A 144,179-nucleotide genomic window follows, 5' to 3' on the forward strand; every position below is an offset into this window, starting at 1 on the left:
CAGCTGGTACTGAGCTTAGAATGAGCTTTGGACTGCTACTCGGGTTAGAATTAAACCTTGGTGTGGGTGCTGGGTTTGTGCTTGGCTCAATAGAACTTAGTGTGAGCGAGGGCTCAGGGCAAGAGACCCTGTCCTGTCGGTCTTCTGTGATAATTGCTGGAACTTCTAATTCATTAAAAACAACTTTTTTGTTATATTGAAATTCCAGCCTCCTAACACTGCAAATAAATTCCTGTTATCTAATATTACCCAAATGAGGATAGATTCCCTGATGAGACGTTTTCCTCTCAAGAATTTTAGCTATTGTCATCTCAGGGAGTTTTTCCTTGCCACCAATTCCTAAAGGTGGGCGATGACAATATCATTGATATCGCTAAAGTTCAGTGTGAACAGGATGATTTTTTATGCTAAGTATAAGATAAAGCATAGCATAGTTTAGGCTGGGCAGAGCATAATATGTTCCTGGCCTAGAAGGTTGCCTTGTTGACCTCTACAGAGTGCTGGGCTATACATATTATCAGGTTGACCTCTACAGGGCTCTAAGCATGGAGCATGACCAGGAGCAGAATAATGGATGGGGCTTTAAGCAAAGCTGAGTTATCAACATTTGGTCTAAGCATGATATGGGAAAACTGCAATGCAGGAGCCTGTCCAGTCAGCTTACCTTGCTAGCTGGAGCTTGCCCGCCACATATGCAAATTGTTTCTGTCTGCATTCTGTCAGAATATTGGTGATGTAGGCAGGATGAAGGCATAGACAAGAACAAGACTACAGTATGAAATGGAAATCAGCAATAAGCTTCTTGAGACCACTATCTACAGAACAGGGAACACCTTTAGGAGAATAGACAGTGGTATAGGCAAGAGCCTACACAAGATCCTTATCTATACCAAGGAACTATAGGCTTTAAATAAACAGGTGTTAACAAGAAACAGGACACACTTGAACTGTGTGTCACTGTGTGACACACCTGGCAGTGTGTCTATTTTAGGGTCCTAATATCTGCCCACTTCATACAATCATTAGGTAGCACCAGTAAAAATTTCAGGGCCAAGACAAAAGCAAAGACCCAGATGTCTTCACAACACTGCTGCATAAAGAATAATTAATGAACAACTTATACTGTACTTAAGCAAGGTTTTTCATAACATGTCCTAAACAGTGTAAATTGCAGTATAACGGACTGTATATTGTATTAAATATTTATATATCCTGAGTGCTGAACCTGAATCCTCTAGCATTTTCCTTATAGTCACTATTTTAAGAAAACAACTTACTGTAAAAGGAATCTGAACTACAGATCCTATTTCTGACAATCAATGAGTCTAAATTCACTCGAGGAGACAATATCCGGTTTTGGTGACACGTCTTACATAGGCAGTGTACAGTACACACTGTGATAACAATAACCAAATATAAATTTGTATACAATAAAAAGTTACACATATTTTAGTTTTTGTCCTCTATACAGTGGCATGGTACCAGGGACACATTTCCAAAAGTGGTTCATGGATAGATTCTGTTATTTGATGAAGAAAAAACGAAATATTAAAATATGTTGCCTTTTTTAAGGCAATAAAATTTAGAATTAAATATAAAATTGTAAAAATATTAAAAGTAATAATGTTTCATGTTACTTCATTTTATATTTAGATAAAATACATATTTTATAGTAAAATATTGTGTTTAAAAATGACAATATTAAATATGAAATTAAAATATTATGTAGTAGAAATGTAATATATCATATTATAAAAATGTAAACTTAAATCACTTAAAGTAATAGTTTATTATATTGCTTATTTAGTATATATGAAAATATTAATTAATAAATTTTAAAACTCAGGTTTTAAAAATAATTTATATTTGTAATGTTAAACTAAGCAATACTAAAATGGTGTTAATTCCACTCAAAGTTCTTCCCAACTGTGTAAAAAAAAATGGAAATATGACTTTAATATAAAATCAGATGGTGGTTGTGGACTTTTGCCCCTCTGCATGAATAAAAAGCTGACGTGAGCATAAACGATTAAATAAAGTGTCAGAATTTTAATTTCTTTCTTATTTCATGCCGGTGAAAGGAGATGAGATCCATTGTGATGACAGAACCAAAATGGTCAAATATTAGCTCCCCAGCGTCGCTCCTGCTGCTGCTGCTTCCACAGGATTTTAACCAAAAAGCAAATGTGTTTGATCTAAGAAACAGGAACGAGTGATTTAATTTTAGATACCTGACCTCTGAGGGAAAGTAACTGTTAGTGGTGAACGCACGCTCTGTGATGGACAAACTAGACATATTTTAGTCATATTTGAAATGCTAACTGAATTGCAATTTAATATATAGAATTGAGTAACGTATAGTAATTGTCAGATTTGATATCATGTCTTCTTTTACACAGTTTCAGAAAAAAAAATTAATGAAGGAGGAGAGCGTAAGGTAACATTAAAATCTAAGAATAAACAAGGACAAAGTTCAGGAATAAAATCTATCGGCGCCTTTAGAGTGTCGTGTCTAATATATGATATATAAATATTATATATCATATATTAGACACGATATATATATATATATATATATATATATATATATATATATATATATATATATATATATATAACAGTGGAACCTTGGATTACGAGCATAATTTGTTCCGGAAGCAGGCTTGTATTTCCAATCACTCATATACTAAATCAAAATTCCCCATAAGAAATAATAGAAACTTAACTTATTCACTCCACAGCCCCCAAAAATAAACACAAAAAATAATTAACATAAAATATAAAGTAAAAATAAAGCAAATTAATCTGCACTTTCCCTTAAAAAAAAAGTGAAAATAAGTCCCAAAAGATAAGTCTTTCCATTTGTGTGCGCAGGCGCTATTCAGTTCCCAAATGTTGCTTGCGGCAAGTCACAGCATGGTAACGTCTGGTAACCTGCAGACCCCGCAGGTTGGGTTGGGGCGGGTCATTAAAAATTAAATAAAATTTCCATGTTCCATAAAAAATCCATGTATGTTACGTGCAATTCCCTATAGCCTATATTAAATATGTGGGAATATCTATTTTTATATTTTATCAAGTTCTATGATCATGTTATTACTCTGACCTAATTTATTGTTCATATTCATAATCATATGTTGTTGCCAGTTTACAGGGCGATGTTTTCAAGCACTTTCAGGCTGAAATAAAGGCTGTTTTCATTTGAATTACAATGCCTAGTATGTCTATTTAATGGTCGCGGGTGCAGGGTGGGTTGTAAAAATAGATACAGTCGTGCAGGCTGGGGCGGGGCAAATAACTTCATTAAAGCGGGACCCGCGAAAAATACCCGACCCACGCTTCACTACCGCGCGCCAAATTTCGGCATCTCGCTGGAAAACATGCGCATTTCTAATGGCCACATCTGTATGTGTGTGTGTGTTTGTGTGTGAAGTTAAAATAAGGAGCCCTTCCCCCTCTCCCCCTTCTCGTCTTACACAGTTACCCCTCCTCCACTCTTTTCACACTCACGCACGCACATAAGGGAAACACTGGTTTATCAGGAAAATAAACAAGAAATCTTTCTAATGACAGTTGATTGAGCGACACACTAACATAATCACTGCTGTAAAGTAAATATAAAAACAAATCAACCTGCACTTTACATTTAGAATCGTGATAGAGCAGTGTTTCTATGTAGAGCAGAGAGAAAGAGTGTGTGTGTGTGTCCGTGTGTGTCTGTAAAGGCGAAAGTAGAAGGGGTGTGTGTGTGTGTGTGTGTGTGTGTGGCACGGTGACCCAAAGAGCAGTCTGATACAGAGAAAGAAAATGGATCTTTAACCTCTCTAATGAGACTTGCTGTACACATGCTGTACACACACGCATACAATCACAAAATAAAATATGTTTTACGCACATACACGTAGTCACAGTGTTATAGTAAACAGCATGCATGGATGTTCTTTATACCATTAAGAGATCCACTCTCTTAGAGCACTAAGACCCAGCAGGGAAGACGATTTTCCCACAATTCCGCAGCGCAAGAAAGAGAAAAACCATTGGCGCAGTTGTGATCACATGACGCTCGCCGTTAAAAGAAGAAGCGCATGCGTGATACATGATACTCGGTACTCGTAAACCAAGACTTCTTTGTTTTCCAAGTTAAAATTTATTAAAAATCTTTTGCTCGTCTTGCAGAACACTCGCAAACTGCGTTACTCGCAATACAAGGTTTCACTGTTATATTGCAAATATAATACACATTTATAAACATTTGTTTGTGCTTCTAGTGAGATAACACAGATTTTGGTCATGATGATATACAGTTTTTATTGAAATCTGAGAGAGGTATAGATCACCATGTGCTAAAAAGAAAAAAAGATGTAAGCTACATTCCCTGCATACTGTAACTAGGTAATTAGCTAATAACATTAAGCAAATTGTCAAATTTTTGGCTTTTATGACCTCGATGGGTGACGTCATCTGATAAGACACACCTGCAGGTTATAAATAGGAGTGAACCGGCAACATTCCTCAGATTCTTGTCTTCACCTAGTTGTGAGCGTGTCTGTGAGTTTTAAACGACATGTCCCTCCGTGTGTATAATCCATATCGGAGGGCGATCTCTACACTTTACCGCTTCGATTAAGTGCTACGCGTGCGCCTCGCATTCCTTGAGAAGCTTCGAGCCGCCGCGCATTCCTGGGGCTTAAACTCGTGCATCCGGCAGAGCTGTGAGAGACGAATTTAAAAACTCCTTTCTTTCGCGTTCTCATCGGATGGGGAAATTCCTCTGTCCGCTCCCAAGCGCGCCCTGGCGCTTCTTGTGAATGGGCAAGGATAAACATCCTCTTTTGCTTCCGCGAAGATGGTAATAGCCTCTAAGCACTTAAAAAATAAATTAATTAAAAAATAAAATAAATAAAAACATAGACGTCAGGTTCTGTCAGGTGGCCGGGGGGCGGAGCCTCAACGACGCTCTCTCCCCTTTTCTTAGCAATCTCTATATGAGTTAACCCTTTCATGGAGTAAGCGGTATTCATCCCGTGTTTTCCTGCCATCAACTTATTTATTTATTTATTTAAATATAGTTGAGGTGGAAGCGCGGGGTGGTATGATGACACGCTTCCAGACTATCTGTCTCCGGGGACATTATCCTTCCTGAAAAGCTATTACTTCCTTTCAAGCTGTGTAGACATTTTATGTTCCCTGGAGGGAAAAGCTTTTCAGGCAGCAGGTCAGGTTGGTGCTCCATTGCACACCATGGCGGTTTTGCACGCCTACCAGGCTGACCTGCTGAGATACTTGAGTACTGGCGGGGCTCTTCAAGGTAGGGCGTATTGGACTTACGCCGGGCCACAGACTTGTCTCTTCGTGCAACAAAGCAGACAGCTCGTGCTATCGGCCGTTTTATGGCTGCGATGGTTTCCGCGGAGAAGCACTCAAGGAGAAGGCTCGTGTATTCCTTCTTAATGCCCCATCTTGCCTCCCGGCCTACTTGGCAATGTCGTTAACTCGGTCGCAATTAGGTTCATAATGCGAAGTTATATAAAAAGCCTTCGGGAAATTCCTTCCCCGCCGTGCTCAAAAGTCTCGACTGGGTCTGACTGTTGCGAGGCGTGAAACACACAAGGAGAGTGTTTTTGAGCCGGGCACCCCCTCGTAAGATTGGGGTGCGTCACGCAATCCGCCACAAAAGAGGTCAGACTGGCATATTGTCTTCTTCACAAAGAAGCCCTGAGGTTCTTGTGCCCAGGACCGTGAGGGGTGGCCCCCCAATGGGGAGAGGCACGCAGAATTCCTTTCAAAGAATGAAGTGTTCTCCCTGGCACCCTGGCACCCTGGCACCCCCCAGGAGATTGGTGTCTGCCACCACTAGTGTTTCGGGCAACACCAGTCTCCAATAAAATGTTAGTTCTTCATTTTTTTCCTGCCATGTTTCAGGATGCCGAACATCTAACATCCCCCCGTTTAACCAAGCCGCAGAGACTTTGCCCCTTTCTGAGAAACTGGCAGCGTGGAAGCTACTGCCAAGTATATCTCCTTGGGTACTGAGGACTGTAGAGAGAAACTACAGGATTCAGTTTTCACATCACCCTCCGCGTTTCAATGGCGTGGTCTCCAGTTCCTTGAAACCGGAAAGTGCGCATCTGCTGACAGAAGATGCTGGGAAATGTAACATGTTCCCCTACCAGACAAAGAGTCAGGCTACTACATTCGGCATTTCTTGGTTCCCAAGAGGAACGGGGGGCTGCGTCCAATTTTTTAGATTTTGCGGGCTTTACCGCTATCTAAAAATAAATCAATAGAAATATTGCCACAACACAGGAGGTTTCTGAGGTTCGCTTTCAGTATCGGGTCCTTCCATTTGGTCTAGCTCTCTCACCCGTACATACACAAAATACATGAATGTAGTTCTGGCTCTTACGACTCCAGGGCATCCGTATTTGAATTACATGACTGGCTGGCCCAGTCTCAGTAGCTAGCACTTCGACATTAGCATGTCGTCCTAGCAAATCTTTCTTTCTTAGGATTGAGATCCAATGCCATGAAAGCATGCTCTTTCCTGTTTAGAGAACAACATATTTGGGTGTCACATGGAATTTGAGCGTAAGCGGGCACAGCTGTCTCCCGCTCATGTCAAATCTATTCTCAACACCGTCAAGGAAATCAAGCTAGACCAGAAAGTGACCATTACCTTCAGAGATCTTAGCTCTCATGGCAGCTGTATCCACGGTGACACCTTTGGGCCTTTTGCACATGAGAGCATTTCAGTTGTGGCTAAGAACCAGGGGATTTCACTCTAGGGCCAATCCCCAATAAGAGCTATGCGCCAGGTGCTTCGTACCCTTCCTATGTGGTTCAGACCCCGGTTTCTGACCCTGGGTCCCACTCTAAGTTCGTCTTGTCGTCGCAGATGCTAAGAACAGACGCTTTCCTCATGGGCTGGGGTGCGGTCTTAGATGACTGTCCAGCCCAAGGAGGCTGGAGAGGCCATCTTCTTGCGCGGCACGTCAATTGCCTCAAAATGATGGCTTTATTTCTGGCCCTAAAGCACTTCCTCCAGCAGTTGAGACTACCATGTCCTAGTGCGGGTGGACAACACTATGGCAGTCTCATATATTAATCGCCAGGGCGGACTGTGCTCGCGCCGCTAAATAGCTAGCGCACCAGGTTCCTGTCCCTCAGGGCGATTTACATTCTGGGAAAATTTCATGTAGCGGAGGTGAATCTCTTTGCCTCGCAAGATCAGCAAATGTCCCCTTTACTACTCTCTGCCTTGGCGGTCCCTGAACAGGACCAACTAAGTCATGCTGGTCTTCCAGCCAGCATAATTAAGTCTATTCTAAGTGCTAGGGCTGCCTCCCCTAGAAGAGCTTATGCCCTCAAATGGAATGTATTTAAAAGTTGGTGCAAGAGGTATTCCCTTGCAGCAAGTGTGTGACGCGGAGGGTTGGTCCCCTCCGCACACATTTGCCAATATGCATCCTATTGTTTTGAAGCCTTCTGTCCTCCGCCTTTACAGCTTCGAAGCAGGAGAGACTTTACTTACTGTGTCCAGTACGTGCTCTTCAGATTTACGTCCACCGCATTAGCCACTGGCGTAAGTCAGAGCAGCTTTTACATGTTTTGCAGCCGCAAGCTGCGTGAGAGATGCTATTGCCCTCTCCTATGAGGCGCGTGGGCTCACTTCGCCTCTAGGAATTAGGGCTCATTCAGCCAGGGGGATCGCCTCATCTATTGCACTAGCAAGAGGTATTTCCCTGGAGCAAGTGTGTGACACGGAGGGTTGTCGTCTCCGCACACATTTGTTACATTTATAGTCTGGATGTTCATGCTACTCCGGGCTCACGGGTCCTCGAGTCAGCTACCCAGACATAGTTCTAAGACCTTTTCGGCCTTGTGCGCAAATGCTACACAACCTTGGAGTCCAGACACTTGCAGTGTGGCGGCGTTGGCACTCTCGTTCCCATAGCGTTTTCAAGTTCAAGTTCAAGTTCAAGTAGGCTTTATTGTCATTCCAACCATATACAGTTAGTACACAGTGAAATGAAACAACGTTCCTTCAGGACCAAGGTGCTACATGCAACATAAATTTACAACATAAATTACCATAGACACTAAACTAGCTAACCAAGAGGCCCAGTTAGCTGGCTAGCAGAGACAGGACAGAGAGACCTAACATAAATTACAACATAAATTAACAAAAACTAACTAGCTAAGTAACATTTTTATAGACAACATAAAGTGCACGTGCAAATGTGCAAACAAGAGCAACAACAAAGTGACAGTGCGCAACCACGACATAACAGAACATAAAATATGGTGTTGAGTTAGTGGGGAAACATAAACATTCCTTAAAACAGCAGCAAGAATTGAGGAATTAGTGCAAAATGTAGTCCAGTAATGATCATTGTGCAAAAGATTGTTAAAAACAGTGTAGCATTTACAGGTTGGTGTGTACGATAATTTGGTGGTGTAGGTCAGCGTGTCTGCACTTGTGTTGATTAGTCAATCCAGTCTCAATAATTTGAGGTAGTTAAGTTAAGCTGTGTGATAATGTTTGTGTTTGTGTGTGTGTGTGTGTGTGTTTGTGTTTATCAGTCCAGTCCCTTTTTGTTGAGGAGACGGATGGCTTGTGGAAAAAAAACTGTTGCACAGTCTGAATGTGTGTCCCCGAATGCTTCGGTACCTTTTTCCAGATGGCAGGAGTGTGAAGTGTGTGTGAGAGGGGTGTGTCCGATCAGCCACAATGCTGGTGGCTTTGCGGATGCAGCGTGTGGTGTAGATGTCTTCAATAGAGGGGAGAGAGACCCTGATGATCTTCTCCGCTGTCCTCACTATCCGCTGTAGGGTTTTGCGGTCTGATATGGCACAATTCCCAAACCAGACAGTGATGCAGCCGCTCAGGATGCTCTCGATAGTTCCTCTATAGAAGGTGGTCAGGATCGGTGGTGGAAGCTGGGCCTTCCTCAGTCTTCTCAGAAAGAAGAGAGCTGTTGGGCTTTCTTGTGTAGGGAGCTGGTGTTGAGGGACCAGCTGAGTACCTTCTCTAGGTGGACACCCAGGAATTTGGTGCTTTCGACGATTCCCACAGAGGAGCCGTTGATGCTCAGCGGAGAATGGTCGCCTCGTGTCCTCCTAAAGTCAACAACCATCTCCTTTGTCTTGTCAACATTTAGAGACAGGTTGTTGTCTTTACACCAGTCCGTTAGCCTCTGCATTTCCTCTCTGTACGATGACTCGTCGTTCTTGCTAATGAGACCCACCACGGTTGTGTCATCAGCGAACTTAATGATGTGGTTCGAACGGTGTGTTGCTACGCAGTCGTGAGTCAACAGTGTGAACAGCAGGGGACTGAGCACACAGACTTGTGGGGCCCCAGTGCTCAGTGTGGTGGTGCTGAAGGTGCAGTTCCCGACCCGTACTGACTGAGGCCTACCGGTCAGAAAGTCCAGGATCCAGTTGCAGAGGGAGGTGTTCAGGCCCAACAGGTTCAGCTTCCCAATCAGTTGTTGGGGGATGATAGTGTTGAATGCTGAGCTGAAATCTATGTACAGCATTCGAACATATGTGTCCTTCTTGTCAAGGTGTGTGAGGGCAAGATGGAGTGTAGTGGAGATAGCGTCGTCCGTTGAGCGGTTAGGACGGTACGCAAATTGCAGTGGGTCCAGTGAGGAGGGCAGCAGGGTCTTTATGTGTCTCATGACGAGCCGCTCGAAGCACTTCATAATGGTGGGTGTGAGTGCAACGGGACGGTAGTCATTGAGACAGGACACAGTAGACTTCTTGGGCACGGGGACGATGGTGGTGGCCTTGAAGCACGTGGGAAGCTGCTCAGAGAGATGTTGAAGATGTCGGTGAGAACATCTGCCAGCTGTTCAGCACATTCTCTGAGCACTCTGCCTGGGATGTTGTCTGGTCCAGCAGCTTTACATGGGTTGACTCTGCGTAGAGTTTTCCTCACCTCAGCTGTAGTGAGACACAGCACCTGGTCGTTCGGAGGAGGGGTGGTCTTCCTCGCCGCCACGTCGTTCTGCCTGTCAAACCGAGCATAAAAGTTGTTCAGCGCATCTGGGAGGGAGCCGTCACTGTCACAGGCAGGTGATGTCGTCCTGTAGTTTGTGATGGCTTGTAAGCCCTGCCACATGCGCCGTGTGTCGCCGCTGTCCCTGAAGTGATTGTGGATTTTCTGGGCGTGTGTGCGCTTTGCCTCTCTGATGGCCCGAGAAAGTTTGGCCCTTGCTGTTCTGAGGGCCAACTTGTCTCCCGCTTTGAAGGCAGAGTCTCTGGTCCTCAGAAGTGCACGCACTTCCGCAGTAATCCACGGTTTCTGGTTGGGTCGTGAGATGATGCTCTTGGAGACAGTGACGTCATCGGTGCACTTCTTGATGTAGCTGGTCACTGATGACGTGTACTCCTCCAAGTCAGTGAAGTCGCCGTAAGTTGCAGCCTCCCTAAACATGTTCCAGTCAGTGCACTCGAAACAGTCCTGAAGAGCAGAGATGGCTCCTGCTGGCCAGGTTCTCACCTGCTTCAGAACCGGTTTTAAGCGCCTGACGAGTGGTCTGTATGCTGGAATTAGCATAGCAGAGATGTGGTCTGAGTAGCCGAGGTGGGGGCGGGGCTCTGCCCGATATGCGCCGGGGATGTTTGTGTAACCAAGATCCAGCGTGTTTCCCCCTCTCGTTGCAAAGTCCACATACTGATGGAATCTAGGAAGCACTGACTTGAGATTTGCATGGTTGAAATCTCCAGCAACAATAAACAGTCCATCCGGGTGTGTATTTTGCAGTTCACTGATCGGACGTTTTCACACAGCATCGAGTGTAGCCTTTGAAAGGGAACGTCTCGGGTTACTTTGCTGTAACCCTGTTCCCTGAAAAGGCGGGAACGAGATGCTGCGTCCCAATGCCGCACTGCCTACGTGACCGGACGTCCGTTTAGCCAAATCAATCTGAGGAATGTTTCCGGTTCACTCCTATTTATAACCTGCAGGTGCATCTTATCAGATGATGTCACCCACCGAGGTTATAAAAGCCAAAAATTTGGCGTGTTTGATACACACATGCTTCACAACCGGCAACATGACAAGATGTTTCCCATAGCGTTTTTACGCAGCATCTCGTTCCCGCCTTTTCAGGGAACAGGGTTACAGCAAAGTAACCCGAGATGATTTACATAATGTGTATGTGAGTTTTGCTGTTCAAATAATAATCAGCAAGACTAATAATTAAGTGCATCAAATAAATTCATCTGATAATCTATATTATATATTTGTGATATTGTGTGGACCCTGTGACCCTGAACAGGATAAGTGGTATAGAGAATAGGGGAGTGAGAGTAATTGATGAATAAATAAGATCTTTTGTTTTTCTTCTGGTGTTTGCTGATTACTACATACACACAAATCATTGTGTAGCTGTTGTGTTTTTAAACGCTCGACTAAAACCGTGTTGTTTTTATTCCAGGTTAGTGTACCCAGCCGAGGACAGGTCGGAGCATTATATTTCTGAGTGCCTTCGGTGTTTTTCTGACCCTGTGCCTTGTTCCGCTCCAGTTGTATTTGGCTTACCCTTTTGCCGTGTTTACTCTGCCTGTTTGTGTACTGATCATTATTTACCCTGCGACTTCCAGCATTGGATTCGGATCTGTTCTGCTTTGTACACTAATTAAAAGAAAGCCATCCAATTGTCCAAGTGTAATGTGGTGTGCTTTTATTGCTTAATGTAACATGATGGATAAATACCCAGAGGTTCAGTAAACATAGATGTTTTAGTCTGATCAGGAACAATTTAAAGGGGACATGTAATAAAAAATTTACTTTTTAGTCATGTTTAGACATTTAGACTGAACCATTGTAGAATACATGGTACAAAATACATGGTAGAAAAAACATTCCCTGCTTTTTTAACCTGGCCAGGACTTAAATACAACAATTAGATTGTTCCCCTTGTATAAGTTTTCTAAAGGGGTGTGGCTCAGCAGTTGCTCATTTACATAGACACTGAAAATGCACATTAGGAGGAGGAATGAAATGCAGTAAAAAAAAAAAAGCTGTGCTTTTTTGCACTTAAAAACCTATGCTAAAAATGCATTATCTCTGGATATTTCAGCTGGGTCATTAATACACACTTTAGGGGAGATCTAAGACCTGTGTTAACTTGGTAAAGAAATAGTAAAATACAGGCTCTTTAAACTCATAAGTCCTATTACTGGTATGTTATTGGGAACAGTGAGGAAACCAGGAGGATTCCTCTTAAAGTTCTAGTATTTTAAATTCTGGTTAAAGTCAAATAGTAGACCATCATATTGAATGTTTTGACACACTGCCACATAGGAATCTGACTTACAGGTTTCTCGGCTGTTTGCCAAGATTCACAGCAACTTCTGAAAAAATTCACAGACTATCATACAAATCAGAAAATTGAAACTGATGAAATAAAACCGCTCTTGTCAGAGCACCTTGGATGTTTTGACCTGAATGCACCTTGCAATTTTCTCTCCTTCCTTTTTACATCACTAGAACTTTTATTCAAACCCATTCATATGTAAAACTCTCAAATCTCTTTTCGTAATGCATGAACTATTTTTATTTATTTATTTATTTTAACCCTCCCACTTCAAAGGTATGGAATGAAGTCAATTTTAAACATAAATTCTAACTTCTGCTTATGCTTTTTTCCCCTAACCTTTTTCAAACTTAGCATTGCAGTATCATGGACATGTAAGCAGAAACCTTTTGTTGACTTGGAAAGAGCAGGAGAGAGCCATTATGTTCGGTGTAATGGCTCTTCTGGAGAGACTTTTCCTGGCTGAGTGTGCTTTGAACCCCAAGAGAGTGCAGCATTTGCATAATGTGTACCTGTGGTTCTTTATTTAATGCATCAAAAAGCATAAGCTCAACCAAAGCAGCTCAAAACTACATCCTAAAGAAAAAAATATTTTGGAACCATCAAACCTTATCAAATATTCTAAAGGAGACATCACTCTTTTATGGAAACATTCTGTCTATCCTTATTTCAGTGATGTAATTATTATTTATATAACACAATATAATATTTCATTATATAGTAATTTATCTAGTAAGGAGTTACACAAACCAATTGTAAAAGTTTGTTTTTTTGTTCTTCCCTAGTCAGCTTCTACTGTTTTTTGTCTTGTGGTAAGATAAGACACTCATTCCCTGTCTATATTCTATCCCTGGAGACTTAGGCCTCACGGCGGGGTACACCCTGGACAGGGTGCCAATTCATCACAGGCCATGGGGAGAACATGCAAACTTCATGCACACAGAGATAAGAATCGAACCTGGACCTTGATGGTGAAAGGCAACAGTGCTAACCACTACACCACCATGCCGCCTGGCAAGACACTTAATCTTTAAAAAAAAAAAAAAAAAAAAAAAAAAAAATATATATATATATATATATATATATATATATATATATATATATATATATACAATAAATTTTACTAAGTAGATTTATGATTTTTCAGGGGATTTTTTTGTACTGGAACATTTTTTAAAAATGTTGCATGTCTAAATAAATATGTGTTACGTGGTGCGGTATGGTACGGAAGCGCATTGCATTCACAAAAGAAAAAAAAATCTCAGGAATTATGTCATAATTATGACTTAATATCTCATAATATATGAGATCCTGATACATCATCATATCAGGATCTTATAATTATGAGATAGTAACTCATAATTATGAGATATTATCTCATAATTATGAGATAAGTCATAATTATGACTTAATATCTCATAATATCTCATAATTGTGAGTTAGTAAGTCATAATTATGAGATCAGGATCTCATAATTATGAGATATTAAGTCATAATTATGACATAAGTCCCGTATTATTTTTTTTTGTGTGTGTGAATGCAATGAGCTTCCGTAGTATGGAGAGCTGCACCATGAGATGTTATAATGGATATGGCGTGGGATTATTAATTAAGGGAACTTAAAAGGAAAATAAAAACTAATAACACAAAATAAACAGAGCTCCGCTGTCTACGTAAGAACAGACGGGGCTCTGGAAAACAAAAATAAAAACTATTATCCTCTCGGGGTGTTTGCCCTTACTGAGGATTTATTAGGAGAGAGGGGTTGTGTTTATGTACACTTTATACTTGACCTGAGAACACATGCTACACGGCTGTGGAACGCTCTCTCTCTCTCTCTCTCTCTCTCACCGGCATCTTAAGCAGACAGAGGCTGGGGCTTTGCCTCTGTCTTCTCTTTTTAACTGCGCGCTGGTCTGGACTTTGGCTTTGTCTTTGCCTGTGTCTTTGGCCCTAATACCTTACCAGTGCTACCTTATATTTGCACAAAGTGTGGGGGTATCAGGACCCTTATATAGATGCACTGCCAGGTGCGGCTTCATTTAGGCAGATTGCCTGATGGCGGCATTGCCTGGCAACCGTGTGTATAAATGGCCGCGTCTTTGCTTGTTCAGAACTCCGTGTGGTAGCTGCCTGCGGATCTGCCCGTTCAGTTTAAGCGCAGCTCTGCCCCTTGTGCAAATGCGGTTTTACATCCCAGTAGCCCTGAGGGGCAGTAGTAAGGGGTACTAGGGGAAGGTGCTGAAACTGGGGTTTGCGCCCTTAAGACAGCTTCGGGCGCACTGACATCCCCAGTTCGAAACAGAGCAGGTCGACCAGTCAATGTGAGGGTTGTGACGTTGAAGCCAGGGGAGCCCCAGCACTACTCTCTGTTCTGGCACCCGGGTTACCAGAAAAAAGATTCGCTCGAATTGCCGTCCGAGCCCTAGTATGATTGGGGCGGTCCTTTGCGTCATTCATCCCGACTTAATTGGCTGGCTGGCCCAGGAGACCAACGGGATGGCGGAAGGGAGCGAGCAAACTGGAATGCCCAGTGCCGCGGCTAGCCTCTCGTCAATAAGATTCCACATAGTCCGCGAATCAGTAAGCGCCTCTGTCCGGTCTTTCCAGATCCCGGTCCCTGGGAGCGTGGCTGGAAGGAAGAGCCCTGCATGACTGGGTCTGTCCTCTGTCCTGACTTTTAGGTCCTACCTGACCACCATAACAAAGTGCTTTGCTGCCACACTGCAGTAGCCCACTCTAGTGCTCTGCCTGTGAGCAGAGACACCATAAATGCAACCTTCGACCATTCTGATGGAAATTGGGAAGGTTGCAGCTCGAATATGAGTGAGCACTGCAGGATGAAGTCCTTACACCTTTCTGACTCGCCTGCATATGGCTGTGGGGATGGTAGTATAGTTTCGGCCACCAGATGGGGTAGTTGAGCCACTGTTCCGTGGGCGCGGCCAGATGGAAACCCTGAAAGGGCGCGCACCTCAAGCTGCCCAAAAATTAACTCAAGGTGCTTATTAATCCCACGCATCTCCGAAATTAACGTGGTTAGTGCTTCCTCATTCCTATCCTCTCGCTTGACCCTCAACTATTTCCAGCATCCTTTCCAAGCCCGCAGACTCTTCTGATGGTGCGAATATTCTGTTACGTGGTGCGGTATGGAGAGCCGCACCCTGAGATGTTATAATGATTTTAAGAGCCCTGACGCAGGGCTTTTAAGGGGGGCAGTGAAATAGGAGGCGGTGAGAGTGCTTATGACAGGCACGGAAGACCTTTCCGTTTGGAGATGGCGTGGGATTATTAATTTAGGAAACTTAAAAGGAAAATGAAAACTAATACACAAAAAAAACAGAACATCGCTGTCCACATAAGAACGGACGGGGCTCTGGAAAACAAAAATAAAAACTATTATACTTTCGGGGCGTTTGCCCTTACCGAGGATTTATTGAGAGAGAGGGGTTGTGTTTTATGTATACTTTATACTTGACCTGAGAGCGCACGCTACACGGCTGCGTGACGCTCTCTCTCTCGCTCTCTCTCGCCAGCATCTTAAGCAGGCAGAGGCTGGGGCTTTTCCTCTGTCTTCTCTTTTTTACTGTGCGCTGGTCTGGACTTTTTAGCTGTGTCTTTGGCCCTGATACCTTACTGGTGCTACCTAATATTCGCAAGTGCGGGGGTATCAGGACCCTTTTATAGACGCACTGCCAGGTGCGACTCATTCAGGCAGATTGCCTGACGGCGGTGTTGCCTGGCAACCGCATGTATAAATGGCCGCGCCTTTGCCTGTTCAGAACTCCGCGTGGTAGCTGCCTGCGGATCTGCCCATTCTGAACAGTTTAAGTGTGGCTCTGCCCCTTGCGCGAGCCACATCGTTACCATATCCATGCATTTACATGCATTATACAAGCAAAAATCTGGTCTTTGGATGGTATTAGATTAAAATGATTGGATTTTTAATTTCAATACAAGAAAACTCTTCAGAGAGAATTACATTAACAGTTTGCTGGAATTGCATTCATTTATAATCAGTGCATTCATTTATAATCAATCGCTGGTACAGTATATAAATAGTTGCATGTCATATTCCAGGATAAAATATTTTTTTATTTAGGAATAATTATATTGTAAGCTTTTAATTAAAGGTAGAAAAGATATGTATGAATATAAGATTATTCCTTGCTCGTGTGAATGTTGACCAGAGCTCCTACCATGGCCATAAAATGGAAATAAATACAACAGTAATTACCAGTGGCCTTAATGGTCCCAAGTTGGACTACAAAGGTTCCTAGATGAATAGAATGAGTATTCATGATATATACACTAATCTAGAAACATAGGTTTATATAAATCAAGGCTATATGACATAATGCAGTTGTGAAGGGGCGGAGCTTAATGCGTTCCTAGACAATGTGCTTTCTTAATCTGTAATCTCATTTCTGATCATCTATCTGATTTATTTGTGATTCTTTTGATTGTTTTATAGTTAAAATTACATTTAGCACCATCATACATTTCAGATTCTTTGTTCGGATTCATAGCTCAGCACAAACAGGTTCATGACTTAGTGCTAAAACTGGGTTACAGCAGAGCGCTACTTATATCTCAACACTGAAACTAGGTTACAACATAGTAGTGCTGTTTAAGGTTCTGATACCATTACTGGGTTCTTTATCTAAGATCATTAGAAGTAAAAATCCCTTTTAAGTCACTCCCACATTAATTCTTTTAACTGACTGTTTTAATTTAAACTTCTTTAATTTATATAATTTTTTTTATTTATTTAAAGTTGTTATGCCGTGTAATTAATCATGTCTTTAAACTATTTTAGGGTTTTTTCTCCTATAAAAGCAAAATGTGAAAAACAACTCTTGGCAAAGAACCATTTATAATTTTAAAAGACATACAAGAATAAAATTTGGGCTCATTATTCACTGATCATGTTCAAACTGAGGCCTTAATTTCAAACAAACTACCTACAGCTACTAGTGGAGAGAGATATTTTATATCTGTGATAAAACGCTTCATTTATTTTTACTGGGAAAATAAAAAGAAATACTACCGGAATTACAACTGAAACTAGCCCATACGTAATTAATTTTCTTTGTGTCTATTTTTTCTCAGTATTTTTTTAAGTATTTGTTGGTTATATACCATTGCTAGTACATTAATTGCAAAATTGAAAGACTGCATGAAGTGTCACTTGGCTGCGTAAAACTGTGAAAAGAGTCTAATTAGATTTGAGTATGTTAATTTGAGTTTGATTTCATTACTATTTAAGCCACTTAAAATGGAAATTTTTCAAGGTAAAAGCCAAACGTCAGTTTTTTAATACTTACGTCTTCAGGCTGAATGATAGGTGTAATCTTATCACAATTCTCTATAAAAAACGAATTAATATTCATTTGCTAAATTTAATCGAATGTAGACTCGAATGAAGCAATATCAATTATTTAAACTGTAAGTGAGGGAATTGGTAAACCATACATTACATGTTGAGGCATTACGACCCGCTCATGTGCTGATGTGTTGGGTGCATGAATAATGGCTTTTCATCGATCTTCTCGACATTCCCGACAGACACAGTGCGACTACCACAACAGGCCGTTTTCATCAAATTCATCTCTCTTACAGATGACCTTAAACGTCAGCAAAGGCTTCCTTGTTTGATGAGCGTCAGATGAGCGCCTGGAAAGCTGGAGATCGATGGCAGGAATGAAAGACAAATCAGCCCAGGTCCATTAGTGTGTGTTTGCGGTGGAAGAAGCCGGTGTGTTTCTTTTGTCACAAACAATAATGACATAGCAAAATACTGAACATGTTTTTTTTTTCTTTTTGTTTTCCACATAGAAGAAACCGATCTAGCACTACTGTATGTCTAGTGTTACAGAGCAGTTTAATTAAACATAACTCTGAATTTGACTATTGATTTTGCTATGTCAGCTGTAAACCATGCATACGTGTGTTATTTTAACACATTTTGTAGCAGATTTAAGTTGGTATAGCTTTGCCTTAGAGATATCTAACTGAGCGTGGAAAACAAATGGAAAGCCAGAGGTAGTAGGACACACGGATGAGTTTATTTTATTGGCGAGTCTTAACAAGGCATCTGGTTTACACCCAGAAATTCTCATAAAACCAGCAGACAAAAATACTAGCATTCACAAATCAGACCACAAAAGCAATAAGGGCAAGGAAGACCTTTACACTACAGAACTCACAAGATAAACATAAGACAGAAAGCTCAGCAGTGCTGTGCAAATATACCCAAGATGTGATTAACAAAGGAAAATACTCTTGCAAGGATTCAGTGTGAGTGGTTAAGATGAGGAAAGATGGGTAGTTCCGAAATAAATAAAGCAGGAACATCTCGTGTTACTTTGCTGTAACCCTGTTCCCTGAAAAAGCAGGAACGAGATGCTGCATGAAAAAATATGGGAACAACTTTTTGTGTTACCGAATGTGAAGCATGTGTGTATCAAAAACGCAATTTTTTTGGCTTATATAACCTCGGTCAGGTGACGTCATCTGATGAAGTGCACCTGCAGGTTATAAATAGGAGTGAACCAGAAACATCCTTAGATCAATTTTGTCTGGAAGGACGTCCAGTCACGCAAGCAGTGCAGCATTGGAGCGCAGCATCTCGTTCCCGCTTTTTTAGGGTTAACAGGGTTACAGCAAAGTAACCTGAGACGTTCTCTTTCAAAAGCTACACTCAAAGCTGTTTGTGAACACTATGGGAACGAGAATACCAACGCTGCCGCACTGCATGTGTCTGGGCCCCCAGGGTTGTGTTGCGTGTGCGCACAATTGGAAAGGAGGTCTCAGACCTAGCTCTGGGAGGCTGACTCAAAGACCTGTGAGCCCGGAGTAGCATGAACATCCAAACTACAAAATCTAACAAATGTGTGAGGAGAGTAACCAACCTGCCGCATCATACACCTACTGCAAGAGGGACACCTTTTGCCAGCGGAATAGATGAGGCAATCCCCCTGGTCGAATAAGCCCTGATTCCCAGGAGCGAAGTGTTAACACGCGCCTCGTAGGCTAGGGCAATAGCATCTCTCACTCAATGTGACAGCGTTTGTCTAGTGGCGGCCGCCTCCCAGTTGCGGCCCCCATAGCATATGAAAAATATGACTTACGCCACTGGCTAGTGCAGTGAACGTAAATCTGAACAGCACGTACTGGACACAGTAAGTGAAGTCTTTCCTGCTCCGGAGCTGTAAAAGGCAGAGGACAGAATGCTTTGAGAACAACTGGGTGCATGGTTGAGAATGGAACTTTCGAAAGATGGTTTGGGTGAGGATGTAAAATGGCCTTGACTACCCCAGGTGCAAAGTCTAGGCAGGATGAAGAGACTCACAAGGCCTGCAGATCTCCAATTCTCTTCAAAGAAGTCATGGCCATAAGAAAAGCCATCTTGAGAGTCAGAAGCCTGGCAGGCGCTGACTCTAGTGGTTTAAAAGGGTGTCAGTCAAACATTCGAGCATAATAGCTAAGACATGTTTTGCTAAGCACCGACTTTCAAACCACATAGAAAGGGTACAAAGCCCTTACAAATAAGTGTAACCCTTATTTGCCTCTGGGAATTGGCCCTTGAGTGAAATCCCCTGGCTCTTAGCCACAACTGAAACGCTTTCATGTGCAAAAGGCCCAATGGTATCACCGTGGACGCAGCTGCCATGAGACCTAAAGATCTCTAAAAGTGATGAACAGTCACAGGCCGGAAGGCGAGAACGCACAATCCTTATCCTTGATGCCCGTGAGATTAAGCCACAGGTGCCTCTCCGCGGAGACCATAGCAGCCTTAGAACAGGCCATGTGCTTGGTTGCACGAAAAGACAGGTCTGTGGCTTGACGTAGTTCTAGAAACGCCCTATTATCAAAAGTCTTTCAGCAGGTCAGCCTGGTAAGCCTGAGAGAATGTGATATTCAAATAAATTGAAGTCGATGGAACGAAAACAGGGGATGAATATGGCTTACTCCATGAACGCGTTAACTTATCGTGGAGGTCGCTAAAGAAGGGGAGAGAACGTTATTGAGCCCCCCCAACCACCCCCCAGCCACCCGACAGAAACCTGTCGTCTAATTTTGAGCGCTTGGGGGAAGCTCACTTCTGCAGCCAGTCGATATGCAGCCGTTTGACCGGACGCGTTACTACTTCGAGTAACTCCTCATACGCTCTGTCATCATTGGAGGAGCGCTTTAAGGTGGCTATTTCCATCTTTGCAGATGCAAGAGAGGAAGTCTCTTCTGCGGGGGCGCGCTTGAGAAGTGGACGGAAAAAAAATCACGATCCGACGAGAGCGTGAGAGAAAGGGGGTAGATTCCATCTCGTGTGCGTCTGCCAGATCTGCACGTGAGCCACAGAAATATGCCGCGGCTCGCGGTTTCTCTTTAAAGAAGGCGAGACTCGGACGAAATCAGGAGGAGATCACGAGTGTGATTTTCCCCCAAACACTGGAAACCTAAAAAGTGTGGAGATCGCTCTTCGAAAAAGATCTATCACACGGAGGCACGCATCTCGCTTGAAACTCCGCCATATCGGTCAGTTAAACACTTTTTTTTATTTGCTTGCACACACACACACAAACACAAAGCAGTCCTGAAGACAAAAAGATTTAAGGATGTTTCCGGTTCACTCCTATTTATAACCTGCAGGTACACTTCATCAGATGATGTCACCTGACTGAGGTTATATAAGGCAAAAATTTGCCGTGTTTGATACACACATGCTTCACAACCGGTAACACAAAAGGATGTTCCCATAGCGTTTTCACGCAGCATTGAGTGTAGCTTTTGAAAGGGAACTGTGGGAAAAGGAAGAACTTTTTTGACAGGGGGTATATGGGAGAGCTTCATGCATGATAGAGACCAGCAGTGAATGGTGTTGTGGAATTATGGCCGAGGAAAACCACTGTGAAAAGGAATTAAGTGGCCTAGGACACCAAAACATTAGCACAGTTCACTAATGTAAAACAAGCATGATGTAAAACAACAGAGACAGTGGCGGAGGGACAGTTTAAGCAAATGGATAAGGTTGACTGTAATACAAAGAAGCTGGATCAAGTGACCAGTGGTAAATTGTCTACTATTAATGAGTTAGCAAAACAAGAACCAAGATCAAAGGACTGAGAATAAGACTTATCTTGAGCTGGAAGAACCAAAGACTCTAAATAGACTTAACAGCTAGCAAGGGCCAGCTATAACTAAGCTGCAAAGGACTTTGAAAAAGTGTTGGATTGGTACTTGGTGAATGGATAAATAGCAAGCCAGTTAAGATAAAAATTTCTTGATAATTGACTAGAAGGTGTTGAAAGATGAAAACGATAAAGAACAGCTTGAGGAAAAATGTTGAAGATGGAAAGGTCTGGTTCAGTGATGGATGTCAGCAAATGCAGCCTGATAACAGTGACCAGGGATGATGGATCACCAAAAAAAGAGCAGGTAAAAGAATTGGGTCAATCTGGAAGGTCTATGGGCTGGGAAAGGCTGAAGATGATGTAAACAAGGATGGAAAAAATTGATCTAGAATAACAATAGAAGTACAGACAGGCAGTATAGGAAGAGCAAGGGCCAATGGTTTCGAATGGCTACTGTATGGATTATTCCATGACTCCTTGTGGTAGATATCTTTTAAAAGACCTCCAGTTGGTTGCTGGTAATGGATAGAAACATTATGCAGTAAGCAAAAGCACAAAAAGCAGAAAGGAATTAACTACAACTAATTCTTGTAATGCTTCCAGTTGTGTAAGGCACTAGATAAAAAGACATCTAGATAAGTGGAATCTTGATTCCGTCATTAAGTGCTGAAATTGTGTGCTTTGTGAACAATAATTCTAAAAGAGCTTATAACTCAATTCAGATTGGGAACAAAAGGTGCATCCTTCCAGTCAGGAACTTATAGAGCATGACCTCTTTGATAATAAGTACTAATGCTACATCACAATTTATGCAGTGCGTTCAATCTGTGAATATGCAGATTATATACTCAATTTGTAATACAAAAAAATAATCTTTGCCTTTTTTTTTCCTAAATAATCAAACCATTTGTGAGTATGTACTTGTTTGTAGGGTTTAAATAAATAGTTGTCTTGTTTGGTAGAGGCAGTTCTGGTGCAGTTTAATTAGGGACTTTATGCTGTTTAGTGCATAGGGTGCAACTTGAGCCATCTCCATTATACAATGTTCCATAAATGTGCTATTTAGGACATAGGCTTGAACTGACATTTGAGTTAAGGTCAGCCCTAAATTGCTTTGTCTTGCATTATCCGTGGCTCATTAGTGGCCAAGTGACAGAGCAATTTCAATTGCAACTCAGTAAAACATATTTTCTACTGTGATTCCCACTGCTCTATTTTTAATATTCCTTATGGAAAATGTCAGCGGATAAAAGACGTGTCTCCTGCCAGTCAAAGAAATTCCTATCGGTGTTAAAATGAGCTCTCTCAGACACATTATACCCAGCAGCAACGAATGCCAATTATTAGGTGTTAAACCTGAAGGGATTTTTGACAACATTGATCAGTTTTGACACTAATACTGACATGGAAAAGATGCAGCACTGCAGATAAGCAATACTCTCTTACTGCTGCCTGTTTTAAACTATTCTGTGTGCAGATCAGACTAAATCTCCGGTGTGCACAGTCTCAAGGCCAGCTGTTGAAATATTTTATTAGCATTGATTATAGTCAGTAATTGCTTTAAAGCAGGTTTCTAAAGCTTAATCTTTGCAGGCTGGAAAAAAAATCCTATTCTTTTTTATTTTATTTTTGGGGGCTTATGTATAGGAATAAATTACCCACACGACTGTTTAACACAAATCTGAAAGCTACAGTCAGTGCAAACATGTGAATGTATGCCCAAAGAATTATTACATCTGCTTATTCATTGTTAATCAAAGGTTCATTATATAAAACTGATTTATTCAATGTAAGAACAGTATAGTATTATTAGAGCAGGATCTGAACAGTATATGAAAAATATAATATCAGTATTAAACTAATATAAAACTAATCAGTATTGCAATACTACTGTATCAGAACAGTATAGGGGTATATCAGAACTGTGTATCAGAACTGTACTCAGTATTATAATGTTACTGGATCAGTATAATAACAGTATTATATAAGATCAGTATCAGAACAATATTACACGGTCAGTAGAGGAAGAGTACATTAGTGTCAAAACCCTACATGACTGGTATCAAATGTATAGGAAGACTGAACAGTGTAGAATAATCTGATTGGTATTGGAAAGCATTAGTATTGAAACATCATCAGAACAGTAAAAGATCACTTTAGGACAACGTTGTAATGGATCTGAATTGGAAGACAATACGAGCAGAATCTGTACTGATTAGCATCAGAATATATCAGTTTTAGCTCCATATTAGATCAGTATTGGATCAGTATTAAAACACTATCAGTTTAGTGTTGGAACAGTATCCGATCATGTTTGGCACAGTATCAGATCAGTATTGGATCAATATTGGATCACTATTGGAACAGTATGAGATGAGTTCTGGTACAGTATCACATCGGTATCAGAATGGAGTATATCAGTATATCAGTAAATAGTATCAGTCAGTTTAAGGATAGGAACAGTACTGAAACAGTATTGGAGCGGATGAGTATTGGAAAATAATATGAACAGAATCCATACTGAATCAGTATGAGAATAGATTAAGATTATTATCAGATTCATTTGAGGATAGGAACAGTGTAGGATCATTATTGATCGGTTGCAGAAAATATATAGTTTCAAAATATCCATGAAAATGCGACTTTTTACAGATTCTATATTGACCCACTTTGTCTCTCCTGGTTTAAGAGAATAGTGAAGGCTGATGACATCTTTAGATTGAGGAATATTGTTTGGTAGCGAATTTATTAGCCATAAAAAACATAACGGCCATTATATAGCGTATTATAGCTTCATACACATCTACTATTCTAATGGTTATCATGAAGTGCTAAGAAATAAGTTAAGAAAGTTTTCTGAAAAAGAAGTGCATGTCACGCTGGAGTGTGATGAAATATGATCCAATTATAGCCCAAACATGCCACATTGCATTAACACTGCATGAACACATTGGATGCATCTAATTAGTCACAGCAAATTCTTGCAAAACAGTGGTGTTTTTATTCCTACTCACACATCAGTCCTCTCAGTCTGACAGAGTGAAGACTTCACCCACAATCTGTCACTGATAACTCTATTTTATAAGAAAAGACATATTAGATTTTAATCTCAAATCATTTTTAATTACGTTAGAGATGTTAGCTTTAACTCTGTAGTATCCAAGTGACTTTATTCATTAAATGGTCAGAACTTGCGAATAATACTGTGTAATTTGTGTAATTGCTATCATTTAGCTATTCAAGTAAGACGCATACATGGTTATGGTATCCATGTGCTCTTCATATGCAGGAATCTTCAGGCAAGAAGAATGGGTTAGAATGGGGGAAGACAGGATTAAAACTTCTCAGTTTATCAAAACACACTATGCCCCTAAATCCATACAGATCTGATCCTTAAACTAAGAAAGAAAAGTAATAACAAAAGACATGGCTAAACAAATTAGTTCTAGATTAAGCAAAGTTTTAAAACAAAGTCTGAACATTGAGACTGTAGGGCATTTGAAGAAAAAGTCCTGCTGTGGTCATTATTCTAGATACTAACATATAGCCTGAACCATTTGAATAAAGTTGGCGTGGCAGATCATAAAATACCAGTAGTTTACACAGGAACTGTAATAGAAGATGATTTAATGTTCTAAAGTATTTTATGATGCAATGTTATAGTTATCAAATTTTGTTAGTAAGGACTAACTGGGGCTATGGAACATAAAGAAGATAAGGGGGTGATGACTGCCCAATTTTGACATAAAAAAAGTATAAACGTTTTTTTTTTGTGGCTCATTGACTCTGTGCAAGATGAGCATTACAGTATATAACACTGTAAGATGTTTAGCTATAGCAAAATACTAAACTACAGTGTGATAATTGTAAATCTGCTTATCACGACACCTTAACATAGATTTTTAGCACACATAATTAACCTATTAAACACAATTAACCGCTATGAAATATCACATATTCAGTCTTTAATAAGAATTATTGTGCTTGTTTTTTATATTTGTTTTTTAAATGAGAAAATTAAAATGTGCACTGCCAGTTGAGAAAAAACTTTGACTTTAGGATGGTAATCAATAGAGGATTCTCTGCTTTAAAATGCATGATAAAGAGTCATGAAGGCTGAATTATGTGTTTAATTTTATCACAATTCCCTACGAAACATGTATTAATATTCATTTGCTAAATTTAATTAGATGCAGACGCGCAGCATCAATTATAAACAGTACTGGACATGTCAAAGAGCTAGGACACACTCATGTACTAATGTGCTCAGCGCATAAGTAATGGCTTTCCATCGATCTTTTCAAAATTCCCGAAAGACACAGTGCAACTACCGGAACAGGCCATTTTCATCAAATTCATCTCTTTTCCAGATGACCCTAAACACTATGTAATTAGGAAGAGATTTCTTTCATTAATAACATTTTATCAGTAAACAACATTTAATTGTTAAAAAGGTTAATAATGTCAGCCTTCTATTATCATTTAGCAAGTGGTGCATTTACAATTCTGGAACTTTCATGTGTTTTGTAAGACAAATGTTAGCTGATTAATTGAGAAAAAAAAAAACTTCCAGGTTGTGCTGTTATTGGAAAGTAATCTCTATTCTGGAGATGTGACACAAAATAAATAGTTTTTCAGTAATTAGCTTTTTCTGTCTTATAGTACCTTGTGTTTACAATCTGCACAGCTTTAAATGTTATTGAATGTCATAATTGTATTCTTCTTAAATTGTGTTTAATGTTATACAAGATTGTTCCTTACATTATAGCAGCTATAAATACTTGTTCTTTCGATAGGTTCTTCTTCTTTTCTTCTCTCTCTCAAAGTTAATACTGTAAGTTCCTGTAAATAATCTGTTACTATAGAAACATAACCTTTTATAAGCATCATGGTGAACAAACACTTTGAACCATTAGGATACCTTTGTTAATTAAGTATTAACACAGTGCACTGTTTAAACTTCACTCAGAGGAGCCTATCCTAGGAGACTTAGGGCCCAAGGGCGGGGTACACCATGGATAGGGTGCCATTCCATCCCAGGGACACACTCACACGCTCATGTACACACTACAGGCAATTTGGGAACACAAATTTGCAAAATCTGCATATCTTTGGACTGCGGGAGAAAACTGGAGTACCCAGAGAAAACCCACACGGAAACATACAAACCCCATGCACACACAAACCTCACAGGCCTGAGGCGGGAATCGAACATGGACCCAGGAGGTGAAAAGCTAACCACTAAACCACTGTACCAACCTTTCCCTTTTATTGTCATTATATTTCCCAGATGTCTTCACAAGACATCAGAAATCCAGAAATACGATAAGGAAATCTGCTTGAAAAAGTCTTAGCATTATATTCTGCATGGTAGATATAGCGCAAATTCAAGCTTTCCTATAGAAGGTGTCTTTTTGCTATTAACATATAGTAACAGAAGTAACAAAAAATAGCTTTACCGTGGCCTCCAGTACATGCCACAGGTTCGTCTTTTCCTCTTTTTCATTCCACAAGGGTAAGTTCTCTTTTTGAAAATCATGGTTTAAAATAAACATGTCCCACATGCTAGCTTTAGGGCACTTCCTGGGTTAGCATTGTACATCACCCACGGGAGATTTTGGAGAAGTATAACACTTTGACATTTTCATGGATTTAGCCTTCAGTAGGTCCATCACAATTCTAAGCCTCAAGCAATCGCCCGTCTTGCCTCTCGTTTAGCTACGCCTCTGGGAGAAAGCCGAAAACCAGGCCAGCGTGGCACGAGAGCTCAAGTTTGACACGTCTGTAACGATCGTGGATCGAAACTCTTGTTAAAATGTAATTGAAGGAGATCTTAACAAGATGGAGAGTCCTTTGTGAATTAGCCGTCTTCCCTTACATGCAGCGTGGACTTTTGGAAGTTCTTCAAACTTTGATCTACAATTTGATCCAGAGGGGTTTGGATGAGTTTTCACTCTGAAATTGGACAGTAAAGTATGGAACAGAGTTAGGAGCAGAGATTCCTCCTGGAGACATTCCTCTTTTGTGTCCTCGCACCTCCCAAAAGGCAAATATATACACCCACTCACAAAAGTGAGTACGCCCCTCTAATTTCAGCAAACATTTTAGTATTGTTACAAAGTCGGACTCACACAGGATGGTAAGTTTTCAGGATGAGTAAAGTTTATTGAAAGATAGGGAGTTCACGAATATGCAGTTCTTTATCAGGTAAGGTTCAATTCAAAACATCACTTTCGCTGAATGAGCGACGGTGACTGATCCTTCCTTTCTTGTTCCTTTGTGGAAGACAACGAGCGGCTAGGAAACTGTGTTGGAGCCACAGCGAGGCCGGCGACGAACACATACACCACGGAATCGCGGAGACGAAGACGAGGGAAACAGACGGGAACACTTCTAGGGAAAACCAGAAGTACAGGTAGGTATTCGATTCATACTTTTCCTTTAGTAAGTCGGTCCACTTTCGTCCATACGAGCCTGGACGCTGAGTGCTGCGTGGTGTGCGCTTTTAAGGGTTTGTGCTGATTGACCTCAGGTGGCGGTGATTAGTATTTCGGGGGATGGGGGGCATGGTGTTCGGAGCCTGGCCTGACTTTGACAAGTATATTGTCTCAAAGGACAATACTATAGAAATGAAACTTGGATATATTTTAGAGAAGTCAATGTGCAGCTTGTATAACAGTATAGATTCACTGTCCTCTAAAAATAACTCAGATCCAAGTTTTATTTCTATAGTATTGTCCCTTGAGAACATATAATAACGTGGTTGCTCAAATGTGAGGGCTGTACTCAATTTTGTTGAGATACTTGTGTGTGTTTGTGTGTGTGTTTGTGTGTGTGTGTGTGTGTGTGTATATATATATATATATATATATATATACTCCTGTCTCACACTAAGCGTTCCAGATCCATCAAGCTTTAAAGGTTGAGTGAAGATAAATGAAGGATTGACTAATTGAAGAGATTCAGATTGAACATTTCCTCCTAATGCTAGCTTTGATGTGCTTAATGCTAATGTGGCACTGTGTGTTAAACTGTTTATGCTCTTTACTTTAAACGCCCATGATCTCTGACATGTGCAATGCAGCTGATTACCGTGTGTGTGTGCGTGTGTGTGTTTATTGCATTGCTGTGAATGAGGTACTGTGTGTATGTGTGATTAAGTCTCTGTGCATATTTTAGATATCTTTCTCCACAGGGAATCCAGATGGCCAGCAATCAGAGCTCTCTCCCTCTCCCTCTCTCTGATTTCATCCTCATTCACTCATTTCTCCATCAGCCAGACATCATTCCTCATTATTTGTGTTAACATGCTTTTTTCCGCTATCTGCTGTGCATCTCACTTTCTCTCTCTTTCCCACTCTCTCTGTCTTGGCCTTGCTTCATTTGTATTCAGCATTGTGATTGTTTTTTTTTTTGTTTTTTTTTGTGCCGAAGCGCTGATATTAGGTCTCTCTTTTGTATTCGAGGCTGCTCTCGTACTCGGCGCGTGTTCATGTTCGGGTTCAGTGATGAATTAGCCTTCGTAAGGGCTTCATCATAACACTTGCATAATCAGGAGAACATAAAGATAACGTAGCATCAGGAATATTATAAGATAAACAGTCAGTAAAACAGTGCAGTGCACGAATAACGGACTTAGTAGAGCATTCGTAAGGACCGACTAACATTTTATGAGCGTTAATGAGCACTTAATGTCACTGAGAGAAGTCTGATCTCCTGCAATGAGGTGAGGGATGTTTACTGCAGCTGCAACACTCTCTTTATGCCTCAGATGCAGTGTGTATGGAGCGGAAGGCACAGATACATTTACAAAGCTCTAAAAATTCAACCTTTTTAAAATTATTTTTATTATTATTGTTATTATTACTATAATGAGATTATTATTAAATTTTTTTTTTAACAAAAACGATCGTGACCCATCAACCCTCCAGCTGGTTGTGTTTTTTTCAGTGTGAGTATGTACAGTACAGTATGTGTGTGTGTCAGGAAGAGAGAAAAAGAAGGAGACACATAAAAATTCACCTCTTTTGATTAGTATAAAATTATTCAGCAACAATGTGTATTTTTTTAATTTGTTTTAGTCAAACTGCTTTAAGGAACATAAGATAAAACAATTTCCCATGCACGTCTTATCTCAGCGGCGTTCCCGAGCCTTTTTCCAAGATTCCCACTCGGGCGTGTGAGAGTGACGCAGGATTAATCTCTGGCTTTTTTGTTAAAGGTTAACACCAGAGATGATTCATGAGTGCGAACGAATCTTATCGCGAGCTTTAGATTAATCCGGTTCTGGAAAAGCGACTCTAAATGGAGCTGCTGTGACTGAAAAGAGACGCGTGATGCTTTCAAATCCGAACCAAAGCCTTTTCAGAAACGCGTTACAGATCTACGGCATGATCCGTGTCAGGTAAAAACTTTGATTTCCTGATTCACTTAACCGGAATCAGAGCCGATGTCTGTATGTGTGTGTGTGTGTGTTTATTTTTAGAGCACAGCGTTTTAAATACACATCAATCAGAAATCTCCCATAGGTCGAGGATTACTCTGTCACAATCCAGATCAGTGGATCATCAACATGTTGTCTACACACTACACAACATCTTTAATCCCTCAACATACCCTCTCTCTCTCTCTCTCTCTCTCTCTCTCTCATTTATTCTGAATTAGCATCATACAGTATTAGCATCACACTTCTCTGTTCGTCTGACCTTCGACGACTGCCGCAAACTCACTAATAAATGTGTTGAAGAATTAAACCTACAAAATGCTATTAATATGTAAAAGTAATATTGAATTTGTTCGTCTTTTGGCTGCTCCCATCAAGGGTCTCCACGGTGCACAACATGTTACGTGACCCGCACAAAAAACTTGGTGCAGGTTTTACATCGGATGTCCTTTCCGACACAACACACACATTTTATCCTGGCTTGGGACCGGCACTGCTCCTAGTGACTGGGGTTTGGGTAGGAATCAAACCCGGGCCATCCACATGGCAAGCAAGAAACCTGCCACTGACTTTTGGTCATTTTATTATAAGGTTGATGAATAAACTGAATCTGTCTGTTATGTAATAGGTTGGAAAATTGTTGTAAAACTTAAAGCTTAAAACTATGTTCTCCACATTTACTAAAATGTAATTTTAACTTTGAAATAAACAAGAAAAAAATGTTAACATGAATTAGCAAGTTCTATATTGAATACATATTTTGTAAAAAGTGAAAATATTACAGTAGAAACTTAGGACAGAAATTAATAAATACATAAATTAGTAAATGAAAGACTGTATTAAGTTCTTGAGAAACATTTTAACTTCAGATTTGGAAATAAACTATTTATAAGCAAATAATATGTTAAAAAATAAGAATTTATGCATTTAAATCTGTATTTATTTTGGTAGTGTGAAAGAAATAGAAATGTTTTAGCATTAAATAATACATTAACATAAAATAATTAACAGCAAGCTAGCAATTTTTTAAAATATTTTATAAAATTATTAATTAAAATATATATATGTATATGGATTGGCACCGCACCCAGGGTGTACCCTGCCCCCTGGGAGAGGCTCCAGGCCCCACATGACCCTGTATAGAGGATTAACCGGTATAGATGATGGGTCAGTAAGTGAGTGCATGAGAAAAGCTAAACATTATTACAGCATAAGTAAATTATAATGTATTTTAAATTAGTAAAAAGCTTTAGTCATTTATTAACAGACCAATACTGAACATTAAATTGACTCTGTAGCACATTTAGTTCAAAGTAAAACATGTTTAATTAATGGGTTGTACCCTAATATATCGTTAATATGTAATTAATGCTAATAAAACAATTCTATCCTCTATACTGCTTTATCCTGTATCCTGGCCAGGTGACTAACCCAGGGGACAACAAGCCTACTCCACATGCCTGGATTGTGGGAGGAAACCTGAGCACCCTAAGGAAACTTACCAAGAACAGGGAGAACATCAAACTCCACACATACCGACCCGACGAGACGCGAGAATCAAACCCAGACCCTGGAGGTGCTAACCACTAAGCCTCCGTGTTATGTGGTGAGCTTTTTAGATTTTTTCGCTTTATTACTTTTCAGGTTCGTCATGTCTTCGTTAAGTGTGTTTTTACACTTTACAACACGACTAACAAACACGTGCACTACTTTCTTTTTTCCATTTTATTTTATTTTACACAACATACCAACACAGTAGATGTTGTCTTTCTGTACACTTATTCTTTTCTTTTTTTTTTCACTTTCGAGCCTTCAAATTAAGGCAATATCAATGTCACTGAAAAGAAAAAAAACTTTGATCTGTTTTTATTTTTTTTCTCTTTAAAAAATATCACTTTAATAACACGTCCAGGTTTTTTTTTTTTTTTTAGAGTATCATGGTTTTTTTTCTTCTTTGCTCTCTCTTTTTCTCTCTCTGCTCTCTATCTCACTCTCCACGCACAGGAAACGTTATTCCCCTTAAAGAAAGGTTAAGAAAGGCTTTTTTGTGTGAAATACTTCTCAGTCTGGTGAAACGCGGTCCTCAATCCAGCCGGAACTCCTCTTTTCTTTTTTTCCCTCCCTTTTTTAATAGAAAGGCACTGACGTGTTTTATTTGTCAGCGCGATGAGCAGTAAGAGGAAGTTTCCTCAAGGCAAGCGAGCGTCCTGTTTCTCCACGGGCTTTCAGAGAAGCTGGATTAAAAAAAAAAATACAACAAAAAAAAATTCAAATAATAAAAATACAAGTATTAAGAACAAGAAGGAAAAAGAACTGCAGAACTCACATGCAAATGAGTATACACACACATACCCACCCACACACACACTTCGTAAGAATTCTACAGCATTTATGTGGTATGAGTTGGATTTTTATAAACGGTGCGGTGAAGTTTTAAAGCTACAAGCGCTAACCGCTAATAACTGCCAACGTTACACACCAGCTGCATCATGAGAATTCTTACGAATTTTAAAAAATCAACACGCGCGCATACACACACACGCACATGTGATGTTGGACGCTAACTAGTCATTCACACCGTGCTCTCTAAAATCCACTCTGAACTGGAATACACCCCTTTATCTAAGTCGGAATTATCCACACTGGCTAGCATTCCGTTCATGGACACACTCCGCTTACACCGAGTGTTCCCGAGCTTGCCGGCGTAGCAGTGGTGTTTGAAGTCTTCGTTTAGCGAGTACCTGCGCGGTGCAGCTCGCGTCCCCTCCACCGGCAGTGTGAGATATTTCGATACAGATGGACGTGGTGGCGCCCTCCTCAGGATGGGAGTGTCCCTAAAGCGAGAAGGCAGCAAAGGAGCGGGGCTTGACGGGGGATCAGAACGCAGAAGTGGCGTTTTAGAATTGTTGCGGTTGGTGTTGTGAGTCTCGGCACCGAGTGCCAGGTCAGTCTTCTCCTCCGGCTTCGGTGCTGGTCTCCGTTTCGGCTTGATGGACGCCGAAGATCCTCCCGTGTCCCAGCTCTGGCTCACCACAGACGTCTCGGTGGAACAGTCAGGAAGAGAAGTCTCTGACGACTGAGTGAGGGAATCTGGAAATCCGGGGACGAGGCATTTCTGGTAGTCGTCCCCGCCCTCTGGAGCCACGGCGCCCTCTTTATTAGCTGATGGACTGACTGCGGGGGCATCAGGCTGCACCCCAGTGGCGGCGGTCCCCTTGGCGCGGTCACCGCTCATGCACACCTTGTAGCGGATCATGAGAATGATGATGAAGACGAGAACGGAGGCCACGATGATGCCGCCGATGATCAGGATCATGGTTCCTCCGAGGAACTGCGACTGCATGAAGTGGCAGCGGAGGTACTCGGACTCAGTGGTGAACTGAATGCAGCCGACGACACGCGTGGCCGTCAGGGACGTGATGGCATCATCGTAGATGGCGAGGACGCAGAGATCGTACTGTGTCCCGGCTGCCAGGTTGTTCACCAGGAAGTTTTTGCTCGTCGGTGGAATCATTCTGTGGATGGGGTGAAAAAAATACATATACATAATTGGAGATTGGTAAATGCATCAATAACATCCTGCTAATAAAACATATTATATGCATGTGTGTGTGTGTACTGTATGTGTGTGTGTGGGGAGGGGGGTTGTTGCACAGTGTTTATCATCACTTTTCACAAAATGTGATTGTTCTGTGATTTTGTTAAAAATGAAATGTGGCACAATTAGCCATTCAATTAATTCTGACACTAATGACTGAGAACTGCGTTCAGGTCTCATTATCCGAGCAGACGATTAACGGCGAGCGACAGAACGCCGAAATGATTCCCACTCCACTTCAATCACAAAGTCATTTTTCTTTACAATCTCCATCAACTCATTCAGCCCAACTCCTTTGCTAGCAGCTAAACCCATTTCCCCCGAAAGTGAGTGTGTGTGTGTGTGTGTGTGTGTGTGTGTGTGTGTGTGTGTTCTGAGGGCACAGGCGTCCTTTCAGTGCTTTGAATAAGGCAAGTGTGTGTCTCACTGAAGCAGAGACAGGTGTAGTGTGTGTATGTGTGTGTGTGTGTGTGTGTGTGTGTGTGTTTGTGTGTGCCTGTGTTTGTGTGTGTATGTGCATGTGGCTGCTCGATAAGAGACGGCATTGTTCGTTGTGTGAAGTGAAAAAAAGGCTTGGGGAGCGATAGCACAGTGACACAGGTATGGCAAGACTCAAGCTGATGTACAGACCCTGCACTTCTCTGCTTCAGAGACTACGTGAGCGAGAAACATGTGAACAGAGACGTGACAGATATGTACGTTTAGTGAGGAAAGATTCCATTTCAGTAGAAATTCTGGGGTTTTGGGGCAGGGAAGTGAAAGGGGGTTGCTGGGGGTGGTTTACAGTGAAAACCATACAGTAGTTCTTGTTAACCCTCAAACAACCTTTTAACTACTTTCCACTAACAGCTCATCCTCATGTTCTTATTCCTCCTACACAACACATCAAAGCTATTTATAGTCACAATGTAATCAGTGTGGTGTGTTTCTCTCTTTCTCTCCATCCCTCTCTCTCACTCTCTGTGTGGCCTGATTGTAATTAGTTTGTCATGACACAAAGTACTAACACTGGAGACTCCTTCCATAAATGTTAAAGCACATTCTTTCACATTGATTAAATTAAAACCACAATAACTATCAATTTTTATATTATGAAGGGATAATTACACATAAATTGCATAAAATGTATTATTTAAACAAAACCTAAATAACTGAATATGCAAATGAATTATTTAATATGTTTTAATTTCATGATGCTCAAGGGCTATTTAATTCTAAATTCATTAAAAACTGATTGTGGTGGGTATTTAGCTTATCATATTAGTATCATTTCTGTCTCACTACAGTAAATAAAAATATAACTATAAATATAATTATTCTTATTTAATGAGTTTCACAAATTCGCTTTTTGTTTAACATTTTTCAGCAAAATCGAAATGACTCTGCTCTTAACTTAAACACGCTGAGCTATGAGTCCGTATGTTCAGCAAATGCTATGGTAAGCATCAATAATTTTTTAGCGAACAAAATATTTATGTCACTTTTATTTATTTATGCTGCAATCAAATGTTATTATATTCATTCAATTAATAGTTTAAAAACAATTTATGTATTGCTAGTGCGATTTAAAGTGTGATATTTAACTATTAAATGTAGCATTTTGTATTCAAATATATTTGTCTAGCCTACCAGCAAATAATGGCACGAGTAATCTCATTAAGAATAATAATAGATTGCAATAAATTGCACATTTTGCGATTAAATATTTGCAACTGATCAACTAATTTTGTTTTTTTTGTGCAGTTAATGGTGCAACACCACTAAATATTATGCTTCATTATAAATATACAGTTTATATATTAGATTTTTGGGGAATTATGAAAATAAGAATCTGGTATTTGGTCAAGCAGCCGAGGGGATTATTTTACATTAAAAAATATGTCTAAAATACAGTATGCGTCAAAATACACAGTACTGAAACTCGCGCATCTCATAAATGTGCATCTGTCGACGACGCATAGCTTCAGCCGCACGTGTTCCCAGGAGTGAAAAGGTAATTGTGTTGTGCAGTTGTTGTTGAAAATGGGTCTCTCGACAGAGGAAAAATATTTAAAGTTCTTAGTAATCATACTTGATAGTATTATTTCTGCTCAAGTGTTTGTGAATTGGGAGTTAAGTGTAGTGTAAAAAGGGGCAAAACAATTCAGAGAGATTTAATGGAACGGCACCAAGTAACTCAGTTATTCTTGAATTGGTTAAGAAATTTCGCCGTTCTGGAATTGTAATGTGTCAACTGTGTGTAAACGATGTGAACACTGTCTACAGTGCGGTGGTGCACACACACTTTGAACACTTATATTACGCACACTGTGGTCAATCAACACGCAAATAGTGTGTATATTCGCTTATTTTAAAAATAAACTCATATGACGACAAGTTGATATTGCTCATCTTTTCATTTCAGTACTGTATATATCTTGGTGCATATTGTTCAAGTTAAAGAGGGACTTTTGATTGAGCAGAATAACAAAACACACTTATGAGAATACATCCTATCTATATCTGTATCTTTATTTCTATATAAACCCCCTGTTAGACCAATGCACATATCCCACTTGGATAGCATCATCGTATATTGGACTGCCTGCTTCATGTTTGAAACGCTGGCCTCTTAAGAACTCCTTTAATGGCTCAAACATGTGGACATGGATCTAAACGCAGTCAGGACTGTACGGGGGGTGTGGCAATAACTCCCAGCAGAGTTCCTGTAATTTGGTGGGTGATTGTGTGTGCAGTTCTCACAAGTTGGAAAAAAGTTACACGTCGATTTTTAAAGATTTCTGAATGTTGCAGGGATAATTGCAGTGGGCTCTGAGCCGCCTTGGCTAAGATCATAATTCACGGATATACAAGTATGTCCCTCTTTAAAACGTTTGCACCACTCAGATGTTTTACTGTGGCTAACCGTCTCAACACTATACAGTGTGAAGTCGCCTGTAAATGTAAAACTTTTACAAATCCCAATTTGACGTGAACGGCCCTCGTAATATTACATTAAATGTAATACATTAATTTACTAATAATAAACGAATAAGAAATAATCCTTGTTTTTTATATACCAGGGGTTCTCAACATTAACACATTAACCTATGCAAGGTGTTAAAATATGTAAATGAATTCAGAAATTCAGAGTCAGAAATCATAGCGATACAAACAGAAACAGTTCTCTTAACAGTTTAGTCTCTTAAAGAGCTTTTAGACTGGACTAGTTCTGCATTTTTTAACTCTTCTCAGAGCTTTTTTGTTTAGCAGGGCGTGTCCAAGCAGCACATCCTGCATCACACTAAGAAATAACAGAGGCACTAGTGACCTCATCCCACTACTGTCAAGAGCCATACTCATCAAACATTGCTCTTCATCGATGATAACACTCGTTTTGCATGAACTGCTAAAAAAATGGAAAAAAAGCAATGTGTGTGTGTGTGTATGCATGTGTCAATGCAATATTTTCACAACAACATAAAGGTTAATGTGTTAAAAGTAAATCTCTTTTTCTCTTCTTCTCTTGGTATACAGAAACTCTCTACTAGGACTTTAAAGGAAGATGAGTGAATCAGTGGCTCGTGTGACCTGTAATACACCAGGCGCAGGTCCTGAAGCTGTACTGAGACTTCTGACAGATCACGTACATCTTTTTCCGATGATTTTTAATCACAGTGACCTCTCTCTCTCTCTCTCTCTCTTCCCCCTCCCCTCTTGCAGACTGCTAGACTCCTCTCTCTCTCTCTGTTCTCGTTTCCTTCATTCCAGCTCCTGAACTCAAAGCGGAAATCTGAGCTCCGTTATCGATTCATGTTGACCGTCTAATCCTTTCACTTCAGCTCCCTGAACAGCAGCGCAGCAGATACTGAGGTTTATTTATTTTTTTTGCCTCATCATCACTCTGATGATCCGTTGAATCGTTCTTATTGAAACAACTCGTTTCAGAGAGTCAGTTAGAAGGATTTTTATATTCGCCTATTTAAACAAACCGAGTGCAGTGTTCCTTTGCAAATGTGGTCAGTCATGTTAGCTACTGTAAAGCTAAATAATGCAGCTACAGATACGGGAAGCTTATGATCGCCAGTCTAAGAGCAATCAGCTAAAAGAATATGGTTTAAAAGGAAAAAAAACAATAATACTATTGCAACATTTTGAAAACGAATCACTTTTTGCAAATTAGGAGGTGTGGCCTAATGTCTGAAGGTTATAAGCTCACATAACTATATTAGCATCAAGGAAAAATTAAATGTAGATAGATAGAGAGAGAGAGATTTTTTTATATAAGACATTACAATACAATAAGTATACAATAAATTCATGTATAAAAACAATATTACCTTGGTGAATATTTTATTTCTGATCAGAATTTTAAAACAAATTATTGTAAAACACACACACACACACACACACACACACAAAACCGTATTTACAAATTATATATTATAATCACTCATATTCCTAAATAAATATAATTGACTTATAAGAAATAACAAAACAAATATTCTTATTAAAAATAATATTGCCTAGGCACATTTTATTTTTACGATTTATGATTAAACTTTTTAAAATGAATTGTTGTCAAACACACAAAGACAGAGATTAAACCTCATTTCCCGAAGCAAAGAGTAAAATCTAATCCATACACGCTCCAACAGCTTTTTGCAGTATACGCTCTGCCTCATGAACATGCTCTGCCTCTTTCGGTCTATGCACCAGGGTCACAGGCAAAAAAAAAAAAAAAAATATATATATATATATATATATATATATATACGTTGGATTTTTTTTCCATTAAGAAATAAATAATAAAACGAAGGAGAAGAAATAAACTTATGATAATAATAAAGTCTAGTCCAAATAACCAGTCCAGCACTAGGTTTTATGCATAGTTGTGCCACATGATTGTGCAATACCACATGATTTTTTAGTCTGTAAAACATTTATTATGAGTATTTTTGTAAGTTCTACTGTATGTTTTATATATATACATACATATCATACAGATATTTATTAGTAGTTCCCTCCTGATCCACATACTTATACATGTATAATAAAGATGTCACTCCTCTCAACATGTCAAAGAAACAGCCCGAATCCTGGAGTCCGACTCCTGACTTTCATCAGCAGAACGTTCTCTGGTGCACTAATGGAACTGATCGAGGGCTTTTTTTCCCTTCCAGACAGGCTGATGGTTACTGCACTCAGAGACGGCGCTCTCAATGCAATTATCAGCAGCCCCATGCCATGCCGAAAAGCACTTAAAGACTCGCGATGATGTGCTTTTTTTCTTTTAGCAGAGACTGAAAATCCTCAGGTTTTACAAGAAAACACAAAAACTGTGCTCTTAAAGAATCAGCCACATCCTGGCAGCCATGAGCCCAGGTTACCTCTTTATTTTTTAATAATTGCTCAATTTTTCATTAGTGTAGGATTTTTAAAAAGAAAGTGCACACAGGGCAGGTAAAAGCCTTTGCTTTGTTCTGGAGAAAAACAAACAGAAAAGCTGTCAATCTTTTTGGATGGGAGGGGCAGAGTTACTGTCATATGCCAATCAGAGCCACATTAGCCAATCAGAGGCATGCATATGTCTGCGTACATGAGTGAGGAAAGATACAGAGAACATGAGGGGGTGTTAGCATTCACCCAAGCTAATGGTTATCTGTTGGCCAAATGACCAAAATGAGAGAAATGTAACATGGGATAAAGAAAAACAAACAAACACTGAACCAGTAAAAATAATATAAAATAATACAAACAAATATACATAAGGTTTATTATAATAATGTAAGTAAAATAGTAATAAATAAACACTCAACACAAGATAAATGAATACAAATTAGGAATTGATGGAATAATGAATGTGAAACGATCCTAAACATTGACCAGCCAAAAAAAGAAAAAGAAAAAGTCACTCCCTGGATTTAACTAGCAAATAATTAAGATCTTTCTGCTGGATAATTACTTCAGTGATTAACATGGTCTAGCTGGCAACAAGTTATTTAACACTAACTGATGCAGTAAGTAGCTTGTCATCTCAACTTTTATTTTAATGTCAGCAGAAGAGATAACCTGTGGTCATGGCAAAGATGTTACTCTGTTTCAAAAGGGTCAGATTACTGTCCTGCATCACGTAAAGAAAACAACTAGGGAGATTACTGAAACTATTAAAAGTGGGTTAAGAACTTTTTAACACAATATTGTGATGAACCATCAGCTTCGAGGAAGGAATGTGGTTGGAAAAACATCCTGAATGAGCGATATGGAAGATCACTTAAATGCTTCAAAATAAAATCAAAATACGGTATAACAAACAACAGTAGAACTTACAGCTACGCTCTTACATCTCTCAACTTTAACTGTTCAAAGATTATTTCATATTTTGGCCACTGGATGTAGTGATGGATTTTTTCTTCCCTAAAAGCATGTCTATAGTCCAAGGTGACGATATGCAAATATTGCTAATCAAACAATCGAATGGATTAATAAATTAATAATTGATTAATGAAACAGAGGCTTTACAGTGCAATAGTTGGTGTTTCCTTGCTTTCAAGAAAGTAAACTTGGTATCTGTGAGGGTTTGACTGTAGATGTTCCACATGGCTCTGTTCACCATCTCCTCCTCCTCCATGCTGTTGTTTTGGTGCACAATGTCTGTTTGTTTTTCTCCCCTCTTTAATTATAACTCTGATTACCCGATGAAATGCAGAACACACACAACAATGAATATGCATGCGTTTCTGTTTAGTGTCCTTAACCTCGTCAAGTGTCCTTGGGCTTTTAGATAAAAGCACTTATTGCTAATATTATTATTTATGAGCAACAGATGGCATTTAGTGTGAAATACAGCGCATAGTGATCTCCATGAGCTTTGTTTATTATATTATTTAATTCTTACATCTTAATTATTGCTGCTGCTGTTCTTTATTATTTTCAGCTTTTTTTTTTCCTCATAAGACTGCTCATTTCCTGCGGAGCGAAACTTTTTGGGTCAGGGGAGTTATAAGCCGGGTATGAAATCTAATGAGGAAGAACAAAGGTTAAAGCTAAATCGGGTTCAATTACCCCTAAGTCGCTTAACAATGAAGATGAGCCACGCTCATTAAGCTAATTGCCATTATTGGCCTTCGTCTAATTAAAAGTTAGCGGACTCAAATAAGTGTTTGTAGCCATACAGTAAGGTATAGACGTCTCCATTAGTGGGAACTGGATTGTTTTAGCTAGCAAAATCTACACAGACATCTGCTTAGCTAATTCTTCCTTTTCTGTATTGTATTACCGACAATGATGTGTATATACAAGGGCTGTTCAAGTCAAACTGGGACTCAATTCAAAATAAGGGAAAAAATACTAGCTTTTATTCTCTGTATAATGCCCTGCTACAATAATACACTTACCACAGTGTCTCACTAATGCTTGGATACCATCAAGGTAAAAAGTGTTCAAAGTTTTCAAGTTCAAAATGCTGGCTTCCCACAAACTCCTTAAATGGCCTAAAAATGTAGAAAATCACCGCACTGTGCTTGAAGTCTTCTGTAAATGTCACTTTCACGCTTTCATTCACCAGAAATTTCATCACAAGTCCCTTTGCTTATAACATTACTTGAGAAGTGCATTGAATGGAGGTGAAGCGAATGCTATACAATAAACTCCCCAAAGATGTTCATTTAATTCCAATGGGTCATTTATAAACACTGTAGGGTGATAATTTGACACTTGTGATAAACACACTTGTATATCACCATCTCATTTCCATATCGTCCAACATGCTTTTTGAAAATCATTTTTGTAAAATGTCAAGATCCAAGACAAAACGTATAAGCTACTGCGTAAGTTAAACTTTACTCAACATGATATTTCATTGTATTTAAATGTTACATTTACCCATTAGAGATGTACTTATTACATACAGCTTTAAAGTGCTATTCAGAAGAGTCACACACACAGGCATAGAGTCTCTAACCTACTGTAAGTTTGATGTAACCATGCGGAAATTAATGTTTTGGTTGTAAATACACACAACATGTTCACTTCATAAATATGACACTATATATTAATTAATATTATTGAAGGTATGTACAGATAATGATTAAATAATTCACTTGGTACAGTTGTACTTATAAACATTTGGAGCGCTAAAGTATACACAGGTGATTTTCATAAACTAGGAAGGTTAAAACCAGAAAAAAAATAAGTAAAGGGGTGTGAATGAGAGCCTGAAACTCGAATTGCACTGTCCTCCATAGTTGAGGAAATTGTGGAAGCAACACAATGTCAATTATATGGAAGTGGTCTAGATATCCTAAAGCAGTGGTCTCCAACCTTTTTGCACCAAGGACCAGTTTTATGGAAGTCAATTTTCCATGGACCAGCCAACGCATGCCGGTAACAAATCATAATGAAGTGTGACAAGACGGTCCCATTCAGGAGTGATGAAAGACAATGACACCGAAGTGTGTTCCTTATGTCCACTCTGCTCTGTAATTGTGTTTTTGCTGGTGTCACTGCAGACAACCTCTTTTTTCAAAGATAGGTTTTTGTAAATGGAAAAAAGGATTTCCTGTCCTTTTGTGGTGATCTCAGGATATTCTGCCTTGATTTTAATCTAGAACGTCGTTAGAGTCAAAGTTGTCTCAAACATACTTTTAAAGCCACATCTATTATACAGAGCGAGCTTGGAGCATGTGAATCACCTGTTTAAAAAAACCATTAGCATGTAACTGCAGCTTTCTTGTTCGCAGTCTCAGAGTCTCATCTGCTGTCTGACCATTTGGGTATTTTCCATTTTTTAAAGGAGGTTGCAAAGAGACGATCGTTTTTAATAATTTTAGCTGGATTTACAGTAACTTGTCACATTAGTTTAATTTTATCGGGCATCAAAACAGAAACAGAGAGAAGTGTGAACGAGAAGTAAAGATAGTTAATGAGAAAGGATCTGATCATTTACCATAATAAAACACTCTTCAGACTCCAATACTAATTTTTTCTGTGAAACACAGTACCAAATCAACCACAGCTTGTCACTGGTCCATGGTTGGGGACCACTGTCCTAATGCGATGAAGCATGGATTAAAACTGTATGTGCCGGACAGCAAGTATGATGCACAAGTGTGTGTGTGTGTGTGTGTGTGTGTGTGTGTGTGTGTGTATGTATATATATGCAAGTTCTCGCTGGTGGCCTATTCCTAGAGGGTTAGTGTTATAGCTGTGGATAATCTTATATATCCATGTAAAGGAATAAGAAAACATTGGTACCATTAATACATTATCATTTCACAGTATAAAACCTTCACTATTTTTATTGCTATTGCCAGCCTGTGATGTACACACACCCACACTTACACACACAATAGTTCCAGATAAGAAAAACAACTGCAATTAGAGAGTGTGTGTGTGTGTGTGTGTGTGTGTGTGTGTGTGTGTGTGTGTGTGTGAGTGTGTGTTAGTCACACACAGACTAATGCAGATGCTTTTTAATCTGGAACCGGAACTGTGTTATTGCTGTCATCAATGCTAGTTAGCTAGCAAGCACTTGTAAGTCAACACATTAGCTAGCTGAGATGGCTGTTTTTAATTTAATAAACTTTTCCTCTTTCTAGGCTGTTGCAAAGAATTTTTTGGTGCCTTTCCATCTTTATTAGTTAACATAAGCTATCAACACAGTTACATTTAGTGAAGGTCACTGGTCGCTTTTAAGGTATCTTCTTTTTCATGTTCCTTAATGCATGAGCTGAGGTTCATCAATCAACCATCACACAATAAAGTTTAATATGAAAACACTGATGAGTCTATTACCAATTTTCTTGCATAACATATTATTTCCTGATGCTTTGAGGTTCACGCACTCAAAAAATCAAGCCCAAATATTCAGTTATTCTTTCTTCTCAGCTAAAGAAAAAAATGGCCCAATTATCCCCAAAACTTGGAGAAGACTGTATTTAAAATGAAAAATTAACTTCAAGTTAAATAAAAGTTTCAGACAAGTGTGCATAGCTTTTTCCATTTCAAGTTTTGAGACATGTACAGTGGCTTTGTGGTTAACACTGTCGCCTTGCACCTCCAGAGTCCAGGTTTGATTTCAGGCCTCTGAGTGCATGAAGTTGGTATGTTTCCTTTCAAAAGCTACACTCGATGCTGCGTAAAAACGTCATGGGAACATCTTTTTTTTGTGTTGCCGGTTGTGAAGCATGTGTGTATCAAACACGCCAAGTTTTTGGCTTATATAACCTTGGTTAGGTGACGTCATCTGATGAAGTGCACCTGCAGGTTATAAATAGGAGTGAACCGGAAACATTCCTTCTTTTTGTCTTCAGGACTGCATTGTGTTTGTGTGTGTGTGTGCAAGTGAGTTTAAAAGTGTTAACTCACCGATATGGTGGAGTTTGTTAGGAGATCCGTACCTCCGTGTGATAGATCTCTTTTGGAGCGCGATCTCCACACCTTTGTTTCGAGTGCTTTGCACGCGGCTCGCATTCTTTAAAGAAAAATCGCGAAGGCGCGGTGCATTCCTGGGGTTAAACAGTGCAATCTGGCAGACGCGCATTAGATGGAATTCCCCCTTTCTCTCGCGCTTCGGATCAGGAAGTTTTTCGTCCACTTCTCAAACGCGTCTCGGTGCTTCTTCTGAATAGACAGGAGAGACCTACTTTCGCTTCCGCGGGTATGGAGGAGCTGCTGCAGGTAACTAATGCATGCGATCGAGCAATCAAATATCGTCTAGCTGCAGAAGCGGGATTTCCCTAAGCGCTCACAAAAATGAAAAATAAAATTAAAATTTAGATGACAGGTTTCTGTCTGGGGGGAGAAGCCTCAGCGATGCTCTCTCTTTCTCTCTCTCTCTCTCCCTCTTTTTTTTGGCGACCTTCATGACGAGTTAACTCTTTTATGGAATAAGCCTTATTCATTCCATGTTTTTCGTGCCATCAACTTCTATTTATTCGAATAACGTTCATGCGAGGGCGTGGGGTTATATGATGATGCCCCGGATAGAAGAGACACTTGCGGGCTATCTCTCTCCTGGGACATCATCCACCCTGAAAAAGCACACACTCCCCACCAAGCTGGGTAGACCGACATTTTCCCTGGTGTGGAAAAGCTTTCATGCAGCGGATCAGGATCTGGGCTGGTGCTCCACTGCACACCATGGCGGTTTTCGCAGGCTTACCAGGCTGACCTGCTAAAAGACTTGAGCACTGGCGGGGCTCTTCATCATAGGGCGTTCCTGGAACTGCGCCGAGCCACAGACCTGTCTCTTTGTGCAACAAAGCAGACGGCCCGTGCTATCGGCCGTTTTATGGCTGCGATGGATTCCGTGGAGAGGCACCTGTGGCTAAATCTCACGAGCATCAAGAATAAGGATCGTGCGTTCCTACTTGATGCCCCATCTCGCCTTTTGGCCTGTTAGGCAACACCAATAGGTTTCGGGAGGTGAAATTATATGAACAAGCCTTCAGGAAATTCCTTCCCCGCTGTGCTCAAGAGTCGGGACTGTGGACCCAGTCCCGACCAGATCTGACTCTCACGAGGCGTAAGCACAGAAAGGCTTGAGGCTCATTCGTCCAGGACCGCGGTAAGGGTGCATGTTCTCCCTGGCACCCCCAGGAGGTCGATGTTCATGCTCCGCCACCACTAGTGTTTCGGTCTCCAACGAAAGGTTAGTTCTTCGGTCATTTCCTGCCATGTTTCAGGATGACGAACATCTAACACCCCCCCCAACCCGTCTAACCGAGCTGCCAAAACTTGTGCCCCTTCTGGCGAAACTTGCAGCGTGGAAGCTACTGCCAGGTATATCTCCTTGGGTACTAAGCACTGAAGAGAGAGGCTACAGGATTCAGTTCGCACATTGTCTCCACTTCCGTGAAACCGGAAAGGGCGCACCTCCTGACTCTAGAATTATAGACAATGCTGGGAATAAGGGGCCATAGAATATGTTCCCCTACCAGACATAGAGTCAGGCTACTACAGTCGGTATTTTTTGGTTTCCAAGAAAAACAGTGGGGCTGCGTCCAATTTTAGATCTTCGCGGGCTGACCTGCTATCTGAAAAAGTACAGGTTGAAAATGTTGGCTGTCAAAATTATTGTTTCTCAAATCCAACTAAAGCCTTGGTTTGTGACAATCGACCTAAGGACGCATATTTTTATATAGAAATATTGCCACAACACAGGAAGTTCCTGAGGTTCGCTTTCGGGGGCGAAGCTTACCAGTATCGGGTCCTTATATTTGGTCTAGCTCTGTCACCTGCACAAATACAAAATGCATGGATGGCAGTCCTGGCTCCTTTACGACTCCAGGGCATCCGTATTTTGAATGACAGCTGATTCTGGCTCAGTCTCAGAAGCTAGCGCTTTGACATCGGCATGTCACCCTAGCTCATCTTGATTTTTTAGGATTGAGACTAAGCGCCATAAAAAGTGTTCTCTTTCCTGCTCTGAACACAACGTATTTGGGTGCCACATTCGATTCGATTGCAATGCGGGCACAGCTGTAGAATCCATTTCCAACACCCTGAAGGAAATCAAGCTAGGCCAAAAGGTAACTCCTTCATCACTTTCAGAGATTTTTAGGTCTCATGGCAGCTGTGTCCATTTCTCAAGGGCCAGGGGCCTCGTAACATTTCTATGTGGTTCAGACACCGGTTTCTGACTTTGGGTCCCACTCTAGGTGCGTTTTGTCATCGCAAGACGCTAATGACAGATGCTTCCCTCACAGGCTGAGGTGTGGTCTTAGATGGCCGCCCAACTCAAAGGAGTTGGAGAGGCCATTTTCTCGCATGGCACATCAATTGCCTCAAAATAATGGCTTTATTTCTGGCCTGAAACACTTCCTCCAGCAGTTGAGGGGCTACCACGACCTAGTGCGGGTGGGCAACACTACTGTAGTCTAATACATAAGCGCCAGGGTGGACTGTGCTTACACAACTTGAATAAGCTAGCGCACCAGGTTCTGCTTTGTGCACAGGATAAGTCCCTGTCCCTCAGGGCGATTTACATTCCAGGGCATATGAAGTTGGGAGCTCTGCACCCTTCACGAAAAACCACTAGAAGAACTTATGGCCTTAATGGAGGGGAATTTGAAAGTTGGTGCATGGCAAAGCATGTAGTGTAAAACATTGCACGTAGTAACCCAGTCCACTGCTGAATTGTTTTAGTGCTGAAGTTCCTGCAAGAAAAGTTATCCTCAGGCTTATGCCCAAGTATCCTCAGAACGTACGTTGCCGCTATTTCGGCTTGTCATGTTCTGACTGATACGGTTTCTGTGAGAAAGCACTCTTTAGTTGCCCGTTTATTCGTGGGGGTAAACGGTTGAGGCCATCGAACTAGAGAGATGGTCCCTTCTTGGGACTTAGCGATTATGCTCGAAGGTCTGGTTGACACCCCTTTCAAACCACTAGAGTCAGCACCTGTTGGGGTTCTGACCCTTAAGATGTTTTTTCTTATAGTTACTTCTTTCAAGAGAATTGGAGATCTGCAGGCTTTGTCAGTCTACCCATCCTGCCTAGACTTTGCCCCTGAGCTAGTCAAAGCTATTTTGCATCCTCACCTGAACTATCTCCTGGAAGTTCCATTCTTGACCATGCACCCAGTTCTCCTCAAAGCCTTCTCACCTCCGCCTTTTACAGCTCCGGAGCAGGAAAGTTTTCACTAACTGTGTTTAGTACGCGCTCTTTAGATTTACGTCCACCGCACTAGCCAGTGGCGTAAGTCAGAGCAGCCTTTTTTATGCCAATTGCTGTCACATCGGGTGAGAGATGCTATTGCCCTAGCCTACAAGGCGCATGGTTACACTTCGCCTCTAGCAATCAGGGCTTCTTTAACGAGGGGGATTGCCTTATCTATTGCGCTGGATAGATAAGGTGTGATGCAGGTTGGTCATCTCTGCACACATTTGTCAGATTCTAAAGTTTGGATGTTCATGCTACTCCGGGCTCACAGCCTTTGAGTCAACCTCCCAGAGCTAGGTCTGAGACCTCCTTGGCTATTGTGCACACATGCAACACAACCTTGGGGGTCTAGGCGTTGGTATTCTCGTTCCCATAGCGTTTCCACGCAGCATCGAGTGTAGCTTTTGAAATGAATCGTCTCAGGTTACTTTGCTGTAACCCTGTTCCCTGAAAAAGCGGGAACAAGAGGCTGCGCTTCAATGCCGCACTGCTTGCGTGACTGGATGTCCTTTCAGACAAAACTTTTCTGAGAAATGTTTCCGGTTCACTCCTTTTTAAACCCTGCAGGTGTACTTTATCAGACGACGACCTGAGGTTATATACAGTAAGCCAAAAATTTGGCATGTTTGATACACACATGCTTCACAACCAGCAACACAAAAAGATGTTCCCATGCTCCCCATGCTTAAGTTAACTGGCATTCCCCAAATCGCCTGTAGAGTGTGTGTGCGTGTACCCTACAATGGACTGGCACCCGTTCCAGGGTGGACCTCACCTCATACCATAAGGGCTCCAGCAACCCTGTATACAGGATAAAGCATGTATAGACAATAAGTGAGTAAGTAAATAATTGAGTGTTTTTAGACAGGCACATGCACTTGTGGAGTTTCACTGTAAATTCAGGTTTAGCAATGCGCTTTTTTTAACACTCAACTTTTGACAGTAATGTAATGCCATAGTATGAGCGTATAAGTGTGGATGGAGAAGTGGTTATATATAGTATACCCTGCACTACACCACTGGTATTCATTAGAGCTTTTAAGTTTATTTATAATATTTATAAGGGAAGCGAGCTTGCAGTCATTTTATTACTATAACACATTTGAGTAGAACACAAAATTCTATCACTTGATGCTAAACTTCTGAGTTCATGTCACTTGCTCATTTACTCACTCACTCGTCATCTATTCCGCTTAATCCTCTTTACAGGGTCGCGGGGAGCCTGAAGCCTATCCCAGGAGACTTAGGGCAGCAATACCCTGGACAGAGTGCCAATCCATCGCAGGGAACGCACACATACACCCATTCACGCTACAGGCAGTTTGGGGACACAAATGAGCCTAATCTGCAAGTTTTTGGACTGTGGGAGGAAACCAATCAAGCACAGAGAGAACATGCAACCTCAATATACACAAAGGCAGGAATCGAACCTGGCTGGGAATCAAACCCAGACCCTGGAGGTGCAAGGCGACAGTGCTAACCACTAAGCCATTGTACCACCACTTTCTCACTTAATGAACAAAAATGTAGCGTGTTCACTGTTATCATCTGATATATACTGTGTCATTGTCTTTACAGTCAATAAAAATTATTTTTGAATTATGAACAGTATGAGCTTACCTGTAAACAAGAGAGTCGTCATAGGTGCCATTGTACTGGATCTGAAACATGCGAATTCCGGGAATATTCCTTTGAAAGTTAAATTTAATGAGCGCTGTGGAAGAAGTGGCCTCAGCTATCACCACACGCTTATCTGAGCTTGCTTTGGAGTCTGCAGTGTGGTTGCTTCCGTTGGCTCCAGTTCTACTAGAGGTGGAAATATCTGATGAGCCTGGATCTGGCTCCTGGATGTTATTGGTGCTGTTGCTGATGTACGGAAGCTTGATAATGATAAGCTCAATGGTTTGGTGGGCCTCACCAGCTGGGTTAGAAGAGATACAAGTAAAGGATCCGGTATCTTTCACTGTGCTTATCAAGATATCCAAGGTCCCATTATTGTAAACAATGGTGCGTGAGGAGTTTGATACCAGCTTGCCATCAGGTGATATCCAGTGGATCACAGGTTCAGGGTCTCCTCTCGCTTTGCATCGAAGGGTTATGCGTTGACCCTCGAGCACCCTCATCTCTTGTGAGTGCCTCGTGATAAGTGGTGGCTCACACAGGAATTCCTCCTCCGGAATAGACCAAAAATATCGTCCAGATAGATGAGGCGGAGTTGCGCAAGTCTCCAAATCGTCCTCACGACTTAACCTGCGAAGCCAGAGCAGCTCGCAATTGCAGTGCAAAGGATTTCCACCAAAACTGAGGGCAAACGATGATGAAGTAAGTACTCCAGATGTTGCCAGAACCTGTGCCCTTTGGAAAAGAGGATCTGGTGGAAGCTTCTGGAGCTTGTTGGAGGTCACATCCAGTCTGTTGAGTTTTTGTAACAGAGAAAAGGTGCCTTCTGGAATGTAATCAATCATGTTGTGGTCCAAGCTAAGTGTATGAAGGCTGATCATCCTCTGAATAGCCTCCCAAGGTATCGTTTCAAGGTTGTTATAGGACAAATCCAACTCTTCCAGGGCCAGAAGATCATTAAAAGCTCCCAGATGGATATGAGTTAACTGATTGTTGTTGAGAATCAAATGATGCAACTTGGACATCCCGCTAAATGTGTCATTCCCTATGCGAGTCAGCCTATTATGGTTCAAATGCAATGCGCGAAGGTTTTCCAAGTCTGCAAATGCGTGAGGTGTAATGTAACTTATAGTATTCCTTGACAGGGTGAGGTCCACAAGCCTTGTCATGTTGGCGAAGTCTTTCCTTTTGACGCTTGTTACAAAGTTGTCGGCGAGCCGTAGCTCCACTGTGTGCCGGTCGATGTTGGGTGGCACGAACAAAAGCCCTTTTTTGGCGCAAAGTGTCGCGAGGTTGGGGGATAAAATCTGGCAAACACAGCGCTTTGGACAGATCTGGGCCTTCACTGCCATTCCAATGACCAACAGGCAAACGAGCAGCTTTTCCATTGTAAAGAGGGTTCGGACACCTGCAAAACATAACAAAGAGGGTTCATTACACACCGTTTGTACCACATTTGCATTTTTGTTGTATGTAAAAATAAACCTGAGAAGTGTTCCAACTTCATCTACTCATGTGGTGAACCAAAAATAAACAAGAAAGAAGAGAAAGAAAAATATGGAACCAATTTGACCATCAGGACAAAGTTCTCCCAGTACTTTTTGAGACCTGTATATTTTCTGCATACTTTTCATTAATTATGTGCTCCAAAAATCTAACTTTTATCCATTTCATGCTCAATTACACTACATTCATAAGCTTTAAGGTTAGAAAGTTCCCCCAAAGTAGAGAATTAACTTATACTGTATAATGAGATGTGCACAGTGAGGGTAGTTCCTGGATGGACACCTGAGCTTCTGAATAAACAGCTAGAGTGTTTGAGTAAGGCTAATGATCGTTAAACGAATAATGTTGTATTTATATAGTGAGACTGTGCCTTCAAAGCCCTGTTTTCTCGCATTTACTTTTTCGTGTTAGTTGTTTCTATTTTCGACCTCACTTATTTTCGGTTCTTGCCTTTAGTGTATTGTTTTTGACGCATCAGCTCATGATTACGTCTCCACTTGCCCCCCTTTTTTGGATTTACACACTGCCAACTGACTTATTGGTTTTGAACTCTTGCATTGGCTCACGATTACGTCTCTGCTTGCCCCCCTAATTTGAATTCACGTGACCGATTTACTGGTTTTGATCTTTCGCCCTGACTGACTATCATGCCTCTAGGATTTTCTCCCGAAATACGAAAGTGGCTCTCTGAGCCACGCCTCCTTTGGTGTTGTAAACCTGCATTTGGGTCCTTTTCCTCCAACCATCCTCATCTCAGCCCCTGTCTGACAGCATGTTGAGTTATTGTTAGATGACACTAAATCTGTACTGCTATACAATACAGTATATCCAATTTTCTATTCTATAGTATTGACCCTTGAGAACATATAATAAAGTGGTTGCTGAAATGTGAGGAGTGGTGTACTCACTTTTGTGAGATACTATATATATATATATATATATATAGTGTGGGTGGGTGTGTGTGTGAATATGTATGTGTATGTACTATTTAAGTGAATGTTAAGCCCCGTAAGCAATAATTGCAGCATGTTGTAATGTAGGAATTCTACCTAAAAACACACCGGATATGTTAAGCAACAGTCGTTTCTTTTTCTTTTTTCTTACTCAGGAATCACGGCTAACTACACTGATCACATCTGAGATGAAAGATCTCGGCTCATCGACCTGTTCCCTATGAGGAACATTATCCACTCGTTCTATCTCACTCAGACTCGTATTTAATTTATACTGTTTCATTGATATTTATAAGTATCGTAGTATTTGTCTGGCTCTGACACACCTCTCAGCATGACTCATGATCCTGTGTGAGCACACACACAATCTCACTCACACACACACACACATACAGTCTCAGATCACCCTTACTGCCTTTAACACTGTGTTTAAGACAGAGAGCTGTAATAACACCTGCAGATTTGAAGAACATCGCTGAGACCGAGACGCTACACAATAACATGCTAGTATAGAAAGCTTTACATTTATTCCAGTGTGGCTATCATTTTAAAGAATATGGTTCTTGAGTGATAAGAAAGCTCAACCTAAAAACAGATAGACAGATACAGTACTGGGAAAGATATTTACCCCTTCCTGTTTTTAACATATTTGTCACACTTAAATGATTGAGATCATCAAACAGATTTTCTTATTATGCAAACATAACCTGGTTTTGGAGTGGCCTAGTTAAAGTCCAGACCTAATCTGAAAAATACTTTTTTTTTTACACATAGATAGATAGATAGATAGATAGATAGATAGATAGATAGATAGATAGGTGGGTAGGTAGGTAGGTAGGTAGGTAGGTAGATAGGTAGGTATACCTAAACAACATTCATCTAAGGAGCCAAGTGATTGTAAATGTAAACACAGACATATACAGTATGTGTGTAGGAAATGCATCTGGTGTAAAACCTGTGCCAAGCAGATTGGATCATCCGCTGTGGTGACCCCTAAATAAGGGAGTTGATCTGTCCAACAACATCAAAAAAATGTTTTGTATTTTATTTTTTTAATCTGTTGATAAAAAAGTAAATGATAAATTTTAATTAAGGCACAATTTCACCTCAGACTCGAAAACAAGATGGCATCTAAAGTTTTGGCACCATTTCTGTTGATATTAATATTTATAATAAAATATTATTTTAGTAAATAATTTGTGAAGAGTTTACAGAGGAACATCTCAGACTTTATGATTTCTGTCAGGAGAAAGTTACCTTTTGTGTAAATCTGAGCCAAACTTACAGTACAGTATTGCCACAATGTTGTGCACATTGATGAAAAAATATCAGCACCCAACAGTCAGCACTTACTGTAGATATCCTCCATTTAAATCCTTTATGAAAAAAAAAAAAAACTCATAAGCACACTCATAAGCGCATTTTAAAAGATCTGTTGAACTTTGGAATGCAATCTTACAGTGAAGTTCAGTGTGAACTGAATGACAGTGTGAGCTTGCGTTTATTAAGTAGATTTCAACTGCAGTGAGTGCCTTTTAAAAATGTACAGCACCATCTGTTAAATTTTGAGATAATAATTATTTTTTCAATCAATTTTGTTTTTTTATGATAACGGCATCTTCCCATTAGACGATTTTGATCAAACAAAGACTACAGTATATGTTACCCCATTAAAATTTGTGTAGTAGTTTTTACGTGATGCATGCACAAACCAACAGACAAACATTTTAAAAACCTATTCTATTACTTATCTTACCCCCCAAATTATTTTTCTGCAAATAACTTCACAGATGTACAGTACAGACACGCCAACTTTAGAGTTTTATTATATACATACTTAAAATTATAAAACTTTTTTAAAGAAGCAATAATGATCCATCAACACTCTTTTTTTCACTTCTTTATTTCTTTCTTTCATCATTCTTTTCTTTGTTAGGTATTTGTTGTACTTTTGAAACAATAATACAATTATTTCATTTGTTTTTTTAAGTCCTTGTTTCTTTCTTAAATTCATTTTGTTGTTTTTTCCTTTGTTTACTTTTTATTAATTTACAGTGGGGAAAATAATTAATCTCAGTACACTTACAATTACAGTAAAATTCCTCTGCAAATGGTCTACAATATTCGAACACAGAGGACCTGTAATAATATTAGGTCAGTATGAATCGGCATGTCTGTAATTTGGCGGGGTTTTGGGCTGTTTCTCTGCTAAACGTACATGCTGACTTAGAGCCAATGGATGGGGCTATGTATTGTAAAATTTTGAATGAGAACCTCCTAAAGATGTGTAGTGGATGGGTCTTCCCACTGTGTAGTGGATGGGGCATGACAATGTCCCAAAATACTGCCAAGGCAACAAAGGAGTGGCTCAAGAAGAAGGAAATTAAGGTCATGGAGTGGCCTCCAGACCCTAATCCTATAGAAAATGTATGGAGGGAGCTGAAACTTTGAGTTGCCAAACGACAGGCAAGAAACCTTAAGGATTTAGAGAAGATCTTTAAAGAATAGTGGATAAATCCCTCATGCGAGATCTGCAAACCTGGTTACCAACTACTGGAAAAGTCTTGCCTCTGTGATTGCCAACAAGGCTTTCTTCACAAAGCACTAAGTCAGGTTTTGCTTTGGAATCAAATACTTATTTTCCTTATTGAAATACAAATCAATTTATGTATAACCTTTGTGTCATGTAATTTTTCTGGATTTTTTGTTGATATTCTGCATCTATCCATTACAATTAACATATAAGATAATATATTATAAGATGATAAGATCCTTAATTTTTTCGTAGGTCAACATACTTACAAACTCTGCCGGGAATTATATAATTATATCCCCACTGTATGTTTAAAAAATAAAATTACATTAATATGAATAAACAGATGAAGTATAATAATAAATCAACAATGACAGAAATAAATAAGAATTGTATCTATAAGTAATTTATTTTGGTATCACAGTGTTAATTACCCTGGTTCTGGACATAATTAGGTCATCAAAACTTTTGTGGGGTGCCAATACATTTGGCCCGAAGCCTTTGAATTGAAAAGCGATTGATTTGCAGGTTTGTAAAGCACACAAAGGTCAAAACAGGAGAGCGAGAGAGAGAGAGAGAGAGAGAGAGGCCACTGTCCACTCACTCAGAGAAATGCTGCTAGTGTTCATTACACAGCTGTAACTCTTTACCATCGATTCTCAATCACACACACACACACACATTGGAAGGAGGAGTGTGTGTGTGTGTGTGAGAGAGAGAGAGTGTAATGACAAGGGGCAGATGTTAGATTGAGGACTGCATTAAGGATCTGATCTCAGTGCACTTTATACAAACACTAACAGTGCTAGCATTAACTTACTAGCATGACACTGACATAGAGTGCATGCTAAATTCATCACTGATCCTTAGAACACTCACCCATAAAGCCTCAGAACGCTTAGAACACTCACCCATTAAGCCAATGTAAAGTTCAATGCTGAACACTGCTCGGCCCCATCTCTCTTTCTCCCTCTCTCTCTTTCACTCACACACACACACACACACACACACAGACACACCACACCAGTAGTCCACTTTCATCTGGAAGCCAAGGGTCACTTCATTAAAGACAGCAATATCCACATTCTGGACAGAAAAGATCAATTGTTTGAAACAGGAGAAAAAGAAACCATCTACTGCACCATGCCTCTTACCAGAGAGTGTGTTCTAACACACTTACTCACAGTGCAGTTCCTTTATAACTCCAGAGGTGTTTCCACAATAATTCATGTCTTAACTCAGGTGATCCTAATGACCATATGAGAGCCAGGTGGAATGACAACCCCCAGGTGACCATCTGAGTCTGACTATCTGACTGCCACTCCAAGCCAGTTAGACAGAACTAATGAAACCTTTCAGATAACGGTTAAAACATCTTCAAGAACTTTATGCCACTGAACTGCAGCTCTGGGGTAAACCTGGCCTCAATGGCTGAGAATCATTTAGCTGTGTACACCCTTTAACTGTTACAACAGTATAAAGGTATGTCCAGAAAAGTTAAAGGCTAAAAAAAACACAGACTCGTCCCCAGCAGCCGAATTCTGGGCTCCATTGTAAAGAGCCAAAAAGCTAAAAAGATCTCACAAAAAGCGTTGTACTAACTTCTCAATGGAAGAGTGAGACAGGTTCATTTCATAATCGACAAAAGAAATGGCCAGATGCTCCAGAAATTAGGAGCACACTCACTAAGTGTAACCCTTAAGGAAGCTTCATGATTTGTGGAAAGAATAAACAAATTCCAAGAACAAATTCCAAGAACAAATTCCAAACATTATATTCACAACTTACAGTTTATACAAAACAGAAGAACTAACCTGAAAGAAAGACAACACAATGCTGCTCTAGCACCAATGGGTAAAGAACCTGTCTGACAGAGAGCTCTCCCAACCAGAAAAGAATAACCTGGCCAAAGGACTGAACTCTCCAGTAACACCAGAGCAGCTACCAGTGGTGGATCTTATTTTGGTTAGAGAGTCAGCCATCAGAAACAACACTGGAACTGGCAGAAGCCTCAAGAAGAGTAACACAGGATCAAAGTATCAACTGCAGGATAGAGCTAAAACATCTTCTTCCAACCTCACCATCCCAAATTGGAAGGAAGGAGGCAAAAGTAACACCAATATAGTGAATCACCAGTTAGTTAGAACTGTTGAAGTTGTGCATGTTGAAAAATTCCAGGAGGAGCCAAGACTATCACCAACAAAGGAGATGCACAGTTGCCCTGAACCTACAGCACCACCTTCCAAGGTGCCGAATATATGGACAGAAATACATGTCTACAAGGCTATGAGACAAGAACTTTCAAACAGTTTCAGAGGAAAGGTCATAAGCTGCCTAAAACAACTGGAGCAGGACAAAGTCATGGGTCGGGTCCAGTACGACCCCATGTATCCCAGACAAGCCACTTCATGGAAATATGTACTTCCCAAAACACACAAGGATGGAGACCCATTCAGACTCCTTTATCTAGACCACTATAGCACCAACAGTGATCAGAATCCTACAACTCAGAGAGTGATCTGACACCTATAGCATAAAGGATGATCAGTCCCCTACAGCACAGACTGATTAGAATCCCACACCATGGGGAGTGATCTGAACACTACAGCACCAAACTGTAGATCAGAACTCTACCAGGACCCATCCAGAAACCGACAGCACAGAGAATGATCAGAACGCTACAAGACCAGAAGTAATCAAAAACTCACAGAAAAAAGGAGTGATCAGAACGCTACAGAACTGGCGAGTGATCAGAATAATCCATGAGTGATTAATGCTTTATAAAGGGAAACAAGAAACACTGCAAAACCTTAACCAGTGCATGCTAGGCTTTTATGATATTGTAGCGTTTTTACGCCGAGAAGAATGCTGGAGAGACGAGTGAGCTTATTTGCTACCCAATGCAATGGCTGGGAGTACTTTATTTAGCACACAGCCGGTAATGGCATGAGCAGCACCTTCACTCAGGAGCCTACATCCAATTCAACACTAGCTTGAACTGGAGCACATTTCACACGTCACACCTCCCTCACACACAACAGGGCCGAAGCCACTAACTCTAACACCTTTCCCCAACATGGTGAACACACACCGACATCCCCGCAAGGCATGCTGGTCGTCAGCCGCCGCCCCGCCCACGCCACACTGCCCCCACCCGAGCTGTGACCGTCCCCGGTCACCATGACGAACTCCTTTTCGGAGGCGTGGAGGCGGTCGGCGCTGGCGGTGGGAACGCCGGCGTCCCTTGGCAGGTGAGGGGTGAACGCGAACGTAGTCCTGAGGCGGTCCGGCCTCCACAGTTCGATGGTTCCCCGGCGTGCGGCTGTGGAGGCGCAAGACGGTCCCGGTGGGGCAAAACTCGTGCCCGCCCTGCCAACCGCACCCGGTAGATGACATCGGAGAGCCGAGCTGGCTGTGAGTGTCCACGCCCATTCGCCCCATAGGTGCCCCCACCCAAAAGTCTTGCTGCGGTGCCCGCGAGCGCTGGGCGGGGCCCTTCTGCCTGGCGATGAGCGGTTCACAGTTCCACAACCCGTGGGAAACAGTGGAGCCGGTGTCCACGAGCGCCCGCAGTAAGACGCCGTCCGACACACAGTCGATGTAAAGCCCCGAGGGGCTCCCCAACCGTCCACCCGGCGCTAGCTTAGCGGCTGCTGGTGTACGCTGTCCCTCAGGCCTGAGAACGTTGAAGCGGTAGTCCGGCTGTCCCTCAGGCCTGAGAACGTTGCAGCGGTAGTCCGGCGGTCCCTGGCCTCGGCGTCGTCGCGGAATCTCGGAAACGGTGTCGAGGCCTAGCCGCGACGGGTAGCCCTGTCCCCGGCTAGGTTCACCTACCGAGCGCCACTGAGCTGCGGGCGGTCGCTCGGCTCTTTCGCCGTGATGTGCCGCCGATATGGGCTCAGCGTGCTCGACCTCGCGCACCGCCTCCTTACGGTCACCCGCGCCGTCGCCTCGCCGCAAAACGTCGGAGAGCTGCTCGTTGCCTAGCCGCGACGGGTAGCCCTGTCCCCGGCTAGGTTCACGAACCGAGCGGCACTGAGCTGCGGGCGGTCGCTCGGCTCTTCCGCCGCGATGTGCCGCCGATATGGGCTCAGCGCGCTCGGCCTCGCGCACCGGCAGGTCGCTTTGCCGGCTAACAGCGCACGGAGCTGTATCTTGCTCCGGCGCTTGCGCAGCGCCAGCCTCCGCCCCGAGATCCAGCGCCGGGATTTTCTGCTTCCCGCTCCGCGTTGGTGGACGTGGTGTGCTCGCGCTAGCTCCGCCAGGAAAACGCTTTTTCAGCGCGAGTAGTCGCTCCGCTACTCGGCGGCCCGCTTGGATTTTCAGAAGGTCCTCCTTTGTGCGCTTGAACCCGTTATTCTCCATCCCACTTCTGACACCAATGTAGCGTCCACCAACGCGGAGCGGGAAGCAGAAAATCCCGGCGCTGGATCTCGGGGCGGAGGCTGGCGCTGCGCAAGCGCCGGAGCAAGATACAGCTCCGTGCGCTGTTAGCCGGCAAAGCGACCTGCCGGTGCGCGAGGCCGAGCGCGCTGAGCCCATATCGGCGGCACATCGCGGCGGAAGAGCCGAGCGACCGCCCGCAGCTCAGTGCCGCTCGGTTCGTGAACCTAGCCGGGGACAGGGCTACCCGTCGCGGCTAGGCAACGAGCAGCTCTCCGACGTTTCGCGGCGAGGCGACGGCGCGGGTGACCGTAAGGAGGCGGTGCGCGAGGTCGAGCACGCTGAGCCCATATCGGCGGCACATCACGGCGAAAGAGCCGAGCGACCGCCCGCAGCTCAGTGGCGCTCGGTAGGTGAACCTAGCCGGGGACAGGGCTACCCGTCGCGGCTAGGCCTCGACACCGTTTCCGAGATTCCGCAACGACGCCGAGGCCAGGGACCGCCGGACTACCGCTGCAACGTTCTCAGGCCTGAGGGACAGCCGGACTACCGCTTCAACGTTCTCAGGCCTGAGGGACAGCGTACACCAGCAGCCGCTAAGCTAGCGCCGGGTGGACGGTTGGGGAGCCCCTCGGGGCTTTACATCGACTGTGTGTCGGACGGCGTCTTACTGCGGGCGCTCGTGGACACCGGCTCCACTGTTTCCCACGGGTTGTGGAACTGTGAACCGCTCATCGCCAGGCAGAAGGGCCCCGCCCAGCGCTCGCGGGCACCGCAGCAAGACTTTTGGGTGGGGGCACCTATGGGGCGAATGGGCGTGGACACTCACAGCCAGCTCGGCTCTCCGATGTCATCTACCGGGTGCGGTTGGCAGGGCGGGCACGAGTTTTGCCCCACCGGGACCGTCTTGCGCCTCCACAGCCGCACGCCGGGGAACCATCGAACTGTGGAGGCCGGACCGCCTCAGGACTACGTTCGCGTTCACCCCTCACCTGCCAAGGGACGCCGGCGTTCCCACCGCCAGCGCCGACCGCCTCCACGCCTCCGAAAAGGAGTTCGTCATGGTGACCGGGGACGGTCACAGCTCGGGTGGGGGCAGTGTGGCGTGGGCGGGGCGGCGGCTGACGACCAGCATGCCTTGCGGGGATGTCGGTGTGTGTTCACCATGTTGGGGAAAGGTGTTAGAGTTAGTGGCTTCGGCCCTGTTGTGTGTGAGGTTGGTGTGACGTGTGAAATGTGCTCCAGTTCAAGCTAGTGTTGAATTGGATGTAGGCTCCTGAGTGAAGGTGCTGCTCATGCCATTACCGGCTGTGTGCTAAATAAAGTACTCCCAGCCATTGCATTGGGTAGCAAATAAGCTCACTCGTCTCTCCAGCATTCTTTCCGGCGTAAAAACGCTACAATATGCACAGAAAGATCAATTTACAAACACACACAACCACACCTTACACAAACCTTATACTCACGCCACATTCACACACAAATGATACACACCTAACACGTCTTACACCTCGTACACATACACACATAAGACTTCTTGTCCTATATGGTGTATCGTTCAGGATTGCATGTTTTTACCCAGGCAGCTCAGGTTCATCTCCCAGTATGGGAATGTTGCTTTATTTAAAAAAAAAAATCACTGCATTTGATACTGCCTATGATGGTGTATGTGACATAAAAATTTTAATTTGCATTTGAAAACCTTACAAACACACCTCTCCCAAGCACCACATACTCACACACATTTACTTTTTTTTTTAATGCATTTTTCATGCCTCTGTACTTTACTTAAGTAGATTTATCTGGTAATACTTTTGACTTTTCCCCACCACAACCTACAGCTTATATCTGTACTTTCTCCTTCACTACATTTCTGCACAGCCTAACTGCTGTTTCCCATCAGATCAAATTCCCTCTTTGTGTGTGTGTGTGTGTGTACTTGTTTTTTTGTTTGTTTTTGCCAATAGACAATGAGAGCAGAATAAACGTAGCTTGCAATAAAAAAAAATCCAAAAAAATTGCTGATCTGATGACATTGCACTGTCCATATGGACTGTTTGGTTGTGAGTAGGCATGCCACAGTACTAGACATATGGTGGATTAGTGGTTAGCACTGTCGCCTTGCACCTCCAGGGCCTGGGTTTTATTCCATTGATAGGTTTCTTCCAGGGTACTTCGGTTCACTCCCACCGTGCAAAAGCATGCAGATTAGGCTAAATGGCGTTCCCAAATTGGTCGTAGTGTGTGTGTGTATGTGTGTATGTGTCCAGGGTGTACCTCGGCTCGGAGTTTTATTTCTTAGAGAAATCTGACTGTCTCTCTCACTCTCTGGGTGTGTCTGTCTCTCTCTTGTTCTGCTTTTAGTCAAGCAATTTTAGATTTTGCGGCAGTCATTAAACCATCCAAACAAATATCTTATCAATAAAGATACACACACATACACGCTTTATCCCACCTGCACAGTCACAGCGCAGCCACTGTTTAGTGTGCCAGGCACTCTGGAAAATGTGTGTGTGTGTTGACAATTATTGATTGACTGCACTAAGTGAATTTACTTCACAAATAATGGTAGAATAACAGAACAGCAGAGTCCACGTCACGCTCCACTACAGAGAGCCACATTTATTTCTTCAAGTATTAGACACTAATGCACGACTGTTCCAATCATTCTGGATTTATCATCCTATTACTTTCTAGCTTCATCAGACATACCATGATGGACCAGTAAAAAAGGAATTGTTGGATTACTTACCAATGATGTAAATTTGATTAAATTTGATTTCCTAATGATTCACTGTTTGATTCTTTAACATTTTGTGACTTACATCTTTAATGATTCCTCCAAAACAATGTGATTCTGTGATTTTTTTTAAGGAAAAATTTCTTAATGATCCACACTTGCTAATTAGATCACACATCCAAGTCTGATTTATTGACAATTCTCACTTGTCTGTTCAATTCATCAATGGTTCGTATTCATCATTTCTTGATTCTTTCAAAAATTGCTTTATTTTTTAAAGATTCTGTAATGATGCCTGCATTATCAATGATTCTTTAAAAGTCCCAGTTTATCAGTTATATTCATTAACATGCCACAGATATCAGTGCTATAAGTTTGATTTAATTCTGAAAGCTTTAAAATATGAATGGCTAGCGTTAGTACCCGTAACGAACAGGAAAAGAGTTATTAGAAACAGTTAAAAGCTTAAAGGAAAAAATAAGCTGATCAGCTTTAATGTAACCCATTAAAACAAAGAAATAACATTTTTGTAAGGTTGACTACCTTCTTGTCTCGTTTACACTAAGTTGTACTTCTTTCACTTTCAGCCAAATACACTCCGTGTTCGGTAATCGGAGAGTGAATCACAGCTGAGAAATTGAAAAAGTAGATCAGATGAACATTACGTTTTGTCCAGCACATTAAAATTCACTTATACCACTTCAGTGCTGTTATTTCAGCTGTAAAACATATTAACTAGCGCCAAAGTGTCATTAAAATCTCTCCAGCGGTTGATTTAGGATGTAGCCATACTTTGACAGATGTGCAGTTTGCTGTCAAAACTTTCGGATAGTAATCTGGCACATAACAGCTCTTAATTTCACCTGTACTGAACATTTTGATTTCATTTATGGCACAGGTTTACCTTCAGGCTAATACCGAAAGACTTTTTCACTAAAACTTTCATGTAAGTTACAATGTACAGACAAAATCTTTCTTTTCTTTATGGTTCCAACATACAGTACCCATTCTAATCCTCAACTATTCTCGCTTATCAGGTTGATTCCAGCTCATAAATTTGACTCATAAATGATTCCCACTTAATCCTTTAATGTTTTCAACTCATCAGTTTAATTCCTTAATGGTTCTCATTTAAAGTTTGATTCTTTTAATGGTTTCATCAAATCTATTAGATTCCTTATCATTCTCGGCTTATTCTCATGATTTTTTAACTGCTCCTGCTTATCAGTAACTAAGAATTACCTTTTATACCAATTACTAATTTGATCTTTTATAGGATTCTGTTCATCAATTCGATTCCTTGATTCATTTAATTACTCCAGCAATGCACTGATTTCGATACGATTATCACACTAATTAACATTCTAGATAGTTATCGCGCGAATCTACTGAACTTACTGCAAAAGCAGGCCTTCCATAAAAAGTCTAAGCAGTAAGTGCTAAGCCAGTGCAACATTTTAACACATTTTTCTTCTCTGTAAATAAGAAAACCTGCTTAAGTGAAGAATAAAAAAACAAGCGCATCCTTTAGCTCTAAAAATATAGAACAAATCTGCATAACTAGATTCTGTGAGTTTTAGAATTTGAGTTTTGCGAAGTGCGTTACAGAGTCATTAGGAGACAGCGAGGTGGTCCGCAGTGCAGGAGTGTGTGCGCGTGTGTGTGTGTATGCGTGTGCATGTGTGTGCGTGTGTCTGTGTGTGTGTGATGTTGCTGTAAGACAGTCGAGGCATCATTACTCACTGTTATATCACGCTGAAGCGTTTATGTAACCCTCCTTCATAACGTTGCATAAATTCAGTAATATATTCACCACACTATCGCGCACACACACACACACACACACACACACACACACACACACTTACTTCTATAATAAATATCCAGAGTACACAGAAATGGACAGAGTAAATATTTGCATATATGTATTACATAAGAGTGAAAAAAAGAGAAATCTGCTTTTTTATCAGGTTAACACACACACACACTCAGAATATAAAATAATATTTTTATTTGAATTAAAAGTATATTCTTCTTTAATAGATGTAATTTTATTAATGTCAATTTTTTTTGGTCTAAAAGCATTAACACACTGTTTTGACGGTGTGCTTTTTGAGGAAAATAATCAGCTTCAGGAAGGTAACAGAGACGCCGCTTTAGCACCACGACGCAAAAAAATATGTAAAACATACACTGTATTTTATTTAAATAAATCATGTCACAAATTATTTGTTCATGTTTTCCGTCTCTAAAATAGTGTTAGCTCTTTTTTTCTCTCAGGGTGTGTGTGTGTGTGTGTGTGTGTGTGTGTATGATGTGCATCCAGTCGTATTTTACACTGCAGATTGTGAACATGACACAGTCACACACACACACACACACATCTACACAGAGCTCAGGGCATTAAAATGAAGCGTGAAGTCGGGGACTGAGCTCTAGCCATTTAGTGCATGAGGCTGTTTCACTCGCACACACACACACACACACACATACACACACACACACACACTAACTATCTGAATAATACATGCTGGGGAATTGAGCTGGACAGCAAATCAGCAAGCACGATTAGAGGTAAATAAATTATTCAAAGCCAAACAGGCTCTTTAAAAAAAAAAAAAAAACAGAGATTTAAATAAAAGACGTGTAACATTGTCGGACGAGTGTGATTATCACATACACACTCACTTAATTGGCCAGAAATAAAGGGAGGAAGTCTGTTATATAACATGCACATGTAGACACACACACACACACACACACACACACACGCATATTCATTTAACTTTGGGACTTAATACACAGTTTTTGTGAACGCAGCACGAATCAGTGTGTGGACGAGTCGACTCTGATTTGACACCTTGATTTCAGTATATATATACAGTATAAAAAAAAAGCCAAAATTTCAATAACGTATGAGTCTTCTTTCTTTCTTGTCCCCTTTCCTAAAGAACCCCTTCGAGGCGGAGGACACACCAGGGTTCCGTTTAAATGAACATGAGATGTGAAAGCGCAGTGAGCCACTTTTTTTTCCCCCGTTATTGATTTTGCATTCTTAGACGATTCACAGAAGGTAATGGAGCATCAGGCAGCTTCGCTCTCATCTTCGTTTGCTTACGGCTCTATCATCATTTTGCACAATTGCTGACGTGTCTCTATGAGACGACATCAAACACGCACGCATGCACGGCTTTCCATCGTTTCGTGCTGGTGATTGTGCTTTAAAATGTAAAGTAGATCAGAAGCTGTAGATCACAAACAGAAAAAGCAGCATAAGAAAAAAATGGTTGATCTGCAGTTTAGTGCAGACCAGATGTCCAGTGTGTGTGTGTGTGTGTGTGTGGTTAAAATGGATGCATCAGCACTTTAGGGTGTTTCTTTTTCCCAGGTTAAGTCCTGAATTCTGAAGTATGATTACATCAGATTATTAAACGCTAATGCAATATCCGTGTGTACAAATCTTGATTTAAAAATTCTTTATAAATATAACCCTGAAAAAAATGTTTTTCATATAGGTGTTAGTGCTAAAAAGAAAAAGAATCATCCTCAGCACTAACTTATATTTTACTTTATTTGCATGACCTTTCTAAATTTGGATTGTTTAAATATGCAAAAAATATGATTATACTGTTAGAACAGTATACTGGTGACTGGGACGGATTATCTGCAGTTACATCATTTTCAAATGCACTGTGCAATACGAAATTCTGCCTTAAGAACTCGTTTACGTTTGTATGCCGAGGTACCATTTATTTATTCCTATCAGCCCAAGCGTGATTGATTGATTCACTTGCTGCAATTGAGTCGATTTTGATTCGAATCATTTCCTCATTAAAGTTTGGTCATGTCTATCTTGTTTGTCTGATATCACATTAGCATGCTAAAGCTAGTAAACCTGCTGGTTCACCCGAGTCACTGCAACCACTTCACTTCCTTAAGCATTACACGACATCATCTGAAGAACTCACACATCTAAGGAACCGTATCTCTAACGTTATACTTTGTTTTTAGCTAAAAATTGTGTCATGTACTGTATCTAGCACTGAACATTTCATTACTTTAATGTAATCAAGTTAAAGGGTATAATTTTAATGAAGTTAATCATGTGCAATCATGAACAACAACGAATGAAGGAGTGAATCATGTCAAGATTTGCTGCTGCAAAATAACAGCTAAGATTTTTAGCAAGAACAGTAAGACGTAGATTTAAGAACAAACGTAATACGTATAATGTTATATTCATATTTTGTTGAATGATCTAAGCGACAGATCCGCAAAGATTAATGACTTCGATGATGCAATGCTCTCTTGACTTTGGGAGTCGATTCTTGTGAAGTTAAATGAACGAATTCACTAAAGAGAGTCGTAATTTCCATCGCTAGTGGTCACGGAAATCATGCAGTTAAGTTTATTCTGTTTTCCCCTGCTAATCACACACACACACACACACACACACACACACACACATGTACTACACACTCTGTGGTATCACACCTTCCCCAGGTGTGTCAGTCTCATATTGCTCAGGTTGAACCGGCAGTGTCATTAAGGCGTAATGACCCTTTAATGACGCGCCGTGTGTAACAGATTAGCGCTCAGTGGATCCAATGCCGTTCTCTTCGCTCTTTGTGTTTTGTCAGCGCTCTTTGTAGCTCGCCGCTCGACCTTGAAGCCAATAATCGCTGCAGTTTATTGATCTTCAGTGTTTAATCTGTTTCCGCAGGTTTTCCTCCTCTACTTTCATTTAGCCGACAAAACACCCAGAGAACAATAAACATAATGCAGATTCTCGAACCTACGAATGTCATGTACGCATGTCAGCTTAAAAACAAAAAAGAACATAATAATAATACATATCATAATAATTCCAGCTTTCCAAAACCTGAACTAGTGTAACATCACGGTATCAAAATAAGAAACAAGCCTATCAAAAATATTCATTTCTATTTTTAATTTGTATTATCTTACAAACAAAATAGCTTCATCTGGTTTATGTAAGTAGCATAAACACAAAATACAAAAACAACAATAGAATCCAGCCGAAAGCTAGTGAAAGCAAAGCAAACTAGATGAAAAAACAAGTCCATTTATAATTCTTTATTTATTACGAAACATATACATTTATAAACTCGGTTTGTTGAAACTAGCATGGTCTAAACTAGCACAATGTTTATAGTTTTACAATAATCAACTTAATTTGAACTAGCATAGTGGTTTATTGACTGCATCTTAAACCTCACCTTTTATGTTTCTAGTTTATCACAACTGGCATAAATTCTTTTCATCCTAGACTAGCAAAGTCTTACATTTATCACTCACTGCAAATCCATTTTTTTAAACTAACAGCCTGTTGTTAGCCTAGCCTCGATTGAAACTAACACAGCCTCAATTTATATTAGCTAGTGAAAGCTTATGCTTTTTAAAATTAACATAATCTGATTTTACTGATTAAAATTAAAATCAGTTTATTAAAGCTAGCATCATCTCAGTTTATTAAAGAATTTATAATGTTTCACAGATAATCCTAGTTTATCGGTTTGATGAAACTAGCAAAAGGTTTTCAAAATGTGGAAAGTCACAGGATTTAACAAAAACCAATAAAAAATATTTTGAAACGTTTTTCAGACCGGTAAGGGAGATAAAAGTAATCTGAGGACTTCTAAAAGTCTAAAAAATAATCTAGAAATAATGAAGCCAACAAAGCTCATCATTTTAACCTCAGCTTTAATCATCCCGAAGAGTAATGCTGAATTCTTTGAACCTCTCAGCATCTTGAAAAACATCAAGGTAGCATTTGTAATTTATCACATCTTCTCTGTGTGTGTGTGTGTGTGTGTGTGTGTGTGTGTAAGTGAGTGCATTGTCAGTGTGTGTTGTGCAGCCCGGGAGGTCTCTCCTTTTTGCAAAACCACTGTAATGGCAGAAAAATAGTTTAGCTTTCACACTCTTCCTTCAAATCGGCTTCTGAGACTTAGTACAAGAAGAGGAGTAAGCATAACATCAGTTTATTACAAATAGCCTGTCAGTTTATCAAAACTACCATAACCATAATTTTCAAAACTTGCATAATATCAGTTTATCGTAACCTTGATTTATTAGAAGTAGCATAATGTGAGTTTATCACAACAGGCATAACTAGGGTTGCCAACCGTCCTGTAAAATACGGAATCATCTGAAACGGGACGCATTTTATTCTGAATTGATGAGAATCTAGGTGAAATTTATGGGGAGAAATATTACCACTAAGACAGAGTATCAGTATCAGACGTGTATCAATCCGTTCTCTCCCTCAGCCTGTCAGTCATTGCCAGAATTAACCTCATTGGTGCCCTGATTCTAGTGTGTGAGCAGAGCAGGGCAGGGAACGGACTGGGAAAGAAGTACGAGATGGGAAGGGAGGGGGGGGCTAGTGGACATCACCAGGAAAAAAAAGCTCACATCTAACTTTTTAGCAAACAATTTGGAAAAATTACTCACATTATAGAATGCCGCAGAAAAGCCAGGAATGACGTGAGGGAGGACGCAAGTGCAGGTAAAAGGCAAAATTCAGTTAACACGGAAAATAACCAAAACATGGGTAAGCAGTAGTCTTAGTCAAAAACCAGGCTAGGGTCGGTCAATCGGCAAAACTGACAAACTAGGGTGGGCTGGGAATCGGTAACTGGTGAACGCATCAAGGTCATACACAATAAGGCTATCAAGATAATCAAGGCTTGGTAACATCCGGAAAACTCACGAGAGCGTATACTTCACAAAGTCTCTCTGTTACTGAGTCCTATTTAAGCACCTGGTTAATTGTGTGCAGGTGTTCTAGAATTCAGGTGACCTGGAACGTGACTGTTGGGAATTGTAGTTTGTTTCCACCATGATTGTAGGCGGATATGGATTTGCTTGATCTGCTGCTTTATCTGACCTGACAAGAATAGACCACAGATCATTCATAATACTATGAATATATATATACTGTAGTGTACTGTTTCACAGGCATATTTCATTCTTCTGTTCACACAGAACAGAAGAAATCACCAGTCCACACACCCCAAGGGAAATGGTTTAACATGTTCTTTACTCTTAATTGAGAGTGTGTAATATCCTGAGGTTCATCAAAAAAAATATAAAAGTGATTAGGGTCAGATTCAAGAAAAATGAAAGAAACGGCTAGGAAGATTAATTTATGTAGCTGTCATCCCTTTATAATACTATGTAGTTAAATAGGTAAAAGAGGCATATCCTATAACTTTTATATCCACTGTTTTATGTCAATAACATGAAAGAAAATTTTTTTTTTTTTTTGGCAGACCACTGAAGGGGAGTTCGTCCAGGGCGCCATATACACTAGAGCCCCTGCCCGAGGGAGGAAGTGTGGGACCACAACACCAGAGTAAAAATTTACAGCAAAGGTCAAAACACAGAACAGAACTTAACACTGTGCAATCAGGCAAATCAGTCTGGAATATCTGATTATTTTTTTTACTACTAAACTTAATGTACACCAGCCAGATATTATTACAATTTTATTAAAAATAATCATATAAATGCTACATAAACTTATAAAGATACAGTATACTACAGAATGAGAAAATAATTTATGAGGGGTGTTCCAAGTTAAATTGTGTTGCAGTAAACTTTCTTGTCCCTTAATTCTGTTTCATTGAGTTGGAAACCCTATAGTATAACCTCACCCACTCACTCATTGTCTATACTGCATTGGACTGTAGGAGAAAACCGGAGTACCCAGAAAAACCACATTAAGCACAGGGACCCTGAGGTTGGAATTGAACCAGGACACTGGAGGTACAAGCCAGCAGTGCTAACCACTCAGCCACTGTGCCGCCTCAATTGTTTAAAAACTAGCATAATGTCAATTTATCAATTAAGTTATCATAACCCCCACTTAATAACTTATGGAATAGAACTTTCAAAACTACATCCTCAACTTTCAAAATTATTCCTTAGCACAACTAGCACAAATTCTGTTTATCAAAACTAGCTTAATATTTTGGAGATTTTAAACATGATTTAAATTTTTTTTTTTTTTTTGGTTTGTTTAATCCTAGCTCGTAAACACAATCTATATTGGGTGGTGTTTGTTTCGCATTTATAATAAATATCACTCACTCACTCCTTCATCCTTTATACCACTTTATCCTGTATTCAGGGTCACGGGGAGCCTGGAGCCTATTCCAGGAGACTTATGACACGAGCTGGAGTACACCCTGGACAGGGTGCCAATCCCTCGCAGGGCACCCACACTTAAACACTACAGGCAACTTGAGAACGCGAATTAGCCTACTCGGCAGGTCTTTGGGAGGAAACAGGAGTACCTGGAGGTAACCCACCAAGCATGGGGAGAACATACAAACTGCATGCACATGGAGACGGGCATCAAGTCTGGCCGGGAATCTAACCTGGAACCTGGAGGTGCAAGGTGACAGTGCTAACCACTACACCACCGTACCGTCTACTAATAAAGATCACTGTACTGAAAATGTCTTCAAACTTATTATGACCTTACCTTAGCATACTGTAGTTATAGCGGGTAACAGAAGCATGTGAGTGGTTAAAAATAAACATTTACGGTCTCTTTAAAAAAAAAAAATTTTTCTAAAATTTGACCAACCTATTGAGTCCTAAGAGAAGCAAACAGGAGACTTGAAATGATTTGTTCACTGCAGCATAATCGCCCAACCCGCTATTTAACCCTTAACAACATCTAAGAGTATAAAACTAAAATAATTTAATTTAAATCTAATAAATCAAAATTAGTGCTTTACTTCAGCGCATTTTCTATCCGAGCGTGTCATTTACAGCCCTCGACAAAGTGCACGCCGTATATTTTCCCGTGTTCTCCCAGACGTGTGACCTGATGTTATAGGAACGCTGTCATCACATTTTATGGCTTTTTCTTCCATATTCAGGGAAAGGAACAGAAGAGGTCGTTCATCATACGGTGTCCAGGGGCCATTAACACCCGCCGCTTTATTAATCATAACGCTTCACACACTGCGGATGAGGAGCGAGAAAGGAAAAAAAAAAACATGTGGTGTAAAGCTGAGATTATCATTCACATTGTGCAGCTTTTGCAGTTTTTTGTCTGATATTAAAAATGTTAAGGATTTAAATAGAATGATTAGCATCCAAGAATAGCATGTAGGAATATAAATTAGCATGAAGCTAACTGCCTGCTCTGCTCAAGTGTCCAAATGCCTGGAAATAACTCTTCTTTCCGTAACATTACCATTACAATTTAAGTTTAAACATGAGCATATCTGTGCGTGCATCTGTCTCTGGATAACCCGGATGCAAAGCCCAGTGTGTGTGTGTGCGTGTGTGTGTGTCAAAATATGTGTCTTAGTGCATGCTTGTCAGAGCGAGAGAGAACCAATGATAAATTTACCATGACCCAGTTTGCCAAATAATGGAGTTATGCATCATTTGGTTTGAGCTGCAGAGCAAAAAGATCTCGACCTGGACTGCACCCAGCAGGGAACTGACAATATGCATGTGCGCGTGTTTGTGTGTATGTGTGTGTGGTCCATCACACAGATCAGAGCGAGTTAAAGCCCTGATGATCACAGAGACTCAGAAACGGTGTGTACCAGTGGCAGTGGCATTTAAAACCCACATTCTCGCGTTTCAAAGACTGAAACTGACTCCATCATCATCATCATCATCATCATCGGCAAAGGATTTAACAAACTGTAATTTAAAAACACGTTTGTATCTTTTAGTGCTGTCAGAACTCATTTCACAGTTAGTATGCTGCTTAAACTAACATAACACGTTTATGTCTTCAAAGGCAAAGCGATCGTGTTTGAAAATGAAAGGCTGTGATGTGTTCGATACACAAGAAAGACAAACCTACTGGAAAACTGCAGCTCAGCTATGTTCAAGGTCAGGGCAGCTCAAAATGGTATAGTGGAAGGTGTGTTCGCAAGTGGCTCCATGAATGCACTTCACAGAGCTGCTCGCTAACCACAACATCAACGCTAATGATCCCCCAGAAACTTTCCGACATATGATCATTGGGTTAGAAGAAGAAGACTTTACTTCCTCATACACAAGACTGCATTAAGGGTCATCAGTTTACAAGATACAGAAGAGTTGCCGAGGCCAAAAAACAAACCTACAGTATGCTAGCAAGCTAACCAGCCATCATTAGCGTGTTAGCTCAAAGGCAGCTCTTTTACTGAAGGAGAGAGAGTTTTGCTCTTTTATTGACAGCGACATGAATGAAGGTGAAAAGGACAGAGAGCAGAGAAAGGAAAAGAGATTGATACTGTAATAATACAGGGGGGGGGGGGGGCAAGAGGAACGAGACGGGGAGACGGAGAGAGACGGACAACAAAAGGACCTAAGACAAAAATAGAAAGTGAATGGAGAGCAGGGAAAAAAGAGAAGGAGAGAAATGAATAGAAACAAGGAAACAGAAAAACAGCGTAAATAGAGTGACAGAAGTGACAGGAGAGAGAGAGAGAGAGAGAGAGAGTCATGTAATCAACCTTCTCTAATTGCTTTGGCAACATTGTAATGTTTTTTTTTAACGTTCATGCAAATCAAGCAGAGAGAGAGAGAGAAAAACAGCAAAGGAAGAAATAAAATTAAAATCAAAGGAAATAGAAAGAGGCAGAAAAAGAAAAGGTAAACTGTGATGTTAAAAAGAATGAAAGAGAACAATGGAGGTGTGGTCTGTGTATCAGTCACAGCAAAAAGCCTGTATTTTAGTCATAGCAAAGGGGTGTGCCCTTCACAGGGAACAAGGTGTGGTATTAACATCAGTCACAAAAAGGGGCGTGGTCTGTAAATCAGTCATTGTAAAGGGGCGTGGTCTGTACATCAATCACTGTAAAGGGGCGTGGTCTGTACATCAATCACTGTAAAGGGGCGTGATTTGTAAATCAGTCACAGTGAAGGGCGTGGTCTTTTCATCAGTCCCAGGAAAGGGGGTGTGGTCTATTCATCAGTCACAGTGAAGAAGGTATGGTCTATACATTGATTACAGGTAAGGGGGCGTGGTCTGTACATTAGTCACAGGGAAGAGAGTGTGGTCTCTACATCAGTGGTCAACTGATGTTATGTCAGTTAATGGGAAAAATGCAGTAAATAAAAAGTTAAATTCTTTATCATTCATATCAGTGACACTGAAACACACACACACACACACACACACACACACACACACACACACACACACACACACACACAAACAAATCCCCTGATAGCCACTGGCCTGAATTACTAAGGTTTTGATCTCACTCTGCCCCTTTGTTCTGTTTCAGAAATCTCCCATGTTTCTGCAATAAATAAGTAAATAAGAGCCATCTCAGCATGCAGGTCACACACACACACACACACACACACCAGCAGTTTGTGATTAATCACAAAGGAGAGGGAGAGAGAGAGAGCTGGAGGACGAGTGTGTGAATATAGCACAGCTACATGAGACACAGAAAGTGAGAGGGACAGAGAGAGAGAAAGAGTGTGAGAGCCAGTAATAAATGACAGATTAAGAGAGACAGAAGAAGAGTAAAAGATAAAAAGTAAGAAAAAGAATAGAGTGAGGAAAAGTTGTCGAAAGAGAGAGATGATAAAGGGAAAACAGTAAAAGAAAGATAAAAAAGTGAAAAAGGTCAACATAAGAAGAAATTAAAAAAGGCAGAGAGATATGAGAGGTAAAATGAAAAGAAGAAATTATAGATACTATAAAAAATAGGAAAGAGAGGAACAAAATATGAAAATAGAAACAGAGTGCAATAAAATGAAAAAAAAAAAAAGATTATGCGCCAGAGAGAGAAACAAAGCTGATCAAATAAACCCCTTAGAAACAGTGAGAATGAAGGACAGACAAGATGAAACAGCAAACAGAGAAGAAGATGGTAAAAGATCATTTGGATGAGAGGTAGAAAGAAAAAAAAAGAATAAAAGAGGCAGAATAAAAGATTATGAAAAAGGAAGATGAAAGAGGCAAATATAGAGTGTAAAAAGAGAAGTAAATAAAAGATAAAAAAGAAAATAATGGTAAGAGAAAAGATAAAAAATGCAGAATGGGACAGAGTGAGTAAGAGAGACAAGAAGGCGACTGACAAATAAATAGACACAGAGAGACCTACAAATATAGAAAGACAGAAAAACAACATGCAGAGAGCGATAGAATGAAAGATAAAGGCAGACAGACAAATACAGAAAGACTGACAGAGGTTCAAGGAGAAACATGTGACTGAACAGATGATAGAGATAGACAGAATGAGAAACACAGAGAGACAAAGTGATACAGAGATAAAGACAGAGAGAGAGACAGAGAAATGGGTATATTGTGTTTAGCACCACGGAGAGCGACCTTTAAAAATAAATAAATAAATAAAACACAAGCCCAGACTTCCTGTAACTGAGCTGCTTTAAACACCATCATCACATCTAAACATGGCTGCCTTCACATCGCAGAAACCTCTAGCATGTGGAACCAACCCTCAATCCATGCACTCAAACCATCTAATCTCTTACAAGGGTACACTGTCTGAAAAAACACAGATAATGAATATGGTTATACACCAGATAATGAATATGGTCATGGTTACACACCCCCAAAAACAAATGTGCATACATGTTCAAGCACCTTTAGCTTTAATTACAGTGCATTATCTGGTGTCCAGTTCTTGTGTAAAAATGATTCCTCCTGATTCCTGGAATATGCCCATGTCATTAGGGAAGAAAAACTCCATAGATGTGATATCCCGGTCATTCAATAAATTCAATGCCTCAGCTGAATTAATGTTAGTGCCACATAATGTTTCGAAGTCTAGACCTGAGCAACTGAAGCAACCCCAGATCATAACAGATCATAACACAGTGCCCACACTTGTACAGTGAGCACTATGCATGATGGGTGCATCGCTTCATGCGCTTCACTTTTTACACTGATGCGCCCATTGTACTAGAATAAGGTCAGTCTACACTCATCACACCACATGTTCATTATGCTCCCTAATAAACTATTATAACTAATAAAGGTAGTGATTTCTGATTAGTCTCACCAAGAAGTGGTTTTCTTACGGCCACACAGCTGTTTAGTCCCAATCCAGTGAGTTCTCATCACATTGTATGCACATAGGAATGCTCTAACTTTCAGTATCAAATATAGCTCTAATTTCTACTCTGATGCAACTCCATTAAGCATTGAAGTGCTCATGTTTCTTCGGTGATGCTGAGGGTTCCGCGCTGTCCTTTCAGGTTTCAATAACGTGTTGGACCCCAATTACAGTTGTTTTAGCAATCTCCATAGTTGTTTTCATTGCTTGATTAAAGACAATAAGTGTTCAGGTTCATGACGGATGTAGTTTAAATACACCTGTAAATACTTAAATAAAATTTGTTATTTTATGCACATTTCTTCAAGAAGATTTTGATACTTTAACTTTTTCTGCACTGATTCAAACAAGGATGCTTCTAAAGGGTTGTAACACTTACTCACTTCTTTCACTCATCTTCTACAGCGTTTTATCCTGTATCCAGGGTCACAGGGACCTAAAGCCTATCCTAGGAGGCTTAGGGCATGAGGCAGGGTACACCCTGGACAGGGTGCCAATCCATCGCAGAGGGTTGTAATATAGCTGCCCTTAATATCACAGACAAAAATTCCATTATTTTATATATTTCCAGGTACTGTGCATGCATGCTGTTTCCATAGTAACCATCCATGCTGAGAGTTACTAGATTACTTCTTGTTCCCTATGTGAAGTCATATACTAAAGATATAACTATAAATAAGGAAAGAAGGGATAATGGAAAATAGTTTTGCCAAAAAAGTGCATCGAGACTGAGATTCTGCAGGATGTAATGAAAGGACAATAAGTCTGAATATGAAGCCCACAGGACAAGACCTAGTTCTTTACCATTAACACTGTGCATTCATTATTCTTCCATCATTAGTAACTGCCTGCTCGGTGCCATGGAGGTTTAAATAAGCATATTAGTTAGAATATTTCACGTAAAGGACTTTTTTTTAAAGAAAATACCAGATAGGTACAAGGAGGTCTAGAGTGATGTAGCTGAGGTTAAGGAAATGGTTTTAAGTGGCCTGGGACTGGGATGCACTCTTCCTGAGGTTTCACTAAAACACATTTAAGTGAGAGACTGGATTTTGTAAACAAATTCAAAATGGCTGTCAGGAATTATTTTAAGGTTTCTCTTTGATCTCTGTTTGGAGTTTTCAACAGTTAAAAAAAAAAAAACAAGTAATAAGTTTCCATATCCAAATTCCATATAAGTGCGTGATGAAGAAATGGTTTAACAGACTCTGCTGGCGGATGCTTTAGAGATTAGAGCAAGGTTTTATATTTCATCACTTAAGTTTATCTGTAAGGTCATCTCATTTACACAGCCTCATGGGTCAACCTGAGAACAGCTTCATTCTCCTCTGCACAAGTTTCACACAGACTGTGTAAGCACTTAAAATGGAAGATTCTTTAATTATTTGCACAGATTATGGTAATTTGTTAAAATTTCTTCTGCTTTAAGTGATGAAGGAGAAGGAGCATTGACAAGCCATAAAAAGTTACTTCAACCATAGGTAAAGTTCGACAGAGAATGGTTGAAGACCTGGCGTAGCATCCAGGTACAGTAGTAAGCGGTGACGAACCAATAATTCGAAGTGTGTACAGTATGTTTAAGAGGAGCATTAAAGACCCCCATCTGTTTTTTCTAAAAATGTCAGCCTATGAGGACTGTAGATTCTTACTCTTTAAGTGAAGGTGCATGGTAAGGGGAAAAGCCCTGGATGAGTAGAGCAGAAGAGGCAGCTTCGGTGCACAAGGGGGTAAAAAGAAAAAAAAAGGTTGCAATAAAAATGAAAAAAGAAACGAGGACATTTTGTGCCGCAAAGACAGCATGGTGTGGTCGCTGACATTGTGTGCAGCAGCTCGAAGAAAGGGGTCTGAGAGCGGTTTTCGTGTATGTGTCACGCTATTGGAAAAGATCGGCACAAGAGAGAGTGCGGTAAGAAAGTTTGGAGGGGGTAAGCGAAAATTTCAGCCTTGCGTGAGTTTGCTGTGGAAGAGATTTGCCATGGAAAGGATTCACGGGGCCAGGGGTAGCTCAGTGGTTAAGGCATTAAACAACGGTTCGGAAGATCCCAGGTTCAAACCCCACAACCACCAAGTTGCCACTGTTGGGCCCTTGAGCAAGGCCCATGACCCTTAACTGCTCAGATGTATAATGAGATAAAAATTTAAGTCGCTCTGGATAAGAGCGTCTGCCAAATGCCCAAATGTAAATGAAAGGTTCCACGAGACAGACTTGGTCACGGTTTATAAAGTTTTTCCGTTGTTTGCGTTCGGAAGGATATACCCGTGTTCATTTTGTTGCCTAAGTGGGGTGGCATCCCAGTGGTGTATATAGTCTGACGCTCGTGTCACATGGGTGATATTTGTCCTTTGCAGCTGAGAGATTGTTGAGCACGCATCGGAAGATGGAAGAAGATCTCTAAGGATTCATCTGACCTATTCGAGGAGGGAGACGCCACAGATTCTGGTTTTTTTTTTTTCATCTTGGTATGCTTCCAGGATCAGTGTTTATTATTTCAGCAGTGAATACGTGAGTACAGTGGATACATGAGTACAGGTTTTTTTTTTTCATCAAAAGAGCTCCATCTAGCATGCCAACCGTGTATTGAAAATCCCAGCTGTGTAAATTTAATGTAAAATCTGACTTCCTAATACCAGAGTATCAGAGTGTCATTGAGTGTGTTTTTCCTTTTTCTTTTGATGGTTATGTTTATTGGACTAATATGGTTGATGGTGACTTTGTGAATTGAACGATTTGTTTACTCATGTAACTAACAGAAGGTAAAGTAACAAAAAGAGAAAAAACAAAAGTTCCCGAGAATAATAAATCCACATTTATTAATCAGTTAAAATTGGTGTGTTTTTTTTGTGATAATTCTAAAACATGTGTATGGTCAAACTTAAAGTTTGTACATAAATGTCCAAATAGAAAACTTTAATCTGACACAAACAAGTGAAAACCAGAGACCTTGATTTTTTATACTGTGATTACTGTGAATGAAGAAAAATGTGCTTTCTCTCGGGGTAGTGGAAAATTTTCCCTTGGACAGAATCTTACTTTTTGAGCCATGTGATACTACCTGGCAGGAGGGCTACATTTTTGTGGGGGCTCGTCCGGGATTATTCAGATTATTCAGGCTGTGTTTTCATAAATAGTGTATTTATTTTATGTTTAAAAAAATTTTTTGACGCCTAATAATGTGCATACTATGGTTTTGATAATTGCATCAAGACAAGTGAATAGAGGTTCGAAAGATTTTTGCGTGGTGCAGAGAGAAAGACGTAGTTAAAAGAAAGAGAGAGAAAGACGGAGTTATTATTCTGATCAATGTACCTGCATATTGTAAAGACAGAGTAATCTATAGTGTGCTGGATGCTGTTCTTGAAATTGGAAAATGCAAAGTGCATCGCTCTGATTAGAATTAGTGACGGCAGTTTGTCTAGCTTGAAACCCATGATAGCATTGCCAAGATGTCTATCCCAGCAGATGGGATCTATCCCTAAGCAAGATAAGGAAGACGAGTTCCAGTCCAAGCTGATCTCTGTTCTTTAAAAAAAAGGAAAATCACATTCCAAATTTGGCTTCTCCTGCAACTGATCTCAACACTAAACTTGTTGAAGCTATAAATTCTCTTGTTTAAACATGTCATGTGGCTGCATCTAAGGGAAGAGTCGGATATAGAAAGCTGCGCCCTTTTTCAGGATTTATCCCAACTCCTCCCGGAGAAGATGAGTATAAGGTTTGGTTATAGCAAACTTAATGTTAAAGTTTCGTAGCACTTACCAAAGTGAGGAAGAAAAGCTTTCAGCCTACTTACTGAGGCTGGACAGGATGCTCCATAGAATGCTGAGGAAGAAAGGCATTGAGTACGCTACCATGAATCGTCTTCGCATGCAACAAATAGTCAAAGGTGCCCTTGCTAGTGACCCAGAGGCTATGCGCTTGAGAATGACCCATAAGCTGTGTACCCCTCCCTCCTTTAATGAGTTAATAAAGGAGGTGAGAGAAAAAGAATCTCTGTTGTCAGACAGAAATTCCGCACGGTCTAAGTCATCTGCTGACACTAATATCGGCGAATCAGAAATAAAAAAGATAAAAAAGGAGATAAGAGGGCTTAAAAATGAAGTGTCTCGGTTGACAGTTGCAACAAGAGAACCTGTAACCAATGATCACCCTGCCCAGCACAGTTTTGCTATGACTGCAGAGACTAAAACTCCAACTAGACCCATGAACAAAGCTAACCTTTTTTTGTAACCGATGCAGAGAAGACGGGCATTTGAAGCGTGAATGTACAAAGGAGGTAATTCTCAGGAGAGTTAACCAGTGAAATGAGACACTTGCCGGGAAACTTTGGGAAAAAAACATTTCACAAAGTGTACGTAAAAAGAATGGTCAGGTCAGGATGTGTGCGCATTACATTACATCAAACATTTAATCGACGTACATCCCAGATCAGTATACTGTCCCGTGCATAGAAGATGCATAGGCTTGTTTGAACAGGAGCAAGTGGTTCAGTGTATTAGATCTCAGGAGTGGATACTATCAGATTCCCCTAAATGAAGCAGACCAGAAAAAGACAGCCTTCATCTGCCAGGTGGACTTTTATCAGTTCCAGAGGATGCCCCAAGGCATTTGTGGGGCTCCGGCAACTTTTCAAAGGGTTATGGAAAAGACAGTTAGCTACATGAATTTGTTGGAGGTGTTAGTCTACCTGGATGACGTCATTGTGTTTGGGAAAAAGTTGGAGGAACATGAAGACTGCTTAAGGTGTTCAACAGGTTACAGTGTGAAGGATTGAAGCTCTCTCTGGACAAGTGTACTTTTTGTCAGACATCTGTCAGCTATGTCGGACACATTGTGTCTCAAGAGGGTGTCACAGCAGATCCCTCAAAGATTGAGGCCATTATTTCTTAGTCCAAACTTTCTTAGCTTTCTGTTTCCTACCCACTAAATCAGTTCTTGCAAGAGTGTTTGCCTGCATCAAGCTTGAAGAAGATCAATGCCGGAGACACCAACAGAGTAGTGTATAAAGCCGAACTGTTGTTTATCCCTTGTGACTCATCTCCAGGTCAAGACCTTGTGATATCCATGGACAACAACCAAATCACTCCCTCAACCACCGCCCGCAATCTTGGGGTAACCGTGGACAATCATCTGTCATTTTCCCCACACATCGCTAACCTTACTCGCTCTTGTCGATTTCTTCTTTACAATATCAGAAGAATTCGCCCATTTCTTTCTTCACAGGCTACTCAGGTGCTTGTTCAGTCCCTTGTTATTTCAAGACTGGACTACTGCAACTCACTCCTGGCAGGCCTGCCTTTGTCCACGATTCGTCCTCTGCAACTGATCCAGAATGCAGCAGCACGACTCGTTTTTAACCTTCCCAAGTTCTCCCACACCACCCCACTCCTCCGCTCCCTGCACTGGCTTCCTGTAGCTGCCCGCATCAAATTCAAAACACTGATGCTTGCCTACAAAGCCAAAAATGGCCCAGCACCCACTTACCTCTCTGCGCTAATTACACCACGCACTGCACCACGTTCCCTCCGATCCTCCAGCACTGCTCGCCTCATCCCACCATCTCTCAGGGATCGAGGGCGGCATTCATCCAGGCTCTTTTCTGTTCTGGCACCTAGATGGTGGAATGAACTTCCTCTAGATGTCCGTACATCAGAGACTTTGACTATCTTTAAACGACGACTCAAGACGCATCTGTTTCTACAGTACTTGGACTAACCCCCCTCCCCCCCCCCCCCCCCCCAAAAAAAAAAAAAAAAAAAAAAAAAAACTCTTCTCAGTTGTGTTGGACTAATGGTACTTAGTTACTAACCTAGTTAACCCAGTGTAAGTATGTATCCAATGTTGTAAACATTAAAGCACTTTTTGTAAGTCGCTCTGGATAAGAGCGTCTGCCAAATGCCTAAATGTAAATGTAAATGTAAATGTAAAGCATCCGATCCCTTTGGTAGCAGATGGACTGACGGTTGTAAGGCTGCTTCTAATGAGTTGAATATGAGACTTACCCAGGTTCCTGTGTTGAGTTTTGCCAATCCGCAGCTGCTGTACATCCTACATGTTGATGCCTGCTGTAAAGGGCTAGGTGGTGTGCTGTATCAGGACCAAGGGAAAGAGTTAAAGCCTGTGGCTTTTGTCAGCAGAAGTCTAACGCCTTCTGAGAAGAACTAACCAGTCCATAAACTTGAGTTCTTGGTGTTAAAGTGGGCGGTTGTTAACAAGCTACACGATAACCTATATGGTGTTAAGTTTGAGGTACAGACAGATAACGACCCCTTAACTTACATCCTGACTACAGCCAAACTGGATGCTATAGGACATAGGTGGCTGGCAGCACTCTCAGCCTATGATTTCAGTCTCAAGTACAGGCCTGGTAGGTATAATGTCGATGCTGATGCTTTGTCTAGACATCCCCATAGAAGAGGGAAGGACCTGGGGCCTCATCTATCAATGCTGCGTACCCACAAAAACTTTGCTTACGCAAACTTACTAACAGTGAAATTAACGTGAGAATGTGCGTTCTTTCACGCCAACTTCATGACTGGCATACGTGTATTTCTTGTGTGTGTTTGTTTTATTTTCATTGGCGACTCCTAGAGGCAATTATGTTAAATTGCACACTACAAAGTATCGCACCAACACATGTGAAAAACATTGCTATTAATTTATAATTGATAAAATGGGTTAATTGACACAATATTTTTCTACCAATTATGTGATTTAGAACATATAAAAGCATTTGCAAATGTACAATACCCGTTCTCTTGCAGGTGCTGACAACGCTTGGTTTCCTGGCAACTGGTTCTTTCCAAAGGGAACTGACAGACCGCTCGGGGTTAAGCCAGTCGTCTTTGAGCCGTGCAATGCCAGCAGTATGGGACGGGATCATCCGCATGTCTAGCAGGTACAGTATATAAGGTTTCCATACCATGCAGTTGACCAGCCAAACATTAAAACGCAATTTGCAGCGATCGTCCTAATGTAATCGGAGCGATCGACTACTGCATTGCTATAAAGGCGCCATCTGAAGACGAATTTGCATACGTAAATCGGAAACATTTCCATTCAATAAATGTGCAACTAATATGTGACGCTCAAATGTGCCTAACAAATATTGTGGCAAGGTGGCCTGGGTCAACCCATGATTCATTCATCCTCACAAACAGCATGGTTGGGATGAGGCTCCAAGGTGGCAGGGTGCGCGATGGGTGGCTTCTTGGTGAGTGATGTATTTAAAGATATTATTCCAGCTAAGTTTTTTTTTTTATTTTGTTATTAATTCCAGAGGACAAACTTGCAAATAACACAGTTTTTCTCCGTGCTACCTCCGAGAGGGGAACCTCCAATTCACATTCTGTGAAGTTTCTCTTCTTGCTTGCTTTGCCATTGCTTTTTCGTTTGGTTTTGCCAAAGTGGATTCATTACCATATTTATACGGGGAAGGAGGCAGGGAGGGGTTTTGCGCTCATGCACGTGCGCTCAATTTCACGTTAATTCGGATGTACAAAGAGAATATGTGTGGGATTCCGCGTACTCAGTGTTTCATACATCAGATTTTTTTACTGCGTACGGACAAAGCTGTAAATATGCGTATGCAGTAAAAAAATCTGATTTTAGTTAATTTTAGTTAATCTAATGTTTTAGTATGAATTCAACGCAAGTCTTTGTACATGAGGCCCCTGGAGTGGACGAATATCCCAACTGCTAGAGTGAGATCTTCGTGTAAGCTGCTAGGGCAAGACCCATTTAATTTCATTGCCTATGCAAACCGGATTGTCACATCATTAGGAGGTTCTCCTAAGTCAGTCCCCAGAGCGTACAGTAACGTAGCTATGCTAGATGTCTTTAAGATTCAAAAAATTTGTTCTGAGGAGCCTGGGTTTATGCAGAAGGAAGTTCCATGTCTTGGAGAGATCTGAGCTTTGAAAGGAGGAGGTGTATCCATGGTCAGAAAAGACGGTCATAAGGACATAAAATTCATTCTGAGAGAATGGGGACAGATTAGTGCTGGATAATTGAGTGATATTTCGGTGCATCCAAGCCCCAGACAAACCTCGTTGGATGCAGTTGTGGTCCATGAAGTGATTCTTAAGTCGCTTCATGATGATTCTGGACATTTAGGATTTAACAAGACCTATGCGACCTATAAAATATTGTCAGATGTGTGCCCAATGTGTGCAAAGGAAGACTCTGCCGAAAAGAGTGGCACCGTTGTCACATTGTGTCGCACCATTGTGTGTATGGATTTTCTATCCATCGAGCCAGACTCCAAAAACATCTGGAATGTTTTTGTCATCATAAACAACTATACGAACTAAGCGTTTCCAACTAAGGACCAGAAGGCATCCACAGTAACAAAAGTCCTGTGGGAGAAGTACTTTGTTTACTATGGGCTGCCTAGACAGATGCACTCGGACAAGGGACGAGATTTTGAGAGCAGGCTTATCCATAAAATGTTTGACCTGTTAGGAGTGGAGAAATCCAGGACAACACCATACCATCCTTAAGGTGATCCGCAACCTGAACGCTCTAATCTGAGACTCTTGGACATGTTGGGGACCCTGGATCCAAGGCAAAAACAACAGTGGAGTCATCACATAGGACATCTGGTACATATGTACAATTGCAGTCTAAACGAAGCTACCGGATATTAACCATACTTCCTTATGTTTGGAAGGGAAGCCAGATTACCCATCGATCTGTGTTTTGCTGTGTCAGTTGACTCCTAAGAGAACAGAAATCCAGTGGATCCAGTGGTTTATGACAATGTCATAGAGAATGTAGAAAGCTCTCATAAAAGCGCTGAGAGTCCTCAAAGAATTGAGAGAGAGGAATCGGTAGACTCTGATTTAAGGCTTTTAACGGAACCTGGTTCTGAGAACTCACAGGATGTAAGAAGAGTATTAGATTTCTGTAATACTGTTACCAGTCCAGTGCGAGACCTCATGACTGCAAGTCAGAATGATGAAAGTCAAACTACAGCCGAAAATGTACCTGAAGTCGGTAGAAGGTCTCAGAGAGAAAAAGTTGTGGCTAAAAGATTCACATATGATACTTTTGGGGTGCCAACATTTAAGCCAGTCCTCTGCTGCCTACTTGTGGATGAATGTACCCTGAAGAAAGTTGAGCACGTTGCAATTACTTTAAGGCCAAGACAGGTGATAAGCCAATATGTGCTGTGCATATGTGACAGTATAAAATTTTAAAATAAATAAAAGTGTGTATGTTTAGGAGGAGAATTAAAGACTCCCATCTGTTTTTTTTTTTTGAGAATGTCAATTCGCCCTATGAGTACGTATTTCATACGTGAGTACAGGTTTTTTTTTTTTTCACTAAAAGAGCTCCATCTAGCGGGTAAATTTAATGTGAAATCTGAGTTGAACCAGAGTATTCCAGTGTCATTGAGTGTGTTTTTCCATTTCCTTTTGATGGTTATGTTTATTGGACTAATATGGTTGATGGTGACTTTGTGAATTGAACTATTTGTTTACTCACGTGACAAACAGAAGGTAAAGAAACAAAAAGAGAAAAAAACACAAAAGAGTTCCTGAGGATAATAAATCCCCATTTATTGATTAGTTAAAATTGGTGTGATAATTCTAAAACATGTGTATGGTTAAACTCAAAAGTTAAATGCAGTTTGTACGTAAATGTCCAAATAGAAAACATGAATCTGACACAAACAAGTGAAAATCTGAGACCTTGATTTTTATACTGTAATCACTATAAATGAAGAGACATGTGCTTTTCCCCGGGGTAACAGAAAATTTTCCCTTGGACAGAATCTTACCTTTTGAGCCGTGTGATACTACCTGGCGGAAGGGCAACACTTAAATTCAATGTTTTTATACATTAATTCCATAAACTTCTATTATCACCAGATTACGATTTGTTTGTTTATTTAACTAGTTATTTTGCTCTAGCAGCTAACTAACTATTACTGTCAGAGAGGTCAAAGTAGTTTTAAATTCTTACCGGTACTACAATATGTAGACAAAAGGTGAGGAGAATAAACTATTAAGGTGGTGGACAGTCCTGTAAATCTTATAAGGTTCTTTGTATATTTCCACTTATTCCTCTTTAATATATCAACTTCCGGGTTCCAGTGTTGATCCCCAAATAGCATTAATAGAAAGCTATTCTAGTGTGCTGTCTATATAGGGTGTACAATCCGTTGTCCCACGTAGGACCATGTAGGACCATTAATCAGGGGTTAGGAATGAATTTGGGATTCAGCCTTGTGTAAGAAGCTAGTTAGCTTGGTAGCCATAAATAAAAGAACAAAGACGGTTAAGAGGTGTTTTAGAAAGACTTGGAGGCAATCATTAATGAAACGTGTTGTTTAAGGTGATGTAACATTATCAGGTGTGCTTCTTTGCTGAGAGTGCTTCTTTAGTTGGTTAAGTGGTTAGACCGTACAGACATACAGTACTTTTATCCATGCTGTGACTGACCGTTAGTGTAATTAACAGAAGACCTGTGATGCCAAGTGATACATATAGTTAAACGTCCCAGTGCTGTTACTGTCTATTACCATCACTCGTGGAGGGCCAAACAGATTACTTGGTCGGAAATAACTGTTATATAATCTAATTGATGTTTTGTTGTAAAATAAAAAAATGTAAAAGTTTTATTAAAACTCGTTGTGACGTGCTATTCTTGTTAAAGGGGAAAATTAAAGCTACAGCTATAGCAGCTTGTGTATTAGTTTACTGTATATGTTAAAAAGTTTACCGTAAAAGCAGCCAATCCACACATAAAAAGAAAATGTCTGCTCACATTAAAAGTTTTCTTTTGAGTGGACTATTACAAAAATATGCATTAGCTTTTCTCTGCTCACACATTCACCAAAATCATTAAGGATTTATAGAACCGTGCAGGACATGACATCAAAAGGTCAGAACATCAGGACATTAGAATATTGTTAATATCTATTGAAAAATAGATATTAACATAGTAAGTTTAGAATATAGAAACACACACACACACATGCAGCATAAATGGATTTTGTAATAATCCCACAGCACATGTTTAGCCTTTGTGTGTGTGTGTGTGTGTGTGTGTGTGTGTGTGCGTGTGTGTGTGTGTGTGTGTATGTGTGTGTGCCACAACAGATTAAGGTCACTCCTAATCTGATCAGTGCTCCAACTTTAACCTTACTCCTAAAACTAATGTGAGCTGTCAACTTTTTAAACATGAACATTTTCATTCCAAATGTATTCCAAGCTCCAAAACCAAAAATGCTAACATGAGGACTATCATAAATGTCAGTTTAAAAACAAATCTCTTGTTATTTATTAATCTTGAAATTTTTTTTTATTATTTCTTTGAAATGAAATGCTGTGTGTGTGTGTGTGTGTGTGTGTGTGTGTGTGTGTGTGTGTGGGTGTGTGTGTGTGTGCACATGAGTGACTCAATTTCTCTAATGGACGTATAATGAAAATCCATTTTAACGTCCAGTTCTAGGAATTGCATTTCTATTATAGAGAGGGTGAGTATTACAAAACAAGCAAGTAAAGTAAAGATTGTGAATAAAGTTGTGACTACAGAGAAAACATGCTAATAAAAAAAAACATGGTAATAAAAACCTTCACATTAAAAGCAATCAGAACCCAGAATTTGACAATATTAAAATAATAATGACTGCTCTGGCCCCGCCCCTTTCCTGCTCATTCTGGCTAAATGCCACATTTTTGATGGACTTTTTTTGCTTGAATAAGAACGTTCCACTTTTCTGGAAAAATATAATTAGGATGATTTCGAAATTTCACAAACACGGATATTCTCTGGATTATGGTAACTATATGACCGTTCCCCTTTTGTGCTTGTGGAAGGAAAAACCTGTACTGTCATGGTTAAAGAGTGTCTGGGACATTTAGGCAGTTGCTGATCTTCAGTCTTTATCCAGTAAAATGTGTGAGTGGAAAGCAAACCAATGAGTCTTGATTTATTGGTGCATTTCCTTTTTCAGCACTCACAGTTCAGACACGATGCTCCTTTAAAGACAAAACAGCATTAAATGGAAAATGGGGAAGAAGTCATCAGAGGAGATTAGACTTGCAGAATCAGATCTGATCAGCAGCAGAGTGGAAATTCTTAAGTGGTCTGCAGTGTTTAACCCCGAGAAATAATGTTCAGTCCCAATAATAGAGGCGAGTGTTTATCACCTGTCACTCCCAGTAACAGAGGCGTGTTTTTCCACCTGTCAATCTTAGTAACAAAGGAGTGTCCTTATCACCTGTCACTCCCAGTAACAGAGGCGTGTCCTCTCCACCTGGCAATGTCAGTAACAGAGGAGTGTCCTCATCACCTGTCACTCTCAGTAACAGAGACGTGTCCTCATCACCTGTCACTTCCAGTAATAGAGGCATGTCCTCTGCACCTGTCAGTCCCAGTAACGGAGGCATGTCCTCTCTACCTGTCAGTCCCAGTAACAGAGGCGTGTCCTCTCCACCTGGCAATGTCAGTAACAGAGACGTATCCTCATCACCTGTCACTTCCAGTAACAGAGGCATGTCCTCTCCACCTGTCAGTCCCAGTAACGGAGGCATGTCCTCTCCATCTGTCAGTCCCAGTAACAGAGGCATGTCCTCTCCTCCCGTCAGTCTTAGTAATAAAGGCATGTTCCCTCTACCTATCAGTCTCAGTGACAGAAGTGTGTCCTCTCCTCCTGTCAGTCTCAGTAACAGAGACATGTCCTCACCATCTATTACTCCAGTAACAGCGGCATGTCCTCTCCACCTGTCGCTCCCAGTAACGGAGGCAGGTCCTCTCCACCTGTCAGTCTCAGTAACAGAGGCATGTCTTCTCAACCTATTACTCCCAGTAACACAGGCATGTCCTCTGCACCTGTCAGTCTTAGTAACAGAGGCATGTCCTCTCCACCTGCCAGTCTCAGTAATAGAGGCATGTCCTCTCAACCTATTACTCCCATAACAAAGGGAGTCTTTCTCCACCTATCACTTTCAGTAACATAGGCATGTCCTCTCCACCTATTACTCCCGTAACAGAGGGAGTCCTTTTCCACCTGTCAGTCTAAGTAATAAAGGCATGTCCTCTCCACCTGTTAGTCTTGGTAACTAAGGCATGTCTTCTCCATCTGTCAGGTTCAGTAATGGAGGCAGTTTCTCTCCACCTGTTATTCTTAGTAACAGAGGTGTGTCCTTTCCACCTGTCAGTCTCAGTAACAGAGATGTGTCTTCTCCACCTGTCTGTCCCAGTAACTAAGGCATGTCCTCATCACCTGTCACTCCCAGTAACAGACGCGTGTCCTCTCCACCTGTCAGTCCCAGTAACTAAGGTATGTCCTCATCACCTGTCACTCCCAGTAACAGAGGCGTGTCCTCTCCACCTGGCAATGTCAGTAACAGAGACGTATCCTCACCACCTGTCACTTCCAGTAACAGAGACGTATCCTCTCCACCTGTCAGTCCCAGTAACGGAGGCATGTCCTCTCCACCTGTCAGTCTCAGTAACAGAGGCATGTCCTCTCCTCCCGTCAGTCTTAGTAATAAAGGCATGTTCCCTCTACCTATAAGTCTCAGTGACAGAAGTGTGTCCTCTCCTCCTGTCAGTCTCAGTAACAGAGGCATGTCCTCACCATCTATCACTCCAGTAACAGAGGCATGTCCTCTCCACCTGTCGCTCCCAGTAACGGAAACAGGTCCTCTCCACCTGTCAGTCTCAATGACAGAGGCATGTCCTCTCCACCTGTCAGTCTCAGTAACAGAGGCATGTCCACTCAACCTATTACTCCTGTAACAGAGGAGTCCCAACTGTCACTTCCAGTAACAGAGGCATGTCCTCTGCACCTGTCAGTCTTAGTAACAGAGGCATGTCCTCTTCACCTGCCAGTCTCAGTAATAGAGGCATGTCCTCTCAACCTATTACTCCCATAACAAAGGGAGTCTTTCTCCACCTATCACTTTCAGTAACATAGGCATGTCCTCTCCACCTATTACTCCCGTAACAGGGGGAGTCCTTTTCCACCTGTCAGTCTAAGTAATAAAGGCATGTCCTCTCCACCTGTTAGTCTTAGTAACTAAGGCATGTCTTTTCCATCTGTCAGGTTCAGTAATGGAGGCAGTTTTTCTCCACCTGTTATTCTCAGGAACAGAGGTGTGTCCTTTCCACCTGTCAGTCTCAGTAACAGAGATGTGTCTTCTCCACCTGTCTGTCCCAGTAACAACGGCATGTTCTCTCTACCTATTAGTCTCAGTGACAGAAGTGTGTCCTCTCCTTCTGTCAGTCTCAGTAACAGAGGCATGTCCTCTCCATATAAGTTAGTCCTGTAACAGAGGCATGTCTTCTCCACCTGGCAATGTCAGTAACAGAGGAGTGTCCTCATCACCTGTCACTCCCAGTAACAGAGACGTATCCTCATCACCTGTCTTTTCCAATGACAGACGTGTGTCCTCTCCACCTGTTGCTCCCAGTAACAGAGGCATGTCCTTTTCACCTGTCACTCCCAGTAACAGAGGCATGTCCCCTTTACCTATTACTCTTGTAACAGAGGCGCATCCACTTCACCTGTCTCAGTTACAAAGCCATGTCCTCTCCACCTGTCTCTCCCAGTAACAGTGGTATGTCCTTTCCACCTGTCACTCTCAGTAACAGGGGTGTTCCCTCTCCACCTGTCAGTCCCAGTAACAGAGGCTTGTCCTCTCCACCTGTCAGTCTTAGTAACGGAGGCATGTTCTTTTCACCTGTTACTCCCAGTAACAGAGACGTGTCCTTTCCACCTGTAAGTCTCCAGGTATGGATGTATGGTCTCTTCACCTGTCACTCACAGTAAAGGATACCCTACTGTACTTGGTATTCTCAGTAAAGGAGCCATTGGCTTGCTTCTTGTCAGTCCCAGTAATAAAGGCACGGCCCCCCTGCCTGTTAATCCCAGTAAAGGAGGTTTAAATTGTAGTCATTGAAATTAAAATGTAATGAATTTAGCATATGCCTGTTTTAGCTTTTTAATTAAATTCATAAAGAAAAAATATTATATATTATAATATTTTAAAAATATTCGGATGTTTTGAGATGTACTGTATGTTTGTGCATTAATAATGAAACTGGGATAAATTATGTCTTAAAATATGTAAAACAACTTATAACATGCATCTGGTGTGAAACCTGCTAACACCAGATGATAAGGTTTTCTTTTCTCTGCCCTGCCCACACACACGCACAACCTCACACACACAAAGTATATACGCACAGACGCGTCTAATTACATTACAACCTCATTGGCCTTTATACACAGCGCCTATTTCTAGCCACAGCTGTCACTTTTCCATGGTTCGCACCGGCGGGGCGTCGAGATCAGAGCTCACCGCTGACAGCTCATTATCGCAGACACATACCCTGCTGTTTACTGTGGCATTTCATCCCACCTGCCATGCCTCCCCAAACTCCTCAAAACACACCGTTTCCACATTCAGGGCAACAAACAGCACTGGGCAATGCGACACCAGATCCATGTCTGAATTTTCTCGTGTTATTAGATTTTTGATTGAAGACGATTTTACTCCTTTTTCTTGGTTTGTTTTTTTTACATTTTCTGTTTTAGCAGAAAGAAATATTGTAATAAACATCAAAAAGGTCTTAAGGTAACTCTATTAAATATATTTTTGCCGTATAGTCCCGTTTAAGAAGGCGAATAAAATTTCAATAAAGTGGCCCTGGTCCCTGCATCTGTCTACGTCATGTGAGAGTGCTCACTGGCACTTATATATCATAGTAAAGTGGACATGGACCCTGCACCTCCCACAGCAATGTACGTGTGGTCCCTGCACCTGTCACAGTAAATTGAGCACAGTTCCTGCAATTATCACAGTAAGTGGGTGTGGTAACTGCAATCACTGCAGTAAAGTGGGTGTGGTCCCTGCACCTGTCAGAGTGAAATAGGTATATCCCATGCACCTGCCACAGTAAAGTGGGTCACTGCAATTATCACAATAACTTAAGGATGGTCCCTGCACCCACTACAGTAATGGTCCTTGCAATCATTACATTAAACTGGACGTGATCCCTGCGATCATTACAGTAAAGTGGGCGTGGTTCCTGCAGCTGTCACAATTAATAGGGCATGATCATAGTACCCATTAGAATAAAGTGGGTGTGGTCTTCCCTTTCATCACAGCAAAGTGTGGCTGTTCCCTGCAATCATCACAGCAAAGTAGGACTGGTCCCCACACCCATCACAGTAAAGTGGGTCATTGTGGGCATGGTGCCTGCACCTGGCACAGTAAAACAGGTGCGTTACCTGTATTTTTTAGTCTCAATGAAAAAGGCTTGGGTTCTGCACCTGCCATAGTAAAGGAGTTGTGGCAATTAAAATGAGTAAGGTGTGGCCTGTGCACCTCTTATAGTTGAGCAGGGATTGCCTTTGAAGAAGGATGGTGAAGTAGCTTCTGTACTCTTAGATCTCTAGGTCTCTGGCAGCTTCAGTGAAGGAGGTGTGGCCCCTGTGCTGTCAGTCACAGTGAAAGGGGTGTGGCCTCTGCGTCTCTTTATTAACTTCTTAGTTTTTCTGTGGGTTCTGTTGAACTTCCTGCCAAACTCACAAAGTGCCGGCTGCGTTCTAAAACCCTGACTCTGTCCTTTCAGTCTTTAAAATAGCCCTCAAAGGATTCAGGTCATGCTGCATCTGCAGAACACGGTAGGATACACACGCACTTAATCCAAGTGATGCACAATGACATTAGCATTTAATGACTCCTAATAACACAGGTATAAAGCACTATGTAAACACCAATCGTAAATATGACTTAAGATTTAAGAGCCAAACAATAGATTGTTGTTACAAGATGTGGAACGTGTGCTTGATAAGCATATGCCTTGCTTTTACATACATCATTAAATACAAGAATGACTGCGCTTCCTTTGTTTTTAAAATGCGACATCACCATATGGCCAGCTGTTTGCTGCACACCTGGATATTATAAACCACATGAAGATAATACTCCACTTCAGGTATATTTCAGATATATTGTTCATGCACATCCCCCAGCTCTAATGCCTCCTACCTACAGTAGACCGTGTCTTCCTGAATGACACACAGAGGGTATTTGTGATATTTTAAGCATGCAGTAAAACAATACTAGTAAACATTATGATTAGTTTTTTTTTTGCATACCATATATAAAAGTTTTGTAATCCTGATAAAATGTAACCATGACTTTAAAAAAAATGTGTATGCTGTGTGTTTATGCTTCATCATCACCATAGCTAGTTATTAACAATGCTTGATTAATAATTACAAAAAAAACAGAAATCGTATAATGTAAGGATGTTCTTGTGCAGAAAAGGTTATCTATATAAAAAAGCAAGAAGAATGTATACCAAAGGTTTGATCACCTATTGCTGAAGGGAAGAAACACATCACTGGTGCCCCTAGTGAGTGGATTTAGCTATTATAGTTAGTTTGTTTTGCACAAAACAGTCCACAGACAAGACACAAAACACAAGCAGCATGAATGACTTGGTAGTATGAGTGCTATCAATAAAAATAAATGCTCCAAGTAGGCATGATGTAATGCCACGGAAGTCTATCCTCTTCCAACATTCAGACCTTTTGATCAACGTTATCTCTGCAAATGTAGAAAAAAAGATGTAACATGCTACCTAGTCAACCCCTAGACACGCACGCACACATACACACACAGAAAGCCGCCCTAATGGCGACCATGCCACTGCAGAACCACTTGATAAGGCAAGTAAACAGCTCCCTCGGTTCTCTAATGGCTCCGATTCATAAATAATGAGTGGTCCGGCTCACGTGGGGGTCTCTGCGTGTGAAATATTAACATCCTCTGCGTGCTTCACAGTAACCTGTTCGTTTCGAAGCCCCTTGTGGTTCTAAACAATTGCAAAGCTTCAACAAAGTGAATGTAGAGCTTTTATTGTCATGTGTGGAGCTGGATGTGGGATATAGTGAAGCAGTGTCGAAATATCCAAACCGCACTACTACGATGGCCAGCAAACACACACAAACACACACAAACACACACACACACACAAAATCACATAAACATGCAGTCAATAAGCAATCTGATACACTAGTAAAACATGAATTTACACAGTGAAAGATCACAAATCAATGAATTGGTCGATTTTTTTTTTTTCTGTAAAACACACAATAGAACGTTATAGGAGCCTAATATAAAACACACATCCACTTTCTCCAGCATTAAACTACACTAAAGACTGCAGTTTATAGCCATGTGCTGGTAATGCTGGTGATTTTATTGATGATCTGTATCATTTGGTGCCGAACAAGTGCACATTAAAGTGGCCTTCGTGTCTGAACAAAAATAACCGCCTCTGAAGCTGAAATTAAAGCCCTGCATCCTGCATCTTCACCCCGTTTGTCCCACAGTAACACTCAGGAAAGCTAAGAAGCTCGAGAACAAACACAAACACGATCAAAGCATTTTCATATGTCCTTAGGAACACCATGGAAAACCATGTTTAGGTATGAATGCCTTTCTTATCTGATTCGATTTGTGCTCGAGATCACCTTTTCAAACATAGGCCACAAACCAGAAATGCTTGTTTTCTCAGTGATCATTATGAACCAGAAGTTGGGGTCAGGGGGTCAGAATCTCGAGTCCCTGAAGTAAAAACACCCTTAAAAAAACAACCCCCTACCAACACCCTAACTCAACCAACACAACCCCCCTTGACTCACAAGGTGGCTACACAGGGGACACACCTTTACACACTCATTCACACAGTGTGGGCAATTAAAAAAAAAACATTAGTTAGTCTATTTTGCATGTTTCTGGACTGTAGAAAAAAGCTAGAGTACCCAGTGGAGTACCCCGATAAGCTTGGGGAGAACATCTAAACTCCACACACACAGATCCAAGGTGGAAATCAACTCTTAAGGCCACAGTGCTAACCGTGCTGCCTGACAGGGTCTAGAGTTCTAGAAAACAAGGCTCTTTAGTTCAATGGATAATTATTAGTCTTCCTAGGCTTATAACTTGGAACTCCGTGTGATCACAAAACATTCTGTTGAAGGTTTTGAAGCGCAATTATCAAACATAAGGGTGCTCACTGGTTAGCACTATGGCTTCGCACCTTGACGTTCGAGTCTTGTCTGTGTGTGTTTGGAGTTTGCATGTTCTAACTGTTTCTCTGGGTGTTTTGGTTTCCTCCCACAGTCCAAATACCTGCAGAGTATTTCCAAATTCTTATTTGCAAATTGCCTGTGTGTATGTGTGTATGTGTCCAGGGTGTACCCCACCTACTGACCAAAGTCTCCTGGAATAGGCCCCTGGCTTCCCATGAATCTGTACAGGATTAGAGGAAATGAATGGATAAATGAATGAATGAATGAATTTCTGAAGAACCATTTCTTTTTTATGATGTTCTCTAAGACTTTGGCTTAAAATTAAATGCCCTAGACATTAAATAAAACAGGTTTGTTTATGGACAAATTAGAGAACAGGCCTTAGAACTCAGAACGCCTTCTGGTCATTTAACCCTCTTTTGTTTTAAGAGTCAGAACTGAAACTAATGGTTTCACTTGAGAAACAACCAATAGTTGTTTTATTACTATTATTATTATTATTATTATTATTTAAATTACCTCTCATTATTTTCATCCTAATTAGCTCGAACCTCAAAGAATTTTAACATTCAGCTCTTGGTGCTCTGTAAACCTAGAGGGTTTTTTATGCTTTTGTTTTTAAAATCTGGTTGGCAACGGCAGCCGAAATGCTCATAATCTGTAAACAGCAACAAAACAAAAACAATTTTTTATTACAAGTACCATTACAACTGATACTACACACCACATGTGGTGCAACCCGGCTGTGTGGCTAATTAGCAATGTGGCTAATCTTGCTAACTGGGGAAGCTAGCGAGGTGATGTATTAGCCATGTGCACATGGTTACAAAGCTGGCATGTGTTTGAGCGCTAGCTGTAATTAAGAGCTCCTGGCAAAGACTTAAAAAAACTAAACAAAATAAAAAAAAAAAGAAAAAAATATATTTCTTTTTTAAAAAATATATTTTTTGTTTTGTTTTGTTGTTTTTATTTTGGCCACTTCAATAAAAACTTTGAAATCTTATACAGGACATTCTTGACATGATCCCCCTCAGAAAATAGAATAAAAAGATGAAACAGTAGCAGACTGATTAACACCTGTTGGGAATTTTCAAAAGAAACCAGTACACACCTCGCATGCAGCTGCAGCATAACCTGAATTATAGCACCACCAGCCAAGTGAAAAGGCACTGCACTTCTTGAAGCCAACAACTTCACACCAAACTGCAAATACGAGCCACTCTCCATGATTTAATAGACATTCAGCATCTGAAAATCAGACCTACTTCTCTTTATATATATATATATATATATATATATATATATATATATATATATATAAGTAATCATTATTCTGATCTCATAACATTAAAATGACTGGAATAGGGGAACGATTTAGTCTGCCGACACCAAATCTGCATTATGCTATCTATCTATCTATCTATCTATCTATCTATTCTACTCAATACTAATGCACTAATGATTCCTGAACACAATTTCAACATCATTAACATCATCATTATTATCTTTCCATTTTCCACATCACTCCATATTCCTGTCTCATTTCTTCATCTCTCTCTCTCACTCTCTCTCCTAATTGAGACAAGTAATGCGCTCTCTTTCTCTCTCTCTCTTTCTTTGTATGTGTGTGTCTGTCTCGAATAAACCACTGCTGGTATAACCCACACGTGCCTTCTATGCAGGTAAAGAAAACAAATAACCATATATAATTGTTCTGGACCTCTGCCAAGAACACACACACACACACACACACACACACACTATATACAGTATATATATATATATATACTTCAGGAGCATTAAAGTATCTATCTATCTAACCATCTATCTACACACACATGCACACACACACACTGAACAGGAGAGTGCACATGTACACTTTGCTGATACAGATTTCAGCACGGGGTGAGGCTGTAGATGATAAGGCGCGCGCGCGCACGCACACACACACACACACAAAGAGAGAGAGAGAGACCAGATTTAAAGGTAAAAAATGCATTTGGAGCAAACACCACATCATGACTTCATCACTCTAACAGGACGGCTGCAGGACACCGCAAGGCACGCGCAAGACCGCTACGTCACAAAATCAATATATATTTGTAACATATATATGACGTAATAAGAAGACATGAAGTTTACCTTGAATCAGTGTAATGTCAGCTCTGCTCAGGAGCTCGGTCAGGGTCAGAGCAGCTCGAGAGCCTCACATGTCGGGTTTTCTCCTGTCGCTCGCTTCTCCTCCACCCGCTCCGATCCCAAAACCATTCTGCTCGAGCATCCGGTAAAGCGGCAGCCCATATCCTTCACTCCGGGCGCGGGAAATAATTAAATAATAATAATAAAAAAAAACAGCACTACGAATCCGCCCTTAAAAAAATGTATATATCAGAAATCCCAAAAAGTCAGAATCCTGAGGTGTTCCTCAAGAAGAAGAAGAAGAAGAGGGTGAGAGTGAAAAAGCTTCCCCATTCGGTGCGGCACGAAACACCACACTCGTGAAAAATACAAACTCCATCAACATATATCAAGTTGCACGAAAAGCAAACAGCAGCGCCGCATCATATCGCGTTATAACCTCCACATGCTGCAGCGCGCGCGCGCAACATTCTCCTCCAGGAGATCAAAAGATCCGGATTAGATCATCATCATCATCATCATCATGCTTCGATCTCAGGACAGAGTTACATCCGCTCTACATTCCCCTCCTGATGAAGATGATGATGATGATGTAGAATAAGAACGGTGCACGAGGATTTTATCGAAAAACGCACAAGCGCACATTTCCACTGTATAAGAGCTGATCCGCCGAGCGCACGAGCCACCAAGAGTGAGATGTGGGTGTGTGTGTGTGTGTGTGTTTTTGGGGGGAGAGGCTACGATCTCCTGTTCACGCGCATCTATTCTCCCCCTCACCGCGTTCCAGCTTTCTGCCGCTCTCTCTCAGCGCGGACTCGAGTTTAATCCACACGCGCGCGAGCTCGCGCGTACACGCGGACTGGCGCCTTCGAGCGCGTGCGCGCGCACACTTTTATATACACGCCGCGTACCGGTGTATCGCTCCATTCTAAGCGAACAAACATTACCTACATCATCATCATCATGTCCTCCTCCTTTTACACTGCCAGGGAGAAAATTTATGAAAAGGTGTGGGTTACACAGGAAGTAAGCAAGAGAGAGAGAGAGAGAGAGAGAGAGAGAGAAAATATATAGAGACAAATATAGAAAGACAAAGAAAAACTGAGAGATAGAGAAAATATATAGAAAGAGACATAGAAAGATAGACAGAAATAGTGAGAGAGAGAGAGAGAGAGAGAGAAATGAGGTCGCATGCAAAAATTCAGCAAATCTACACCATCCCCACCCTAACTCTAATAAGACACAAGATAAGAAAAGATACACTTATGTTCATCTTCTACACTTGAAGAAGAAGAGCACGAGGAGAAAGCTGAGGCTCTGGCTCGAATGACAATCGAAATTCTCCTCACACACACACACACACACACACACACATAATGAGACGTTTTCTGTAAAATAATGGCAGTTAAATCAATCAATAGCATTAACCTACAAAAATGTGTTAATTATTAGCAACATTTCTATAAATCTATTCTATTAGTCTTTTAATTTATTAATACATTAAAAGTAATGTAAGTAGCAGTTTTTTGTTACTTTATTATTAATTTTAAAATATGCCATTCTATAGCAGTTGCTATTGATTGTAATCTATAATAAACCTCAGTTTCTATAGCAACAGCTCATTCACAGTGAGGTGTACACGCTCACAAATAAAGCTAACAAACTGGAAAGACACGGCTCCTTATGTCAGGTGTACATGTTCACACCTTTAATGTATATCTTTTACCTGCAAAGGTGTACATTTGTTGTAGATAAAAAGTTCCAAAACTAGAACTAGACACGACAGCACCTTAACGGCCAATCAGAGAAGCAGCGGAAATTATACAAAAAGTAACTGTTTACAAAAAAACACAGAACAAGTAAGCGTGATCAAAAGGGTCCTTTTTTGTGAGACTCTGATGATGGCCCCCCTTTAGAGGTACCAAAGACGTTTTCTTTTGATCTAACATGTATGGAAGTAGCCTTGAGGGTAAAGCTTTAAGTGGTCTTGGGTCAAGATACCTGAGCAAATTGTTAGTGTTTTATGATTTGCCACACCTACGTTGATAAAAAGGTGTAGGCTGATTTTTGGTACCTTGTATTATAAAATTACAGACAGAAAAAGAAAGAAAATAGTTCACCAGCAGGAGCTGCTTAGCACCAAGCAAGCCTTCTCTGACGTCACGACCCAACTCCAATGGCGCCAGCTCTCTCCAGCGCCAGGCAGGGACTCCTATATGCAACATGAACCCCTCTCCCCCCCAACCTATGAAGGAAATCCAGGCACCTGCCGCTCCTTCCTCTTGCATTGCTTATTGATTTTTGAGCTGCAGACCTCCACCTTTACTTCCGAAGGTGGCAAATGTGATCACGCTCCTCTCGGGAAGAGCCAGAGCATGGAGGACGGCACTCTGGGAAGCCCATAACCCTAGTTGCTCAAACATTGAGTACTTTTCTAAGGAGATGAGGAGACTGCTTGATTGCTCATGTCACGGCAGAGAAACGGGACGCAAGCTATTGAATTTCCGCCAAGGGTCCCGCTCAGCCCACGACTACGCCACAGAGTACTGGACAGGAGCTCTCTCAAGTGGGGGAAATGATCGAGCACGAAGCGACATGTTCTTTAAGACGACTTCTTATCTTCTTCGTCCACAAACAGCACTCCTAGCTGGTGCAGGCATTAATCGACTTAGACCATTATCTAATGAACACAGCCTCAGCCAAGGCTCTGGAAATTCCATTTCTGCCCTTGGAGTCTCACCTTAAGGTACAAGCCATTGACGGGAGCCACCTCCCCTTTATCACTCACAGAGCCCCTGTCCTAGGTCTTCGGGCCTCAGACAACCACTCTGAGCAGACCTCCCTGTTCATCATGGAAGGAATTCCATGCCACGGTTGTTCTGGGCCTGCCTTGATTAATCTGCCATAACCCACACGTTGACTGGGCCAGGAACACCATCACAGCCTGAAGCCCATCATGTTCCACGACCTGCTTACAAGCCGCCACCACACAACGCTCCAATCCTGTCACTTCGGACGAACCGCCAGACCTCACCCACGTGGCCACATAATATCACAATCTCAGGATGGTGTTTAGCAAATCCCATGCCATTCCAGGACCTGGAATGGGGGCACAGCTCCGAGCTTTCCTGCTACCCTGGTTTTGCTTGAACCGTGTCCCAAGTCCAGCATTGTTTCTGGTGGCCAACATTGAAGCGGGATGTTTCCGGATTTGTGACAGCATGCGACGTCTGTGTACGCTCCTTAGACCCCTACTGATTCCATACCGCCCATGGTCCAGCATTTCCCCGGACAGGACTACCCACCTCCGACAGCCACACCTGTATCATGACTGCAGTTGATCAATTCTCCAAGGCAGCACACTTCATTACCCTGCCTAAACTTTCATCTGCAAAGTAGACAGCAGAACTCCTTATTCTCAATATTTTCAAGCTCCATGGCCTCCCCAAGGACATTGTCGCTGATTGTAAATTTAAATAAGTGAAAGACTCAACATACAAGCACCATCTGCGACAGAGAATCGCCACTTCACAGTATCTACTATGACGTAGCTATGATGTAACAGTATAGGGTCTGTGTATAAACACTTGTGTGTAGGAGACTGCAGTCAGTAACATGTGAGACAGGGAAGCGCATCGGCTGCTGGTCATATCAGGGACACTGATGGTATGATAATACCACTCTTTACTTATACGAAGGATTGATCACTTGAATCTTAATTAGGCTACTTGACATTTAATTAATTCACTATAGTGCTCATTACAAGAAAAGAGTAACTCAAGGTATGCTGTGATTGTTGTTTAAGTTTTAAATGTATTCACAAAAAGTGTAATATGATGTTGTGTATTACGTGTCCTTTAAAGGATTATTAGAATAGTATGTGTTAATTGTGTTAGAAGCTTAGTTAAATAATTCTGTTGTTGTATTTGTTAAAATTTTATTTAACTGGTGTGTTTTAGAAGTAGTGATTTGACTGTTATTTACCAGGAATAGTGATGTACCCTTTTTTCTGGTTTTGATTTAAGGTTATCGACCTTGCTCTCTCTCCCTCACTTAGTCAAATCTATTTTGAAGAGTTGTTGTGCAACCTGCAAAGCTGTCAGACACAAGAATTAAAAGTGATTCCAGAGTTGATTCCCGTGTCCCCTGTAGTTGGCTATGGCTTTTTTTCGAGTTCGAAGCAGAGGCTGATGTGCAGATTCCCAGATAACTCGACACTGATTGTGGGTCCACATTTCACCTCTCAGTTTTGAAAGGCATTCTGTAAACTCATCGGAGCCACCCCTAGTCTGTCGTCGGGATTTTACCCACAGTCCAATTGCCTGTCCAAGTCTTTATCTGCCATTGCAGGAGGACCTGGTTTTAAGCCAGGAAAACACTGCTATGACAGAGCCTGCAAGAAGCAAGCAGATCGTAGGCGCTCTCAGGACCCCAAATACAGGATAAGGCAGACAAGTTCTTTATCAAAGATCTCCCTTTAAAGTCCTCCTCTCGCAAACCTTTTCCTTGTTACATCAATCCCTTTACCATAGCCAAGATTGTCAATCTCTGCGCTGTTAAGGTCTTGCTTCCCTTAACTATGTGGTGGATTAATCCCACGTTCCACATGTCCCGGCTACGCACTCTCGCCTCATGCCCATTAAGGTACGATTGACCGGTTTAAGGTGAGGGTGGGACTGCACCAGAGATCTTAGTACCTTCCTGTTTGCAGTGGTGATCAGCAGTGAGAGTAGGGAGTAGGTAAAGATAAGTCTAGAGAGATGAAGGGTGCACTGGAAAAAAGAGGCATAAGGGACAGTAGGAGCAAGATGAAGTGTAAATGAGAAAGAGGGTGGGAGAAAGGTGCAGTTGCAAGGAGTAGAGGTAGGAAAGGTAGAGTTTAAATATTTAGAAACAATTGTCCAATGCAATGTGGTAGATAAGTAAAGTGTGCAGGCAGGGTGGAATGGGTGGAGAAGAGTTGCGGGAGTGATCTGTGACAGAACAGTATTGGCAAGAATGAAAGGAAAAGTTTACAGGATTGTAATGAGATTAGCAATCGTGTACGGTTTGGAGACGTTGCCACTGACAAAATGACATGAAGCAGAGCTGGAGATGGCAGAGCTAAAGTGCTGATTTGATTTGGAAGTGACAAGAATAGACAGGATTAGGAATAAGTATTTTAGAGGTACAGTACAGGCAGGATGACTTGAGGACAAAGTTAAAGAGGCCAGATTAAGATGGTTTGGACATGTGCAGAGGAGGCATGAGGGGTATATCAGGTATATCAGGTTAGTGTGACAAGGAAAGATGTAGTAGACAGTGTTAGATAGAGGCAAATGGTCCACTTTGGCGACCCCTAATGGGAGCAGCTGAAAGAAGAAGAAGAAGAAGAATATATATTGTGATGGCAGGTCATTCCATGCAAGTGCTTTCTCGCACACACACACACACACACACACACACATAATTGGTGGACCTAACAAAAGGGCAGGTCAACGTAACTCATCTGGCTCATCAGGGAACGCCATCTTTGCCCGACATGTGGCCCATAAAAGGACCTTCCACTGAATGACGAGAGGGTATTTGTGCGTGTATACGCAGACTTACACCAAGTCTACTCCACCGAGAAAAAACCTGCCGGCCTCCCGCTCTTGCACCCACTCTGCTGTCTCTGTTTGCATCACACCACCTGCTCAGCACCACTTGTTTTACCTGCTTTGCACACCTCCATGCGACATCAAGGACACCACGCCATCTGAGCACCGACCTATGGACTGACTGATGGTCCCCAGAGGAATACTTCGAGCATCCAGCAACAAGCACTCCTAGAACAGCTTTCACAAGGCTTGCAGGCTACAGTGGCTAAGCTCTCCTGGCTGCAGCAACGCTTAGCATGTGATGTGCCTCTCCCTGACCATATCACAGCCATCTTTCTTCCATGCCGTGATGTACAACACCTGCTCACTAAGCTCATGCTGCATAATGACATCAAGGCGTATTTTCGCACCTTCAAAAAGATGGCTAAGCAGGGGGGCTTGCCCCGTTACAATTGGAGGGGCATTCTCATCCTACTGCTATCAGGTGGGGCAAAATGTGCCTATTTTCCCATATTGGTCAATGATGCGGATAATTAATGATCTGTTTAAGGCTAAGATCCTGGACCACTGCAGGATTTTTAGCAAGTTTTTTTTCCAGCAGGGCTTATCTAGCAAGGTTTCAGCTGTGTACATTGTGGTCGAGGACCACCTGGTAAATGCAATCTTGAAGCTGGCATAATTCCTAAATTGCTTATACTTCAACTGCTTGGTTGTGACTGGCAAAAGAGATCCACATTCACAGAAAGCAGTGAGGCTGCAGAGTGCAATGAAGAAAGTTCCTCCGCTCCCCACTCCTCCGCTTCCTGCACTGGCTTCCTGTAGCTGCCCGCATCAAATTCAAAACGCCAATGCTTGCCTACAAAGCTAAAAATGGCCCAGCACCCACTTACCTCTCTGCTCTAATTACACCATGCACTGCACCACGTTCCCTCCGATCCTCAAGCACTGCTCGCTTCATCCCACAATCTCTTTAGGAATCGAGGGCGGCATTCATCCAGGCTCTTTTCTGTTCTGGCACCTAGGTGGTGGAATGAACTTCCTCTAGATGTCTGTACAGCAAACACTTTGACTATTTTTAAACGACGACTCAAGACGCATCTGTTTCTCCAGTACTTGGACTAACCCCAAAAATGCTGGGATCAGGTGGTAATAATATAGGGTGAAGCTGGAGCGAGGCCACAGCCCCAGCCAGCCTTATGTTTTCTAGTAAAGGGTAACATATTTATAATTATGTATTATATATAATAACTATATCATCTCGGGTTACTTTGCTGTAACCCTGTTCCCTGAAAAGGCGGGAACGAGATGCTGCGTGAAAACGCTATGGAAAACATCTTGTCATGTTGCCAGTTGTGAAGCATGTGTGTATCAAACACGATGAACTTTGGCTTATATTACCTCGGTCGGGTGACGTCATCTGATGAGACGCACCTGCAGGTTATAAATAGGAGTGAACCTGAAACATTCCTTAGATTGATTTGTCTGAACGGACGTCCGGTCACGTAGGCAGTGCGGCATTGGGACGCAGCATCTCGTTCCCGCCTTTTCAGGGAACAGGGTTACAGCAAAGTAACCCGAGACATTCCCTTTCAAAGGCTACACTCGATGCTGCGTGAAAACGCTATGGGAACGAGAATACCAACGCCGCCGCACTGCAAGTGTCTGGACCCCAAGGTTGTATAGCGTGTGCGCACAAGGCCGAGAAGGTCTCAGAACTATATCTGGGAAGCTGACTCGAGGACCTGTGAGCCCAGAGTGGCATGAACATCCAGATTATAAAATCTAACAAATGTGTGCGGAAAGGACCACGCCGCCGCGTTACACACTTGCTGCAGGGGAATACCTCCTGCTAGTGCAGTAGATGAGACGATCCCCCTGGTTAAATGAGCCCTGGTTCCTAGAGGCGAAGTGAGCCCACGCGCCTCATAGGAAAGGGCAATAGCATCTCTTACCCAGTGTGGTGGCGACCGCCCCCCAAGGTTGCGGCCCCAAAACATGTAAAAGCTGCTCTGACTTATGCCACTGGCTGATGCGGTGGACATAAATCTGAAGAGCACGTACTGGACACAGTAAGTCTCTCCTGCTCCGAAGCTGTAAAAGGCGGAGGACAGAAGGCTTAAAAAACAATAGGGTGCATGTTGAGAATGGAACTTTCGGAAGATAGTTCAGTGAGGATGCAAAATCGCCCTGACTAGCCCAGGGGCAAAGTCTAGGCAGGATGGAGATACTGACAGATCTCCAATTCTCTCAGAGAGGTAACGGGCATTAGAAAAACCATCTTAAAGGTCAGAAACTTAAGGCGCTGACTCTAGTGGTTTAAAAAAAAAAGGGTGTCAATTGGCTCTTCGAGCACGATAGATAAAACCCACAAAAGGGACCGTATCACAGTAACCCCACCAATCAGGACGTGGCAGGCTGAAATAGCAGTTACATACGTCCTGAGGGTACTAGGGCACAAGCCAGAGGACAATTTTTCCTGCAGAGACTGCAGCCCTGAAACATTTCGGCAGTGGACTGGGTCTACCTGCTTCGTCATGCACCAACTTTCAAATATATTCCATTTGAGGGCATAAGCTCTTCTGGGGGGAGGGAGCCCTAGCACTTAGAATAGTCTTAATTACACTGGCTGAAAGACCAGCTTGACTTAGTTGGTCCCGTTCAAGGACTGAACGTGAAAGTTCCAAAACTCGGGCCGGGGATGAAATATCGTCCCCTGCGCCTGAGACAGAAGATCCCACCTCATTGGAATCACCCATGGTGAGCCGTTGAAGAGGGATACTAGATCCGAGAACCACACTCTGGTCGGCCAACAAGGCGCTATCAATAAGAGGCGCAAACACTGTTGATGGACCCTCGCCAAGACTCCCAGGAGCAGAGCTATCAGGAAAAGCGCATAAAGGCATAACCAGGGCCATGTACAGGCCACAACGTCCATACCCGGGGTAGCTGGAAGAGTCAGAGAGTAGTAAAGTGGACATTTGCTAATCTTGCGAGGCAAAGAAGTCCACCTCTTCTACCTGAAATCTCTCCCAGATTGACTGACTATTTTGGGGTGGGGTTTCCATTCCCCGTGTGTCAGAGATTGACTGGACAGAACAACTGCTCCCACGTTCATATGCCCTGGAATGTAATTCGCCCTGAGGGACCGGAACCTGGTGGCCTAGCTATTTAGCGGCGCGAGCACAGTCCGCCCTGGCGATTAATATATGAGACTGCCATAGTGTTGTCCACCCGCACTAGGACATGGTAGCCTCTGCTGGAGGAAGTGCTTAAGGGCCAGAAAAAGAGCTATCATTTCGAGGCAATTAATGTGCCGCGCGAAAAGATGGCCTCTCCAGCTCCCTTGGGCTGGACGGTCATCTAAGACCTTACCCCAGCCCATGAGGGAAGCGTCTGACGTTAGCATCTGCGACGACAAGACGAACTTAGAGTGGGACCAGAAAAGTCAGAAACCGGGGTCTGAACCACATAGGAAGGGTACGAAGCACCTGGCGCGTAACCTTTATTGGGGATTGGCCCTAGAGTGAAATCCCCTGGTTCTTAGCCACAACTGAAATGCTCTCATGTGCAGAAGGCCCAAAGGTGTCACCGTGGATAGAGCTGCCATAAGAGCTAAGATCTATGAAAGTGATGGTCACTTTCCGGTCTAGCTTGATTTCCTTGAGGATGTTGAGAATGGATTCAACACGAGTGGGAGACAGCTGTGCCCGCTTACGATCGAATCCCATGTGACACCCAATATGTTGTCCTCTGAACAGGAAAGAGCATGCTTTTCGTGGCGTTGGTTCTCAATCCTAAGAAACAAAGATGAGCTAGGATGACATGCTGATGTCAAAGCGCTAGCTACTGAGACTGGGCCAGCCAGTCGTCTATGTAATTCAAATACGGATGCCCTGGAGTCGTAAGCGCCAGAACTACATCCATGCATTTCATATATGTATGGGTGAGAGAGCTAGACCAAATGGAAGGACCTGATACTGGTAAGCTTCGCCCCCGAAGGAACCTCCCGTGTTGTGGCAATATTTCTATATGAAGTAAGCATCCTTCAATCGATTGTCCCAAATCTAGTCCCAGAGCTAACACTTTATTGGAGACTGGTGTTGCCCGAAACACCAGTGGTGGTGGAGCAAAAACACCGACCTCCTGGGGTGCCAGGGAGAACACTTCATTCTCGAAAGAAATTCTGCATGCCTCTCCCCACTGGGGGGCCACCCCCATGGTCCTGGGCACATGAACCTCAGGGCTTCTTTGTGAAGAAGACAATATGCCAGTCTCAGCTCTTTTAAGGTGGATTGCGAAGCGCAGACACGACCCACCCCAATCTTTACGAGGGGGTGCCCGGCTCAAAAACGCTCTCCTTGTGTGTTTCACGCCTTGCAAGCGTCAGACCCGGTCGAGACTGGGTGGCCGACAGTCCCGACTCCTGAGCACGGCGGGGAAGGAATTTCCGAAGGCTTGTTCATATAACTTCGCCTCATGAACCTAGTGGCGAACGAGTTAACGACATCGCCAAACAGGCCGGAAGGCGAAATAGGGGCATCCAGGAGGAATGCGCGATCCTATGCTTGATGCCGCTGAGATTCAAGCCATAAGTCTGTGGCCCAGCATAATTCCAGAACGCCCTATCTTGAAGAGCCCCGCCAGTACTCAAGTCTCTCAGCAGGTCAGCCTGGTAGACCTGCAAAACCGTCATGGTGTGCAATGGAGCACCAACCAGAGCTGCTGCCTGAAAAGCTTTTCCCTCCAGGGAAGATAAAAGTCTACACAGCTTGAGAGGAAGTCTTAGCTTTTCAGGGAGGATGATGTCCCAGGAGAGAGATAGCCTGGAAGCGTCTCTTCTATCTGGGCATCATCATATAACCCCGTGCTTTCACCTCAAGTATATTTAAACAAAAAAAAAAACACAGGATAGATACAGCTTACTCCATGAAAGGGTTAACTCATATGGAGATTGCTAAGAAAAAGGGAGAGAGCGTTGTTGAGGCTCCGCCCCCCGACCACCCGACAGAACCTGCCGTCTAATGGTGTTTTTTTTTTTTTTTTTTTTTAAGTGCTTGGGTGCTATTTCTATCTCCGCGGAGCGAGAGAGAATGTTTATCCTTGCCCATTCACAAGAAGCGCAGCGCGCGCTTGCGAGCGGACAGAGGGATTTCCCGATCCAACGAGGAAGTGAGAGATAGGAGTTTTAAATCCGTCTCTCACAGCTCTGCTGGATACACGCGTTTTAAGCCCCAGAAATGCGCCGCAGCCCGGTGCTTCTCAAGGAATGCGGGGCGCGCGCGAGCACTTTATTCGAAGCAGTAAAGTGTAGAGATCGCCCTCCGATATGTGTTTATCAGACACGGAGGGATATCTCAATTAAAACTCTGCCATATCGGTAAGTTGAACACTTTCTTATTTTGCTGGTTTAAACACACATGCATACACAACAAGGTCAGTGAAGACAAAAGATCTGAGGAATGTTTTCGGTTCACTCCTATTTATAACCTGCAGGTGCGTCTCATCAGATGATGTCACCCGACCGAGGTTATATAAGCCAAAATTTGGCGTGTTTGATACACACATGCTTCACAACCGGCAACATGACAAGATGTTTCCCATAGCATTTTCACGCAGCATCGAGTGTAGCCTTTGAAAGGGAACACTGTACTACCCATAAGGGAACTGACATTAATCTTTTGGTCGTTCCCCAGGCCAAATTTGACAAAGTTCATGCATCTGGTGCATTCAACTCCTTTAAAGGGCATCTAGAGATCACCACAACTATTGAAAAATCAGAGACCGCTTCCACTGGCCGAGGCTTAACGCAGATTCAGAGTAGTGGATGAGAGCGGCCTAAACTGATGATTAAAATTGAGTTGATAGCTGCATGAAGAGGTACTACTTTGTGTAAGGAAAGCACTAAAAAGGCACTGGCCTGCTTTGTAACCTACATGGTTAAATAATAGAATTCCAGTTCCCTTTCAAAAGCTACATCCGATGCTGCGTGAAAACGCTATGGGAGCATCTCTTTGTTCTACCGGTTGTGAAGCATGTGTGTATCAAACACACCAAATTTTGGCCATTATAACCTCGGTCAGGCGATGTCATCTGATGAGGTGCACCTGCAGGTTATAAATAGGAGTGAACCGAAACATTCTCAGATCTTTTTGTCTTCAGGACTGCATTGAGATTGCGTGTGTGTTTGCAAGCGAGTTTTATAGAAGATGTGTGCCTCCGTCTGATAGATCTCATTTGGATGGCGATCTCCACACTTTTTGTTTCAAGTGTTTGGGGGAAGGGCACACTCTCCTCGGTCTTCAGGGAGAGTGTGAGCACTGTGATCTCCTCCCTATTAAGGTGCGTCGTGCGTGGCTCGCCTTCTTTAAAAAACCTTGTCAAGCAACTTCATATCGACTGGCCGCAGAAGCGAGATTCCCCCAAGCGCTCAAAATTTGACGACAGGTTTCTGTTGGGTGGCTGGGGGGAGGGGCCTCAACAACGCTCTCTCCCCTTCTTTGGCGCCCTTTATGATGAATTAACTCATTTATGGAACTTTCGTGAAATCGGAAAGGGCGCATCTGCTGACTCTGGAATTGCAGACTTTGCTGGAAAAAGGGGCCATAGAACTTGTTCCCCTGCCAGACAGAGAGTTAGGCTACTACAGTCGTTTTTTCTTGGTTCCAAGAAAGACGGGGGGCTGCGTCCAATTTTAAAAATATTGCCACAACACAGTAAGTTCCTGAGGTTCGCTTTCAGTGGCAAAGCTTACCATTATTGGATCCTTCCATTTGGCCTAGCTCTGTCACCCGCACGTATACAAAATGCATGGATGCAGTCCTGGCTCATTTACGACTTCAGGGCATCCATATTTTGAATTATATAGACGACTGGCTGATTCTGTCTCTGTCTCAGAAGCTAGCGCTTCGAGATCGGGATGTCGTCCTAGCCATAGTCATCTCGGTTATTTGGGATTGAGACTCAACAAAGTCAGGGGATTTCACTCAAGGGCCAATCCCCGGAACCAAAAAAGGGTTACGTGCCAGGGACTTTGTACCCCTTCTATGTGGTTCAGACCCCAATTTCTAGCTTTGGGTCCCACTCTAGTCTTCTCATTGCAAGATGCTAACGACAGACGCTTCCCATGCGAGCTGGGGTACGGTCTTAGATGGCCGTCCAGCCCAAGGGAGCTGGAGAGGCCATCTTCTTGTATGGCACAACAATTGCCTCGAAATGATGCTTTTATTTCTGGCCCTGAAATAATTTTTCCTGCAGTTGAGAGGCTACCATGTCCTAGTGCGGGTGGGCAAAAGCCGGTAGTCTCGTACATAAATCGCCAGGGCGGACTGCGCTCGCGACGCTTGAACAAGCTAGCGCACAAGATTTTACTTTGGGCACAGGACAAGTTTCTGTCCCTCAGGGCAATTTACATTCCGGGGCATATTAAAGTGGGAGCAGAATTGCTGTCCAGATAGGCTGTGACGCATGGGTAATGGAAATTCCACCCCGAAGTGATCAGTCAAATCTGGAAGAGATTTTATGTAGCAGAGGTGGACCTCTTTGCCTCGCAAGAAACAGCACAATGTTCCCTTTGCTACTTTCTGACTTTTCCAGCCCCCCGTCGCCCAGATCACTGTTCTTTGGCTTATGCCCTAGTCCCCTCAGAACGTACATAGACATATTTTGGCTTGTCATGTTCTGACTGATAGGGTTTCCGTGGGAATAGTTGCGCGTTTTATTCATGGAGCTAAATGGTTGAGGCCGCCCACCAGAGCGACGGCCCCTTTTTGGGACTTAGCGATTGTGCTCGAAGGTCTGATCGACACCCCTTTCGAAGCACTAGAGTCAGTGCCTGTCAAGCTTCTGACCCTTAAGATGGTTTTTCTTATGGCCATTACTTCTTTGAAGAGAATTGGAGATTCAGTAACATGCACCCAGTTGTCCTCAAAGCCTACTGTCTTCCACCTTTTTACAGTTTCAGAGCAGAAAAGGCTTCGCTTACCATGTCTAGTATGTGCTCCTCAGATTTACCTCCACCGCACCAGATAGTGGCGTAAGTCAGAGCAGCTTTTCATACGCTATGGGGGCCGCAACTGGGGGGCGGTCGCCACTACACAGACCTTGTCACACTGGGTGAGAGATGCTATTGCCCTCTTCCATGAGGCGCATTGGCTTACTTCGCCTCTAGGAATCAGGGCTCATTTGACCAGGGAGATAGCCTCATCTATTGCGTTGGCAAGAGGTATTCCCCTGCAGCAAGTGTGTGATGCGGCAGGTTGGTCCTCTCTGCACACATTTTCAGATTTTATAGTTTGGATGTTCATGCTACTCCGGGCTTACGGGTCAGCATCCCAAAGTCATGTCTGAGACCTCTTTGGCTATTGTTCGCACACGCAACACAACCCTGGGGGTCCAGACAGTTGCAGTGCGGCAGCGTTGGTAGCTGGTTGGTAGACTGTAGCTTCTGAAAGATAACATCTCGGGTTACTTTGCTGTAACCCTGTTCGCTGAAAAAGCGGGAACGAGATACTGCGCTCCAATGCTGCACTGCTTGCGTGACTGGCTGTCCTTTTGAACAAAATTGACCTGAGGATGTTTCCGGTTCACTCCTATTTACCTGACCGAGGTTATACTGGCCAACATTTGGTGTGTTTGATACACACGTGCTTTATGTTTTTACATAGTATCTCATTCCCACTTTTTTTTAGGGAACAGGGTTACAGCAAAGTAACCAGAGACGTTTCATGTTCATGACTCTGGTGAGAATAAAGTCAGTGCAGTTTCTTTAATGGAAATTACTGATCCAGTTTTTTGTTAAACACTGTAAACACACATTACAACTGTGATTACACACTCACACACACACAGCCTTATGCTTTTCTCTTTACACGTGTTCATGTTTACGGAGTACATAATGATCAATTATGACCACACCGTGTGTTCGGCTTACTACACTGTGTGTATGTGCACGTGCATACACGTGTGTGTATGTGTGAAGACGTGTTCTTGTTACACCAGGACCTTGTTTTTCTTATTTATGATTTTTTTTTCAATCTGTGCTAGTGAGAAACTGTTGCATGCAATAAATTTCTGCAGCACACCTTCACCTGACCTGCTGAGAGCGACCGAACGGAAACGTCCTGCCATCACATCACCTCATGCTTTGTCCTGAAAAAATAATAACACATGTATATCGAAAAAATAAAATAATAAAAAAAGAATCTAGGGGCAAAAAGGAAGCAGTGTTCATTTTTGTTTTTGATGAAAAACATCACAAATATTACTACCACTACAACTGAATGTTGTTGTTATTATTATTATTATTATTATTATTATTATTATTATATATTTTCATTTTGCTTCACCATCTGTTCTTCCAAGTCCAATAAAATCTCAATAGAAATGATAGAGCGCTATATAAATAAATGTTTATGAGACTTATTCCTGTATGGTCACGACCATACTTCCACTTGATCCCACTGAGTTATTTTTCCATTTTTTTTTTAGAAAACAATCAAAAACTGTGCATGACATTTAAAAACTAGGGATGTTTAAGTCAAACTGGTACTTTTGATGGTGCAGAATAACAGACCACAGAACTACCTGCTTTACGCTGGCCTCCCAGGAACTCCTTTAATGACTTATATAACATGTGGAAATGGCTTGGAGAGAGTGGTAAGGACTGTAATAGGGAAGTGGCAAAAACTCCCACCTGGATTCCTGTAATGTGAAAGTGGTATTGGTGAATGAATGTGTGTATAGTTCTCACAAACAGACATACTGTATAAGTTTTTTCCATATGTTGATGATGAGTGATCATTCCAATGATTTTCATGGATCAAACGTTCCACTCATTAAACCTTTGCATGAACAACTACACTGGGCTCTGAGCCACCTTAGCCAGGATTGTCATTCACGGACGTACAGCCTTCTTTAAAACATTTACACTATTTAATTGTTTTACTGCAGCTAAGTATCTTATCACGTACTGTACTAAAAGCCTTTTGTAAATGTTAATCAGTTTTACACCTTCATTCACTAGAAATTTCATCGTTTTGCTGCACCAATCATAAAAAAAACACAAAAAGCACAGTCCACGCTTGGTTGGAAAAAAGGTTCCTTAATAGTTCTTCAGGGGTTCATTCTACTAGATAACCTTGAAGGGTTTCTAAAGAGTGACAAGTAAGAGTCACAAAGAGTGACAAATCTGACAGACTAGAAGCAGGGCATTTTCTAGTAAAGTAAAGTTAATCAATCCATCACAGCGTAAATGCAGATACTGATATAGTATGTACCTATATATTGCTAGATTGACAGATAATTCAAAAACCAAATACCTCATGCATGTCAGCACCATGGACACTTTATTATCAATCCAGTTTGTCTTATAAAACCTGGACAGATAGACGGACAGACAGACGGACGGACGGACGGACGGACGGACGGACGGACGGACAGATAGATAGATAGATAGATAGATAGATAGATAGATAGATAGATAGATAGATACTTTATTGGCCCCCAAGGTAATTTCCAAGGTTACTTCCCTTTTGATGTGAGTGTTGTTGTACACACACACACACACACACACACACACACACACACACATTCTGACATTCATGATGGTCATGAGTTGCAGAAAAGTTCCAAATAAAAAAAACAGAACAAAACTACAGAATTAGCGAATTTCGCGAATTGCTAAAGCTAACTAAGGGTATAGGGAACAAGATAAGTGAGAACAGGACATACACACAGCTTTAAAAAAAGGGTATATTTAAATATTTAAGGACATGTGCATGATGAGGTGCATTCTCGGATTTTAAGTCCAGACAAAAAGTCCACAAAGCACAAACAAAAAATTAAAATAAAAAACCCAGGAAAATACATAAAAACTTAAGAGAGATTACAGAGCTACTGCTTATCAGTACTACTACTGCTACTACTGCTACTAATAATAATAATTTGTCTCTATGTCTATACAGTATATAAAAAGTATAACATAAGACTGAATAAAAAAAATACTGATAAAAGTCCTCAGGTCTCAGTCTGACCTTTCAGGTTAACCCTGAGGTGATGGTTTAAAGTGAGGAACCCTTTAAATTTTACCACGGTGGATTAGAATTAAAATAATAAAATAATAATAATTATAATAATTAGCCTGAACGGTCAACATGCCAGTCAACAGGTGTTTACTATGTCATGCTCGTCCCCGCTGATTTTACGCTTAGAGAAATTCCAGAAGGTTCAGAGAGCTGAGACTCGACAGGACCTTGCACTTGCCAGGAAATAGGAATGAGAATGATTATGGTTGTCCTGCAGATGGATCTACATCAGGAGGCTGTTTAGGTTCAGCTGCTCCTCTCCTGGTCTGGCTGTCTCACTAAAATCTTTAGTATGGGTTGTCTGTCTTTCTCTGGGGTACAAGCAAACCCTAAAATAATTAGATATACCTTTAATTAAATAAGCAGCATTTTTAAACCCTGATTAAAGTAAGAAATCCACAGGGTTCTTTAGCTGTCCCTCAGGAGCAACCTCTGAAATACACAGAAAACCCGAATATTTGGTTCCCAGAAAAGATCTAGGAACACAAAAAGTAATACAGAGAGAGAGAGAGAGAAAGAGAGAGAGAGAGCATTTTTCAATATGTTCTTTGTAAATACTGAAAAATGCTTTGTCCAAGAGCCAGTCTCTCTCTCTCTCTCTCTCTCTCTGTATTACTGTACTACTGTGTCTCTGTCTATCTGTCTGTCTGTTTATCTGTTTCAGTTTTACGACTGTTTCTCCCTTAATTTTTTTCTCTTTCTCCTCCTCTTTTATGTGTCTCACTATTACTACTCTCTCTACCTCTCTCTCAGTTACCGTTTCTGTCCTTATCTATCTATCTCTCTTGCTGCTTGTCTATCTCTCCTTTCTTTTCTTACTATATCTTTATCTTTCTTTCTTTCTTTCGTCCTTTTTTTCAGTATTACTACCGTGTTTCTGTTTATCTGTCCATCTGTCTGTTTGTTTCTCAATACTACTACTCTGTTTCAGTGCTTATCTGTCTGTCTCCCTCATGCCTGTCTCTCTGTATCTTTCCTTGCCTCTCTTTCTCAGTATTACTACTGTGTCTCTTTCAGTATTACTACTGTTTCTCTGTTCGTCTGTCTTTCAGTAAAACTACTGTTTCTGCATTTACCTGTCTGTCTCACTTGCTCACTTTCTCTCAGTATAACTGCTGTGTCTTTGAGTCGTTACCTGTCTGCATGTCTCTCTCTCTCTCTCTCTCTCTCTCTCTGTCTCTAAATTTAAGCAGACTTCAGGGAATGGATAAAGAGTTTTGCTTCAAGGTTAGCCTCTTAGTACATTCTCTACCTCCCTCCTCCTCTACTCTACACAGATGGAATGACACCTAAGATGTCACTTCCTGGATGCAGACCAGCCGTCTTTTTCAGCAGTGTTTATTCCTCTAAGAGTTGTGATGTAATGCGGCTCTTCTTATTTGCCGTTCACGGTCTATCATGCCATTCAATTCTAAAAATCATTCTAAGAAAAAACTTCATGATGAAATGCGTAACAATAACTTGAAAAAGTTACAAAAAACAAGTTGGTAAGAAATAGAGCTTATTGTTCTAAGATAAATACGACACTGCAATTGTGTTGCAATCGTCATTTTATTTACAGAACACAGACAAAGATGAAGCCTCAGAATTCAGTGCCATTTTCATGACAGCAAGTATTTGTGCTTAGGACGGCTACAAGCTAAAGGAAGGGGCTGAAAAGCAGCTGCGACGGGTTATGGATCAGAGGAGTGCAAAATCTGCAGAGGACTAATGGGACCACAAGCTCAATGGGCTTGTACTGAAGCACTGTTTGGATGGGCAGTGAGACGGGTCATAGAGGGAACAAAGTGAATGAGACTTGTTTAAAAAGAGAGCGACCTCATTCTTCATTCACATGCCTCGAGCAGCTTGGAGATGACACACAGAAAAAAAAGAGTGAGATAAAGGAAAGAAGTGTTAGTGTGTGTGTGTGTGTGTGTGTGACTGTGTTCAGTTTCACCATCAGAAAACTTGGAAAGCTAAAAAAAGGATCCTTAAAATTTCTAGATGGCTACATTTAAAACTTTAATTTGAAATTGAAAGTGACCTTAAAGAGTTTCTAAAGAAAAAATGAAAAATTTGTTACATGAAAGCTTTGTTGAGTTTTAATGTATTACAGGTGGATATGATCTAACACCCTGCTCGAGGCGTAGCCTGGAATTAGTTTCAGGTGGGGATGAGTAGTATCTGCTAAATAAAACCCCAGTGTGATTCTGACACACGCCACCCATTTGTGAAGTTCAGGTAAATTTCAGATGGCAGCATGAAGTACTGAGGGCAGGAATTTGTTATTTAATGATTTAACACACAACCTACCTTCAATTGATCTCACCATCTTAGCTCATGGGGGAATCCGGTGTTGTTTTTGTTTTGCTTACATAAATATTACCCATCCATAAATCTGGAATAATTTCTATCCTTGCCACATGACCTGATTTTATTTCTATTACAAAACACTGTATTAAAAATAAATAAATACATTTAAAAAAAAAGTTATTTTACTCATACCCGATGTAATGTATGTAGAGCAGGTCAAACATTGAAACAAGGAAATAAACAGATAAAATAAAAATCAAAATCTTTCCTGTTTTTCACAGGTTCCAACATTCCTTTTCCTATTAACTCATACAATAGACACACAAGAAAGCTTAATTATTTATCTTTCGGCTGTTCCCTTTCAGGGGTCGCCACAGCGAATCATCTGCCTCCATCTAACCCTATCCTCTGCATCCTCTTCTGTCACACCAACTAACTTCATGTCCTCTCTCACTGCATCCATAAATCTCCTCTTTGGTCTTCCTCTAGACCTCCTAGGTCATCCTCATCTACACTGTAAATTAATTTCTGTGATGTAATCAGAATGATGTTTCCTAGTAAAGAGCAGCATACTCATAGTGCCTGCTACATGTTTAAACTCTATATCTAATGCATCTGATCCGTAGTGTAATTAAAAAACATCACACTTGAGGTCATTCTATTGTACTGACTATCAGCACAGCTGTTGCAGTCGTAGCAAGAGGTTGCAGTATGAATTACGGAACCATGTTGATATCCAGCATAAGAGTACAACCTCGGTTATGATGTTTACATTTACATTAGGCATTTTTTTTGGGCTGTATAGAGGAAGTTCAGTCCACCACCTAGGTGCCAGAACAGAAAACTAGTCTAGATGCATGTATTCCTTGGGCCAGCCAAGCAGTAGTGAAGGATCAAAGGAAATATGGTGCAGTACGGGGGGTGATCCGAATACACGCATTTTTATTAAAAATGTGTACAAGCCTATAAGCTGAAGTCTTTTAACAATTATTTACTTTATTTCTTTAAGGAGTCTCCAGTGTCAGTGTTTTGTAACAGAAATAATTAAAGCTGGAACTCTTTGCAGTTAATTGGGCACATTAGGAAAACTTTAACTTAAGTGACAACAGGAACCTATGGTTTTTCATGTAACTATAAATGTATTTAAGAAAAAGAATTTACGTAAGTTTTCAAAATTTAAGTTAACAATTTTGTTTGTTGTGTAAGAGGAATGCGTGGCACCTATTGGTGTGTTTATTTAAGGCGCCCAGAAACCTGCATACATTGTGCCAACATTAGGTAGAACTTGGTATGGTACACAGCCTTATAAGGACAAGGACAAAGAAACAAAACAAAGGCAAAGACCCAGCCCAAGTTAATGTCAGAAGCCAACATACTTGAGAGAGCGAGAGCAGCTTTCCACTTGTTAAGTGTGCAATCTCGGTCTAAGTTTAAAAGTTAAAAAGCATGTAAATAAGATGCCCTGAGACAGGGTTAACTCATCCAGCAAGGACGGGAGAGTTTATTTTTAGTTTTTAGAGCAATGTCCGGCCTCGAGGAGACAGCAGAGCTCTGTTAATTTTGTGTTGTCCATTTCTTTAGTTTCTTTTTCAGTTCCCTATTAATAAACCCACACTATCTCCGAACAGGAAGGTCTTCCTGTGCATATCATAAGCACTCTTACATCCTCCTATTTGCTGACCCCCTAAAAAGCTATTAGGGGGTCATTTTATTACACCCCATTACATACAAACATTATTACATCCCATAGTGCAGCTCTCAAACCCGCACCATTTAACATTAAAACTAGATTATCAGTGTGAATAATACATTTATAAACACACTGTAATGACCTTTTAAGACTAAAATAAATCTCAGGATGCCTTAGTTTCTCTTTATTTTATTTTTATAGTTATAGCTAATTTTATTTGTTTGGTTCTTTGCTTGTTTGTGTTTATTTGTTGTATTTTTAAAATGTATGTATTCATTTATTTATTCATAATTATTTATTTCCTAATTTCTTTATTTACTTCCTTACTTATTTACTTATTAATTTTAAAATTGCTTTGTGACAATGATTAACAAATAGAACTAAGCATTTCAAAAGCAATCCTGTTTTTTTCCTCTATCACTTTTTTTTAAAGAAAGAAATGGATTTGACCACAGAGAAATCCTCCTTTTTTGATGCAAAAAAAGTTTTTTTTTTTTTTTTTTTCTCTGAAGCTTGCAGGGCAGATCGGTCAGCTGCAGATATCAAGAGACAGCTATGAAGGGAGTGAGAGAAAAAGAGAAAATTTCATTTCCTCAAAGAAAAGCCGTTTATTATTACAGGTTGGGAACAGGAGAGTCCGGCTCAGCAGTGTGTCAAAGCTGTCAGGAAGAACAGACGGATTATAGAGTGAACACAGTGAGGAGGAAACTTCCTGTTCAATGTGAACAGACAAAAATGATCTTATGAGGAGACCAGGAAGGGGGGAAAAGGGTTACTGAGCTGGAGCTACCTGCTGATATTCATGGCCAAACTAGCACACCAAGCTAACACTTGATAAGACCATGTACTGTAAGAGAACTGGAGAAACCCTCTAGCACGTCACCCACAGGTTTTCTAAAGAGTGGCTTTAAAGCCCAACTATAGACGCTCTGGTCAACTTGTCAGGAGCTGACTCTGCCTTAACCCAAGTAAGACCATAAATAAATAACTGGGCGGGTTAGAACATGACTACTTACTATAGTAATCACAAGCTAGCTAAATATGCTTTAGCTTAGCTACTGTAAAATGCATTTAATCGAAGAGTCTCAGCTGACCTATGTCAACTCCAACATTTCTTGTCGGTAGTTAAACTACAATAATTCTAGTTTTCTCATTAGCTAAAGTGATGCATTTCCGACAGCTAGTGATCTGAAACCTGCAATGCAGTCAAACCGCAAATCAGTCACTCTCCTAATTATGCATAATTTTAAGTCTTAACTTATCAGTTAAAATGGTAATTTTAACTGATAAGTTACATAACAGTTCGCCCGATACAGTTGGAAAATCCAGCTATGGAGACCAAAGCTTTTTTGTTTGTTTTTGTATCAGGTTGAAAACATTTCTTTATTTCTGTTGAAAAGTTTGACACTTATAATAAAGGTCTATAGGGATTGACTCACTTCTAAAGCTAGTGGTCATTTGAAGAACTGCACATTTGGCACTGCTCATTGGACAGAGCCGGAGGTTGCTCTTCATATAAAACACAAGATTTAGGAGGAAAATTTGCTGAATATTAAATCTTATTATTATTTTCTATAATCTTCAGTGGTTGTATTCAATTGAGTTAGCTTTATAAATGTTTAATCACCAATACCTAATGCTAACCAGCAGCCTATCTTAAACTTATGAGCCAAAAGTCATAATAATAAATGCATTCATATTAATTATTGTTATTATAGTTACCATACGCTATGTAGGTGGCACAGTGGCTTAGTGGTAAACAATGCTGCCTTGCACCTTTAGGGTCTGGGTTTAAGTGTCGCCTCAGGGTTTGTGTGCATGAAGTTTGCATGTTCTCCCCAAGCTTGATGTGTGTGTGTGTGTGTGTGTGTGTGTGTGTGTGTGTGTGTGTGTGTGTGTCTGTGTGTGTGTGTGTGTGTGTGTGTGCCCTGTGATGGAGTGGCACATTGTCCAGGATGCCATAGGTCCTATATAGGCTTTAGGCCACAATGTAATAAAACCCTGTATACAGCATAAGCCAAGGTCCATAAACACATGGATGAGTGAGTTTGGTATGAAAGTCCTTGATGGGCCTGCACTTCTGGGATAAGTTAGAGCGGAGACTGTGAGCTGGGCATTCTTGTCCAATATTCATGTCTCACTTTACAAATGGTCCGACCTCTTCTAAAAGAATTGTCATTTCCATAAACAAACTCCAAAACCTTGTAAATAGCCTTCACAAAAGAGTTGAACTGGTGATGTGCTAGAGCAGAAGTTCTCAACCTTTTGGAACTGAAGCCCCCCCAAACCTCCCCTATAAAAAAAACTATATAAATAGACAGACAGACAAATAGATAGTTTTTTTATTACTTTTTGTATTTTGTTTTTTTTATATTTAACTTTTATGATTTTTAAAATAACTTTTATGAACTATATACAATGACAGATGGCTAGACAGTTATGGAACATGTTATCAAAATTGTAACTATTTTGAACAAGAGAACTTAAAGTACAGTAGCATCAGTTGTAATCTGTAAATGCTAAATAATGTGTAAGTATTATTTTAAGTGTGAATGCTGCCATGACACCATAAAAGAAATCAGTGGGACACCTGCGCTTGCTTATTTTTACATAGAAGCGCAATTCGCGGTTCAGTGTTGGACAGCGCAAGCCTCAGGTTATCTTTCACCAGGAGCCGATTTCGGTACTTTGTTTTCAAAGTCGTCAATTTTGAAAACTCGGCCTCGCACAGATAAGTTGAGGAAGAAGTAATTTTACGATGGCATCAGATACCTTAGAATATTCAGGCATCACACTTAACCAAAATGTATAAGACTGTATAAGTTGCGCAGTCTCTTTTCCTGGGCAGATAAAGGGAGTTTTGACCCAAGCAAATGAACTGAAACCCTCAGCGAAATAAAGGCTGAATTGTTGTTTTAGTCCCTCTACATGCTGAGCGACTGTATCAATCAAAGAAAATATATTTTTGCTTTTTTGCGTCCCCCTTTCAATCTGGAGAATTGGAGCACTCACCTGATTCGAGGTAGCTAATTAAGTTCTTTATAAATAGTCTTGTGTTTGGTTTCTCCCTTGTCGTGCATTTGTTAAAGTTACCTGTGAGAATACTCTAGCTCTGTGTGTTTTTCGTGACTCTTGATTTGTTTGAGTACTATTTAATTTAAATGCTGTTTAGTTTAATTGCTGTCTTGCTCCTAGCCTGTTTCATTTTGCTCCTAGCCATTTTAGCTCTTGTGTTTAGTTCTTTATGTTTATCTCCTAGCCTGTGTAATCTCCTAGTTCCCAAGTTACAGTTCCTAAGTTCTCTTGTGTGTCTGTTTATGTTCTGTTTTTGTTATCATTAAAAGACTTCCCTCAGCAATCACCTCTGCCACCATGCTTCATGTCAAGTCCACACCCCGTACCCATAACACTTACAGTATATGGTCTTACAAAGTGTTAGCTTGGTGTGCTAGTTTGGCCATAAATATCAGCAGGTAGCTCCAGCTCAGTAACCCTTTTTTCCCCTTCCTGATCTCCTCATGAGAACATTTTTGTTTGTTCACATGGAACAGGAAGTTTCCTCCTCACTGTGTTCACTCTATAATCCGTCTCTGTTCTTCCTGACAGCTTCGACACACTGCTGAGCCGGACTCTCCTGTTCCCAACATGTAATAATAAACGGCTTTTCTTTGAGGAAATTAAATTTTCTTTTTTTCTCTCACTTAAAGGTTTATTTACTGTGTGTATGTATATATATATATATATATATATATATATATATATATATATATATATATATATATATATATATATATAAACCTTGGATTGCAAGCATAGTTAGTTTTGGAAGCATTCTAGCATTCTTGTATATCAAAGCACTCGTACAGTATATCAAAGTGAAAATATAAAGTAAGAAAATAAAACAAATTAACCTGCACTTTATCTTTGATAGGAATTGTGGCTGAAGTAAGACAAAAGAGGAGAAGAGGGGGGAGGGGGCGACTTTGTGAAGGAGAACGACTTTCTCTCTCTCTCTCACACACACACACACACACACACACACATGAACGCACTAACAGAATCACTGCTTTGTTGAAAAAGTTCTTTAACAAGGAACCTCTCTAAAGACACTTGCTTTTGCCAACTTTTGAAGATTACACGGCAATGTGATGTTGCATTGTTGTTAAACAGATTAATCTCCTGCACTGCTACAGGCTTTTTAATCTTTTTTGCTACAGGGGCTATTGTTGTAGTACAGATACTAACGAATAGTCACTACACACACGCACCTGCACACACACATGGTCACAATGGTATAGTATGGTTTAGGAGAGTGTTTATGGACATTTTTGACCATTCTTCTAGAAGCGCATTTGTGAGGTCAAACATGGATGTTGGGCGGGAACGTCTGTCTCCGCTCTAATTCATCCCAAACGTGTTCTATCTGGTTGAGATCAAGGCCTCTGTGCAGGCCAGTTTTTCTACGCCAAACTCACTCATCCATGTCTTTATGGACCTTTCTTTGTGCACTGGTGCTTTGTCATGTTGGAACAGAAAGAGGTCATCTTCATACTGTTTCCACAAAGTTGGGAACATGAAATTGTCCAAAATGTCCTGGCATTAAGAGTTCTTTTCACTGGAAGTAAGGGGCCTAGCCCAACTCCTGAAAAACAACCTCACATCATAATCCCCCCTCCACCAAACTTTACACTTGGCACAATGCAGTCAAACAAGGACCGTTTTTCTGACAGCTCTAGAGTGCAGTGGCCGTGTGCTTTACACCACTGCATCTCATCCTTTGCATTGCACTTGGTGATGTTAGGCTTGGATGCAGCTGCTCGACCATGGAAACCCATTCCATGATGCTCTTTACACACTGCCTTTTATCTGAAGGCCACATGAAGTTCAATAGCTAATTTAATGATTTGGATGAGTGGAGGAATGCTTTGGCAATATAGTGTATATATTTATAACTAATGCTTGCTAAATCTGTCTACATACCTGCCAACAAATTTATGTGTTGCAATTATAAATGTTTTCACACTTTTTAGCTATCTGGCTGCAATGCATTAATCATAGTGATTTCTGAGATGATCATGTTTATTAATATTTAAAATCTTAATTTCTAATGCTAATCAGATGCAAATTGCAAACTTCATGTGGAAGGAATGTTGAGAGTATTTAATCATACATATTAATTAGCTTGACTGTTAATGTTAGCCACCTAGCTATCACGAGTCAGATTAACAAACATGACTTCTTTAAAAGTATTAAGTTACAATTATGTTTATACCCATAGCTAGCAAAGATGAGTTTATTTGCCAGAACTTGTGTGAGAAATCATGTTTTATCATTTTTTCCTCTTTGCTGCGATGAAAAGCTCTACAAATCTGATTAAGTCCTAATTATCCATGTGCATACTATTTACAGCTAATAATGTTCCATTAGCTATTACATGCTAATCTTGCAGTATTTCTGAGAGGTCATGTATGCATTCATATTTATAATCATTACTGCTAATACTAACTAAATTTCCTATTGTGGGCTTAACTGACAGGATTTCTCAGTATTTTAAGTAAATGTTAATTAAATGTCTACAATGCTAACTAAAAAAAGACAAAAGTGCTTTTTAGTTTCCATCACATATTTACATATTTAGATCCATCACTTAGTACCTGGTTAAAGCACTTTGCCAGCGATGACAGCCTCAGACAGACTTTGGATGTTTATTTCCTTTCTTCCTGACAGAATCATCCAAGTTTAACCAGTTTGTATGGACAGTGCCTTCCACAGCCATTTTCATGTCACTCCAGACTCTTGCTGGGCCGCTCCAGAACTTTCACAGAGTTATTGTGAAGCCACTCCTTGTGGGATGCTTTGGGTCATTATTTTGTTGAAATGCAAACTGTCACCCCAGCCTGAGATCCTGAACATTCTGCAGAAGGGTTTCATTCAGGATAGCTCTTTATTTTTTTCTTTCCCATTTTTCGTTCTATAATGAGTAGTTTCCCAGACTCTGAAAAACATTGCCACAGCATGATGCTGCCACCACTGTGTTTGACTGTAGGGATTGTTTTAATAAGGCGATGCACTGAGTCTGATTTCCTGATTCCAAATAGTTCAGTCTTGCCATTTTCAGACCAGAGGGTTTTGTTTCTCATGGTCTGAAAGTGCTTTTTGGCAAACTCCCAGCTGGCTGTCATGTGCCTTTTACTGAGGCTTCTGTCTGGCTGCTCGACCATATAGGCCTGATTGGTGGAGTGGAATGCTGCAGTGATGGTTTTCCCACTGTTAGGGGTTCACATGTCCACACGGGACATCAGGATCTCATTTATACTGACCCTTGGGTTATTTCTTCCCTCATTGACCAAGACCCTTTGTCCCTGAGTACTCGGTGGCCAGATCTTATGATGTTGCATCTTAACAACGTTGATTGTTCCAATTCTCTTACATTTGAGAGTGATGTAGGTTGTCATGCTATTGTGGACTTTTAATGGTGCAAAATCTGCACTCTAAAAAATTATTTTGTGACCTTTGTGTGCACAATAATAAAAAGAGACTGGTATATCTCTGAAAATCACATATGTGATTGTTTGAGTTGGACATATCAAAATAAATGCCTAAAAAAACTATTAATTTTGTATTATTATTTAGTTAGTTTATTCATTTAACATAACTAGCTAAATAACTAAATACAAAATTTTATTTTTAAGATGCACTTAATATTTTTGAAACATTTCAATTAAAATATTTGGGAATTGAGTAATTTAGTTTGTAAAAAAATACAAATTTCTTTCAAGAACTACAATCATCACTCATTTAAAATCAATATTCTTTATGTGTACAACAACAACAGGAAAAAATAGAGTAAAATTTCTCCACGCAAAGAGCTCAAAAGCTAGCAAAATTTTGTGAAATAATGACTCTGCATCAATACACAACTTTATGGGGTGTAAGTACATTTTCTGAGTACTGTCACTGCTGTGCTGGATAGCTAACATGCATGATCGCTACCTAGCAATAGGCAAGTTCTTATGTTCATTGTGATTTTGCTTAATTGTTCCAACCACCAAACTTAAAATTTAGTGTAAAAGGAAAGATTTAGTTGGTTAACACGGTACAACATGCACATGCATGTTGAGTTTCTCTGTGTGGGCGGCTGTGGATGTGCTGCAATATTTGAATTTTTCTCGCCAAATGCTGTGATTTTGCTCAACCTACTGCCACTGTGGTGGGGATATAAAACTGGCATATTTAAATAATTAATGCACTTGTAAAGGTCATTTATGTGCATAGTTTAAACATCGTTAAAAACATAAATGCATCAGCTGTGGGTCCAGCAACAATAACACTGTAGAGACCACCGCTCTGTGTACAATACAGCTTAGTTATGCTATACAGCATTTAAAGCACAGAGTTTAAGGTGAATAAAGGTAAATAAAGTAAATGTTTTAACATTTCAGGGCAAATGTTAAATTTGTGAATACAGCAACACCTAATAGTCATTATATACAGTGCAGCAAAATTTAATATCATGGAATATCTTTTAAAATTTATTTCAAAAAGTAAAGTTCTTATATATTCTAGATTCCGTACTGTAAAGTGACATTTTTTAAGCCTTTTTATTTTATTTTATTTTATTGATCAAAGCTTAGGAAAAAATCCAGTATCTCAAAATATAAAAATATTTTCTAAGATCAATCAAAGAATAACTTACAATACATAAATTCCTAACTTTATGTTAATTTATGCTCTCAGTACAAACTACTGCATCAGTGTGGCATGGTATGGAGGTAATTCACTCAATGGCTTTGCTAAGGCGTTACTGAAGACCAGATTGCTTTGATGGCTGCCTTTTTGACAATATCCTATGGATTTTTTTATAGGGTTCAGGTAAGGTGAGTTGGCAAGTCAAGTACAGTAATACAGTAACACATTTTAGTACTGTGTGCAAATTCCTGCATTAAAAGAAAATCAGCAGCTACTTAAAGCTTGTCATCAAACAGAAGTATGAAATACTCTACAATCTTCTGGTAGACTGCTGCATTGGCTTTGAACTTAATAAAACACTGAGGTCTAAGACCAGCAACTAGCATGGCACCCTAAAACATCACAAACTATAGAAAATTCATGCTAAACTTTGAGCAACTTGAAGTCTTATGTGAAAATGTATTTTGGACCAATAAGTAATGGTCCAGTTCTTTTTCTTCTTCGACCAGGTAAGACGCTTTTTATGTTGCCTCTGCTTCAGGAGTCGCTTTCTACTGGGGATAGAACATTTGTAACCCATTTGAGGTTCATTCGACTGCTTGTTAAACTCCAAGTTCTTGAATCAGTGTTGCTCTACAATTGTCTTACATTGTGATCATCCCTGTTGTTTGTAAACCCTTGCAAACCCTTTTCTACCACACTTTTCACAAGTTTAATTTTTCAAGATTCAAGATTCAGCAATTTCCCTCTGGGATTAATAAAGTTATTTGAATCTTGAATCTTGAATCTTGAATTTTTAAATAAAATTTCAAAAGAAAATTATATTTTTTTATGATATTCCATTTTTTCCTATATTGTTATAGTTGATATTAATGTGTAAATAAAGTTGGTTGTCAATTTTAGGATTGGAAGGGATGTTCAAGTCAAAGCGGGACCTTTAATTGTACACAATAACAGAACACAGTTAAAGCTCCTTTTATTTCTCTCTCTATTTAAATTTCTTTATATATGAGGTCATACATTTTTCTGAAGGGACAAAGTGTCTTTGGTGATCAAATCAATCCATTTGTCCTAATAGCATTCAACTGAAATGTTCACTGGAATGACTGCAGTAGGCTTAGAGCTACAGTACTGTAGTCTGTCCACCAGGATCGTCATTTATAGACAGTCTACTCAAAAAAGGTGGCACCCATTAAATGTTTTACAGTGAGTAAGAGTCTCATTACCATACTGAGCTTGGAGTCGTCTGTAAATGTCAAAATCAAATTGCTTTTACTGTACGTTTTCGTTCCAGAGAATTTTCATCCCGCTTTGACTTAAACACCACTAGCAGAACAGTATGATGATATATATTAGTTCAAAAAGTATGTATTTAAATGGAAGTACTATTTTACCAGTCTGAAGCTCTTACAGTAACAGTCACATTTGTACAGTACTTACTTATACAGTATCATTCCTTTTTTAAGCGCCCGCTTATGCTATGACTGTGGAAGCTCTTCAGATTTGTTGCATCTTAAAAGGATGCTCAATTATTATCGAGTAAAGTATGGTACCTTTGGTCATGTATATTCAGTGTCCTGTATTCTTTTAGACTGTCATTGCTCCTTTAAAACCTCGAGAGGCCTGCACACACATTTGTGGAGATCCCACAGTTTGCAGGAAACTGAAGCGTGTGAAGGTGTGCAATCTTTCAGATGTAGAATGTGTGACTAATTAGATTCTAATGCAAAAAACTACTTTCCGTATTTTAACACATTTTAACTGTATGTTTGTAAGATGATTTGATCTTATTAGTGAACAATACATCTCACTGGTTTTATAATTTTGTTGAATATGATTTGCAAAGTAAACCAGGTTGAGTTTAGACTTTATGTTTTGTCAAATTTGGCAAATAAATGTTAAATAATAATAATAATAATAATAATAATAATAATAATAATAATAAATATACTTTAATTACAAAATATTTTTTAATTAAAGTAGTAATGTGTGTATTTTGTTTGTTTGTTTATAATTTGGCATCATTCGATATTTTAACCTGAATTAAAATACTCCTTGGGTAAATCTGGTTTAAAAATTAAATAAGTGTAACAAATCTAGTATGTATTAAATTCAGTTAAAATATTTAGTAAATGTAAGTTACTTAACTTACTGTTTGTTAAATAATAGTCTAGTTTTTATAATCTAGTTTTGCAGTTTAATTATATCTACTCTATCAATTTATTTGTATTTAATTAGAGTAACCCTTGCATTATTTAAAAATTATTCATTATCTGTACTCAATTCTGTACGTCATTGTACTAAATGTAGTTATTCAGGTCTATTTTTTTTTTTACTGACTTTTACACAATTTATGAAGTATATTTATTTAATTTTAAAAAAATTTTATACTTACTCAACATTTTACTTTCTTTCTCATTGTAAATTATTGTGTGTAGAATAATGAGAAATAAAGGATTTGACGTACAAAAGTTGAATGGTTCTGAAACTTTCTGTCTGCACTTTACGTTAGAAAAAATTCCCTGACAAAAGGACACGGTGCTGCTGTGATTGAAAATAAATAAATAAATAAAAATAAAAAAATATAAATGTGTTGGAATGTTCTTCCTGGGATGTGTGTGCGTGTGTGTTTTCATGCATGCGTGTGTGTGTGTGTGTGTGTGTGTGTGTGTGAGAGAGAGAGAGAGAGAGAGAGAGAAAGTAAGTGTGAGACTTTTCAGTTTCCATTTTCAGCTTGTAAAGCAGATAATCACACTTGTGTTATTTTAGGACAGTGTCTCCATCTTTAGCAGAGTGTGTGTGAGTCTACTTCGACTCTCCTTGTACAGTGGTGTGTGCGTATGTGTGTGTGTGTGTGTGTGTGAGAAAGAGAGAGAGAGTGTGTGTTTTTGTATGACATTTCACTGCAGGATACACTGACATGAAAATGGCATAAAAGAGAAGACAAAGAAATGTGTGTGTGTGTGTGTGTGTGTGTGTATGTGTTTATATATATATATGTGTGTGTGTGTGTGTGTGTGTGTGTGGTGTGTGTATCAATGGAAGTGTGACACTGCGTGGCTATGTGTGCGAACAGTGGAACATCTTTCAACCTGCTGGGGTAACAAGAGCATGGTAAGCGACACACACACACACACACACACACACACACACACACACACACACACACACACACACACAAGCCTACAGCAGAAGTAAGAACAGAGGAGGTAATAAGCAGCAACAGTGCTGATGAGGGTAAACAAGAAAGAGAGGAGGAAGAAGAAAGTACATACAGATGGATTAGAAAAGAGAATTAGACAAAAGACAGACAAGCAGACAGACAGACAAGCAGACAGACAGACAGACAGGTAGTGGAGCAGAAACATAAAGTGATAAAAAGCCAGGAAAACAGACACACGAAGAGAGACAGATTTGTAGACATAAAAAAGACAGACATACAAACAGGTAAGTAAACAGAAGCATATGAAAGATAAAAGAGATACAGTATACAGTGTATGGAGAGAGTTATGCTTAAAGACACACATAGTGAGAGATAGTTACTGTAGATGGGTAGGGAGACTGAACAACAGATGAACAACAGAAAGAGAACCAGACCGACAGGCAGACAAGCGGACAGATTCCGCCAGTCACTGTGGAAAAATCAAGTACGTTAGGAACAAACCCATTAAGTACCTCTGACTGTTAAAAGCGCTGACGCTGGAGACCCCTTCTGGAAATAAAAACATCACGTTACAAAAAACTGCAACAAATTTTTTCACGTTTTTTTTCGACATCACTCTGCATTGCTGTCAGCTGCTGTTATAGAAAACTAATCAAGTCCTTTTAACCAATCAGGATCCAGGATTCAGCAGCGCTGTGGTGTAGATAAATGTAGGTGTTTGTGTGAGACGCATGTTTTCTTCCTGTGTGTTTCTGGCTTCGTGTTTTTCTCAGCGCTGTAGGTCTGAGTGAGGCATTCCTGAGGAAACACAGCATAAAAGCAGCACACGCTGTGATTACGACGACGCGGTAATGCACTGTCCGGAGGGAACAAGAGAAAGGAAAGGAAAGAAAAAAAAGACAGACAGAGAAAAAAGAGGTTTTTGTTCCAGTCGAGAGGCAGCCTGCGTTTTCCAGCAGCGTTTATGCTTATGAGATAAAATCTAAAGCTGTTTAAAGTTACATAATGATGGCTGGCTTCTGAGGTTCTTTACTCCTGAAAGAATGTTTTATTGAATTATTCAGAACCTGAATTATTTATTTTCAATGTTACAATGTTCTTAATGGTTTTCAGGACATTATAGCAGTTATACTGATTCTGGGGCGTGGGTGATTTAGTGGTATAACCCACAGGCTTTCACACTAGATACTCGGAGACTGATCCACGTACACTTGACCCCAAATTCTGTTCTGAGAAACATTAAGTGAACCCGCTGTACTGTGCCTAGGTGTACCCAACTTTTTCCAGTTGGTAAGGTGTTCTCTACAGTACAGTGTAATCAGGCATGGATTTAATCAAATATAAACGCTAACCTCATAAAAACATTATCAAGTCAACTGTATTTTTAAACATCATCGGTGCTCGTCCCTTTGAACTGCATGGTCATAGCTGATAAAGTACACCCCTGGGACCCTAAAGCGCAAACACACACACACACACACACACACACACACACACACACACACACACACCACAACCAAAAAAGTATTTGCTTTACACAAAATGTAACACAGCAGAGCCACACATTAACAATAGACATGCATTCACACCTCTGACCGTCTGTTGTCTTGTAACTGTAGTATTCTTCGCGTAGGTTGGAAGGTTACATGCACATAATATTTTACCGAATGAAACATAAAGGCAAGTTCATAAGCAAATCTCGATATTTCTATAATGTGTCTTTAAAAAAAAAAATTGGAACCAATCCAGTCTGTGGTGCAGTGGTTAGGGTAACCGGTTTGTGTCGAGGTGTACCAGGTTTGTACCAGGACTGTTGCTAATACAATTTATACTTATTAGTTTATATATTTTTTAGGATTCCTTTTCTTATGCCATGTTTTTACAGCGCCTATCCAGTCATTTAATTCACTAAAGTTCTTAATTTTGTAACATTCTTACAGAGTTTATCTTTAAATAAAAGATTTTTATTCGTGTTCTCTTGACCTAGCTAAATAAAACTCCTCTAGCTGTGACATACCTGTAACTGCTTTGAAGCAATTTCCCTCTGGGATTAATAAAGTTATTTGAATCTTGAATCTTGAACTATCTAAATAAATCGCATGCATAATTTGTTTAATTGACTTATACGGTATTTTGGCTGGTAAAAAAACTGGCTAGGAGAGGGGGTCTTAAGTGGCTTCTACTGTAGAAAAGCAGGCAAGGGGGGCCACTCTTTGGGGGGTTGATTAGTCCAAGTACTAAACAAACAAATACATTTTAAGTTGTCGTTTAAAGATATTTTTTTCTAAAAGACCCTTTTTCAGAAAGCTATAAAGGGGTGCTGCAATAGAGGAAAAATTAGGTACAAAATGTCTGTAGTAGCTCGCTAGTCCTAAAAATGCCCATATTCCTGTTTTTTTCGATGTTTGCTGCAAGTTCTCATGGACTGTTTTAACCTTTTTCTCCTGTGGTTTTAACAGGCCGCATCTGATTCTGTACCCTAGGTACTACCTCGGTCAGCCCCAGGTGACTTTTTTTTGTGTTGATGGGATGACCACATCATCTAAGTAATGGAGCACTATGTCCATTAACTTCTGGAACGTGGCCGGGGCCCTGTGCACCCCAAATGGTAGCACACAGTACTGCCAGTATCCCTGTCTGGTGAAAAAAGTTTTTACTTTAGCCTCCGGGGTCAGAGCCACCTGCTTATATTCTGTCATGAGGTCAAGGGTGGATATGAATCTGGCTTTTCCCAGTCAATTGATGAGATCATCCACCTGGGGTAAGGGGTAAGCATCAAATTCCAATATCTGGTTTAGATGTCTAAAGTCATTACAAAGCCTAAGTCAGACGGATCGGTACCGCCACTATGGGGCTGGACGAGGGACTAGTTGATTCCTCTATGCCATTCTGAAGCATATTTTCCACCTCAGATTCGATGGCACACCGACAGGCCTCCAGAGCTCGGCAATGGCTTTGGTGGATGATCATGCCATGGTTAAATGTCGTGCCATACCGGATGTGTCAGCCCTGGGTAGGTCGAGAATACATCATGGAACTGATCAAGGAGTTCGTTCAGATCCTGGTGTTGTGCCGTTGCTAAGTCCTTTCCCCTATGGACCATTTCGCGACCTACAGCTGAGACTGAGAGAGCAGCAAGAGCTGAGCCACGCGGCAGTGGTTCAATCCATCGTTTTATTAAATTAATATAATAAAGCTCAGTGCGTTTTTTCTTACTGCGCTAATGCAGTTCACTGGTCCCAATCTTTGCGCTTTCTTCATATGCTTGCAAACAATGCTTTTTTTATCTTTTCATGCAGGTCTTTTATTAGTCATACTTCACTACTGAACGAAAGGGCGATGGTTGCTCCTCCCATGCTTTCTTCGCCACATCCAGGAGTCCCCGTGGTCTTCTTCCAAATAAAAGTTTGAATGGGGTGAACTCCGTGGAAGCTTGCTGAGTTTCACATAAGAGAATGTACAGGAGTAACTGATCCCAGTTACCTCCTTCTTTGCTAAAGAAATCCTCTTTAGCGTCTGATTGAATCTTTCTATGAGAAAGATTCAATCAGAAAGGTCTGTTTGTGAATAATATACAGAGGTGCGTAGCTGTTTAATCTGCAGCAGCTGGCAGACATCAGCCATCAGCTTAGACATAAAGGGCACCCCCTGGTCTGTCAGACCCACATTCCGGGACGTTGTTTTCCGCAGTGGGACCGATTTGCCGTAACGGGTGGCATGGTCGACAATGACCAGGATGTGCTCATGTATTTTTGATGACTTTGGGAGCGGGCAGATGAGATCCATCCCGATGCGCTCAAAACGAACGACGATAATGGGAAGTGGAATTAGAGGGACCGGGCTGGCTTGTGTGGGGTCGTTTTTTGGCACTCGGGGCATTGCTGACAGAAACTCCTCACTTCGGCGTCCGAACACGGCCAGTAAAATCTATCCATGACAGAGTTTTTTTCTCCTAGATGTCCGCCGAGTGGGTGTGTGTGCTCGAGGTGCATGATGGCATCAGTTTTCCCTGCGGGACGACTGGCAGATCCCGGGGTTTTCCTCTTCGCTGTGTGTGATAATTTAGAAGCCTGTTTTTATACCAAAAAATATGATGTCAGACTCCCCCTGTCGTTTCCTTTCGCCATCTGTAGCACCTGACTCCAGCAGTGTTTTAGCCGCTGGTACTTGCGCTGCAGCAGAGCACAGTTGCCGGCTTTTTGTACCTGCTGAGGCAGGGGAAGAAAGGAATTAATTTAAGAGCTTTCCTCACCTTCTGTTTCCGCATCTGCTTTTTAATCTGCTGCCTGTGCAAGCCATGCCGGTTGGAATGTCGCGGGTTTTACCTTGCGTGGACCTTTGTAGTTTTCTTTCTCCCACGTTTTTCCCTCTTTGCCGAGCATGTTTCAGGCTAGTCTCTCTCTAGTAACAAAGGGACTAGGAGATTGGACATGATCCCTGCTATCACGCTATGTTTAACCCTCTCATCCTCCATCATGAAACACCGCTGGTACTTCCCGCCAACTGCTGTGCGCACAAGTGATAGGGAGGGATTCACACGGTTGTGCTCCTGTAAAAATGATTGAATGTGCTAATATGACAGTACTCTTGTGTCAATGAGCGCTGGAAGCAGGAAGATGCAGTGCAGATGGTTTAACAAGGTTGGACAAGAAAGATCTGGTTCTGTAGGCATGGGCTTATTTTGTGGCAAGTCTGAACGTGGTATTTGGGGAAATAAGTCGCGTCGATGTGGAGGTATGTATTTTGTGAGCTTTTTTTTAAAATCTTTTTTCTTTTCTGGGCCTAAGGAGAGTGTAGCTAATTACTCTGTTCATGATTACTCACATCATGACTTCCCTGGCCGACAGACTTTCCGGCCGTAGCCAGCGGGACTTAAGAGTCATAGACCCAGCAGTAAAGCTCCAACACAGCCTGTGTGCTAAATAATTTGCAGTGGGTCAAAATCTCGGTCCTTAATAATTTATAGTCCTCCACCGGAAGGGGGGAAATAAGGTCTTTGGGCTTCCCCAGCGAGAAGGGGCTAAAATATTGTCTCACTCATGTTTTGGCCACCCCATGAGCTCCGCCGTTCTTTCAAAAGTTTGGAGATATGCCTTGATGTTGTCATGAAAGGTTGGCTTTGACAGTAGATGTTGGGCATCCTTCCACGGGTCTGGGAGGGGTATATTTCGACCGCCATGCTGCTGGATTTGGGTAAGTTTTGCGGTCGCGGTCAACCTTGCGTGAGCTGTTGCAATAGTGTCTGTTGTTGGATAATTGTTTCCAGCAGGTGCCCGAGATAGCGTTCGGGGAATGTTGGTGCCCCAGGGTCTGTGGTTTGTGCTTGCATTCTCCACCAATGTAAAGCTTTGTAGTGGGCACAAAAATCACGGCCACGAGAGTTATTGCAGGGTAAACAGGTGCTCGTTTAATTTGGTGCTTCTTAATTGATGGTAACAGTATTGGAATGTTTAACTATATTTATCATGTTAGTTACTCTACCTGTGGGTCACCAGCATGGGAGAGAGGAGAGAGCAGCTTTTCTAAAAATTCAAAAGAAAACACATCTGATAATGTTGTGTCATTTTAAACTACAACGTGTCTCCTTAATAAATGCTACTATGTCAATCTGAATGGTCAATTCTTGAGCTCGCATGGAATGCAGAAGCGGAGCGCCGGCGTGTGTGACTTGAGCTCGGGCTGGCTCGCAGATGACGCAAACGCATGGGAATTACTCGTGGTCGAGAAACTGGCAGAGGTCGAAGCCGGAGGGCAGGGGAAAGGTCCATAATTCAGGCTCGTGGTCAAGAAATAGTTCTAAAGGTCAGTACCAGAAGAATCCGAGATGGCGGATGATCCGTGACGTGAGACGAAGACGTGATCATTGAAACGAAGCGAGGTCAAAAACAAGAAGGCAAGACAAGACAGAACGCTGGAATATTGGACATGGTGAGTGCACAAAAATCTGGCAAGGAAGTGTAGTTTGAGTACGAGGAAGTAGGGAGGAGAGGTAATTATAGATTTAGTACAGGTGTGCAGAGTGGAGACTGAGGCAGTGAAAAGAAAGCAGTGGGATGGATCATGAAACTGGAGTATGCAGGTGATTCATGATAGGGCTGTGACTGGGTCATGACAGTTCCAAAATCTTTTAAATTAGCAGTTAATAAACCGATTATTAAGAAACCTGAGCTTGACCCCTGTCAGCTGTTCAATTACAGGCCAATATCAAACCTTCCCTTTATCTCTAAGATTCTGGAAAATATAGTAGCAGAGCAGCTATGCTAATATCTACATAGAAATGGCATACATGAACTGTATCAGTCAGGATTTAGGCCTCATCACAGCACAGAGACAGCACTCGTTAAAGTAGTAAATGACCTCCTTTTGGCCTCTGATCAAGGTTGTGTAACCATGTTTGTATTACTTGACCTCAGTGCAGCTTTTGACACCATTGATCATAGTATTCTTTTTCACAGATTAGAAAATGTAGTAGGAATTAAGGGTACAGCCCTCTCCTGGCTCAGATTCTATTTGACCGATCGGTATCAGTATGTAGACTTAAATTGTGATTATTCTGAATTTTCTGTAGTAGAGTTTGGTGCTCCACAGGGTTCAGTTTTAGGCCCACTGCTTTTTTCCCTTTACATGCTTCTGGGCAACATAATCCGTAAGCATGGTATTAGTTTTCACTGTTATGCTGACGACACACAGTTATATGTCTCAGAAAAAGCTGATGAGATAAACCAGCTTACTGAAGTTGAGCAATGTGTGCAGGACATAAGAAATCGGATGCTAATTAACTTCCTTCTGCTTAATCCAGATAAACAGCAAAAGACCTTGGTGTGATTATAGATTCCAGCCTTTCATTGGAAGCTCATGTAGATAATATTACCAGGATAGCATTCTTTCACCTCAGAAATATTGCCAAGATAAGAAATATATTGTTGCTAAACGATGCAGAAAAACTAGTTCATGCTTTTAACACCTCTAGGTTGGACTATTGTAATGCCCTAGTGTCTGGTTGTTTAACTAGGTGCATAAACAAGCTTCAGCTAGTACAGAATGCAGCAGCAAGAGACCTCACTAGAACCAGAAGATACGAGCACATCACACCTATCTTATCTTCACTTCATTGGCTCCCTGTAAAATCTCGCATTGATTTTAAAATACTACTTTTTACATATAAAGGATTAAATGGTCTCGCACCGCAGTATCTGAGTGAACTGCTAGTGTCTTACGATCCGCCACACCTACTTGGATCAAAGGATGCAGGCTGCTTATCAGTACCGCGTATTATGAAAACTACAGCTGGGGGCAGAGCTTTTTCTTACAAAGCCCCAAAACTATGGAACAGTCTTACAATTAGTGTTTGGGACTCAGACACAGTCTCAGTGTTTAAGTCCAGGCTAAAAACCTTTTTATTTTTTAAGCATTTTTATAAATAGATTTGCCTTAGGTAAAGGAGCAGATCTGGGGGACTCATGGATGTAGAGTATTATGGTGAACTGGTATGTTTAGATGCTGTCCTCCTCACTCTCATTGATCACTCAGGTTTGTTGACGGTAAGGTAATTGGTTGCTTCACATCTCAGGGAGCCCTCATGTCTGTGTTTCCTTCTGGCTCTTCCTTTTTTGTTATGATGTCATAGTTATTCCTGCCAGAGTCTCTGCTAGCATTCTACAGTAAATATACATTTACATTATACATTATATGACTGTGACCAGACCTAACTGTTATCTTTTTTCTTCTGCTCTCTCTCCTGCTTTTTCTCTTCCCTCTCTTCGCCTCTTTATCCTTGCCTCTCTCTGTCGAGCTACACATGTCGTTCCTGAGCTGCCAGTAATCCAGACTCCCTCTGCCCTCCGGACCTGTCTGACCTATGTCTGACCTATCCTGGTGCCCTGTTTCTGGTTGGAGATCTCGTCACATGGATGCCCCGTGTGTCTCTTTGGGATGCGTCTCGTGTCTGTGGATGGTTCTCTCTACCTAGAAAATGGTCCTGGCCTCGACTGGTGTTGTCAGCTTATACAAGTCTACCTGAGTTTTTAATAACTAACTTCATATCCATGATTTCATATAAACATCAATTAACATCAACTGTTATGCTGAACTGCCTGCCAACTAACACACAGTATGAATGCAGATCAATTCCTGCTCTCTGTTTCACCCAAATGAGGATGGGTTTCCTGTAAAGTCTGGTTCCTCTCAAAGTTTCCTCCTACTACCATCTCAGGGAGTTTTTCCTTGCCACTGTTGCCCTCGGCTTGCTCACCAGGGACTATCTAACCATACTATAACGAACTACAGTAGCTTCTAACATAAGGCAGCATCCCAAATCCATGTCTAATTCCTGATCAACAGCACTACACTTGAACCCAAAAATTAACATACTGTACAGTGGGAGCCACATCAAACAGCTGCCTGGAGCATGGCAGGTCCATGACAGAACCATGACAAGTGATCCCCCTCGATGATGCAGTTAACGATTCCCCCTCCATAAACGCCCCTATGCGCTTTCTAAAAAGATGGTTGCAATGCTGTACAATCCCGCCAGGTAGAGCATTGACTGCTTCAGTTAACTGCAGTGTCCACGCAGCCGTATACTATGTAACATAACTTAAGTCAACATAGTTTCATAAATAGATGATGTGGTAAAAAAGAGATAAAAAACAATTAATAAAACAGATTTAAATCACTCAATACACAACCCATGATGCTTATGCTATTTTAAATTAATTAATTAAGTAAGTAAGTAAGTAAGTAAGTAAGTAATAAAACTACTTATTGCAATATTTTTTAAGACATCCTTAATAATCCTTAAAGACAGAGGAAAAGAGGAGTGACACTGTAAATTTGTGACACTGACAGTATGTTAACTCCAGACTTGGTAAACAGACCATTAAGTTCATCTAAAGTTACATCTGACCGATTGCTGGTGCTGCCAGTGGTTTTCAAAATGGCCAATAAAAAAATAAATTGGGAAATAAACTGTAGACTACCCCAAACTAATTTTATAAAATAAAACACCACTTACTGCGAATAGTCCATTAAGCTGCTATCTTTATCTCTGTAGTGCAGTTTGGTAGCGTCAGTTCGGCGGGGGTGGGGGTAGGTTGTTAAAATCACGTAATTGCAACTCAGCGCAGAGAAATTGCTGGCTTGTGTTAACGTGTTTTTGAGAACAAAGCGCCATCTAGTGGTGGAACCAGGTAAATAAATAAATACAGTAGGGTTTGAATGGGCGTGTTTACTGTGAAATCATGACACGCCTTACTAGCAGAAGAGGGAGGGGGGATCACGCTGGCATAGGGCAGTCGCACGCCATTCGAACGCCATTTACACGGTCGCAGCTATTTGACGTGGCTCCCTCTGTAGCTAAAATTCTCAAGTAGATTAAATTAAAAAATTAAGTAAATCTCACTTAATTTACTTAAAACTAATTACTTTAGTAAAGTTTTTCAGGACTGTCCATTACATCCATGGTTTATTCACCTCACCTTTTGGCCAGATATCACCAGTACGAATGTGACACTTCTTTCGTTTGCCAGCTCGACACTAGTGCCACCAGTCATGGAAGGATATGCAATGGTGGAGAAAAAAATGCTTAAAAAACCTAACATTTTATAATCTGTTAAAAATAAATGGTGTTTGTGAAACTGCAGTATAAAAGTTATATAAGTCAGCACAGTTGCATATATCGTTATATGCTGTTATTTAGTACATCAGCACAACCTTAAACGTGATATTACTTAAATATCATGCTCTTACACTGGCTAAAGTGTTTCTAGCCAGGGTTACTTGACTAATTAGGTAGGCTCATGACAGTTAGTTTGATTGTAAGTTATCACAAAATGTCTAGTTAAGGTTTGTTTTAAATAAAGTAAAATATATTAGGGGGAAGTGGAAAAATATAATCTTTCTCCTAGTCTCCCTGAAGACATTTTGAGTTTTTTTACTACTTTTTACTAAGAGTTGAGAAAAGGCCACCTCCTATCTTTAATCCTAGCTACATTCTATCGACCCTGCAGCGGATAGTGAGGAGAGCTGAGAAGATCATTAGGGTCTCTCTTCCCACCATAAACATATACAGTACACCACGCTGCTAGAGCAAAGCCACCAGTATTGTAGATGACCCCACAAACACCTCACATAAACTCGTCCAGAGCATTCAGACCCACACATAAAGACCTATGTTCCTGTCTCTGTGTGCATGAAGTTTGCATGTTTCCCCCGTGCTTGGTGGGTTTCCTTAATTGGTGTTTCCAAATTACCCATAGGGTGTATGTGGTAGCTCAGTGGTTAAGGCATTGGACTACGGTTCGGAAGATCCCAGGTTCAAACCCCACAACCACCAAGTTGCCACTGTTGGGCCCTTGAGCGCGGCCCTTAACCCCCAACTGCTCAGATGTGTAATGAGATAAAAATGTAAGTCGCTCTGGATAAGAACGTCTGCCAAATGCCTAAATGTAAATGTATGTGTGTGCCCTGCGATGGATTGGCCCCCTGTCCAGGGTGTATCCTGCCTCCTGCCCACTTGGGATAGGCTCCAGGCCCCCCACAACCCTGAATACAGGATAAAGCGGTATATAAGGAAGCGAGTGAGGATTTCTCCTGACTGCCTGAAGAAGGCTTTTTGATTTTCTACACTCTTGAGATCGCACTGGCTTGACATCAATTTCAGGAATGTGTGAAAATAAACCTTACTATGCATATTGTCCTGTTTTGTCCCGAAACATACTGGTTTTTCAGACTTAATGACTTGTATTGTCTTACACATTTGCACATGTGCACTTTATATGCAGGGGTGTCTTTAGTCATATTTAGTGTACTCTCCTGTAGTCCTGTAGTGTTTGCAGCACCATGATCCTGAAATAAAGTTGTTTTATTTTATTCTGTACTGTGTCATTTGATTGAATTTGAGCAGAACATATGGATTTGTCCCTTCTCCCATCCACACTATTGTCACCCATTGAGTCTCATACACACACACGCACACTCCTCCCAGGCTTTGTGTGGTGACTGATATGTGAGAATGCCAAGCCCCAGATCCACTCGTGCCCTCTAGTAGCTGATCCGGGATGGACTCCTTTATCTATTTAAAGAAGCTTCCAAATCCAAAAGCCCACTAAGCTGTTTTTGACTGCCAAGAGACGGGTGAGTCCCTGAGGATTGTGGAAAATCCGGGCTGAGTGATCTATGCTGGACAGAGTGGAAATCAGTCACTGAGACTCTGTAAGACTATAAAATGATTTATTAGACAGAAGAAGTAGAAGAAGGAGATTTTATTGTATTGTCCTGTAAGTTATATCTTTTCATTAATAAAAATGTAATTAATATTAACATTGCACTGTATATATAATATAATAATGTTACGAAAATGCAAATCCACAGTTAAGCCCAATCCTGTTTAAGATTAATCCCAAAGACTGCAGGATTTTTGACTTATAGACCAGCTGTACGAGCCGGACTATCCATATGTTGGTGTAGGAACAAGGAAGTGATGTCATCCTAAACAGATTTCAGCCTTTCAATACACACACACACACACACACACACACACACACACACACACACACACACACAATCAGCTTGAGCAGCATATGCTACTGACTGTACAACACAGATCTGTTGGAAAGTGAATCACAGTGACCTTTGCACCCATGAATAGATGATGTGGCGAACCTCCTCCACTAAGAACTGAGATTATTTATAAAACCAATTCTGTCAAATTATATTTCTCAAACAGAACGCATCACTTTTATACATTCACTACCAGATTTTGGTTCATTTTTGGACTGATCTCAAGCAGGTCGTTACCACTATCTATAGGTTAAGCTTCTTGTGAAAAAAAAAATTGGGGAAACAGGATGTGAATCAGCAAAAGTAATACCTGACCACAAGGAATTCTGTATGATTAATAAACTAAATTCTATTATAAATCTTTGATTTTTGGGTAGGCCAGAAAACAGATTCAGGGACAAAGGGGTGAGGAGCTGTTATTGTTGTTAGTCTTTCGGCTGTTAGTCTTTCGGCTGCTCCTGTCAGTGACACAGGTTTTACACTGGGATTTGGGCATTGGGTGGGAATTGAACCCAGCCTTCCACAAGGCAGGCGAGAAACATACCACTGAGCCACCGTACATTGAAGAGCATACATTAAAGAGAAAAGCATACTTTTAATAAAACAAAAAGTGAAAAAAGGGTTGGGTTGAATTACTCTATGAGGGTTAGGTGAGATGGTGCAAAAAAATCATCAAGGTTGGTCAATGGGCCATGCTGGTCAATGCTGAAGATGAGAAAGGAAGAGCAGAGAATGCAGATCAATGTGTCATGCACCCAGAACGTGCAACTTACTGGACTGACATTCAGTGGTCCTTTTAAAGGGCGTTGATGACACCAAGATGGTATATGATAATCAGCCAGCTCCACTGCACACATGGGAGGGGTGAGGTGCCTTAAGTCACAATGAGTGGCAGCAGAGGCCAGCACGATGTGCTGAATGCATGTTGTGATCTCTTTTCCTTGGTTGAGTAAGGAGCTAATCAGATGGTAAAAAGCACTTAGTATAGGCCCACCTATACAGTATTTGCACTTTTTTGTTTACTATTGTAAAGCCTCAAGCACAGCAATCCAGAACACAGATATTGAGACACACCGGACTAATGTTCGGACCGATGTCCTTTTATAGGCAGCCAATGACAGCTGGACAGCAGATGATCTAAGGGTGCGTTAAAGATGAGTTAAGGTGCGTTACCTCTCCAGTGTCCACAGTGGAGCTTCCCATGGTGCTTGTGACAAAGTCGGCCTAGATGTCACCCCTGAGCAACCCTGGCACACATACAGTACATATACTCTCTCCCTCTATTCACGCACGCACACACACGCACGCACGCACGCTTACCTCTGGAAAAAAAAAACCCATCACATTCACTCCCCTCCCTGCTGTTTCTGCCTGCCGTCAGCGGCGCAGGTGCACACACGCTTCCGATGGCACTCACACATAATGTAAATTATTCTCTCTGTTTACATGTGTTCATAATCCTGGATATTTAAATGTGTTGTGCTATTTTGGTGTGCTATTATGTTTTATTTTTAAGCAGGCGTGTGACGGCCGGCACTCCGTGTGCGATGCTGCATTGGCCAAACAGAGCGACCGGGCGGCGTGCAGTTATGACGTCACTGACTGCGCCGCGCCGTGTAATGTTAGAAGAGGAGCCTGAAGTTGTGGCAAAGGAAAACATTACCTATTGAATGCATTGTTTCTGTAGAGGAATGTTTTATTTTTATTTTCTTGTGTGGAACTTGGCCAAGTGTGTTAAATGTGTCTTAAGCATGTGACAAGGGGAAGGTAATGGTTTCTGTATAAACTGTGATTACCCATTAATGAGAGAGTCCCAGGAAGAGGCGGAGTCTGGCCTATAAAAGAGGAGACCAGACTCCAACATGGTTGCTTGTTATCCAAGTCAGAGCGAGAGGTCAACTGTGGTGCCTTGAGCTATTTTTCTATTTAGTATATAGTGGATACATGCTGGGTTTTTTTGGATTTATTTCACAACCTTTATTTTTCTGTTGTGTTTTTTGGTACTTTGGGTTTCTTTTTTTGTTTTTCCCTCTGCCTTGTTTTTGTGTGGCCACCTGTAAATATACTGCACCAGTAGACTGTACATTTCCTGAGCACTGTAAATAAATATGACTTTGCACTGAAGTGCTATTGCGGGTGGAGCCATCATTGTTACCACCTTATACGAACATTACCACGTCCATAAGCGAGTGGTGGTTCTCGCTTTACCAACATTTTGTGTCAGAAGTGGGATGACAACCCGCAAGACAGTGCCGAAAGGAAAAAAATCCAGGACCGGTTTACGGTTGCAGGTAAAGGCGGTGACTGAGGAGGATGTGGCGTGGGACACGATGGAGTCTACGGAGGAAGAGGAAGCAGCTGCAGAGCTTCCTAGAGCTTCATCAAAAGCTAGCTCTCTGCAGACCAAGCCCCTCACATCCAGTGCAACGTCTGGTGAAGGGATGGCCGCCCTGTTGCACAGATTCCTGACGGCCCAAGAGCAGAGGGAAGAGAGGTACCTGCAGGAGCTTCGTGATCTTCGAGAGTCCATTTTACATTCTGCACGGCCTGTGGAGACCTTCCTCGACATGGAGAGTCTGCGAAAGGATCTACCAACACCAGCAGCTCAGAGGGTACTCTCACCAAAAGTACAAACATGTGACCTAGACCCCAGGAACATTCCTGCACCAAGCCAGCCAGTACGGCAGTACAACCCAAAGCTGCCAACTTTCCAGCAAGGGGAAGACATGGAGAACTATCTTCCTGGAGGTGGCTAGAGAAGGAGTGGAGCTATCGACTTGTCCCATTGCCGACAGGGCAAGCACTGGAGGCATACCTAGCGATGGACGGAGAACAGGCGGAGGGTTACGCTGAGCTAAAGGAAGCATCCTCTATCCCACTGGGTGAGTCACCAACAGAAACCTACCACCGCTTAAGGACCTGTATCAACGATGGGTACGCCTGGAGGTGAACTCCAAAGAGGAGATCGGCGAGGCGATTATCCTTGAGCAGTTTCTCTGTGTGCTTCCATCCGAGACTCGCACATGGGTACGGGAACATGAGCCAACAACTGGGCTGGCAGCTGTGAAGCTGGCTCAGCAGTATACGAATGTTCACCGTAGAGGTCTACGTACTTAACCACCTAGAGGTACTGTACGTGCTGTCTCTGATAGCTCTGGGGCTGGGAGAAGTCATGCTGTCTATACAAAGACTACGCAAGAGTCATCCGGGGGTAAGGGATTAATTTGCTTTTATTGCCAGCAGCCGGGGAATAAGGCATCAGTGTGTCCTATGTGAAAAGCAAAACTGACTGGGTATTGTTATGTTCCTAGAGAAGAGGACAATGTGAAGGACTCTGTTGAGGAGAGTCATAATGTATGTGATGTAATGGTTAATGGACATTTATTGAAGACTCTTTTGGACACTGGCAGTTCAATCTCATTGTTAAAACCATGTTTTAAGTCTAATGTCAATTATGTGAACACCAGGCACAGAACACCAGATCTGCAGCCACTGCCAGATTTAGACAGTAGTCTGTTGCAGGGCGGGACTAAGGGCTCTAGAAAGTCCCGCCGACAGCGGCGGTTAGAAAAGTACCTGGGTACCCCAGCCTCCAAAACTTCTGTCGATGGTCTTGGTGTTAGTGGCTGGAGGATCCTAGAGAACATTGCGAAGCTACAAAGGGAAAATGAGTCTTTAAAGGTGCCCTTTGAGAAGGCTAATTGTGTGAATACAACTAACCTGTGCAATGAAAGTATGTTATGCTAAATGGAGTTTTGTATATGCAAACAAATGATGGGAAGTGTTTAGTTGTTCCAACCAGTTGCCATCAAATTGTTTTACACTTAGCACACACTGTCCCCTAGGATGGCCATCTTGGCCAACAGAAAACATATGCAGGCATTAGTTCACGCTTTTACTGACCCACACTATTCATGGATGTACAGACATATTGTAACACATGTGCCTTTTGTCAAAAGACCAGGGTTGTTCCCCAGTGAGGAAAAGCACCCATGTATCCTTTCCCTGTGATCAGCGCACCCTTTCGACGCTTTGCCATGGACGTTGTGGGCCCACTTGAAAGAAGTAGTGCGGGACATCGGTACATCCTGGTGGTCAGCGATTACGCAACAAGATATCCAGAAGCCTTCTCATTAAGATCTATTACCACACCTAAAATTATTCACTCTCCCATCCAGCTATTTTCCAGGGTAGGCATCCCAGAGGAGATCCTGACGGACCAAGGAACCAAATTTACTTCACGACTAATGGGGCAACTGAAGCATTAGCTGGGCATCACAGCCATCAGGACGGACTGACTGGAGAGGTTTAACCAAACCCTGAAGAGCATGCTACGTAAGTTCATTGCAGACACAGGACGTAATTGGGACAAATGGCTACCTTTTGTACTTTTTGCTTACAGAGAAGTACCTCAAGCCTCAACTCACCATTCAAACTCCTCTATGGCTGGCAAGTACAAGGGCCGTTGGACCTGCTGAGGAAGGCCTGGAAGAACCCGGCATCCAGCCCTGAGGGGAGCGGCATAGTGCAGTATGTGCTGGAGATGAGGGACTGACTTGAGCAGTACCAGGAAGAGGCAAAAAAAACCTACAAGAGGCACAAAGAGCGCAAAAACTATGGTACAACAAGCATGCAAGGCTTCGAGAGTTCCGCCGGGACAGAAAGTACTACTTCTATTACCAACATCATCAAACAAGCTGCTAGCCAAGTGGCAAGGACCATACACACTGGTCCGCAAGATGGGGCCAGTGACTTATAAAATCCACCACTCTGACAAAGGTAAAGCCAAACAGTCTTACCATGTGAACCTGCTGAAGGAGTGGAAAGAGCCCATCAGTAAGGCGACAGAGCTGTCACTTATGGTGCGGAAGGTGAAAGACGTAGACAATGATAGTTCAGAGACAAGAGTTTAGAGACAACTGTCAGTGGTGACCTTGGAACACCTGGATGATGCAAAGAGAGCAGAGCTACAACTCCTCCTAATCCAGTTTCCAGAGGCCTGGGCGGACAGAAATGATCCAGCACGTCTTACACCTGACTAACCCAAAACCCTTAAGACAACGACCCTATCGTGTACCTGAAAGGCTGGTGGAACCTCTAAAGGAGGAGATCAAGATGATGTTGGAGCTAGGAGTAATAGAGCCCTCGGTAAGTAAATGGAGCAGTCCCATAGTCATTGTCCCAAAGAAGGACCAGACCCTGTGTGTCTGCATTGACTTTCGTAGACTGAACGCCCAATCAAAGTTTGATGCCTACCCAATGCTGTGAAAAGATGATCTGCTGGAGAAAATAGGGCAAGCCCAGTTTATCACCACCCTGGATCTGGCAGGTGCCCCTTAAACCTGCCTCCAGACCATACACTGCGTTTTGGACCCCACTGTCCTTCCTCTTGGCCTGCATGGTGCACCTGCGACGTTTCAGAGGCTGATGGATTGAGTTCTACAAGGCTGCGAAGAATGGGCTGCTGCAGATCTGGAGGACGTAGTAATCTACAGCAACTCCTGGCCTGAGCATTTACAACATGTGCAGCAGACCTTAAAGAAGATACAAGCAGCAGGACTTACACTGAATGTGAACAAGGGAAGCTAGATACCTTGGGTATCGCATGGGCAATGGTCAGCTGCGACCACAAGTGGACAAGGTGGAGGCAATTCGGCGAAGCCCAAGACCCAGAACAAAGAAGGAAGTGAGGTCTTTTCTTGGGTTAGTGGGCTGGTACAGAAGGTTTGTGCAGAATTTTGCCTCGATTGCAGCACCCCTGACAGACTTGCTGGTTAAAGCAGTGCGCAATCCAATCCCATGGATGGAGAGCTGTGAAACAGCATTTAACACTCTAAAGGAGAAGATGTGTTCTAGCCCAGTCCTACAGAGCCCAAATTTCTCTCAACGATTCCTGATGCAAGTGGATGCTTCTGCCACAGGACTCGGAGCAGTGCTGGCACAGGGAGGTGA

The 144,179-nt window shown here is 41.3% G+C and overlaps 1 protein-coding gene across 2 annotated transcripts; it reads right to left on the minus strand.

Annotated features, from left to right (window-relative positions):
- Positions 1-31,539: 31,539 nt before the first annotated feature.
- On the minus strand, positions 31,540-96,001 carry lrfn5a (leucine rich repeat and fibronectin type III domain containing 5a). 2 transcript variants are annotated; one of them, XM_053510455.1, is made up of 4 exons: positions 95,175-96,001; positions 48,769-50,176; positions 32,589-33,424; positions 31,540-32,143 (listed from the first exon to the last, which is right to left on the minus strand). In XM_053510455.1, exons 2-4 carry the CDS (start codon positions 50,154-50,156, stop codon positions 32,061-32,063), a joined length of 2,307 nt encoding a protein of 768 aa, XP_053366430.1. In that variant the 5' UTR covers positions 50,157-50,176; positions 95,175-96,001; the 3' UTR covers positions 31,540-32,060. The 2 variants fall into 2 exon arrangements, with proteins under 2 accessions (XP_053366430.1, XP_053366429.1); XM_053510454.1 differs by lacking the exon at positions 31,540-32,143 and having other exon boundaries at positions 32,160-33,424.
- Between the last annotated feature and the right edge of the window lie 48,178 nt (positions 96,002-144,179).

Source organism: Clarias gariepinus, chromosome 13 (assembly GCF_024256425.1).
Source record: "Clarias gariepinus isolate MV-2021 ecotype Netherlands chromosome 13, CGAR_prim_01v2, whole genome shotgun sequence".
Taxonomy (NCBI): Eukaryota; Metazoa; Chordata; class Actinopteri; order Siluriformes; family Clariidae; genus Clarias; species Clarias gariepinus.

What these genes read in the sequence shown, in the direction of transcription:
- lrfn5a (XM_053510454.1), bottom strand. Translation starts at nt 50,156, where the DNA reads ATGGAAAAGCTGCTCGTTTGCCTGTTGGTCATTGGAATGGCAGTGAAG. An exon ending in GACGACTCTCTTGTTTACAG is followed by an intron (nt 33,425 to 48,768) that starts GTAAGCTCATAC and finishes CCCCATCCACAG; the next exon opens with AATGATTCCACCGACGAGCA.